The sequence below is a fragment of the Musa acuminata genome, chromosome BXJ1-6 (assembly GCF_036884655.1).
Source record: "Musa acuminata AAA Group cultivar baxijiao chromosome BXJ1-6, Cavendish_Baxijiao_AAA, whole genome shotgun sequence".
Lineage (NCBI taxonomy): Eukaryota > Viridiplantae > Streptophyta > Magnoliopsida > Zingiberales > Musaceae > Musa > Musa acuminata.
The window spans coordinates 42658486-42776605 of NC_088332.1; the positions used below are offsets into that span (position 1 = coordinate 42658486).

The 118120-nt window shown below is 39.5% G+C and overlaps 16 protein-coding genes, 1 long non-coding RNA gene and 1 other non-coding gene across 28 annotated transcripts; 6 read left to right on the plus strand and 12 right to left on the minus strand.

Moving 5' to 3' along the window:
- Positions 1 to 2505: 2505 nt before the first annotated feature.
- Positions 2506 to 4364, minus strand: LOC135677109 (trimethyltridecatetraene synthase-like). The gene is made up of 2 exons (XM_065189037.1): positions 3388 to 4364; positions 2506 to 3299 (listed from the first exon to the last, which is right to left on the minus strand). Exons 1-2 carry the CDS (start codon positions 4309 to 4311, stop codon positions 2670 to 2672), a joined length of 1554 nt encoding a protein of 517 aa, XP_065045109.1. The 5' UTR covers positions 4312 to 4364; the 3' UTR covers positions 2506 to 2669.
- Positions 4365 to 8179: 3815 nt separating this feature from the next.
- LOC135677110 (trimethyltridecatetraene synthase-like) lies at positions 8180 to 9991 on the minus strand. Its single transcript, XM_065189038.1, has 2 exons — positions 9033 to 9991; positions 8180 to 8945 (listed from the first exon to the last, which is right to left on the minus strand). Exons 1-2 carry the CDS (start codon positions 9939 to 9941, stop codon positions 8316 to 8318), a joined length of 1539 nt encoding a protein of 512 aa, XP_065045110.1. The 5' UTR covers positions 9942 to 9991; the 3' UTR covers positions 8180 to 8315.
- Positions 9992 to 16476: 6485 nt separating this feature from the next.
- Positions 16477 to 16548, minus strand: TRNAC-GCA (transfer RNA cysteine (anticodon GCA)). The gene has a single exon. It is a non-coding gene; the product is annotated as a tRNA-Cys (tRNA).
- A 510-nt stretch (positions 16549 to 17058) lies between these two features.
- LOC135677111 (fra a 1-associated protein-like) lies at positions 17059 to 20722 on the minus strand. The gene is made up of 2 exons (XM_065189039.1): positions 20473 to 20722; positions 17059 to 17587 (listed from the first exon to the last, which is right to left on the minus strand). Exons 1-2 carry the CDS (start codon positions 20685 to 20687, stop codon positions 17224 to 17226), a joined length of 579 nt encoding a protein of 192 aa, XP_065045111.1. The 5' UTR covers positions 20688 to 20722; the 3' UTR covers positions 17059 to 17223.
- A 3319-nt stretch (positions 20723 to 24041) lies between these two features.
- Positions 24042 to 29793, minus strand: LOC135677112 (protein YABBY 2-like). Of its 2 annotated transcripts, none has more exons than XM_065189040.1 (6): positions 29421 to 29793; positions 27716 to 27835; positions 27473 to 27590; positions 26681 to 26732; positions 26508 to 26583; positions 24042 to 24336 (listed from the first exon to the last, which is right to left on the minus strand). In XM_065189040.1, exons 1-6 carry the CDS (start codon positions 29487 to 29489, stop codon positions 24202 to 24204), a joined length of 570 nt encoding a protein of 189 aa, XP_065045112.1. In that variant the 5' UTR covers positions 29490 to 29793; the 3' UTR covers positions 24042 to 24201. The 2 variants fall into 2 exon arrangements, with proteins under 2 accessions (XP_065045112.1, XP_065045113.1); XM_065189041.1 differs by having other exon boundaries at positions 26681 to 26729; positions 29421 to 29789.
- Positions 29794 to 43440: 13647 nt separating this feature from the next.
- Positions 43441 to 47294, plus strand: LOC135677113 (uncharacterized). The gene is made up of 4 exons (XM_065189042.1): positions 43441 to 43987; positions 44655 to 44813; positions 45101 to 45781; positions 46098 to 47294. Exons 1-4 carry the CDS (start codon positions 43682 to 43684, stop codon positions 47160 to 47162), a joined length of 2211 nt encoding a protein of 736 aa, XP_065045114.1. The 5' UTR covers positions 43441 to 43681; the 3' UTR covers positions 47163 to 47294.
- Positions 47295 to 48154: 860 nt separating this feature from the next.
- LOC135677114 (uncharacterized) lies at positions 48155 to 55100 on the minus strand. 2 transcript variants are annotated; one of them, XM_065189044.1, is made up of 9 exons: positions 54942 to 55100; positions 53371 to 53621; positions 51349 to 51463; positions 51147 to 51224; positions 50936 to 51059; positions 49825 to 50831; positions 49447 to 49568; positions 48737 to 48826; positions 48155 to 48506 (listed from the first exon to the last, which is right to left on the minus strand). In XM_065189044.1, the coding sequence occupies exons 1-9, from the start codon at positions 54975 to 54977 to the stop codon at positions 48398 to 48400; spliced, it is 1932 nt and encodes a 643-aa protein (XP_065045116.1). In that variant the 5' UTR covers positions 54978 to 55100; the 3' UTR covers positions 48155 to 48397. The 2 variants fall into 2 exon arrangements, with proteins under 2 accessions (XP_065045116.1, XP_065045115.1); XM_065189043.1 differs by having other exon boundaries at positions 51147 to 51233.
- Positions 55101 to 56894: 1794 nt separating this feature from the next.
- Positions 56895 to 59406, plus strand: LOC135677115 (glycosyltransferase BC10-like). Of its 2 annotated transcripts, XM_065189046.1 has the most exons (3): positions 56895 to 57113; positions 57178 to 58332; positions 59084 to 59406. In XM_065189046.1, the coding sequence occupies exon 2, from the start codon at positions 57193 to 57195 to the stop codon at positions 58270 to 58272; it is 1080 nt and encodes a 359-aa protein (XP_065045118.1). In that variant the 5' UTR covers positions 56895 to 57113; positions 57178 to 57192; the 3' UTR covers positions 58273 to 58332; positions 59084 to 59406. The 2 variants fall into 2 exon arrangements, with proteins under 2 accessions (XP_065045118.1, XP_065045117.1); XM_065189045.1 differs by having other exon boundaries at positions 56895 to 58332.
- A 2960-nt stretch (positions 59407 to 62366) lies between these two features.
- Positions 62367 to 69153, plus strand: LOC103989548 (ribosome biogenesis protein BOP1 homolog). The gene is made up of 18 exons (XM_009408422.3): positions 62367 to 62529; positions 62618 to 62734; positions 62826 to 62927; positions 63007 to 63161; positions 63427 to 63544; positions 63657 to 63758; positions 64268 to 64427; positions 64769 to 64877; positions 64960 to 65062; positions 65258 to 65408; positions 65542 to 65674; positions 65765 to 65868; positions 65944 to 66011; positions 66120 to 66180; positions 66948 to 67175; positions 67274 to 67358; positions 68351 to 68529; positions 68692 to 69153. The coding sequence occupies exons 1-18, from the start codon at positions 62374 to 62376 to the stop codon at positions 68775 to 68777; spliced, it is 2217 nt and encodes a 738-aa protein (XP_009406697.3). The 5' UTR covers positions 62367 to 62373; the 3' UTR covers positions 68778 to 69153.
- Positions 69154 to 69645: 492 nt separating this feature from the next.
- LOC108953134 (uncharacterized) lies at positions 69646 to 70643 on the plus strand. The gene is made up of 2 exons (XR_001978537.2): positions 69646 to 70040; positions 70255 to 70643. It is a non-coding gene; the product is annotated as an uncharacterized LOC108953134 (long non-coding RNA).
- On the minus strand, positions 70637 to 77054 carry LOC135677116 (outer envelope protein 39, chloroplastic-like). 4 transcript variants are annotated; one of them, XM_065189047.1, is made up of 11 exons: positions 76152 to 77054; positions 75849 to 75915; positions 75734 to 75769; positions 75492 to 75636; positions 75092 to 75250; positions 74798 to 74868; positions 74647 to 74725; positions 74461 to 74576; positions 74223 to 74370; positions 71980 to 72049; positions 70637 to 71263 (listed from the first exon to the last, which is right to left on the minus strand). In XM_065189047.1, exons 1-11 carry the CDS (start codon positions 76435 to 76437, stop codon positions 71106 to 71108), a joined length of 1335 nt encoding a protein of 444 aa, XP_065045119.1. In that variant the 5' UTR covers positions 76438 to 77054; the 3' UTR covers positions 70637 to 71105. The 4 variants fall into 4 exon arrangements, with proteins under 4 accessions (XP_065045119.1, XP_065045122.1, XP_065045120.1 ...); XM_065189050.1 differs by having other exon boundaries at positions 76019 to 76294; XM_065189049.1 differs by having other exon boundaries at positions 71164 to 71263; positions 71991 to 72049.
- A 151-nt stretch (positions 77055 to 77205) lies between these two features.
- On the minus strand, positions 77206 to 78550 carry LOC103989550 (syntaxin-121-like). The gene has a single exon (XM_009408424.3). It carries the CDS (start codon positions 78302 to 78304, stop codon positions 77387 to 77389), a length of 918 nt encoding a protein of 305 aa, XP_009406699.2. The 5' UTR covers positions 78305 to 78550; the 3' UTR covers positions 77206 to 77386.
- Positions 78551 to 80552: 2002 nt separating this feature from the next.
- Positions 80553 to 82807, minus strand: LOC135677117 (large ribosomal subunit protein eL15z-like). The gene is made up of 4 exons (XM_065189051.1): positions 82680 to 82807; positions 82319 to 82485; positions 81173 to 81370; positions 80553 to 81047 (listed from the first exon to the last, which is right to left on the minus strand). The coding sequence occupies exons 1-4, from the start codon at positions 82783 to 82785 to the stop codon at positions 80802 to 80804; spliced, it is 717 nt and encodes a 238-aa protein (XP_065045123.1). The 5' UTR covers positions 82786 to 82807; the 3' UTR covers positions 80553 to 80801.
- An 833-nt stretch (positions 82808 to 83640) lies between these two features.
- Positions 83641 to 93046, minus strand: LOC135677119 (protein ETHYLENE-INSENSITIVE 2-like). The gene is made up of 8 exons (XM_065189052.1): positions 92867 to 93046; positions 91561 to 92133; positions 90159 to 90245; positions 89896 to 90006; positions 89589 to 89801; positions 88547 to 88729; positions 84579 to 87272; positions 83641 to 84176 (listed from the first exon to the last, which is right to left on the minus strand). The coding sequence occupies exons 2-8, from the start codon at positions 91789 to 91791 to the stop codon at positions 83862 to 83864; spliced, it is 3834 nt and encodes a 1277-aa protein (XP_065045124.1). The 5' UTR covers positions 91792 to 92133; positions 92867 to 93046; the 3' UTR covers positions 83641 to 83861.
- Positions 93047 to 97019: 3973 nt separating this feature from the next.
- Positions 97020 to 103102, minus strand: LOC135677120 (putative oxidoreductase TDA3). Of its 5 annotated transcripts, XM_065189054.1 has the most exons (6): positions 102194 to 103102; positions 101743 to 102115; positions 99020 to 99228; positions 98779 to 98877; positions 98472 to 98627; positions 97020 to 97414 (listed from the first exon to the last, which is right to left on the minus strand). In XM_065189054.1, exons 1-3 carry the CDS (start codon positions 103083 to 103085, stop codon positions 99165 to 99167), a joined length of 1329 nt encoding a protein of 442 aa, XP_065045126.1. In that variant the 5' UTR covers positions 103086 to 103102; the 3' UTR covers positions 97020 to 97414; positions 98472 to 98627; positions 98779 to 98877; positions 99020 to 99164. The 5 variants fall into 5 exon arrangements, with proteins under 5 accessions (XP_065045126.1, XP_065045127.1, XP_065045125.1 ...); XM_065189055.1 differs by lacking the exon at positions 98779 to 98877; XM_065189053.1 differs by having other exon boundaries at positions 98472 to 98877.
- Positions 103103 to 103733: 631 nt separating this feature from the next.
- On the minus strand, positions 103734 to 106041 carry LOC135677870 (9-cis-epoxycarotenoid dioxygenase, chloroplastic-like). Its single transcript, XM_065190283.1, has one exon. It carries the CDS (start codon positions 105783 to 105785, stop codon positions 103974 to 103976), a length of 1812 nt encoding a protein of 603 aa, XP_065046355.1. The 5' UTR covers positions 105786 to 106041; the 3' UTR covers positions 103734 to 103973.
- Positions 106042 to 107090: 1049 nt separating this feature from the next.
- On the plus strand, positions 107091 to 111451 carry LOC135677121 (cold shock protein 1-like). Its single transcript, XM_065189059.1, has 3 exons — positions 107091 to 107731; positions 108385 to 108582; positions 111004 to 111451. The coding sequence occupies exons 1-3, from the start codon at positions 107117 to 107119 to the stop codon at positions 111373 to 111375; spliced, it is 1185 nt and encodes a 394-aa protein (XP_065045131.1). The 5' UTR covers positions 107091 to 107116; the 3' UTR covers positions 111376 to 111451.
- Positions 111452 to 112972: 1521 nt separating this feature from the next.
- On the plus strand, positions 112973 to 115333 carry LOC135677122 (F-box/kelch-repeat protein At1g30090-like). The gene is made up of 2 exons (XM_065189060.1): positions 112973 to 113298; positions 113634 to 115333. The coding sequence occupies exon 2, from the start codon at positions 113791 to 113793 to the stop codon at positions 115024 to 115026; it is 1236 nt and encodes a 411-aa protein (XP_065045132.1). The 5' UTR covers positions 112973 to 113298; positions 113634 to 113790; the 3' UTR covers positions 115027 to 115333.
- The last annotated feature ends 2787 nt before the right edge of the window (positions 115334 to 118120 follow it).

Consider the following 118120-nt stretch of genomic DNA (forward strand, 5'->3'; position numbering starts at 1 on the left):
GACGCAGGTTGGTGAACCACGCAGGTGTGGTCTCGGGCATCGTGCGACCGAGTAGCACGATGCAGGCGGGCAGACCGCGCAGGTGAGGTCTCGGGCGTCGTGCGATCGAGTAGTACGACGCAGGCGGGCAGACCGCGCAGGTGAGGTCTCGGGCATCGTGCGACCGAGTAGCACGACGCAGGCGGGCAAACCGCGTAGGTGTGGTCTCGGGCATCTCGCGGCCGAGGAATACGGCAAACGCCGAGGGATATGGCCAAGACCGAGGGATATGGCCAAGGCCGAGGGACATGGCTCAGGCGGGCAGGCTGCGCTGAGGTGGAACTCAGCAGTCTACGTCCGAGGGACACGGCTCGAGCCGAAGGATATGGCTCGGGCCGTGGGATACAACTCGGGCGGGAAGGCCGCGCTGAGGTAGGACTCGGCTGTCTGCGACCGAGGGATATGGCTCAAGCCGAAGGATATGGCTCGAGGTTGTCTCCGGTCGAGCCGTGTTGGCTCGGAGGAGTTTAGGCCGGGGCTAACAGCGAGTCGAGAGAGGGTAAGGCAGATACTGAACCTTCGCTCGGAAAAAGCCGAGGCGGGGCTTTCATTTCTTTCATGAGGACTACATCGGATAGCCACTGTGGGTGCTTGACCTCTCTCATGGGGCCGGCGGTCAGAAGTCGTCCTTTCTCCTCCCGGCCGCCCAGGTCTCTGCTGCGATGTACCGGTTAGCCCGCTAGAGCATCTCTGGCACCGTAGTGGGAGGTCGCTCCGCGAGGGACAAGAGGAATCTGGAAGGTCGCAGGCCTATCGTGAACGCCTGCACTAACAGAGAGGGGTGAGTGTCCGGCAAACCCCGGATTTGCGTGGCAAAGCGATCCACAAAATGTGAGAGGGGCTTGTCCTCCCTTTGTCTAAGTCCAAGGAGCAGTGTCACGGAAGGCTTCGGTCGTGCATAGGCCACGAAGTGGAGCTCGAAGTCCTTGACGAGCTGGTCGAAGGACGCGATCGTTCCGGTCTTTAAGCCGTCATACCATGCGTGAGCCGGCCCTCTTAGAGTGGTAGGGAACACTCTGCACATTAGAGCATCAGAGGTCCCGTATAGCGCCATCTGGGCACAAAAAATAGCTATATGGTCCGCCGGGTCGGTGGAGCCATCGTAAGCGTCTAGAGAGGGGAGCTGGAAGTCCAAGGGGACTATCAGATCTCGTATCTCGGGCGTTAAGGGAGACCCTTGGTGTACGTCCTCCCTTAGGTCTCCCCTGGACCTGTGGACCTCTTTCTGCACCTCGTCGAGTCGCTGGTTGACGAGGCGCAACTGGGCCCACAAGGAGTCCGAAGAGAGTGCCTTGGGTTCCGGGCAACCGCTCGGGTTTCCCATCGCTCGATCCCCGAGTGATAATGACGGGACCCGAGGCGAACCGGGAAGCTCCAGGGGCGGCGTGCGAGCCTGAACGGGTGGCTCCTCTTGCCGCAGTGATTGAGCGATGGACGGGATGATGGATTGCACCATGTCGGTTAGAGCTTAGACTTGATGAGCGAGGGCCTGAAAGGCCTCGGATGACACGGGCGTCGAGTCGACTGGGACGCCGTCGGGTGGTGACAAGCCCGGGTCGTTGAATATTTGCCAATATCATCCTGAGGTCGTGGCGGGGTGTTCGTCACGATAGTCTCCGTGCGAGGGATGTTCCCGCGAGGCTTCGGTCGGGTGTGACCTCTCAGCCGTAGGCTCATCTGAGCCGCTCGGGTTATCACCGGACATTCCGGGCCCTCCTTCTAGCGCCAAAATATTGGTGTAAACACCCTTGAGCCGTGGCCTCGGGGCCGACGCGGCTCGGTTCGGGTCCGGACGACGGGGGTCTTCCCGAGACGGCCTTCGGGCCCGCCGAGGTGGTCCGATCGGGGCGGGGTTGTCGTTTCCTTCGGGAGGCGGGTCCTCTCCCGGGCGCATAGCGGGAAGCCGCCGTTTGGTGTACCTGCACAATGGTTGGGTCGGAAGCTCGACCCGACCCCTCCGACGATCGAGTCAGACGATGTGGAGTGGGTTTTAGATCCAGAATTCCCCCCTTCCGTTCAGAATGCGAGGGTATTTATAGGGAAGCTTACTGCTTCCTGATGTGCCCGCTTGCAGGAGGCAGGCTGGTAGCGTCTGACCTTGGTGTTGGCGTGGCGTGAAGAACCGAGCTTGAGCAGGGCGTTAATGTGCCTCGGTCGGCGCTCTGGTCTGCATTGACCTGGTGCTGCTGTGAGGCGTCATTTGAGACGGTTGACGTCATGCGTGTCTTATCGCAGTTATTACCCTCATCATGTACCTCATTATTTAAAAAAATTTAATATTTTTATTCATCGATAATTCTAATATATACCTAGTATATATATATATATAATATCGAGAAGTTAGCATGTAGAAAATGACCAAACCAAGTTCTCACAAAATTTGACCTAATTGGTGGTTATTTTGTTAACCCAAATTGTGTAACATATTGCTTATTTGGAAATGCATTAGAAATTTTATAAGAGTACTTTTTACTTATCTAAAATTATTATATTTTTTTTTTAACTCAAGAGTAGAGTTTATTCGACAACAGCAAACTTCCCCTCAAGCTAGTAATTAACAACACATACAGTCATGCAAAGCTGAAATTTGCCACTAGTCGACCCCCCGCCCACCCGGTAACACAGCATCATCAGGCGCAGTAGAGATGAGACGGAAGCTTTGGCTCGACCACGGCCTGGAGCCGCACCTTCCGCGGCGTCGTCAGCCCTAACATCTCATCCATACTCAGCTCCTCCGCCGTCATCCCCGGCGGTAGCCTCCATTTGAACCCGTGCAGCAGGTTGGCCAGGCTCAGATGCACCACCTTCAGGCCGAGGTTGTTCCCGGGGCACATCCGCCGACCCGCCCCGAACGGCAGCAGCTCGAAGTGGTGTCCCTTCACGTCGATCGAGCTACCCACGAACCGCTCCGGCCGGAACTCCTCCGGAGCGTCCCACACGGCCGGGTCGCGCCCGATGGCCCACACGTTCACCAGCACCCCCGTCCCGGCGGGGATGTCGTAGCCGTCGATGGTGGTGTGCTCGCGGGAGAGACGAGGTACGAGCAGGGGCGCCACCGGCTGCATCCTCATGGTCTCCTTGACGATGGCCTCGATGTACGGCAGGCGGTGCACGTCCTCCTCCTCTACCCACCGGCCGCGGCCGATCACCCGGTCCAGCTCCTCGGTTGCCTTGTAGAAGGTATCGGGTCGTTTGAGGATCTCAGAGATGGCACATTCAATGGTCATGGTGGAGGTGTCGGTGCCGCCGACGAGCATGTCCTGTTCCGTCAGTCCAAGTAGAACAATATATTACCTAAATCGATCTGCTTAAAGACAACCACAACCGAGACAACAGATATACGCAGACCAGAATGAAGGCCTTGAGGCAATGCCTCTCGAGCTTGACTTCCAGACTGGGATCATCGGCCAACTCCAAGAGCACGTCCACCATGTTACTGGGGACGAACGCCTCCCGTTCTCGCCGACGCCGCTCATTGTGCTCGTCGAGCACGTGCTCCAGGAACCTGTCGAACCTCTTGCCCAGCATCTTCATCCTCTTCACATAGCCCTGCAGGTCAAGGAAGTTCAGCCAAGGTATCAAGTCGCCGACGTTGATGACGCTGTTGAGCAGCATCATCTCCTCAATCATCTCCTTGAACTCCTCCTGCGAGACGAACGCCGCGGGCGCCCCCGACGACAACGACTGCTCCAGCGTGTACTTCCGTCCCAACACCATGCGGCTCATGATGTTGTGGTTGATAGTGAAAAGGTGGTCCGTGAGGAGGACAGGCGTCTCTGCGGACCTGAAGAGGTCCCGGAGGAGGCAGCGCACCTCCTCCACCCGGATGTATTGGTAGGAGTCCAGCCGCTTGGGGGTGAAGAGCTCCATGAAGCAGATCCTGCGTGCCTGCCGCCAGTAGGGGCCGTAAGGCGACCAGGTGATGTCGGAGTAGTTGTAGGTGGTGTACATGCCGGAGGCGGTCTTTGGGCGGGAAACGAAGGAGAGGTCATGGGTTTTGAGGAAGAACTTGGCCATGTCGACGGAGGAGCCGACGACGACCGGGAAGGAGCCGAAGCGGAGGTGCATCAGTGGTCCGTACTTTTGGGAGAGGGCGGCGAGGGAGCGGCAAGGCCGAGGACCAATGTGGTTGAGGTTGCCAATGACGGGCCACGGCCTCGGCCCAGGTGGGAGGTTCAGTTTGTGGCGGCGGCGGCGGCCGCCGGCGAGGGCTGCGAGGAGTGTGAAAACTAGTACAATGGCCAAGTATACGGCCGACGATGGTATCTCCATTGGTGACGAGGAGGGAGGAAGAGGAATTAATTACTTCTTGTGATGGAGCTCATTTAGAGGTTACTTATAGATGGCCAAGCAATTATTTAGACATATATAGAATGTCTTTGGGTTTAGTGTGTGTGTCTGTGTGTCTGTGAGAGAGAGAGAGAGAGAGAGAGAGAAAAGAAGGGGGACCAAGCTCGAATGGTCAATTTAAGATGCTGACTCATCGAATAAAGAAGATAAGATCAAATAAAGAATATCCTAAATAGTTTCTTAAATAGGCTCTTAGATAAAATTTTATCTTTTTTATTTGATCGTAACTTCGAGTTAGCATCATATATATATATATATATATATATATATATATATATATATATATATATATATATATATATATATATATAATTAATCTGATGAATTTGCCTTGAGATTTGCTCAACCTTCAAGCCCTAATTTGCTTGTGATCCATCAAACGACTCCTCAGAGCATGATAAGAAGATTGGCTAATTTTACTCAGCAATATGTAATTATATAATAAATTATTAGAAAATTTACGATATGTAATTTTGATATTAAACAGAGAAAAGACCCTCAAAAGAAATAGTTTTTGATAGATTTGCAAAGAACATTAGAGATGACAACGACAACAAGCCACATGCTTTGTCACCCCTAAACTGTGTGATCAGGAAGTGCCTGCTGTTGATTGAAAGAAAGGACTACTCATCTGCCTTCTCACTATTCACTAATAGTTTTCTTCCAGAATTATGAGAACTTAGCAAGCTTAGAAGCAAGTTACAGACAGTGAAGAGGAGTAACTGCAAGAGGAAAGGGTTCCAAAATGGGGAGAGCAAAAGCACAGGTTGATAATGGACTGAAACCTTCTGCATCTAAGAAACAACACAGTCCAATCATGATACTATGTCAAAGCAAACCCTAAGGATCGGTCGGATCTCTACGACTTCTCTCCACGGCAAAAGATGAAACCGGGATCAGTCGACAGATCTCCTGGGGGAGAACTCGTTCGGGGTGGAAAGAAGCGATGGGGAGGAGAATGGGGATGGAAAATTTAGGGCTTTCGCCATGCAAGAAATCGATCGGGAGTTGTAAGTGTGGAGCGCGGACGTGAAGTGAAAGAGGGGACCAAACAGGAAATACCATTGCCTTTTTTTTTTCGCAACCTTATGATCTTGATCAGACGGTTCAAATCTACGGAGCACCATAACTAAATCATAATAAATTATTACTTCAAAATGGAATCTTGATCCAATGGTTTAGAACCGAGGGAAGTCTATAAACAAAATTATAAAAATTTAAAATTACATAAATAGATATTAAGTGATTTATATAGTTAAATTTATAAATTTAATGTGTAAATTCTTGAAAAATATCTTTAGTTTTAAGAAATTATTGTATATAATGTGACTTTGCCGTTGGTCATACATGCTTCGGGCCTTGGTCGCCTTTGCCTATGTATTTGGAAGCGGGGTCATTGGTCGATGAGAGTCACAACAAAGGCATGTAGGTTTTAGGATCATCGCCTAATAATCGATGAAGACAAAAAGACTCATGTAATAATATGCCAAAGAGCTCGAGTGACAGAATTTTTTAAAGCTAATTTTTTTTTCAAAAATTTATCCAGGTTTAATTTTAACATAAATTTATCTAAAACTTAAAAAACTTAAGTATACATCTTAATTTTTTTACTAATGTATTTCATTACATCGCATAAGATATTTTTAAAATAAACTTAAACCTAAAACCTATCAGTTGTACTGTACTTACAGTTCAGCTTATTTAGCTAATCGTTAAAGTAGATATGTTCATTTTAATGAACATTAACAATATTTTTTGAAAATTACTCTTAAAAACTGCAATATTAAGGATAAATTAGCCAAACGAAGTATATAAAACCATCCCATGTTTAGTTTGGAGTAGAAGGCAGTGCACAAGATGGGTATGAAAGAGGTTTCATTGAGAAAGTGGAAGGGATTAGTTACTGATGAAACATTAAGATAGGTGACTGGATTATGTGAGAAAATTTGATCTAATAGCTTCAGGCATCAAAATCATAATATATTATTGTTACGCAGAATATTTTAATATTAAAAATATAAAATCAAATAATAATAGATTTAAAGGTTAAAATATGTATCTTTTAATGTCTTTTAGAAAAATTTTTCTCTCGATGTCCCCTCAGTTTATCCTAGCGTAGAAGATAATAATAGTTTTTCCCTATTCTTCAAACAGTTTGAAGACATGTTGGAGAATGAATATAGCATCTATCTTTTCATGTTGTTTCTGTAATTTAGGAGTCATGAAGCTCAACATATAACACTTAGCAAGAATGGAGTCATCTATATACTTTATGTAGCGAGCGATCTTATCCTCGCTTGCCTTTTCCTCGAGTGTATGTATCACTGTATTAAGGACGTATGCGATTTTCTCTGCAATAAGAACAATTCTCAAGTTGTAGAGTCAATCTATATAATTCGAACCAATTATAAATTTGACTAGCCTTAATTAACCTTGATTGTGATAGACTTTGACTAGCCTTTTAATCAATTAGAAATTTGAGAAGCCATTAAATCTCTTGAGAATGGTAAAGTCCAAGATCTGAGTGCTCAACTCCCTAATAATGATTGTACTATAACTCATACTTTTTTTTACACCCAAATGTTCAGTTTTAGAGAGATTAAAGGTTATAAATTGATATCTCTTTATAATGTTAATTGCAGGATAATTGCTAAAACCTGGGCAATAGATTGAAACCTTTACGAGACTCTCTTAGTTAGAAGGAACAATTTGTCTAAGGTCATTCACTCCAATTCTATAGGAAAAAGCTATATGCATGGATCAAAACTAATTCAAGAAAGATGTATGATAAGTAAGAGTTCTACGTATCATTATCTTCTCCCCAGGCTCATCTATTGAAGCTCATCTTCTCTATTTGCATGTCTCATCAATAATGTTTCATCTCCTTTCTTCGAGGAAATCAGGATATTAGATAAGAGGATCCACTTTTCTCCTTTCTGCTTGTGATACGAAAACTCATCTCCCTTTCTTCATTAAAAATCCAATCAAACTTAGCCATTTCATTTCATATATGCAGATGATATCAAAATAAGAAATCCTACTTTAACACCTTGATGATTCTTCAATCTGATTCAATATCAGGGAGAGCAAATTTCTTTTCACTGGCAGAATTCCCTTGGCTGCCAAGTTGTGAGGAGTAACTATGGATGTTAGCAAATCCCATGAACATATTGTATTTTATTAGCTCCACTATATTAAATGTTTATGTTGACAAATTAGTTCACAGTGTGACCCATAATATCTGACGTGACGAGCGGAGATGGCGAAACATATGCGACAGCTCTTGCTACTGAACTTTTGGTGATGTGGTCCACGTCGATCCCACATGTCGACCAATTCGATCATCTCCACCAACCGGAATCCATCACAAAGAAGAAACTTATAAGATTGGACAGCTACAGGTTGTTTGCCATCTTGATTGATCGGTTCTTTGACAAGGAGAAGACACACACAGAATTGTATCTCTTCTCTTCCAAGTCTTTGCTTGTGGTGTCGGCCAGATAATGTCAAGTATGGAATCAATCTATTAAGGAGTAAATAAGGTCTTGATTCATTTACTTCTTGAGCCCCAAGTATTTATCAGATCAAGGGTTAGTTAATTTTAGACCCTTCTAAAATCTTCACAATCAATATTACATGTAGTTAACATCAAATTTGATTATTTTAATTGATAACATTGATTCAACTTGACCATTTTGTTAAAATTATCATCCACAAATAAGACATTTTTTGAAGGTGAATATATATATATATATATATATATATATATATATATATATATATATATATATATATATAAACTCAAGAGTAGAGTTTATTTATTGGATAATAGCACACATCCCTTCAAGCTAGTAATTAACGACACATACAGTCATGCAAAGCTGGAATTTGACACTTGGGCCCCCCGCAACCGTAACACAGCATCATCAGGCGCCGTAGAGATGAGACGGAAGCTTTGGCTCGACCACGGCCTGGAGCGGCACCTTCCGCGGCGTCGTCGCCCCAGGTATCTCATCCATATTCAGCTCCTCCGCCGTCATCCCCGGCGGTAGCCTCCATTTGAACCCGTGCAGCAGGTTGGCCAGGCTCAGATGCACCAGCTTCAGGCCGAGGCTGTACCCGGGGCACATCCGCCGACCCGCCCCGAACGGCAGCAGCTCGAAGTGGTGTCCCTTCACGTCGATCGGGCTACCCACGAACCGCTCCGGCCGGAACTCCTCCGGAGCGTCCCACACGGCCGGGTCGCGCCCGATGGCCCACACGTTCACCAGCACTCCCGTCCTGGCGGGGATGTCGTAGCCGTCGACGGTGGTGTGCTCGCGGGAGAACCGAGGTATGAGCAGGGGCGCCACCGGGTGCATCCTCATGGTCTCCTTTACGATGGCCTCGATGTACGGAAGGCGGTGCATGTCCTCCTCCTCGACCCACCGGCCGCGGCCGATCACCCGGTCCAGTTCCTCGGTTGCCTTGTCGAAGGTCTCGGGTCTTTTGAGGATCTCAGAGATGGCCCATTCAATGGTTATGGTGGAGGTGTCGGTGCCGGCGACGAACATGTCCTATTCCGTCAGTCCAAGTAGAACAATATATTACCTAAACGATCTGCTTAAAGACAACCACAACGAAGACAACGGATATATGCAGACCAGAATGAAGGCCTTGAGGCAATGTCTCTCGAGCTTGACTTCCAGACCGTCATCATCGGCCAACTCCAAGAGCACGTCCGCCATGTCCCTGGGGACGAATGCCTTCCCTTCTCGGCGACGCCGCTCGTTGTGCTCGTCGAGCACGTGCTCCAGGAACCTGTCGAACCTCTTGCCCAGCATCTTCATCCTCTTCACATAGCCCTGCAGGTCCAGGAAGTTCAGCCAGGGTATCAAGTCGCCGACGTTGATGACGCCGTTGAGCAGCAACAGCTCCTCAACCATCTCCTTGAACTCCTCCTGCGGGACGATCGCCGACGACAACGACTGCTCCTGCGTGTACTTCCTTCCCAACACCATGCGGCTCATGATGTTGAGGTTGATAGTGAAAAGGTGGTCCTTGAGGAGGACAGGCGTCTCTGCGGACCTGAAGATGTCCTGGAGGAGGCAGCGCACCTCCTCCACCCGGATGTATTGGTAGGAGTCCAGCCGCTTGGTGGTGAAGAGCTCCATGATGCAGATCCTGCGTGCCTGCCGCCAGTAGGGGCCGTAAGGCGACCAACCGATGTTGGAGTAGTTGTAGAAGGTGTACTTGCCGGCGGCGGTCTTGCGGCGAGAGACGAAGGAGAGGTCATGGGTCTTGAGGAAGAACTTGGCCATGTCGACGGAGGAGCCGACGACGACCGGGAAGGAGCCGAAGCGGAGGTGCATCAAGGGGCCGTGCTTTTGGGCGAGGGCGGCGAGGGAGCGGTAAGGCAGACGACCAATGAGGTTGAGGTTGCCAATGACGGGCCACGGCCTCGGCCCAGGTGGGAGGTTGAGTTTGTGGCGGCGGCGGCCGCCGGCGAGGGCCGTGAGGAGTGTTAAAACTAGTACAATGGCCAAGTATATGGTCGACGATGGTATCTCCATTGGTGACGAGGAGGGAGGAAGAGGAGTTCAATCACTTGTTGTGATGGAGCTCATTTAGAGGAGGCTTATTTATAGATGGCCAAGCAATAATTTGTGATTGTTGTGATGAGCTCATTCTCTATAGCTTCGTTGATAGCATCACCGAGTGGCAACAACCTCATATCCTCTAAGAATACAAATGGTTCCATCCTTTTGTTGACGATCATATCACATCACCAATCACAAAAGTAAAATATTAAAAAAAATTAAATTTCAAATACTAATGATAATGGCTTCTTCAAAATTTTATAACTTTGATAAATTAGGATACAAATATATACTATAAATTATTTAAATTATTTCATTTTACTTGTTGAGATCAGTCATTAAATAAAGAGACATGTTATATTGCATAAATTATTTTATAGCAAGATGATATTTTCTGGACTCGACTGTGAAGATAAATTTTTGTTTGTTTAAATTATACCAAATAGTTGATGTCGTTGTCATCTTTTCATTTTTCCTTTTATGTCTCCTGATGTCATTGTCATCTTTTCCTTTTTTAGCTTTGTTCTGAATGATAAACTTCTGTTCATTAGTTCCACTGATAAGACAAAAACTACAATAAAAATTAATATATATATATATATATATATATATATATATAATTTATCTGATGAATTTGTCATGAGATTGGTTCAATCTTCAAGCCCTAATTTACTTGTGATTCATCAAACTACTCCTCAGGAGCATGATAATAATAAGATTGGCTAATATTGTTCAGCAAGATATAATTATATAATAAATTATAAGAAGATTTATGATATGTAATTTTGATATTAAAAATAATATAATCTTTGATATTAAACATAAAAAAAGACCTTCGAAAGAAATATTTTTTGATAGATTTGCATAGAACATCTGAGATGAGAACAAACAAGGAGGCAAGACACATGCCTATTGTCGGGAAGTGTCTGCTGTTGATCGAATGAAAAGACCACTGATTTGCCTTCTCACTATTCACTAATAGTTTTCTTCCATAATTATGATGAATGTGGAAGTACAACTGATGATATTATTTGGGAGAATCACTCTTCAAATCATGAGAACTTAGCGAGCTTAGAAGCAAGTAACAAAGAAGAGTAAATGGAAACTGACTTGTTGATGCTTGATTAGGCATATTTTGGGTCTCAGTCACGTGTATCATGCCCTCGTTAAGTCAGCACGAGTACTTCCACGTGCCAAATAGGATCCGTATAAGGCACTCCTCGGCACATCTCATCCCAAAAAGCTCGGGACGGTGTCGTATGGCATCGTTCCGTGCATTTCGGGATGACGATCGTATGAAGGTACCACCTTGTCCCTCGGGGATCGATCGTCGCACCAAACCCACGTGCGGTCGATCCTCGTACAATAGTATAAAAACTCCCGAGTGATATCTGGCTAGGGGAGGCAAAAAAGAGAGAGGAAGAACAATCGCTAACTTAGTCGTCGAGGGACCAAAATCGAGAACCACCCGACAAGGGCCTTCTGTGCAGGAGCACGATCACCTTCGGATGTCCGACCGTCCCGATCGAGAAGCACCCCCACCCCCCTTAGACAGCATCGGCATCCCGACTTGTGGGCGAGATCGATCCCACTATAGTTTGGACCAGTTCAAAGCTGCCAACTCTAAGGAAAGTGAGAGGAAGATGGAACGAATGTTCTTCAAGCAGACTGTGAAAACAAAGCTGGTAAGCCTATGTTTATGGATCGCCTTCCCTGATTCCTATCCAGTTGATGCTGCATTCTCTTGAAACAGCTGAGGCATCTTATTCTTATGATTCTGATTGACTTAGTGCTCCGTGGGCCTTAGCAAATACTGTGTACTTAGCAAATACTGTGTCGTACTTGAAATTCCATTACTTGTTAGCTTCTGCCCCTAGAAGAATTGATTGATGTTGGCACCCAGGAAAGTCAGCTATAGTGAGCCGGAAAGTAAGAAGTAAGCGTTAGCGCCGACAAACTAACTAACTACACCTGTTCGTTTCGCATACGTTAGCACAAACGTTGCTTATTCCATTACGAGTGATACTCCATTGCTGATATATCTATAATAATCTATAGATAAGTAAGCCTAATACATAATTGCTTTCTTTGCAAACCCTAGACGATAGTAAATGAATCTTATTGCCCTAGTTGCGTGTTCTGCTTACTAAATTGCTTAATATATTCTGCCTTGTGCCTCCAACTGCCAATTATCACTGCGTTTGTTCTGGTAAACTCCCGTTAGCTGGTTGCTTGTTCTTGCGAGCGAGAATTCTGGCTTGTTCCTCCAAGTCGTATATATATCTCTATATAATATAGAGTTCGTCCATTCGGGAAGGGGATGGCTGCCCACATACATGAATAGAATCAGAGATCTTATAGACTCCGGATTGATACTATAGGACATGGGAACCCAGAGAAAGAAGGATTTATACTCTAGAGGACATAGGAAACCAGAGGTTAGAGAACGAGCAAGGCAAAATCTAGTAAGCAACCACATTCTTGTTTAGGGATGTCTTGCCTCTCTTCAATGGTTGCGGGAACGAGAGAAGGGTTCAGGGAATCTGAAGGTATAGCTTAGAACACCGACTGCGCTAAAGGAAGAATACCGGAGTGGCCCGTCCAAGAACCGATGATTTGCGCTTTACCTATATGGAATTGAGTATAGTGGTAGTCGAAAGGAGACGCACTACTTACTGCCGAACACTGGTTCCTGTAAGTCTGGGTCTAGGGCATCTGGTCCCACTATAGTTTGCTTCAGGCGGTAGCGCATCTCCGTCTTAAGGGAGGCGGCAACAATAGAACCTTTCTTTTTGGCTGTGGACTTTGATAGCATAAGACCACGTGGAAGGGTAATGCCATAAAGTTCCCCTGGAGACCACGGAAAAGGAAGCGCCTAGTTGCTAAGTAGTTCAGGTCTGGGCCAAGTTATGGATATAGCAGGCATCGAAAAGGCATTGGCTCACACAGTCCAAAACAAGCTCCTGTAGCGGCACTACCATTAGAGTTCGAAGGTTTATACCTATACTGGGGCAATCTCATGAATTGGGTGGGAATTCCTCTTATTCAATCCATTGTGCCTAGGCGTGTGGGGAGAAGTAAATGTATGCCCGCGCATTCATATGTTCGGGTGTGCATGCCCGCAAGGTTCGGCTGTTTTGAGACGTACGCTCGGCCTATTTCTTGGTGGATCAACCAGTGGCTGCTAGAATAGGTCTTAGTGCTCCATCCAAGCAGGAATGATCTGTCAGTTGGGTATAACATGGAAAGCATTAATAAGGCAATCAACATTGTGAGTGGATTAGTCAGTTCCTCTGTATGAAGCCATGAGAGCATGCCAAGGATAGATTAACGATGAAACCACAAAAAGGCAATACTTCCTCTGCTATGGGGCGAAAGAGAAGATAATAATCGACTTGCACAAAAAAACCTCTGCTGACCCTTACGAAACTATTCTTTACAAGCTCTTTACCTTCCATTAAGAGAGTTCTAGTATACCACCAAGCATAGAGGTCTATTATCACGTTATTATTGATGGCTCTTTATTGAATCGTAAGCTCCCTTTTGCTTTCACATGACATTTGATGGTTATTATCTATGCACCTTCTACTTTAGCCAGATGACTTTTCACTTTCATTCACTTTCTGCAGCTAGTCAAGCAAGCACTATTGCAAACTCCAACTATCAAACAACCGATCCCGTGGACCAGGCTGTGCTAACTCACCCGCCACGATGCATCAGTTCACTGATGATGCTAATAGTAGGAAAGGGTTCAAAAAAATGGGGAGAGTAAAAGCACAGGATCGAAACCTTCTGCATCCAATCATGATATTATGTCAAAGCAATCTAATGTTGCCACATAAAAGAAGTTAGTGGTACACATCAACTATCAAATATGAGATTGTTTATGCCCTGAAGGAAGGAATCGAGAGAGCTGAAATTGAGTCCCCATGAAAACATAATATAATGATATTGTTAGATATATTTTTTAAAGTTTTCTTTGATAAAAGATCCAATACACAGATACTCTGATGCTACATTACATTACTATCTATCAAATAAGTGGATGCTATTGTATATGTCTACTCATCCCGACATGTCATTTCTTTCCTCATTAATACAAATAAGAATTTAATATTTAATAGTTCCACAGATACCTACGTAATAAATAATGTGTGATGATTGCATATAATTTAACTGTTCACTGTCTTTTCTATAATTTGTCTGTCTAAGCTATCGTTATCAACTTATCAAAACTAGAGAGAGAAAAAATTATAGTGTTAAATTATATTTGATGTTAAATTATATTTTATTTGATTCACACAAAGAGGGAAAGAAAAAAAAAAAAAAAGAAAGAGATTATAGTGTTCATTGCTTCCGCATATTTAGGACTTCAAGTATAACCTTTTCCCAATAAAAAGAAATCGGGACTAGGTTTTTGTGTTGATTCTCTTGTTATGTATATACTAAATACTAAATTAGATTAGAGCATGAGAGATCGAAAATTTGCTTGTGACGAGTTCTTGAATGGTCGTTGAACTGACCGTTGATGTTGTCGAAAAAAGAGAGAAAAGAAGTAAAGGTTGCTCGATAAGGGGTTTAATTAAGTGAAAGCATGATGAGGATTCTCTTTCTATGCATGATCATCGTATATGTTAAAATGGGATATTCTAGTTGGATGATGGTAGTTAATTTGGTGGGCGAGGTATCATCGGAGGTCAACAAGATCTATTGGTTGAACGTGGACTTGGATAGGTGAAGAAACTTAGGAATTGGCCATCATCACCATCTGACTAAGGTTCCCAGCCATTTCCTCCATCATTGGCTCTGATAATAATAAATCTTTGGTCTTTTTTTTTTTTTCCAAGCTTTAAGAAAGGCCTTATACATCCCTCCATCATTTGTTGTTTTATTGATTTTTCTTCTAGTTTTTGTTTATCTCAGAATTCTCATTAATTTCACATGTGTATTATTATTATGATGGTAATTACTAGTACATTAAATTCCATCAACTCTCTCTCTCTCTCTCTCTATTACTAGTACATTAAATTCCATCAACTCTCTCTCTCTCTCTCTCTCTCTCTCTATTACTAGTACATTAAATTCCATCAACTCTCTCTCTCTCTCTCTCTCTCTCTCTCTATTACTAGTACATTAAATTCCATCAACTCTCTCTCTCTCTCTATTACTAGTACATTAAATTCCATCAACTCTCTCTCTCTCTCTCTCTATTACTAGTACATTAAATTCCATCAACTCTCTCTCTCTCTCTCTCTATTACTAGTACATTAAATTCCATCAACTCTCTCTCTCTCTCTCTCTCTATTACTAGTACATTAAATTCCATCAACTCTCTCTCTCTCTCTCTCTATTACTAGTACATTAAATTCCATCAACTCTCTCTCTCTCTCTCTCTCTCTCTCTATTACTAGTACATTAAATTCCATCAACTCTCTCTCTCTCTCTCTCAGAATTTGCTTCTGTACAATTTTCCTCTTTCTGTTTAATTTTCTCATATTTCTCTCGTTGTAACAGTTTTATGATTGTTAGTGGGAAGCGGATTTTTATAGGAACGAAAGGTTGTGTGTGTGTGTGTATATACACTTGCGATTGATTTATCTTTTGTATTTGCTTCTCTCTCTTTTGCTTTGAGTTTGGTTTAGACAAATTATACCTCATCCAAAAGGCCCTCTTTTGAGTGTTACTACTTCAAAGTCAGAATACTTGATGCTCCATATGAGATGGTTGTGTAGCACGGTGATCTCGAGATGCAAACACAATTCGTGTAGACTTTTGATGCTCGTATGGACTGTCTATATAAACATGGAAGAGAGAGGGAAAGGCGAAAAAGGGCACCAAATTCTGATACTCCTCCTCCCGAGGATCACTAGCTTTTATCATTTTTATCTATCTTTTGAGGGGAATAGGAAAAAGCCAGTTAATTGATCCAAAGTTATTAGAAACGATCTCTGAGATGATGATTTGAAGTGGCATCTGAAATGATCAGAAAGATATTCCCTGAGGAGCTTCAGAAAACGTGTTAAAGGTTGCTTTTTTTTTTTTTTTTTTTTTTCTCGATAATCATGATAGAAAATGGGGTTCCAATCTAATAATGCAGGAAGTCCATTTCACATTGTCATAGTTTCGAAACTGTTTTATTAGAAATAGAAAAAATAAAACCTCGTGATTTGTGAGATGGTGATCGATTGATCGTTGCATTGCTTACTTTATAAAGGCAGAAGAAATGCATTAATATTCATTCTTTTATGCAAACTTTTGTGTTTAATTAAAAATGATTTTATTTGTTAAGAAACAAAATTATATAAATTTAAAACATTAATCTGAATTAGGGCCCAACCGGGTTCGAACCGGTGACCTATTGATCGATTGATCGTTGCATTGCTTACTTTATAAAGGCAGAAGAAATGCATTAATATTCATTCTTTTATGCAAACTTTTGTGTTTAATTAAAAATGATTTTATTTGTTAAGAAACAAAATTATATAAATTTAAAACATTAATCTGAATTAGGGCCCAACCGGGTTCGAACCGGTGACCTATTGATCTGCAGTCAATTGCTCTACCACTGAGCTATGGACCCTCGATGTTAAAAGTTTAGTTAATAAATATTTGATGGTTATAATTGATATATATATATTGACTCCCGACAACGATTACTGGTATTTTTATGTGATGACATCCACGTTTTATATTTTTTTATTCAAAAGGTTGCTTTTTCTTGGCTGACAGCAAAAATTCAATTGCACAACGTAAGCAACATCAAGTGAACATGATTATTTTTTCCTGCATTTACCTAACAGGTGAACATGATCGCCTTTGAATTAGAAATTGCCAATAGAATCATTTATGTTGTCTTTTATGGGGATTATTTTTGCTGGAGCCCCGACAGATGCGAGACAACAAGAAGCAGATATTTGTAGATGGAGTTGGCGATGTTCCTAAAGACGTCAACAAGACGAAAGAATTGAAAGCGGAAAGTACCTCGAGAAGCTTGTGATGGCAGTCAGCACGAGATATGGCCCGATGTGACAATTAAAACATGTTAGGCAAGCATTTCACAAATTGCAGCGAAAAAGCGCAAAACACAAAATTTGAAATAAAATATCAACTTGAGAAATAATTAACTGCATGAGCTACCAATCTCCTGAAACAAGTTTATTAAACACAACTGCCTTCGGAACCTCTTCCGCGGGATAACACCACTACTTTGCACTCTGAAAAGTCGCTTCTAATGCTACCACATATGCTGCAGTATTTACACATCTGCCATCTGCCCTGCATACTCAGAATATTCTGATTCACTTTTTGGCTTTGCAGGATCTTCCTTCAGTTGCCTATCAGAAGGTATCCGTGGACCACCGGAAGGTGCCGAGTCCCCCCGACGCCAAGAAGGATCTCCTAAAGATTTAAAGAATTCGTTTGTGATCTCCTCAGCTGCTTCCAGGAAATAACCGATGCCACCAAACAGCCTTTGCTCGATGCCTTCAATGTCACGGCGAAGGCCTGGTAAATTAAAGGGCTCCAATGATGGTGAATTGAGAGGGAGTGATCCTCTGGTCACTTCATCAGTAACATCATCTTCAGTGTGCTCAGTTTTTGATTCCACTACTTCCACGGGCCTAAGGACACAAAAACCATAATATTGATGTAAAGTTCACCAAAAAAATTAAGCAAAGCAAATGCATTTGCAGCTTCTCCACAAAAGTATCAGTGCATGCCATCTAACGCAAATTTTTAACTTTTCCATATTGCACAGAAAGATAACTGAGGTCACAGAAGAGCAGAGGCATTCAACAAATGAGAATGGTATTGGCATAAGGATAACATTTCAGTTTTTCTGGAAAAGAAAAAATTTAAAAGACTGAAGTTGATATAAAACCTGCCATCAAAAACTCACTCTCGGATAAACAATAATCCCACTAACGTGAGGTCAAGGGAAATTCAGCATCCTCTATCAGGAGGTTACTTAGGCAACTCAAACGTGATCATGTAAGCTACAAAAGAGTAACTTGATCATGGCATCAAGACTCGCCATCCAGGTAGTGATAAATGGTGGTCCAATGCACAAGGTTGTCACCAATGTTGGTTTAGAAAAGGTCAATTTTCGGGTGTTACCTCACAAGCTGAGAACTTGTTTTCATGACTCGAATCCTAATCACATAAAATGCAAAGGAACAACTTCATTGGACTACCAAGACCCACCCGCTGGCCTTTAAATTATAATCGAACACCAATAAGGATAATATCTAGGGACAAACATAATAAGCTTGAACCTAGGTTTTTTATATGGGAGGTTAAACATTAGTACTAGTGCTTGACAGAAAATTAGAAAGTCCTTTCTGCCAAGTAATGCAAGCTAATGTGGAAAACATAAATTTTAAACGAATGTAAAAGGTTAAAGCAAAATATGCACCCAAGAGCCACCTAATGTAGTGAATCTACGACCCCTACCATGCTGCAAAGAAATGACATTTCAAGGCATCTGAGAAATTTGCATACATAAGACATGAAACTTGGTGCCGTTCCATTTTAATCCCTTACTATGATCCCTTCACAAAATCTTACCAAACATAGCACAGTTCACACATCAAGATGGAGACAGCTGAAATGTCCCCAGCCATAATACTGCACAAGTTTAAAAAACTAGAACACCATGAAATTTATTAAATAAAAACAATGGAAAAAGTTGTTAACAACAAGTGATATTCTGACTGATCAATATAGAGGCACCAACACAAGTGTCAAATATCAGATCAATATTAGAAATAATTGATGGCTATCAAAGAATGACAAAGAAATAGCATTTCCCCGTAGATGACAAATAAAAATAAACTAGATAACAGACAAATAAAGTCATAATATAGATAGGAGGCAGCTGAAACTTTACTAGAAAACAGGTTTCCAGAACTAGGAAACAGAAGTAACGATGGGCTAAAAAAAATAGATTATTAAAAACAAATTAATGGAAAATACTTCAGAACATCAAATATCAGATGAGAAAACAACAAGCCATAAAATAAAACTGTAGAATATTAAGGTACAAACCAACGGAAAAATACATGAGAACATCAAATATCAGATGAGAAAACAATAGAACAACAAGCCACATAATGAAAGATTACAGTGGTGAGCATGTACTGAATGTGTGACCTTCAGATCTTCAGTGTGACAAACTCCCAACTAAGGACATGTTTGATCCATCCTTCATCACCTGCTAGTGCTACAACAATATGATGCCATGCACTAGGACTTTGAGAAGATAACCCACAAACAATTACAGTGACTAAAGGAGTTATGTGCCTATCATGTTTTTTGGAGGGTGTCTGCAGATTCAATAGACGACATTTAACTTATTCATATTGCCTCACCCCACATGTACTAAACCAAAATCCACCATATGGCACTTTGACCGAGTAGCTAGGGACACAACTTGTGCATCGGTGACAAAACCGATTGTTTCAACTTTCAACTATTATAATAATTCTATTACTGTTACATAAGATCCATGATAATATGCCTTTTCATACTTAAAACTTCAATATGCTTTTCATACCTAAATCTAAACATATTCCTTTATAACTTATCATTGTCAAAGTTCTTGAATGACCATAAATGACATCTTACAATTTTTTTTAATTTATCCATGCGATATATTTTCCTATTAATAATTCCAGCTTGATTGCATATTTATGTAATTACACTAAATCAAATATTATCTTGAACATTTTAGTCGAACTGAATATGTGAATGCATATGCTTCCTCATACAGTATATGTAGTATGCAAAACTGCATATACTGTATTTGGGTTTCCTTGAGATCTTTCAAGTGTTTTCCAAAACCTTGAAGCCTATCCGTAATGTTGTCAAAGAATTATTTGTGCTTTGTCTTGATCAGAACTTTTAACATTTGTCTTGATGCATACCAATCTCCCCTGGAAACGACTTTTGGCAATTCTCACCCAAGAAGTATAAATTTTCTAATATACAAGCCTCAAGAAGATGAGATGGAGGGAAAATGACAGCAAGGGCTATCACAGAAAGAATAATCATATGGTAGATAGATATCAGACAAAGTACTAGACTAATCGTGTTACAAGAATGGAAGTAAATCATCAACACGATAGTTCTCTTGTTGAATCATCATCAATCCACCAATTATTTCATGACTAGCAAGAATCCCTAGAATACCTAACAATCATCCCCTGAACCCATGGTAGCAAGAATCACCAACCAGGATGCTGCTGCTCTGTTAATAACCTAGAAGAGTGAATTCCCTGCGCGGATGCTCTATAAAGCTGCAAGAATATACACAACTCATCCTAAAACATCAAGTATCCAGGATGTCACATCTTTGTTCCTTTTCTTGTCCAATTGAAGCTGAGATCATCAGAAATCAACAACCCAATAAGCCATATACACAATCCCCCATCAGAGATCACCAGAAAGTGGCAAGAATAGATCAAATTAAAGAAGAGATGGCAGAGAAGAGATGCGGTACGATTACCGGCCAACGCAATCCCGTAGGGTTTGCTCGGTCTTCTCGCACTTGCGGACGAACCTGCCGGGCTCCACCTCCTCCGTCCGGCAACTCGATCGCACCACCCTCCGTGTCGAGCACCGCTCCTTGTCCTCCACGGATCGAAGGAATTTAGGGTTAGGGTTCACGATATCCCCAAAGCCCCGCCCCGAGTTCTCCTCGTCCTCCCACTTCCACCCCATTTCTCTCCCTCTCTCTCTCTCTCTCTCTCTCTATATATATATATATCTTTGCTTCTTTGATTGGGAAAGCAATCCAATAGTTATTGGATATAGCAAGGCCACAGCCATGTCTGAAGGGACACGTGTGCTGTTATGTGTAGTTGAAGGTTCTGGAATAATTGCGATCATAATTTTATATATAGATCTCAATTATCTCACATTATATCCATTTAATGCTTATATATTATCCTTTAGAAGGTGTATAATAGAATATAGTATAAAAATGTCCCCTCAAATATGAGGATTCTTCGCACGTACCTATTGTTCTTTTCAATTTGCACTAAATACAGATGCAGAATATTTATATGTATTCAATTTTTTATTTGAAATCAGCTTATTTGGAGATTAGAAAATGATATAAAAAAGATTGTTTAATTATCATATATATATATATATATATATCAATATTTGTATATTTTAAGTTAATAGTGTCAAAGTTCGAGATTTGGCTGGACCCAGAGGCTTAGATGGATCGGCCCGGCCCGGCCCGTCTTTCCATTTGCCACATGGATTTGAGTGGCCCAGAAACCAATTCCTTTTTGCTTGATCTACAGTGAACCACAGTTAAGTAGGAATAGCATTATTCCTTTTTACTTGCCATCACAGAACACGAGAGAGAGAGAGAGAGAGAGAGAGAGAGAGAGAGAGTTGTGGGTTGGCATTGATGCGAGGGTGGATAATGAGATGAAGAGACGTCTCAGATGACAGCGTTGGCGACTGCAGAAAGATAGGAGGCAGTGCAGTGTAATTTGTAAGGACATGAAGAGACGGCTCAGATTACTGAATTGCTTCGTGTCACTTCGGAAAGATAGGAGAGGAGCGTTGAGGGGGTGGGAAGACACAGATACAGAAAAGAAATCATATGAAGAAGACTTTCTTCTCTCTGTCGTTGTTGGGTCTTTGGGGAGGTCTGCAGACAAACACATCAGTGCACATGTAAAGCAACAAACAAAGGAACATGAAATGACTCTTCGGATGTCCGTCCACCCACTCCCACCCATGAAACGTCAACACGAAGATACAACAAGTAGAGAGAGAGAGAGAGAGAGAGAGAGAGAGAGATGAGTTTTGCATGCATGCATGCAGGTCTAGCTGTGGAAATAGGACCTGTGCTGCATGCATGGGAAAAGATGAGAGGGTTGTGATAATATCCGGCAGTGTGTTTATGTATCTGTATGGTTAAATTTAATGCTCATACTACCAAAATCATATACTCTCTCTTTACACTAACTACAATTGTTTGGTTTACTTTTGGTGTAAGATCAAAGAATGTTGGGATTTATAGAGGTCAAAAACCAAGTCCAAATATTGTTTATATACTCTTTCATGAATTTTGGACTGTTCATGCTTTTTTCTTAATTTGTACTACATAGTTAATCTAGTTTTTGGATAAATATTAAAATATTACAAACGTGCCATAAGTGGATTAAAGTAATTATATATATATATATATATTTATGTTTGTATGTATTATAGATAGAAATAAGTAGAAAAAAAGAATATAAAGGATTGACAATGTTTGAATCTCTAATAAACATTTTCCACTCTCATTAAATCCATATTCTGATTTAACTAATTCTTTACTTTTAACAAACATCTTAGGATTTGTGTGTTAAATACATACATTAGTATTGATATCAATTATTTTAAGCAAGGTGTGATGTTAATTATAATGTCATATATTGGTCATGAATGATTTCTGGAAATTAAATTAAACCAATTAAAAATAGTCCTGATTTATCATCTGTACAAAAATATTTCCTTTATGTATATATTGACATTTTATTATTTATGACAACAAAAAAACCAATAAAAATTCTCTCCAACATCTGAAACGAAAGCGTGCGCAGAGTTCTGCAGGAAGAGGATTAAATGCTTGCATGGCTTTCCTCGCCATGGCGGAGCCCAACATGAGCCGACCTACCAGAAGACAGAGAGCGCGTGTTTTGTGCCGCAGCAGAAGCGTCAGACCGCGTGCCGCCGTGACGTACGGTGGCAGATGCCTCATCCATCCCCTCCCCCCACCTTCCTCACCTTTCATCATTCTCCGTCTACTACTGCTCCTTGCTGTCTCTCTCAACATATTTCATGCATTATGCGACACCATCATGTGATGGTATGGCTTTTGCAAGGGTTTGTCCTCTCATTCACAGCACCAGTTCAATATATCAAGAGAGAGAGAGAGAGAGAGAGAGAGAGAGAGAGTTATGAGGGGGATACATTTGGCCAGATGCATTGCAGTGGTCAGATGCATCAAGAAATCTGGAGACACTGTGGATAGTGACACTTCATTTCCTTTCCACGATGCTTCTCTCTCTTCTCTCTCCTGCATTATGCACGAGCTTCATGTATATTGACTGCAATTTTACTCCTCAAAGCAGAAAAGCCTTCGCTTTCTGTGCAGCACATTCATGTTTCTTATCTTTTCCTGATGGAGAGGGGCAGAGAGAGATGAAAATTTTATTTTCATTAGCGGAAGTACAACAAGACATGTTACTCTTTAACTCATTTCTGTCCTGATTTTTCTGGAATACATTCATGTTTCTCATCTTCTTCTCCAGATGAAGAACTGCATGGAAACATAAATGTAGATGTACCATAGACATCTTTGGTGGTTAAGAAACATTAATCTTATATTATCTAATAGGCTTGTTATTATTTATTTGTAACATGACTAAAAGCAAATATGTATAGAAGAATTCGGGCTAAACTTCAACAAAATAAGATTAATATACATCAGAAATTTTGAAGTAATTAAACAGAATGGAAGTAGAAAAGATAATCACATTAGTTTTACCAAAATGAGCTTTAATTTTAGCATGCCGCAAGGATTCTAATCGAATTTGGCACTTCTGTGTCTTCATTTTAGGTTCATTGGTGCAGAATCTTGAGTTCTTCTGTGCAACTCTTCTATCAGATTTATTGCTTCTTGGATAAAACCATTAAACTACCAGAATTAGCTATTTTCAGATATCTTGGTGATCCTAAACCATGTTCATGATGTTTGCTATTTGCTTCAATGTTATAGAAATTGATCCTTAGCTTACTATTGAACGATTCATTACCATTTCAATTCTATGAATATAAACTAAGAATCCATATGCTTACTTTAACCATAGCAAGAAAATACTATGACAAATGATCATTGGTTGGTCATCTTCAAAAACCATTAGCTGCTGACCTATCTCTTAGACTTTCTATATAATTAAAAGGAGACCAAAATAGTTTGATATGATGTTTATTTAGCAGAAATGTAAACAAAATGAGGAGTTCTGTAGAGTTTAATTACCAACATATTACCAAAATAAAGAAGAGTTTAGTTGGCAGTAAGTAGGCGACGAACAAATTATTGATGATAAAATTTCTAGTACATGAGTCTGATTAAAAATATAATCCAGGGAAAGCAGTAAAATAAAATGTACTTGCTTCAAACTTGACATACAGAACACAAGTTTAAGATATTAATGCACTACATTTACTCAAGATTTATATCTTTCATCATAATTTCCGAGCCTTTAGGCACCCTAGCGAAGCCACTGCCTCCCTCAAGCCTTAGTTGCGTATTATCATCAAGGTTTCGCCCGATATGAATATGAGGAAAGTGTGCCCACTGCAAAGCAGCAAACATCAGTGCACAAAATTATCGAGCAACTGAGCAAAGAAAATGATAATAGATTTGACTTATATTGATCTATATATAGTATTATGATTTAGACTAAAAAGTTTCAAGTCCAACCGTTTGTTCACAATCTTCCAACGACACAAGACTTGATCGATCAGGCGAACTTGCATTATCAGTGAAAACAAACCAATAGCTTTATTAATTGGGCATGTGTTTATAGTTGCACTAGAACTATGTTATGAGTTACCAAAATCTTATAAGTTATCATATAAGTTGCACTGAAGAAAGAAAATGAAATTGTCTAGTACTCTTTCAAGTGCAACCAATTTGAAGAACTGAAGTAATATGGCATGAGGATAATAAGTTGATGATGGAGAACACTAGTAATGAGAAGTATCAGGAGAAAGCACATTGTATCAATCACATAACATGGCTTCATTGTTGATCCAAAAATATTTAGCAGCATGCTATGTATAAAGTCCTGAAAGTATATGAACTACAAAAAGCATCAATGAAAATGATATCAATGATTTACTCAGGATATCTGTATCGGAAAAAAAAATAATCAAGGCATTGCACTTTTCAGGTAAACTTAAAACTATTTTCATTCTCTGTGGCTTGTTAAATGTACATGCAAGACACTCCCACAATGAATAACTAATCAAGAAAAAAGGATTATATTTTCAGAAAAATTCAAGTGAATTAAGTTGATGATCTGATTTTCCATTCTGTGACAAGTGTTCAGGTATTTTCTAGTGATGTTATCTTCATGTCTATCCCACTGTAGCTAAACATACATCTGTTGACAGGAGTAAGATGCCACTTTCCTCAGCTAATAATATGTTAATAAACACAAATGCAAACAGCTCATCTCACTGAAAGATGAAGAGCAACATTGACTTGTTTGTGTACACAAAGGTCATTCTGAACTTAAAAGCTATATCTAATAAGAAAATGACTTCTAAAATTTCAAAAATAACATTAACAGAAGGAAATACTGGAAATAATAAAATTATAAAACTCAATTTTAATTGCCAGTGAGCTTTTTTGTTTCAGATATATTTTTCTACCCATTTTAGAGAGAGAGTTAAAGATGCATAATTTTCCTTATATAGTCAATATTCCCCTGTTAATGTTTTCCTCGACATATCTGGTAAATCTTATCTACTTTGGTAATTGGGTGAGCTATGATAAGATTCAACCATTCAATATATATATATATATATATATATATATATATATACATAAACAATACTTGGTGTAGACTCTATTTAGGTTAGGACCCATTTGACTATAACAATTGAATAACCTGACTTCAAATGGCTGATCCATCATAGAGCTCAGGTGATAGCTTAGGCCCTTGTGCAGTAGCCCTAGTCAAAATCAACAAAGGATCACTTACATCTTTCAAGATAACTAATACATATATGCCATTGGAGATTTCTATTGTTTTTTGAAATTAGTTTCTTAATGTGCATTGACCTTTTATGGTACCAGCACTGGAATCCAATATTATTTGCAACATATATGAGAGATTGCTAAAACAATTGGACCCAGAAAATAAGATAATACAAGTATTATACATTTCATTATCATCTCAAGCCAAGTGTTGTATAAATGTACATATATTGCTTCCATTTATATGTACATGAATATATACATTCATACATCTTAAACATATGTAACTGTGTATTTCTAGATAGGATGGTCCAAATGATCTTTTCTTAATAAATCATTTGACTAAGACTGTGGCATTGAAAAAAGTAGTCCCAAAGCATGAAAAAAATGATAGATTTATGCTAAAGCATTTAATCCATGTTACTAACTAATATATAAAAATTAATTAGTACAATATCACCTTCTTATGTCGATCAAAATATTCTTGCCAAGTCTCAACATTGAGACCTTTTGATGCTGCCTACATGGCTATCACTGGTGATTCCTTTTATAAGAACCAATTAAGTTGAAGTTACATTAACACTTCAAGGTATATCATTTTTATAAATCAATTTTAATTTATTTGATCAAATATTTGGATAAACAATTGTCTCATGTTCATTTAATAGCATTAGCTTTGCTTTTGGTGATGGCATTTAACACAACTTCACCTGAAGTGCAACTTTAATTTTCTTTCATTGCACCAATAATATCATACTCACATTCTTTGCTGCTGCACTGAATGCTTCCTTGTGGCTAATGTTAGGATTATTTGCCTTGATCCTTTGAATCTCCTCCCTACACCCAAAAACATAAATTAATGGCAGATAAAACATTTAAGCGCCATCATGATCAGTGTTCTTTAGAGTGCAGTAATCTAATATTGGAAACTCACTTGATAAACCTGTTGTAAGCAGAAGGAACACGTTGTCTCTTTTCTGGGGCTGCTTAACATAAAAAGGATATTAGTAAGTTAATTGTTGTCAATTCATTAGCTTTAAACTAAGCATAATTAAATTTCTTGGTAGGGTGTTAACAGTTTGCAGAGGCCCATATGATTGAATGCATGCAAAGGATGCTATAATCATAGGCAGAAATCTTATCGAACATTTCATAATCGAGGAGATCATTATTGTAGTTCTTTTGGATAAATACAAATAATAAGATTTATGATGATCTATATGACTTTCTGTTTATGAGATGTTGCCTTATACTGTTCAAATTATATAATCTTATTTGACACAAATGCATATGAACTTGCTTGAGCTTGGCTCAAAAATGTTTAGATTGTGTTGCTAATGATAAGTGTAGAGTTTTCGTAAATTAGTGGGTTAGTAAAAGAAAAAAAAAAAGGAGGTAAATTGAACTTTTCTACAGATTTGAATGAACTTTTTGGAGTCTGACTTGCTATGGGAGTCTTCTTTTGATCAGGAAGAGGATGTTATTCTAATATGTCCTCGTAAAACTTTCGGGTTAATGTAATCTACACAAGATTTTGAGTGCTTCATGGATAATGATTTGTACTTTAGATATTCTTTCTATATTGGAAATTTAGTGAAGTAAACATAGACTAAACCAAGTTAAGATTCTTTTTTTCGGTTTAATTCCTGTATCAGGATATGGAGCTATTCAGGTATCACAATGGTGCACTTAAAGAGAGATGATAAGCATTAGAAGAGATGCTTACGGCGAACCGGTAGCGCTTGTTGTCGATCATTCTTCATCGAGTACATCAGTGAAGTCATGGCATACTTTGAGGATGATCCATACTCCATTGGGTTTCCATTAGGTGCAATGCTGTAGGTCTGTCCTTCTCTCAACATCAAAATGAGACATGTGAGAGTTCATGGTGCATGAACAAGCTACATAGTAGGGTCTAGTAACCAAATGTTTCATGGAAGTGTTGTGCATCCAGAAATATTTATAGAACCTGATGATCTTGCAATGGGAGAGTGTGAAGCACAGATCCCATATGCACAGAGAGCAAATTCGCGCAATGTCCGCATCGAACGGTTACCATGTTGAACAGTTTGTTGCCTGGAACACTAACCTGAATGCACAGCAAGATAGTGTCAGAAGTTTTAGATTGGGAGATGTTTAGGGTTCTACTTTAGCAGCAAGTTCATAAGTCAAAGCATTTCAACAATTGAATGAGTGTTGCTCGAATTAGGGTCATCTGAAACATCTTTGATAGCTTCATCCTAGATGTATTATTTGCTCTTCCATCATAAACAGCCTCTTGTGGTTCCAACTCAGATACCATCGGCATAGCTATATGGATTCTGAGCATGCAACTTGGCATTAAGAATCTGTCAACAAGAAAGCCAGAACACAAAGACAAGATAATGTTGGAGAGAGGAAGGAAAGGAGAAGAAGAAGAAGAAAGAAGATGTGGAAATGCATGCACTACTAGTAGAGGAGGAAACAGCTACTTAAGAATGACTTCCTTTTATGATCTCACTTCTTTTTATGTTGTTGAGCTCCTCTTTTCCGATGTCTGCCTTTAGGAACTCAATACATGAGGAGGTAAAGCGAGAGTGGTATGCATTCCAGACATCAGAGGAGTGAGAAAGGGCACGAACTCAAAAGAAGAGACAAGATAAAAACAAGGGGAAAGCAAAGGCTGCTACCATCAATAGCATTCTCTCTCCCTCTGACTTCTTTGTTACTCCCAGCTGCTCTTGGTCAATGAAACATGTAAAAGAGTTGGTTCATATAGAGAGGAAAACGACACGACAAGCAGCCCACATCGATCCACACATCTCACGATGTGTGAATGGAAGGGAAAACCAGTAGATGCTTGTAGGAATCTGATGGAATCTGTTCCAAGACCTTTCTCGAATGTTTTGGAAGCTTGTAGAGGAACTTAAACGCGAAATGGAAAGATGGATTCCGACTGTGAAAAGCTTACTTGACTCGATCTCTCAAACAATTTTCTCGATGCAAATATAAAAGAAGGATCAAAAGGTTGAGATTTTGCATTTGATTCACACGTTACATTACTGTACCAAAAAGATCTTCACATCCTTTCCACAAAAAAATAGAGAACAACACAAGGAAAGGAAATATCAATGAAATCTCAGCAAATAAATAAATAAATAAATGATGAGATTGGGAGAAGACATGAGACTCGAATCATTCCATGGAGAGGAATGAAAAGAAATTGATCTATATTAAGCATAATTTTTTGGTATTCAACAAATAAAAGGCATGTGAACCATCTGACATCGTATGAGTTCTTTCTGTCAGATCATCATCATGCAGCAAGTGACTTCAGATGACTGTATTATCTGATTCATGCACATTGTAAGAAGATATCAGTAAAGTCACCTTAATTACCAACAGCAAGTATAAACCAGGCCTGCTCGACAACCTCATCATGACTAGCTAGAATTAATCTCAACATGATGCATGAAACACTCCTCAACAAGCCCAAGAAAGCTTCAGCTAGTCATCGGCTTGCTAATTGGAAGTGTTTCTTTTTAGGCAAGCTAACTGGATGTCTCAGAAGCACAAGGAAAGACAAAGATGGGTATGCTTTTGTTAGTTACCCTTGATCAGTTGAATGAACAGATCTCCATTTGTGTGCACAAAACTCATCTAGAGAGAGAGAGAGAGAGAGAGACGGACTATACCGCAAGGATCGTGTTGCAAAAGTTGCAGTGGACGTAGCAGATATGCTCCGGAGCAACCTGGGCCGACATTTCCAGTTCAGAAGCTGAGAACGATCTTTGCACATATGCTGCGGAAGAAGAAGAAGAAGAAGAAGAAGAAGAAGAAGATGGAGGAAGTGAAGAAGATGTGTAAATGATAAGATTATATATAGCAGATCAAAGGGGGTGATTTCCTTTCCTTAATTTCGCGTCTTGTTTTCATCGAGCGACAGAAACAAAAAGGCAGGCGTGGGTGGGGGCAACGTTTGCGAGTGGCTTTGTGGAGACCTCAGGCTGGAGAGGTGGAAGCGTGATGATTGATCGAATGAGTGGGTGCAAATCTCTCTCTCTCTCTCTCTCTCTCTCTCTCTCTCTCTCTCAACAACATGTGGAGTGGGGAAGGGGTCTTTAATGGATGCATAAAGGAAGAGAGGGAGAAAGAGTTACCATTGGGTGGCAGTGGGAAACAAAACAACAAATACCAAGGAAATCTACTGTGCTTCCTCAGAAAAGATTAAGGATATGTGCTGTGGAAAACAACTGCTACCAAACAAGGGTCACAGGCATCATTTTAGAGTTATAAGCACCACCTCATCAATCACAGCCATGTGTGTCTCCCAACTCTCCATCCACTGCTGTTGATCTCCTGAGTAACTTTCCAGTCCATGGATCTAATCATCCTTCTCTCTTAACCCTTGCAGCATTCACTGGCAGAGGTACTTCACCCAAGTACTGCTTTGCACATGCGTGCACTGACATGTAAAGATTAAGAACACTGCATGACAAACAAGATCATGTTGACTTCTTTTATTTTGTTTGACCTAAATGCATCTGTCGACCCTTCACATTCTTAATTGGTCTGTCAACTGCCTTCATCATCATAAATGGTGGCTGCAATTTACACAACAATCATAAAGGTGGAAGAGGAAGCAATAAGGTGAATTAGATTTGGCTCAAGGAGATGGGGGTTAAAGTCACATCTGCAACAAATGGACAACCTGTTCTATGGATAGCAGTGGATTGGACACATTGAACTAAGCTGGATTTTCTGCTACAGACCATCATGTGAATCAAAATCCTCAAGCATAAATCTCTTTCATGATCCAGTTAACCAGCAACAGCTAAATAAATTTGCCACTCCAGAAAAGAAGAGAAAGAAAAAGATTCATATAAACTCAGATAGATAATGTTGTGTCAATGAGGGATGCCTTCTTCTCCCTAGAAAAGAAAGAAGGGACAAAATCAAATTACCTAAAGATCAAAACTGTACTAAAAGATTATTTATTATTAATGACCTCTTTCCTGGTTTTAAATAGTAGTAGTAGAAGAAGAAGAAGAAGTAGATGATCTCTGTGATTGCACTTTTTCTTGCATTACACATCCACAATAAAACCTAAACCCCATAGGACCAGATTGTTCATGTCCTTGCTTGATACTTGGCTCTTCCTTGTGACATTGATAGATATTTTGGATCATTGAAGAAATGTCTTTGATGATTATTATTCTGGTTCCTTCTGTGGCTAGGACACAATGCTTCTTTCTACTTAGGCTTCTTTGTGTGGTTTCTCTGTGATGATGTGCACAAGGTTTGGCCAGTGATTCAGACATGTTTTGCGCGAATAATGCTACATCGATTTGATCCATTCTGAAAATGGTTGTAATTGACATAAAGAAATTAACTTGAAAATAATACATGATTTACAAAAACTTAACAATCTTATTCCTATTTGCCATATAGGTAATTGGAGATAGAACAAAATCTTCTGTGATGTGGAGTCTAAGAAATCATGTGAACCACCAATTTTGTTCTCTGGTTCCATCTGTTAGAACATAATATGAAAAAGAAAAGGTAGATAGCAACATAAATGGGGAGCAAGAAAACCTATAATTATTAATATAGATGTTTATTTTGGTTTATTATGATTTGCGTTTTTATGTTCCCCACCATCTTTTAGTAAACAACAAAAGACTGCAAACCATAGGATAAGACTCTACTAATTTCTTTTGTAGATTAAGACAAAAGCCAAATAAAACTTAGTTAATATCTCTCATTGCACAACACCTTGTTTGCTTGGAAGATTAAGATCCAATGTGTTCACCTTCAAGGCATCAAACAAAGGAAAAAAGTACAAATATGAGATTGGAAAATAAGCTACAATCCAATTTATTGTGACAACAATATGCCCAAACCAAAAGATTCCAATTCGATCAATCTAATCAATTTTCCATAGCATGTAGATTAGGAACATGTCCTCAGTTAATTTAAGCAAATCACATACACACACATATTATACGATGTTGTTCGCTCGCATCAAATAATAACTCATTTCGGGCGAACATGATAATCTCCGATAAAAAATCTTAGAAGGAAAAAAGATAGGGGGAATGTGAAAAAGCTTTATTGGCACCAAAATTATTCGTCTAAAAATTTATGATAATGTATTTATGGACTAGAAAATGTTAAAATTGATGTATCCTATCTATATAATTAAAGGCTGCTTCTTTCACACCAAATGGACTCTTCATAAACTTCCTTCCAGCCTTGTGTGAAAATCACAATCAAATGATGTGTTTACAATCTAAAATGACAGTGCTATCAACTCAAAAGGAATTGTGACTTCACAAGAGCTTCCAAGGGTCATTAATTGGGAAAATAGACCCCAAAACCTGTTCTGTGATTGGCATTTAATCAGCTTGGAGCAATCAAGTTAAGTACAGCAAGCTTTTTTCTTATGATGGAAACTTGATCTGCAGATTGATGGGAAAGAATCAAGTTGCTTACTCATGAATCTTCCAACTAGTGTTCCTCAGGGTGCCCAAAGATTGAAGGTTCAGTCCATTGACAAATTGCATATGTTTGTTCCTTAATTCATGATTAGGAAGATGAAACATAATGACTATGCTACTAGAAAAAGAGATGTAAAGATGCATTTAGAATAATTACTTGGTACAAACTAGAATAGCTCACATTGGCAGATATGTAAAGTAACTGAGAGAAACTTGTCATGTATAACCTTGGAATTCACAACACACTAAAGTCATGCAGCCTCAGGTTATAGCAAAGCTTGTGTTCCAACCATTAGAACTGTTTTCCATCCAATCTAGCATAGATTGATCTATCATGTCAGTTTGAGTAGATATGGATACAAAAACAGCAAGCTACATAATCTCCTAAGCATAAAGGATCAGCTATATGAATCATTTCCCATCGTCAAGTATTGTGCATCTCTATCTCATAAAGAGTCAACATTTACCTACATAGAACTTCCAGATACAAGACAAGGTTGATAAGGCACAAAGCCTTGTCCCTCTCCACAGGATAAGGTTGAACCGGCGGTGGAGTGGAGAAGTCCAGTGGAAGGGGAGGTGCCACCCAAGCTTCATTTCCAATACATCCGTTCTCGCAACATGGATCGTCCTCGACCTCAGCCTCAGGTTCTCACTGTCTGTTGTTGACCTGCCCACTCCCTTTCAGTGGCCCGGTCAGGTGGGTCTCTTCATTTGGGACAGGAAGAAGCGTCTCATTCAGCCAATGTGGAGTGGATTTACTACGCAACTGGTTTGTCACTGTCACAGGAATGAACAGTGAGATATATAGTCATTTCCGCTAGAATCTTGCAGGCAAATATGTCAAGTAGAAACAGTCCATGAAACTTGCTGAGCTTCAAAAGCTTCTGAACCATATATGCAGAACGAAGCTAAAAGCAGTGAAGTACAATTTGGCCACCGATAACATGTCATCGACAAGCAGTCAAATGAACCAAACCAACAGGTAAAGACCATTCTAAGACAGCAATTGCAACTTCTTAAGCAAATAGAATACACATTAAGTCCAAGTTAACTGTGATAGATCTATCTAATCCTATACACAGATTCAATCCTATAACATAGACTAAACTGCTATGTTTGGAGTTGGCTTCAGCTTTTCTGTGCCTCCAAATGTCATCATCAAGATCATTCAACAGTTCTTTCCGGTGCCGTCAAGGAAAAACTACAACTTAGCTCATAGAAAAGGACCAGATGACATACCAATCAAGAATTGGGACCAGAAAGAAAGAAAGCAACAACATTAACACATTTCTGATGCTCTGACCTTCTTATTCCTTTTCTATTTTCTACACAAAAACAGACCCTGGTGCTTGGCAAGGCTACTCGCAAATATTGCCCACCAAAGGCAGGTAAATTGATCTATAGATTACACCACCATAGAAGTCTTAAAGAACAAAAGCTGAGTACTGCTTTAGCAGTCCTTTTTTATCTTATGACACATCATTTCTGCAAAGAAAAGTAGAGATTGAAAAATCTGCAACCATAACAACATAATATTATGGAAACCATACTACTACTAACTCAAATGTCCAAAAAAAAATGGGGATAGTAGTGATCTTAACAGACCTCTTCATGAAAAGAATAAAATGATAACAGTAATCTGTGGATTGAGGATTACACATGTGAACAGAGTCAATATATTAGCTCCAACTATATGTTGATACCACTTTGATGGTAATTTGGTCTATTTTGTTTGTCTCCAGTGAGAGACATGATCTACTGGCCATGAAAGGTTAGTCCTAACCACAGTTCGATTCAAATCGAAACTTAATCGGGCTGGAATCGGAACCGAACCAACCTAGCGGTTTGTCGGTTCCAAACTGAAACAGAATCGATCGCGGGCACTTCAGTTTGGTTTTAAATCATTTTAATATATTTAAAAGAAACATAAATCACATATATAATTATGGTGCAGTGATTAAAATATTAAATATAACTCAATAAACATGGGCTTAAGTCTTGAGAGAGGCTTTTTGTTTGATTAAAGATTTTATAATTTTATATTTTTTTTGAAAGAGGTATTTAGTTGGATGAAAAATTTTATAATTTTATTTCTTTTAAAATTAAAATATAATAAAAATTGATGATTCAAACTAGAACCGAAACCGTCCAAACCAGAATCAAAACTGATGGTTTTGGTTCGATTCTAGAACCAAAACCTAAGTGGTTTAATTTGGATCCCTGGTTTTGGAAAACCAGAATCGATAGTTTCGGAATCGTGATCAGGTCTACTAAAGCACCTTCATAATTCAATTTGAAACCTATCAACTACAAAATACTTTGTTGATCAAATGACAACTTAAGATATGTTATGACTTTAAGTAGTTCCATTCTCTTAAGAGATTGGTTGTAGCCCTCATGAATTAGATATTTTGAGATTAATCATGATTAACTCAAATTCGAAGCAATAAGAAGGGATCAAGAAGCTAAATTAAGCATACTATAAGCAAAGCTAATTGCAAAATAATCCCACTTAGATTTAGTCAAAGAAAGAATACATAGAATAGTGACCAAACATCTCCCCCTCAATAAAAAGATTATGGGAGTGAAAAGAAATCAGAAGACAAAAAGAGATCATTTGTGAGAAGCTATGCACGTTTTGTATCAGAAGTTTTTGAAAAGGAACTAAAACTTTCATTGAACTAGAAGAAATTAGCAAGCGGATTGGATTGGCAACCAAGGCCATCCAAAGTATAGTTCTATCAAAAAGAGCAAGCTGGTGAGCCTTGCTGTTGAGGTTTCTTCGAATATAATTAATAGTAAAAGAGTTAAAAGTGGTCAAAAGTTGCTTGTTGATGTCATGGAGGTGTCAAGGAGTCTGATGAACTCCATTAATGTAGTTCTGGTTTGGTTCCAGAACTGAATCACCCAAACTAGAACCAAAATCGCCTAAACTGGAATCGGAACGGATGGTTCCGGTTCAGTTCTAAAACCGAAACTTTGGCGGTTCGGGTTTTGAAAATTCGAAACCGATAATTCTGGAACCATGATCAGATCTACTGAAGGTACCTTCATAATTCAAATTTAAAACCTATCAACCAGTAAGATGACTTACAGATCATGCAATAACTTGGGGGGTGTTATCACTTTAAGTAGTTCCATGCTCTTAAGAGATTGGTTGTAGATGTCATGAATTAGATATTTTGAGATTAACCATGATTAGCTCAATCCAAAGTGATAAGAAGGGACCAAGAAACTAAATTAAACATACTATACAAGCAAAGCTAATTGTAAAATAATCACACATAGATATAGTCATAGAAAGAATACATAGTATAGTGACCATAATCACACACAAAGATTATGGGTGTGAAAAAAATTAAAATACAAAAAGAGATCATTTGTGAGAAGCTCTACAAATTTTGTATCAGAAGTTTTTGAAAATGGACTAAAACTTTCATTGAACTAGAAGAAATTAGCAAACGGATTAGACTAGCAACCAAGGTCATCCAAAGTACAAATTGAGGGGAACCCATTACCAAAACAGCAAACTGTTGAGCCTTGTTGCTGAGGTTTCTTAGAATGAAATTAACGAATAAAAGAGTTAAAAGTGGTCAAAAGTTGCTTGATGTTAGCTTGGAGGTGCCATGGAGTTTGATGAACTCCATTGATGTAGTGGACGACTGCTTGTGGATCAGACTGGAGAAGGATGGAATTCCATCTGAAGGTGAGAGCGTGCTTAAGGCCCTCTAGGATGGCCGAGTTGTGTGCCCAACAGGACTGACAACCAATCGCCACAGTAGTCTAGGAAGGCGACTGAAGAAATGTATTCCTAGTCCCCTCAGGACAAGGACATGGCCAGAGCTCTAATTACTGAGATAGAGGGGTTAGCATGGTGGTTGCGGAATCGAGCATCATTTCTATTGAGCCAGAGGGTCCAGAAGGAGTAAGAAATAAGGCTGAGGATCCATATGACAACATATTTCTCATGTCCTTCGTCTTCCCGGAGTCAAGAGCCAGTTGACCAAGAATCAAGATGTTTGAAGTGTAGTCCTATTTTGTTTAGAAAGTAGATTCCAAAATGCGATAGAAGTATCACATTCAAAAAAGATATGAGCTTGAAGCTCCTCGTAGAGGTTACACATCATATGACAGATAGGGAGCCAGAGGATCTCCCTGCCACCAAATACCCTTACTGATAGTGAGAGGGAACTATATATATATATATATAGGCTTGTGAGTCCCGAGGGAACCCCAGTAGGTGCGGGTGCTAACGATGGTTGAGACACTAGCCATAGCTGCGATGTTGGTGTAGTCTGCTGAGCCAATTGGGGTAGAAGAGGGATGATGACTTGCATAATCCCTGTGAGCGTTTGAGCTTGATAAGTGAGGCTCAAGAAAGCTTTAATGGGGAGAACTAAGTACCTCACGCTTGTCGCTGGGAGCGAGAGTCCGGGGTGGACGTATCCACCTGAGGAAAGGAGGGTAGCTACCCTCCCTGCATGAAAGTACTATGGGTTGAGGGTGGAAAGGAGCCTCCTCATTGGGGTGCTCGTTGAGGCGATTCACAGGCGAACATTCTTGCAACATTTAGGCCCTCCTTCTAGCACCAAAATGTTAAGTGGAATACACCATCGGCTATGAGCTGGCCCGACTTGGTTTGAACCGAAAGACACAAAGGCATCCGAGGAACACACGAGGCAGTTGATGGGGGCACTGAGGTATTTGAGGTGGCTCCAAGGCTGAGTCAAGTTGAATTTCATCTCATTAGGAAATTCCTACACAAAGGTTAGTGTTAGAGCTGACCCGATGCTTAAGTTAGCTTTTGAATGATTTGTGGTGTAAAATGGATTAGTATTCGAGAGATCCGACCCCTGGAATGATGTCGGGGGTCAACTTTTGTACCTGTTCGATCGAGGGAATCACCTGAAATGGTCGTAATGCTTTTCTAGCGTTCTGACTTTGGGGGCAGCCGGTTTATAACGATCGTTCCCACCTCTGGCGTTCCATCTTCGGGGACAGTCGGTCTATAACAACCATAATGCCCCACCTCAGTCAGTCTATAACGATCGTAACGCTCCACCTCAGGTGTTCTATCTTCGGGGGTGATCGATCTGTAATAGTCATAATACACCACCTCGGGTATTCTGTGTTCAGGGGTGACCATAATGTCTCACCTTGAGCGTTTTGGCCACAGGAGCTGATCAAGAGGTGGTAGACCCGATTAGTTGCCCATAGATCACCATCTACGGAGACCAATCGAGTAGACTCAAATAGCCTCTTATGGACGGTCGTCCACAAGGTCGATAGGCCACAACTGGCTCTATATCACTGCCTTGGGGGGAGGGGGTGACCAGGTCTTTGCCTTCCATGTCGTTACCCTTGTGGCAACCCACTAGTGAGATGAACTAGTTGCCAGAATATTCCTTTCATTAGGCATTGAGAAAAACACAAATATCTACCATTTTGGTTTTTCAATGAAGGCTCAAAATTTAGAAAAAAACTTGAATTTTCATCTCCATCTCAATTAGCTGCATTTGGGACATGGCTAATTTAAGTATCTTCATTTCTCATCAGAGATCCCAAAGTAAGCATGTTCTTCTAGTTGGTTCCTAATTGAAAGCTGTGGTGTTACAAGAGCTTTTCCCATTTCTCTGTTCATGGCATCATGTACTCAGTGGCTTAAGAGTCTGTAATAATAACATTCACTACTGAGTAGAAACCAGCTTGAGTTGTGCACTTCTCCTTATGGAGAAGATTAGGTGGAATATACTGACTGATATCTTCTTATTAACATAATCATTTTCTTTTCAGATTGATGTCTTCTTATTCTTAACATAAGCAGTTGTTATGTCATTCATGATTCACTCCATACAACCATTCCCTTTTTCTCAATCTGAACCTTCTCTGCTACTTGGTAAATTACATTTCCTTGACAAATATCAGCCTTTATTCGTTCATAGAACATCATGATCTAAGTGTTAATGCTGAACTATGTAAGTGAGTTTTAGTCTCAATGAATTGGTTATCTCAGAAAAGGTTCCATAAAATCTGCTGTACATTTCTATCAACTTCAATAAATTGTATACAATGAGAAAGAATACACCTCTGAAAAAGATCAGATGAGCATGCTGCAGGATCAATTATACTTTAGCCTAGTGGTTTATTCTCCTATTCATCTTAGAAATGCTTTTGTCCCAAACTTGATACAGTGATGTCCTTTCACCAAATTCAACCTATAAATCAATCAAAATGCATGGCTATAGACTGGATCAGAGTTCTTTGGCCTCATCATGGGTCAAAAAGAAAGATGGGGCCTTCGATCACCAAGGTCAAGACAATTGTGTGGACCTGCAACACCTTCAACTCTTTCCTCCACGATCATGTTGATTCTCATTCAAGTGAACCCCGTGAGGGATCAAAAAGCAGCCATCATTTCCTCCATTAGGCCTCCCTTCCTCATTCCAGAGGTCCAGACTTGATGCAAGTTTCATCCTTTCCCCTGTGCTCTTTTGACAAAGAAGATCTCTGTGCCCACATGACAACAACATAAAGCACAAGAGGACAGAGACCAGTATAGTGTAGTCCTGTGTTCACTGTGCAGTTCCCAACAAAGACAGTAGCTGAAAGTTCAAACCTGATGCATCTGCTTGTAGAATGCTCTCCTAGTTGAGATGTTTTGATTCATCATGCAGGCGATTGTTCTACATCAGAAACAGGTAGAAAAACCTACTTGGATATCATTGTAGTGTCATATTCTGTAAGTCTACTCTTTGACAAAGTAAGACATCAAATGTTATAGGTCCAAAAGCTCCCATGCATGGGCTCTTGGAAAGTTAAGGTATTAAATGTTATCAATAGAAATTGATCCTCTCAGCCTGGATGTGATGCTTTCCATCTTCTTTATGTCTTGTGGACTTCCATGGATGTTTGTTTCTTTGTGAGCATGTGGTATCAATTTATTGAGATTGGTTGAATTGATGTTCTATCATGTTATCAACTATTTTGGATCTTTGTGCTGCCCACTTGCACTTTGGCTTTGTGGTTGTCTTTTGTCCATGGCTTTGTTCTGTCTCTGGATTTCCTTTTATTGGTTTCTGAAAACAAATTTTCAATGTATGACATAGAAAGCACATTCTATTTTTGTCCTCCAAAATCTTATCAATATAAATATATTACTCTCATTTTGATTTTTCATTCTTTCTAATCTCACTACATTAGCTAATCCTTGCAACACCTGTGATTTGAATTTGTAATTACCTAACCGGTCTTGGATATCCAAAATAAACAATGATAATGTATTCATAGAAAAATTTAAAAAGAAGTGATGTCGAGTTTTAGTTTCTGTTTTTCCTTTAAAAAAAGTTTGTTTCAGAACTAGAATCAATAAATAACATTAGTGCCTTATTATCAAACCTTTCTTATGTTGTAAAAAATGACAATGAGAGCAAGAAAACAAGAGTAGATAGAATCACTTTCATATGTAACTTCTTTGAGGAATCCATATTCACTTTGAGGAAAATGGCATTGGATCAATCAAACCAGAACAAAGCTGAATCCCCATGAACATGGCAAGTATCATGCTCACAACTGTGATTCTGTTGGTGATTATTGGAGATGAGCTATCTTTTTAGTTTCTGGCCCTATGTAAATATGGCTTCACAATTGTCCTCATCAAGACCGATAAGTCGGTAATTGATCAAATCGCTTTCATGAGTTGGCTTGTGCCTAATCCATAGAAGGGCTATCTTCGGTGTCCAAAAGTTATATAAACATAAAACATAGGTAAGTCAAAGTTTTTATGTACATCTTGAAGAAGAAGATGATGATGTCTTCTTTTCTTTTGTCTCTTATGGTTGTTTGTTTCTCCTCACCTGCGACAGTGCTGTTTTTATCAACAAGAAAAAGCTATGGTTACATAATTTGATTTTGAGAATTCATTCCATACCAATCTTCACTTGATTTTTAGATTACACTCAATTTGAAATTATCGTTGCATACTCATATGTCGAAGGTTTCATTGCTTGAGGCTATTATCACCATCAGATTTCTATTAGCTTTTACTGTAGCAGCTACTAATTTCATGAAACTTTTTTAACATAAAGGAATGTCGATATGAAGGAGAAAAAAGAAGGTAACCAAATCATGGTTTAGGTTCAATCAGTTGCATTTAGCTCCCAAGCATGTTCTGTTTTTGTAGTTTCTTGCCACATTACATGTCTCCAAAGTATATGGTATGGAAAAAGATAAGCATGCACTTGCCAATCTTTAATCAGAATGCAAAATCAACTAATGTGAAATCGCTATGAAACTGCAATTTGGACATAAAAACTAGTTGAATAAGTCATCTTCTTGCAAGTTAACAATTCTGAATCTTCAAGCTGGATTTCTCCATGGTGAAGCAGTTCATCATCTTCAGCTTCTGTATACAAATCTTAGCTCTTGGTGTGTAGTTTGAAGTTTTGCTGTGAATTTATGAGCATCTTCTTCTTTAGGAATTGAAGAATGCAAGTAATTGGGCACAACCTTCAACTCTGTGCTCAGTTTTCACAATCTTCTGAATCAAATATCTTTATTTCATCCTTTGGCACTGTGCATTTGTCTGAAACTTTCCAAAGTTAACTGGTAAAAGGAGGTGTTCTGTTCTGTACAGTCCTCACCATATCAAAACCAGGATTGTTTGAGCACCCAAGCAGTCATCAACTACTTTCAGTATCTCCTCTTTTGTTCTGCAGGGCTATGTCCAATTTCCACCATTGCTGGCTGTGGGTGCTCCACCAAGTGGAAATCTGGCACATCTGACACAATCTATTTACAAGAAATAATAATAGAGTAAATTGCTTTTACCATGCATGCCACAACATCATCAAATTTCATGCTGCACAACTATTTGCTTCTGTTTTACTCCAACAACAGCATTCAATCAAAACCATTTTACACTTCCAGCTGCATCTCTTTATCCAAAGAATGAATGCCTTCTCAGTAGCTTGTACACCCAGATTGCACCAGATCAGTAACTGTATCATTGACAGAATTGTAAGTGAGTTTCTTTAGTGTTAGTCAAGAGATCGATCGACAATCTGAATTTCAGAGACGACATGGCCTAGCTCCAATTCTAAATGTTGTCGCCTTCTGAGGATCATCCAATAACACGAATCTTGAGGCGACACAACTGATGGAGAGAGCTTTGGATCCAAACAAACACCCACACTTCTCCTAATCGTTTGTAGCTTGGTTTCTCTAATCGTTTGCGATCGAAAAAATATTCTTCGATTTATTTTTTTATTCTGATAATGTTTCTTATTGTGATTTATGATCAACTTATTTTATCATTCTTTTGGAAGATTGGTATTGCCCATACCAATCTCCTAACATCTAAAATTGTTTACAACTGTTTACTCCTGAGATTTTAATGGTTTCCAACAAAAGAAAAGATGGTGAGACATGTTTAATGTTGGTCTAGTCAACCTAAGAATTCTACAGATTCTGATCATTATTTCCTTGTGCCCTATGACTTCAAAAAGTGATGCAGCCACAGCATGCTTTCCTCAAAACTAGTCGACTATTCTAAAGATAGCTTTTGGTGGTGACTAACCCACTACAGCAAATGGGACCTTCCTCAAATGAAGGTTGCCCCAAGTTACTGTAGAAGAAAGAGTCTCTGGTTGTCAAGTTGTGATTATTTATTTTTGATGCATAAGACTCCATGTATGACAACATTTTTACTACCTGCCTCCACTTTGCTGCAAAGAGATCAAGATTTAGTAGCTGGACCAAATATATGGTTCACATGACTAATAGGGAAGATGAGGCCAGTTATCCCCACACCATCTCACCAAACTATTGGTTGGAATCATAGCCAATTTGACCCCATGTTCACTATTATTTTTTCAGAAACCAAAAGCAACTCATCACCATTGAAATATATATATTTATATGATTGTTGTTAATGATACATTAAATAAGAATTAATTTTAAATAATCTATTAATTATCAATCTCTATCAATATTGTATGGATCAATATAGAGTTTTTTTATTTTCTATTTTTCTTTAAGACTCGATATGTATCAGTACATCAACACATGACAGTCGATATAGTTCGGACCAATGATCAATCTAGGATAGGACTAGTTTGGATATAGTACTAGAAATCAAAACCAGTAGCTTCAAATGACTGTTCTGTTGAATGAAGATAATTTTATGTCATTAAGAAATGATTTATAAAGGAGGAAGGATCTATGGATGGATACAAAAGGAGATGAGAAATCCAATGACAACCAACTTGCTGCATTATATGTTATTCTGCTGATGCTCTCTAGACAGATTATAATATTGCTAACCTTTACCTGTGTCAATCATGTAAAACTAGTCCTTGTTAATTTCTTGCAACCATTTTTTCTCTAGAAATGGAAGGAAACAACCTGATGAAGGCTTTGCTTCCTAAACAATCAATTGCCTGTTCATCATGGTTGGGGTATATAGCTGGTCACCAATTCTGTCATTTATGATTACCCATTATTGCTTCCTAAATGTAGGAGATAATACTCAGGCAAACTTGAGCAAGCAGCATTGCAGTAATTCTTTATTTTTTTTGCTTTTAAAAAAATCAAAACACCTCTAATTTATGCAACCAAATTTAAAATACAAAAATAAATTTGTAGCCAACACATGAGTAAAAATAAAATAATTAATTTTAAAAATTATAATATTTTGATGGATGCCGAGAATGATGAATGTGGATATATAAATATTGATCAGTATGTATTATGTCGATATCCAACCGATCTAAATATTGAATGGTATACATCTATGTATAAAAGTCGATATTGAATTGAAATTTAACATCAAGATGCATATACTAAGATCTATAATAGTATACTGTTTGAAAATTTTTAATACAATAAAATGGTATATTTTTCAGTGATTTTTAACATGTCACAAATCACGGAATATTTGTAATAAAGGAATCCAAAATTTCAATAGCATATTTGAAATTTTATTTTAAATAGATAATGTATTTAAATTTGGAACACAACTAATTCTATCCAAAAAATTATTTTTATTCCTAAAATACCCCTTGACAGCTGTAGATTGTCCGGAGATTTCACAAACGTAACGGAGAGAGCCGTTAAGTTTGCCGCTATCGTCTGTTATTTGCTCGTTAGATGAAACGGCGGTCGTTGATTCGTTAACGCCCTCTATTTATTTCGCCTCGCTTCGTGAATTCGTTGTTCTTCTCTGCCTCTCGAATCCTCTCAAACCTCTATCTTTCTTCGAATTTTGCCCGATTTCTGCGTCTCATCTCGATCTCATCCATAAAACTGGTATCTTGCGAGGTTTCTGGGCTCCTTTTGGTGGTGATTCGCCGTTTTTCCGGCGACCCGCTGCGCTTCCTTGACCTCCAAAGTCGGGCTTCAGTGGGCGGCTCTGGTTGTGAGGGCTTGGCGGAGAAACGGTCGGATCGGCAGCGGGGATGGTCCTTTGGAGGCCGTGGCAGCCGCTGTTGACTAGGAAGTTCCAGGTGAGGCTGGTGGTGCGGAGGATCGAAGGGGTGAGCGTCGATGGGGCGGCGGCGGTGGCGGCGGAGGTAACGTGGAAGGGGGCGAAGGCGGCGCTGAGTTCGCTGAGGAGGACGGTGAGGCGGAATCGGACGAGGAATGAGGCGGTGGGGGAAGGCGGGGTAGTGGATTGGAACGAGGAGTTCGAGGCGGCGTGCACGCTGACGGCGCACCGGGAGAATGCTTTCCATCCTTGGGAGATCGCGTTTCGCGTGCTCAATGTGAGTTGGATTTGGCTCCGTTCAGGCCATGATTTCCGTGTCTTTATCTCATCTTCAACGTTCCTATCTCGTTGTTTTCTGATAAAAATCTGGTTTTTAGGGTTTTGTGAAAGACTTCGTTCTTAGGTCAATAAGCGACTATTTATTAAATGCGTTCTTTCTTATACCAAACTTAGCTTTAGTGTTCTCTTTTTGTAGGATTAAAAAGTTCATAAGCTTTAGTATTTATTTTAAGGTATAATTTAAAATTCTTGGCCTGTTTTGTTGGTGCAATTTAGAAGATGCCATCATCCTGTTAGGGGAAGAATAATAGTTATATTTTCCTATTCCATTTTTTTTTCACCATGTTAGTAATATTGTCATTTTTTGGTTGATAGGGTAAGAATAATAATGAGGAATGATAACTTGATGTTGGATATATGGAACCTCATCTTTGGAAGATTTGCTGTGATAAATTAGCATGACAGACCATTGTTGAATAAATCAAAGTTCTTAACTAAGTGATGTGACGAATAACATTTGTACTGTTCATGTGGAAAAACTAAAGATATATGATGACTGATTTCTGTTACTAATCTATAAATAACATATGGACTTCTTTTCCTATTCGGCATCTTCTTCTTCACTTCTCGCCCTTTTACTAAAGCTTCATTTATCCTTGTTTTAGGGCTTGAACCAAGGACCCAAGAACAAGGAATCTGTTCTAGGAACAGCTTTGCTGAACCTAGCAGAGTTTGTTGTACCTGCAGCTGAAGATAAAATCGAAATAAACCTTCCGTTGATACTTTCGGGAGTTGCTTCTAATCATCATCGTCCATCAATTCATGTAAGTTAAACTGAGTTTTTTTTGTGCTAGAATTTAATTGCCTTGTGATTTCTTTTGGATTATCTGATAATAATGTTACCGAAATTGGTTCACCTAACTGTTTGTGTCTCTCCAATCTTATTCTAGAATCTGATATCATATTGTTTCAGATTATTAAGTGTCATAACATATCTTGCTAACAGCTTCACCACAGTGTCTTCCATGCTTTGTGATTGTTCACTTATTTTCGTTGTTGTGATTTCTACCTGGAAATTCCAGATTGTGAATTCAATTTTTTTATGTTTCAGGTGGCTCTCAGTTTATTGGAGTTGAGATCTTCACAAAACTCATCAGCCACAATGCCACAGCCTATACTGCCTGCTTTGGAGCCCCCTTCCTCTGGGTATTTTCTTCCTTCTGGGAAAGATGAACCTTCTGCTCTCAAAGCAGGATTGCGGAAGGTGAAAATTTTAACAGATCTTATGTCAACTCTCAAGTCTAAAAGAACATCCCAAGATGATGATTCTAGTGAGGGGAGGTTCTCTGCTAGGAGTGATAATGCCGAAAATGCATACCCGTTCGACACAGACTCTCTTGATGACAACATTGATGAAGAAGATGTCGAGGACAGCAACGAGGATAGTAATGTCAGGAAGTCATTCAGTTATGGTACTCTAGCATCTGCTAACTATGTTGGGGCCTCATTTTACTCGGGCATGAGGAATGATAATTTGATTTACTACAGTCACCGAAGATCTGATGTAGGTTGTTCTCATTTAGAGGACGCAATGTCAACTGATGCTCAGCAGTCTATGCCGCATTCTTTAAAAAGGAAAATTCTTCCTTGGAAAAAAAGGAAGTTAAGTTTTAGATCTCCTAAGCTTAAAGGGGAGCCTTTGCTCAAGAAAGCATATGCAGAAGAGGGAGGGGATGACATCGACTACGATCGTAGGATGCTGAGCTCCTCCGATGAATCTCTGTTTGCAGGGGTACGCTTTCTTGCTACATGCTTGTTTCTTCTACATGACTTCTATTAAGCTCGTTATTGGGTGATGGAAACTAAATGTGTCATGCAGTCGAAAAAATTGATTGATCCTTAGAATTACTCTTCTGTTCATAGTGATCCTTCAAATTATTTATTATCTCAAATTCCTTTGGCTGTCAAACAGACAAATTAATTTTCCTTGCTGATTTAATTACAATGTGCCGATTATCTATCTGAAAGATGCTTGCAAGTTTTATTAGTGATTACTTGTGAAATATTCAAGTGGAGAATTAAGAACTCTGCTATGGTTTTTCTTTCAGAGATACAAGGAAGATGATGATAGTGCTCGGAACTGCTCATCATCAATGTCTGAATTTGGTGATGATAACTTTGAGATAGGCAAGTGGGAGTTGAAGGAGCTTCTGAGCCGTGATGGGCATATGAAGCTTGCCACCGAGGTATTCTTTGCATCCATCGACCAGAGGAGTGAGCGAGCTGCCGGCGAGAGTGCTTGCACGGCCTTAGTCGCTGTCCTTGCTGATTGGTTTCAGAAGAACCACCATATGATGCCCATCAAGTCCCAGTTTGACAGCCTCATCCGAGAAGGATCTCTTGAATGGAGAAACCTCTGTGAGAACCAAACATTCCGGGAACATTTTCCCGACAAGCATTTTGACCTCGAAACAGTCCTTCAAGCAAAGATTCGCCCACTCTGTGCTGTTCCAAGGAAGTCATTCATTGGATTCTTTCATCCTGAAGATATTGATGGCAACAGTGACTTTGAATTCCTGCACGGAGCCATGTCGTTTGACAGCGTTTGGGATGAGATCAGCCAAGCTCGGTCAGACCGCTCAAGCATTGAAAGCCCTCAGATCTATATAGTAAGCTGGAACGATCATTTCTTCGTCCTCATGGTCGAACCAGATGCCTACTATATAATCGACACACTCGGTGAGAGGCTGTACGAAGGATGCCACCAAGCTTACATCCTGAAGTTTGATGAGAGCACCACCATTCATAAAATTCCTGCAGAGGGTGAGACTGCCAGCAGTGAGGCCACGATGAGTACAACAGGAGAGAAGGAAAAGGAAACCGATCCCACAGAGGGGAATCTTCTGTGCCGGGGGAAGGAGTCATGCATGGAGTACATCAAGAACTTCTTGGCCGCAATACCAATCAGAGAACTGCAGGGCGATATCAGGAAAGGGCGAATGTCTTCGACTCCTCTGCATCACCGTCTCCAGATCGAATTCCATTACACCGAGTCATCAACTGATGCTAACTTTGCTGCAGTGTGGCCAGCAACGGAGGCCATTTCTGATTACTCCTGGCCGGCGGAGCCAGCAGTAGATTTTAACCTGTCAACGGCGGTAGTGGTCGTGTAAGACATTGGAGCTGTTTCTCTCTTTCTTTTTACTGTCTTTTGATGATAGCCGTCTGATTTGAAAGGAAGGGTAACAAAGGTGCCCAAAAATAGCTCATCTTTAACCTCTGGCCATAGGGGATTTCATTCTGCATCTTTAACGAGTTTTGTTCCTCCAAAGTGTTTAATCTCTCTTCATTCTCCGATCCTCGGTTTAAACATATGAATTGCTGCTGTTTGTTGATTTATTTGAGTGGTTGCTAATGGAGTGTGTGATAAACCCACTAAGGAAGATGACAACCCAAAACCAAATGGTGGAGAGCTCCATTTCCTTCGGCACAATGCAACAGAAAAAAAAGGACGAAGAAAGGAAGAGGTGGACGTAATCTGACCTAAGAGGACTCCTCACAAAGTCCATAGTGGAATCCACCTTCGATTTCGGTGTAGGCTGCTCGTCCATCCATGTCTTCCAACAAATTCCCCTACCTGTTTACTCGTTGCTGACTCGAATTATCACGATCCGACTGAACTTGAGAACTCCACGAACCGATCGATCGAAATAGTCGACCTGATGTTCTCCCAACCAAGAAAAGACCAGAATGGAATGGAATTGCTCAAGGTGGGAGGAGTGGGTTCGGCCGTATCATAGACCGATATTGTTGACCGTCACGCTGCTCGTCAAATCAAACATTAAATGGTCTGACTTCAATCTTTTGGTGTCCTTCGAATCGAATGACGCCTTTGATGCCTCTCTTTTTTGCTTGGCACGAGAATTACATATCGTATTTGCCTCTCTAAATATTGTCTGATTTCTGACACATTACACACTCTAAATTGATAGTAACATACTTTAAAAACCATTCATGATAATAAAAATATTTTATTTTTCCTTAACACTTAAGGATTGTTAACCTGACTTATCTAAATAAAGATTAACAAATTACATATACATATGCATATGCATATGCATACTGGTCAGATAAATATGTAGAAACCCCAAAGAACACGGAGAGATAAGCAAAGATTATAAACAATAATCAATTAGAAGGAAAAAAAATCAGGTGCATCACACATGATGATTGAGTCAGCCTTAAAACTGATCTATCTTCTAAGAATGAGAATTAGCATCCAAAAGAAGAACAGTGAAGAGAATGACCTTTGTTCTTTCCGTGTATCATTGCTTTCAGAGCACTCGTATTCTGGCAATCATCGAAAAGAAAAGCCGGAAGAAAATTTCCAACCCTGCGGACGACTTGGCTAATGTTTTGGTTTCTTCTTCATTCGTCTCCTCATCTGTCTCTTGCGCTCCTCTTCTTCCTCGATGAGGCGAAGCTGCTCTTCGTCCTCCTTCCTGGCAATCTTGGAACTGTAGATGGGTGACAACAAAGTCAGAAAATGAAAAGAAAAAATTGGGAAAAGTGATATTTAAAAAGTGAGTCAAATTATGATTCAGATTATGAACAAGTCTAATGACACTGCATCTTTAAACCCTAAACCCAATGGGAAAAATATCACCAGATTCTTTGTGCAAGTTTAGCTCAAGATGGTCCACGGTCCCAAAGACTAGAATAGGATGATTAAAAAAATTAGCTATACCTAATTCGCTCTTCTTTCTGTATTACATCAAAACCAACTTCCATGTCACTGTCGTCCTCATCCATCCCTGCATACTTATTAGGATTGTACCTGCATAACAAGATCAAAGAACTTTAACATCATAGACCAGAAACCTTCAAGGGCTTCTCAACTAATACCATGGTAAAAACATACAGCAAAATTGTTCCTTTTTTATACTCTTTCTTTTTTTCTTTTCGTTTAGCAAGAACAGTTAATATTCTGTTAAGGCAGGATCCAACCTCCGGAACATGGTATTGTTACCATGATTTATTACTCGTAGACTGTGTTGGAACCGTCAAATTTTGAAATATGAGTAATGATATTCAAGGCGGGGATGGGTTTTGATATCGAAATCTTGCTGTCAACTATCAACATCTTACCAAAAGGCTATGATGGCACCTTCAAACAATTATATGCAAAATTCAGCCATAAACAGGAATTTGAGATACTTACGTCGTACTTTCTAAGTTTCTCATTTGTAAATAAGATTTAGCAGGTTTATCTACCATGACAAATTAATACTAAATCCAATTTTAAATCTACAGAAGTTATCTTCTATGAAGAAATAAATATTGGTTATTAAACTAGATAGTGATATCCAATGAACAATTGCAACCTTCAGAACAAGGACAAAAGCCTGCAGCAAGAAATAATGAAAGCATCTAAAAGTTTGTGTTAGAAATATGTACCCGAACATTCCCCTGATGAGGCTGCGATAATCAACATCTTCCTCATCACTCAAATTCCTTCCAGAAGGTCTTCTCTTTAATCGATTGTCAAGGTTGCCATGTGAAAAGCTTTGCTTAATAGGCTTCATCAAATTAGAATTCAATGTCAGGAATGAAGTCATAAAGGCTATGTGTAAACTAGTGCTGAAATAAATCCTTAACCCCGACAAACATGTAGGCACACATGTATTGCCAAGAGAGTGAGCACAGTTGATTACATGACCAATCAGGTTTTAAGCATAGTAAGCACACTGTTTTGTCTAGTAACCAGTCATTCTTTTATCCTTCACTTCTGGCATGTATTTATTATAGTGTAACAGTAACTAAAGAGATCCAGACCTGAGATTTTGAGGGAGGCATCGACTGTTTCACTGTTGTTTTCACTTGATCTAGTCCTTGAGTTAATCTTTTCTTTTCTGGGTAATGCTTCAGAGCAGAAGAATGTGGCTTTGCAGCTGAAATATCCTTCTTCAAATAAGGATCATTTACAACCTTGCTGAGTGGCTTATTTGCACCTGCTGCCTGAATAGGGACCTTCCGCTGTGAAGAACTATTCCCCATAGGCTTGCTGGACCCATTTCCGACAACACGCTGAGAGGGATTAGTCACCATAGGCCTACTGGAACCATTTCCGACAACACGCTGAGAGGGATTAGTCACCACAGGCCTACTAGAACCATTTCCGACAACACGCTGAGAGGGATTAGTTACCACAGACCTACTAGAACCATTTCCGACAACACGCTGAGAGGGATTGGTTACCACAGGCCTACTAGAACCGTTTCCGACAACACGCTGAGAGGGATTAGTCACCACAGGCCTACTAGAACCATTTCCGACAACATGCTGAGAGGGATTAGTCACCATAGGCTTGCTGGAACCATTTCCGACAAAACGCTGAGAGGGATTAGTCACCATAGGCTTGCTGGAACCATTTCCGACAACACGCTGAGAGGGATTGGTCCCCATAGGCTTGCTGGAACCATTTCCAACAACACGCTGAGAGGGATTGGTCCCCATAGGCTTGCTGGAACCATTTCCGACAACACGCTGAGAGGGATTGGTCCCCATAGGCTTGCTGGAACCATTTCCGACAATACGCTGAGAGGGATTGGTCCCCATGGGCTTGCTGGAACCATTTCCAACAGCACCACTCAAGACTTTCTGAGAATCAGTTGAAGCTGGCAGTGGTCGGTTGAGTGGAGCTTCCTTTGCAAACCCAGTATTGCTCTGAATATTCTGTTTTCTTGAATCTGGGTTCCTCAATCCATTGGCAACAGAGACCAATTTAGCAGGCTGGTTCATTGGCAATTGGCTCTTCAGCGATGTTTGAGCATACCGGCCATCTTCCACAGGACCAGAAACCTGTATAAGCTTCCTCTATGACCAAAAATGCTTAAACCTATACAAGTCAATCTCTAAATAATTGTATTTTAAAAGACAAACATACCAGACTTCGGTGCAGAAACACTCCTGGTTGCAGGCTGCTCTTTTGCAGTAGGAAAATCCGTATCATCAGACAGTAGAAAAGAATAATCCCGCATGTCTTTTAGTGTTTGTGCTTTATTCTTTATCTGCAGAAGTTACTTTAGCATACAAATCAGACCAAAATAATGACATCATCACAGAATGCAACAACGTTAAGGCAAGATAATTTACACCTCATTTACAACAGCTGGCTTTTTGTGATGCTGTTGAGTCAATAGAGTACTTGCTGAGGCTGTGGCATCCCTTTTCTTCTGCAGAAACTAGGATTATCTTTTTCTTTTTCCTTTTTCTTCTTTTTGAAAAGAAAATTATCTTAATCTTTGCAGTTCAGACGAAAAGCTGACAAAACATAAAACCAATGGCCACAATACTTACAGCTACAGAACTTGACATGTTTGTCATAACATGTCTTGTTTCTCGAATAGATCGGCTTTCTTCAATAACTCTTGAAGCAATAACAGGCTGTGAAGGGCCGAAAAAGGAGCCAAATCTGTGAAAGTAGTATTTAGATGATAGAAATAGCTTGCAATCCAGCAAACAAATAATAAGTAAAGAATCATTGAAAATCATAAAAAAGAGTTGATTCCCTAGAATAACTAAGTTAAGGCGCAAAAGTTTAGTTATATAATATTTACATAAAACAATATGTTTGCTTGCATCTAAAGCTTCAACAGGGAACCTGACCTTAAAATAAACAAATGGTTAGACACAATAAATTTGAAGGTTAAGGAATGATGCCCACAACCTAAATAAGAACCAATAATCATATATTGTTCGGTATATGTCCACTGCCCACAGTGACCAGACCTATATTTATTGCATCCTTGGAACGGGCAAAATAAGCACATGAATTAACAAAGAAATAGAAGACCATGAAAATGAAAATAAAGAAATCTCATCACATATCACCGAGTTCAGTTGCTGGAAATATAATAATTGATAACTCGCAATGGATGTTTCATTTATGATGTTAACACTGATATAATTGAAGTGCAAATTACGATATACAAATTCCTGGTCCAGCTAAGCCTGCCATATGGCAAGATGCAGTAACTAGCTGGCAGTAAGCATGTATTTGGCAATTGGTACATAGATTAATAATAAAACAATGACCAGATAAATATCTTTCTAATAATTGGTAATTGGTACATCAAAAGCTAGCACCAGGAAGTTGCATATCCAGCATGACAGTGTTATCAATGATTGTGTGATAGCTGAGACATAAAGTTCCTACACATAAGCATCTGACTAAAAACCAATCTAAATTTTGAGCATAGGCACATACATATTGTCACGGACAAAACTATAAACAGAGTGTTTAATGTAATGCTCATGTATGTCCGTGCCTTTTGGCTTGTTCATGCTTTACACAGCATATAGAGGGGCGGTCGAAGACTTAACAACCCTAATTTAGTTGTGTTTGGTGGTCATTTTAGGTTTGTAAATAAAAGTTATGTCATGTGGAGACATGTGGGAGATTTCGATCTGTAGTGGATCATTTTTTATCATTTGTTGTGCAAACGTTCAGAGCTTGTGAAGTCTTTTTGTAATTTGCATTGGTTATAAAATGTTTTCTGAAATGTTTGCTTGTGGATCCCGAGTAAGACGTTTTCTCTAATCCGTTTTCTCTTTTGTAGGTCCTAAAGGGCCACAGGAGGTTTCGGGGAGGCTAACTTTTGCGGACGGACACGCAAGGGTATCGTACGATTTAGGCAAAACCAACTAAGTCCGTGACAATATGGTTTATAACCCAATCTGATTATGATGTTTTACATAGAATGTCATGAAAAAATCATATAAAAGAATCCATCAAATTGTAGCTATAATATAATGACATAGCCTTATCGATGAAAGTTCAACTATAACAAATGTTCCAGGTCATTAAGAAACTGATGTGTACAAAGAAGTGTTCGGATTTATCTATAATGATTTCTCCAGACCTTTCACTTATCTCTAACAAGATACCAAAATATTAAACCATTTATAATCAATTGTGTAACTCAAACAATAATGGTAAATGCATCAACATTTTTGCTGTTAATTGAGAATACAGGGTAGACAGAACAGTATGTTTGATGACATTATAATATACAAACATGGTTATTAAGATCACCCAAGCACGATCTGGGTTATGATCACTACTCCAATCCCCAAATGGATCAATTTTTATAAGGATTTGATAGATGTGGTCTTGAGCAGATCGGAAAACTAGAAGTCAATTTGAATTGGTCTGCCTAATTCAGTTGTCCAATAAGGATTAATTTAACCACTCATATGAACAAACACAAAAGGAAAGGAGAATATGATGATCAGCTATAATTGATTAAAAAACACTTTGTTGCTCCTAAAGACAAACCAAAAGTGAGAGAATGCAGATGAACATGTGGCATTACTCACGTAGCATTTGTGGTTGTTCTTCTCTTGTCCTGAGTTTGAGATGAATGACCTAGAGCCCTGGCATTTTGTTTCTTCAGTTTTGTTCTAATTCTGTCCTTTAGTTGTTCCCTCACACTGAGAAATTCTTGTTCCTCCTTGGTAGGTTTTGGAGCTTCCTGTTCATCTTCTCCATCACATTCAGATGCTTCCTCCTCGTATTCATCATATTCCTCTTCATACTCATCATAATCTTCAGTTCTATAATGAGTACTCTGCGTGACCATGGAACAAAAAATTCATCATTAGCATTGTTTGATATGTATATGAACAAGATGAGAATTGGAGCTGGAGACGTATAGGTGAGGCAATAGACTCCAAATTTGATAGCTTAGACTTCTGTTATTGAGCAAAAACTGTTTCAAATAATCTTAAAGCTGTTCAAAAGAAAATCTAACTATAAGTGATTCCTAGAAGCTAGAAGCACAAAAAGAAAGTTCACTTGACACAAGAACCCTGCCACCTTAAACTCCCAGCAAAAACAAGCCAACCCAACAGACTCAAATAAAAGCAGAAAACATAATAATTATCGATGAAAAGTTCTTATATCCTGATGACACGACCTTTGAAGAATCCACAAAAGCTGATAATGAAATAAGAAAAGAAAAGACTGAACAATTCCCACAGACTGGAAGCAAATAGAAGAAATCATCCCTTAATATAGGCACTGCATTAAACGAAAATATTTTCTATAGTCACATCGAACACACAAAAGGATTCAAAGTAAATATATCCTATACATTATCATCGACTAGGCCAAACTATTATATATATATATATATATATATATAGAGAGAGAGAGAGAGAGAGAGAGAGAGAGAGAGAGATCACCATGATTATAGTTTCTTGCAAAAAAAAATATTATTTTTTTTGCACACGAGGGTAATTATAGTCAAATCGAGCAAACAAAATGACTCAAGAGTAAATATATCCAAAGGCATACATTATCATCAACTAGGCTAAACTATTATCAAAAACAAAAACAAACACTGCAATCAAGAAAATATTTTTTTTCTATTTTTTCACGCACGAGGGCAATTAAAATGTACTTATTATATTTCTGAATTCCTTGCCAATAATTCTATCCAAATAATCTTGGAACTAATTATACCCTTCAGTTTTTCTCTCTCTTTCTCGCTCTCTCTATCTCTCTTTTTGGTTTATCAGGGTATGCGACTCGTTGAAATGCCATAAAAAGATCCATAAACCTAAATTCCATATCGAGGCCAAGAAAGCTCGGATCTGATCACTCAAAAGTACAAATACTTCATCAACACCATGAATTCTGACCAGAAATTTTGATCTGTAGGCGTACGCAGCAAGGAATAAATTATCTGCCGATCAATTCAAATCAAATACAAAATCATGAGAAGACCGCAGTAGATTCGTCAAGACGCAGACAAAACCAGATTACGTAACGAGCCAAATTCATCGATCATTCAACAACCGGAGAAAAATAACATGTCAATTCAGCGGCAAGAGCATTGATCCGGAGAAACAAATCAGGATCACAAGTAGCATCAAGAAACACAAACCTGGTGTACGTTCTCCTTGGGCGCCGATCCGTACATCTACACAGCGGAGCCGTAATCCACCGGGAACAGGAGAACGCGGAGGCAATCGGCGTTCGCGACAAGGGGGGGATCGGAATCGAGAAGCAGCGGGACGGCAAAGGGGGGAGAGATAGATGTGAAGGGCGAGAGGAAACTTCCCGAAGGCGAAGAGCCGTGAACGTTAGCGCAGATCGTAAGCGTCGGATCAACGATCGACGGATTCGATTGGAAGTTGAAAAGCTCCCTACGGATCAGATGTTGCTCTTGCCGAAAGCAACGACTTTAGATTTCGCGTCATCGTCTAACACGTGTACGAGACATAATCCAGCCTGGAAATGAAATGAATGTGCATTCCTTAAGTACAATTATATATATATATATACAATTACTCCTAAATAGGATACCTAAGTCTATCTCTAAATCCAATTGAATACCTAAGTTATGTTCAAAATTATCTTAAATATGAACTGATGATATCCAAACTTGATTTGATCAAATCATATAAGACATTAATACTCCAAATTCCTAACCTTAAGTTGGGCAGATTTTTGTATTTAGATTCTGAATTTAGGTTTAATATTCTTATTCCCATAAAAGTTAAATGTTTACATCTATATAGTTGTAAATCTTCTTCATTGATCCTCAAAATAGAAATGTTGAAACCTTAATTAGTCATTTAAAAATGCCCTTTTGAGAATTATGACCAAAAAAAAAAGTTAGAACAATTGGGTATTCAAATATTTAAATTGAAACCGGAAATTAGCAATCATAATTTATGTTGGCTTTGGAACAACTGAGATGAGACAGCTTACACAAAAATCTATACCCCATATACTTCATCATCATCCTTCATGCTTTCTTTTCTGATCACTTTTCAACCTCATACCTCTGCTTCATCTTCACAATTCACTCTCTAATCCCTGCTGTTACATGCAAGAGCAGAGCAGGTTTTATGCATTCGGTGTTGGCCAAATATTAGCAGCGATCTGTGTGTATCCATCTGTTGCAGAATTGATTCTATCTTCATAATGTGTTCTGTCATCTCTTCTTTGACTGATGGCAAAGTTGATTGCTCCTGCAGTCACCACTGTCTTTGTTTTCTCTTTTGTTTGAGAGGAGGACGTCTGAAGACCACATTGCACTCCAACTCTTCTGGTGCCTGAAAAAGAATGCGAGTGGTGTCGGTGGTTGTGATTCTTTCCTCACTTCTTACTCAAGCAAGAGATGCAGCCACTGAGATCAGTGGCTTCCATTGATTGACGAGTCCTCATCACCTATTCTTCTCACTGCTTTATTTGTCTTAGCTTCTTCTTTCATTCTCTGTATGAATCCGTGCTGATGCTTTCATCTGCTTTGGCACATCTGTTGGTAACTCCGGAGTGCCAAAAACAGTGTCACAACAAAAAGCTCGAAACATTTCTTGCATCCTTGCACAGAACCTCAGTACTGTAAGCTAAAAAACACAACACGGCAACAAAATAGTGGAAACACTTCTTCTGTTCGGCCTTCTTTATTAGAATAACGCAAAAGCTCGGCTCCCGCCGCGGGACAGACGCAGCACGGCCATCCCACCTGCTTTGTGCACACGTGTCCTCATCTCAATAAATATGAAGAGATTGTTCTATTTTTCTTTTTCTTGATTGGTCAGCGCAGGATGTGGACCGCTCGGCTTAAGATCTACAAAGCATGTGGATGCGATTAACTTATCGTGCTCCGCGAATCCATTTGATGTGTAGCTACTCTTAACCCATTTAATGCTCACCACCTCATCGTCTACCTAGTTGTTAAATGGGGGACCCACTTGTTGGGATCGATGTCGTAGGTACATGCATGGGTGATCGACAAAGGCGTAAGGAGATTTTTTTCTTATGAGATAATATATTTCGATTAAAGAAAAGAAAAAAAGGGATTATTTATGGGAGATGGGAAACCTCCACCCTTCTTCACTCCATCCACTCTCTACTCTTCTTCTACTCTTCGACCGACGAAATCTCGTCTTCTTATTCCGATCCTAAGCGCCAAGGTGCGACTTTGATGCGGGGATGGAGGAACTCGGAGTGAGACGAATCGGTCGGTGCCTCGCATTTGTCTTTTCGTCCAAGATTTCGATCCCGGATCGCTTCCCACTCTAAATGCTTGTTTAGAACCCTAAAGGTTTGATCTTTGCTCTTTTCCCTTGCTTGCTGGGATGAGGGTTCCGTGTCTGAATTTGGAGCAGGATCGAGAGCGGACGATGATTTTCTCGTCGCCGTTCGTGATCTCGTTCCTTCTGCTTGTCTCGGTGCCGGTGCTCTTCGTTTTGGCCCCGCGGATCCTGCCGCCGAAGACGCTGCCGAGCATTCCCGATCGCGACGAGATGGACGACCTCGCGCTCTTCCGCCGCACCACCCTCGCCTCCTCCGGCGCCGGCGGGGGCGGTGGGATCCGCCGACGCACCGCGGCGCCGCCCAAGATTGCGTTTATGTTCCTCACCAACTCCGACCTCTCGTTCGCGCCCCTTTGGGAGCGGTTCTTCCGCGGCCACGAGCGGCTGTTCAATGTGTATGTCCACGCCGATCCCTCCTCCCGCCTCCGGCTCGTACCGACGCCCTCCTTCAGCGGGCGATTCATCCCGGCTAAGGCCACGCAGCGAGCGTCCCCGACGCTCATCTCCGCGGCGCGCCGCCTCCTTGCCGCTGCGCTTCTTGACGACCCGGCTAACGCTTTCTTCGCCCTCCTCTCCCAACATTGCGTCCCCCTCCACTCCTTCCGCTTCACCTACGACGCCGTCCTTGCGGACTCCGGTGCTCCGCCGGCCGCCCATGGCGATGCGGTCCTCCGCCACCGATACCGAAGCTTCATCGAGATCCTCGCTGGCGAACCCGGGCTGTGGGATCGCTACATCGCTCGTGGCGACAATGCGATGCTTCCTGAAGTGTCGTTCGACCAGTTCCGGGTTGGATCTCAGTTTTTCATCCTTGCAAGGCGGCACGCCACGATGGTGGTCAGAGACCGCCGCCTCTGGAAGAAGTTCAAGATGCCATGCCTCAAATCCAGAGAGGATTCTTGCTACCCCGAGGAGCATTACTTTCCAACGCTCCTTGAGATGCAGGACCCCGAGGGGTGCTCTCACTATACCCTTACCAGAGTGAACTGGACTGATAGCGTCGGTGGCCATCCACACGCCTACCGCCCACTGGAGATCTCCAGTGATCTAATCAAGGAGTTGAGGAGGTCTAATTCGACGTATTCGTACCTCTTTGCACGGAAATTCTCGCCAGACTGTCTTGACCCCCTGGTTGAGCTCGCGGACAGCGTTATCTTTCGGGATTGAGCGCTCTACAGCTGTCTGTGGTCTATTGCTAAGGGATTGGTGCTGAGGCAAATGTATGAGGTATGGAAGCAATCTACTCTTTCGTTAAAAATCATTCTTTTGTGAACTTTATTGAGTCTTTTGATGGTTGTGTCAAGGAGTAATTTTTGGTGCTTGGGTAGAAGCCCAGATTAGATATTGCTAAACCTAGTACAACTTTGAGCAGGAAGTATGTTTGGAGGTTGTACTATTACTTACCATCACTACATTGCTAGAATTGGATGTGCACATTTGAGGGTGTTCTGTCATTACAATAGATCTTCATCTGTTTTGGCCATAAGACAAAATTTATAACAAGATTTGCTGCGGAAATCAGTGCTTCTATGGCTTTTTGAAATTTTAGACAGCCAGATAGATCAAAATTTTTATGACCTGAATTCTAGTTAAAATGGTGATACTGGTAGATATGAATGAAAATGAAATGTTTGAAGATTAGACCCACACTATCTTGTATTATTGTTGATGTTCGTTGTTCAGGACCTTAGACCTATATGCTGTGATTAGAGTCCATCCTCCAGAGAAACTCTACTTGCCAGTGGATTTCATTGTTTATAAGATACAAACTAGAACCATGAGAGTCGGTGCTTTTTTCTGAAGTTCTCAGCATTGTTTTAAGTGTTTTTTTCATGAATAGTCTGCTTTGCCACTTCTTTTGCTAGAAAATTTTGGCTAGATTCTTTACTTAAGAGTTTTTCTTTTGAGCACTTTTGTTCAGTTTGATGATTTGGTCATGCATTTTGACTTCCTTTTTCTGTGTTCTTATTCTCTGCAGAGATTGATGAGAGTAAATGGCTAAAGCTGATCCATCTTTTTCCTCTTCATTTGTGAACACCCATCTTCATCACCTGGCAGTGATGCTTCTGGTTAGACTGAAGGATGAAGATGGCTTATGTGAGACATCCACATTAGTGATTAGCATCATTATCCAATGCATCGGATAGAATGCCATCCCTTTGTAGTATCTGTAACTGTCAATAATAATTGTAAATTTTTAGCATCGGTTTTGATATCAAAACTGGGTTAATCCTCCCTTCTAAGATCATGTTCTCAGTCTCAGGATTATGCAAAGTTGATGATTGAGGCTTTTTTCTTGTAGGAGACAATCGTTAGAATACCTTACATCTGTTCTTCCTTTCATATTCCAAGTGTGTTTCCTTTTCTTGTTGTTGCTTCTTCACAAATGAGTCGGCAAAGTAAACAGGAAATCATCTTCTTTTCTTTCTTTTTAATCTTTAGTAAGGCCCTACCATTCTTACTTTCATATTCTAAATGTGTGTGCTTATTTTTCTTTTTGTTGCTCTTTAACAAAAGAGTGTGCTAAGTCAAAGGGGAATCATCCTCCTTTCTCTTCCTTTTTATCTTTAGCAAAGCCCGAATACTTAGCCACTGGGACTTGGAAGTATGCTCTCTTTTCTTTTCTTTTCTTTTCAATGAGATGTTGGTAATGGTTCAATAGTCAAAACTTCTCTTTGCAAATTTTTTTCACTTTACTTTAATTCTGCCTTCTGCTATCCTTATTTCCAGTCTGCATTATTTGTGCCTTGTTTGTCTCCTCACAGGACAGAAGTGTCAAGTGACTTTGGTGTGGGGGAGGAACCTCTGCCTCCTGACTTCACAATGTGTGTATTGAGTGTGGTAGTTTTTTCTACCTCCTTTTATTTGTGCTTTTCGTCTATCTGATCTTGTTCCTCATTAATTTACTCTGGCTCACACAAAATATAGGGGGTAAGTGCCACTCATTTAGACTGATAAATTGATGGGTAAACTGGAAATGAGCAGGAAACTAATTTCTCTTTTATTTTATGCCTTTTACCATGCCATTTGTGTGACATGTAAATGTGTTTATAGCAACACAGTCTTGTATTTTCTTTTGCACTGCACTCTGCATTCTCTCTTGGCAAATTGTATATAGGTGCTTTTGAATAATGTGATGAATTTTCTTTTATTGGTCACATTATGGCTATTGGTTATGTTAAAACTCAACAAACAACCTTGTTTTAACCCAATAATTGACTTTACTTTTCTCATGATGTGCTTTAAATGTGAATTTTATTTTTTGAAGATTGTTGTTGTGAAAAATATTTTAAAAAAATATTTCCTAGGTTAATTACATGTGGAGGAACTCTCCATGTACTATGCACTTGAAGATAAAGTAAACATTTTATAGAATCTAGAGAAAGTTAACTCTATCTTTGGAAATTAGATTTATTGTAGTAAAAATCACCTCCTTAAGTAAGATATGCATGCAGGTTTAATGTGTGGAGGTGCATTGTAATAGTAAAAGATAAAATGATTAAACCAGCTCTCGTGATCACTGGATCTAAATATTGGAGTTGAAGAACAGCAGCAGAGTAAGCTTTTAGCCAATGCATCAACTTCATTCTAAATAGCATTTTAGCTGGTCTTCAGGAATTGTTGTAAGCTTGCCACCATCTTTGCCAGCAGAACACTATCACATGTTCAAGGCTGTATAATGCTGCATAATGTGTGTGGAGTGGCTCAGAATGCTTCAGAATCTCAAGATAAGAGTGGCACAACAACAGCTGAGTCACATGTAGTTGCATGCATATTTTAGACATAATTATTTGCACGCATGTCTTTTGATTTATTTCAGAAAAACAATTTGTAATTTTTTTATATTTGGCAAAACATCAATTACCTAATGATCTTATATTTAGGTTTTGTGTCCTGGATTCCAAGACTGGTCTGGAGTTTAGTTTGACTGAACCATCTTTCAATGGGTATGCAAGGAATTATTTTTTTCCAAGTCTTACTACCACTTGCATAGCCACATAGGTTACATGTGAACAGTTCAATAAAGTACTCCATAAAAAAGATTAACTTCTTGATAATAGCTGTAAAATACATGTAATTGGAAGATTATATTAGATATGAGGCATAAATAAGTTGGTGACTATGACTTTTAGATCCCCAACTGATTGATAATTCATTGTTGCTCTTTGCACATAACTAAATTCATTTTCCTAAAAGCGATATGCGACGATAACAATAAAATCACAAAATTTAATTATCTTGAGATCTTTTGTTATCGTCTGTATGTTTAATTAAGTTTAAAATATTTTAAATTTTTATATAATTTTTTTATTAAAAAAATTTGATCTTCCTCTATCTTTTGTAATAAGCAATGCATTTGAAATACCTAAATACTATCTCATTATGAATCAATCAGATGTTATTTATCGGTTTGATGATGAATTGATACACAAAGTAAGCCTTCTTCGTCTAAATACCTAATACATGAATATCGATCTAATATTTAAATATCATCTCATTATGAATTGATCCAAGTGGTATTTACCAATATGATTATGAATTGATACACAGAGTATGACTTCTTAGGTGGTATGATTTGATTTAATTTTTAATTTAAAATAATAAAAAATCCTTCACACACACACTCTCTCTCTCTCTCTCACTATCTTTTGTAATAAGCAATGCACTCTAAATACCTAAATACTATAGTGAATACTATCTCATTATGAATCGATCGGGATGGCATTTATTGGTTTGATGATGAATTGATACTATCTCTAAATACCTAAATACTATCTCATTGTCAATTCTTCATCTAAATGCCTAAATACATAAATATCAATCTAAATACTTAAATATACGACTTCTTCACTCTCTCTTTCTCTCACACTAACTCGACCACTTGCAACCCATTACGATATGGATCGATCGACCATTGTTGAATGGGGTACTCCTACCATATAATCTCATGTCTTATCAAATCGAGCTTGTTACATAAATCCTAGTAAATAGTACCTAAACCTAATTTAAGTGAGTCATATAGAGCAAAGTTCTTGACTGCCATCCCAAGCTCATGGATTTCTAATTGGGCCCATGGTGGGCTCTTCATCTGGCATATTAAGGAAATGGTCCGGTCCGAGTTAAGTATCGTTTGCATGAGCCGGGCTAAATAAGCCAAAATGAGAATTATTAGTTGCTAGGGTTTTAAGAATTTAACAGTCGGTTCGGTTCGGTTCGACCGAACTTTGGGATTATTAGCCGGGCCCATGCTTCCTTGTAGGCCGCCGGATGATCTTAAAACCCCGCGTCTCCTCTTATGCCCTAACCAGAGCTCGATCGAGGAGAGAGAGAGAGAGTTGCAGCGGCTACAGGAGGACCTCCATGGTTGCGGCGGCGGCAGCAGCAACAGCCATGGGGAAGTCGCAGAGATCTTCTAAGAACTCGGTGTGTTCTTATTCTGACTCCATCTTCTCTCGGTCGACCTCCGGTTCTTCGTTTACCCGTCTTTCTGATCTTTCTGACTCGAATATAGGATCGGTTGGAGCAAGAAATCGCAGAGAATCCGGCTGCAAACGAGGATGTGGAGGAAGCCAGTGGTGGAGATGAGGAATCGCAGCCGAGTGACGCCGCGAGTTTGTCGGAGGATGAGGTGGGCATCGTTTCCCGCGCAAGAAAAAGGCGAGCAATATTTTGGGAAAAATTCGAACGTCTTGATTGGTTTCGGTCTGTTTGAACTACAGGGTTCTCAGGGATCTCCTGTTGACAGTGAGGAGGAAAACGGGGATGTTAGTGATGATGAGGACCATCGGTCTGGAGAGGAGAGCGATTCTTCTGAGGAGGAGGTAGGTCGCTTATTGCTTCCTTAGGTTCATGTTTTGAAATTTTGTTTCCTTATCAAGTCATTTTCTATTATAAATGTAGGTGCCTTCGAGAAACACGATTGGAGACGTTCCGTTGGAGTGGTATAAGGATGAGGAGCATATTGGGTATGATGTTGCAGGCAAGAAGATCAAGAAGCAGGCTAGAAAGGACAGGATCGAGTCTTTTCTAGCTGGGGTAGATGATGCTAAAAATTGGTGAGCAGATTCCCAACTTAATTATTCTTTTGTCTATATATAACGTGGCCATGTTAGCTAAAGTAAACGCTGCAAATAACTTCTTCCGTTAAAATAGAATACAGTGAGCTTTAATTTGTCAGTTCCTGTTAATTTTAAAACCTCAAGTTTTTGGGCCATCATGATAATTTGGGTCCACTTGTTTATGATTCTTAGCAGAAGATACATAATTCGTCGTTGAATGCATTTTATTTTTAGTATAATTTATTTTTTAAACCAAATATAGGAGAAAGATTTATGACGAATATAACGATGAAGAGGTGGAGTTGACAAAGGAGGAGGTTAAAATTATCGGTAGGATGCTGAAGGGGAAGACTCCACATGCAGGAGTTGATCCATATGCGGTCAGTAATCTTCTCATATTACATTAATTGTAGAATTATCAGTAGAACATTTGTCTTGTGCATACAGAATTACTAACGTGTATGTAATATGTCATGATAATTTACAATTCAGCCTTATGTTGATTGGTTCGTGTGGGATGACAAAGGACATCCACTTTCTAATGCACCAGAGCCAAAGAGGCGTTTTGTTCCTTCTAAGTGGGAACAGAAAAAGGTAATGATCTTTTTCTTAGTGCCTTCTGTACTTTCCTGGAAACAGAACAATTTCTTCTCTTAATGGAATAAAGGAATATTCTAAAAATAAAGGAATTTAATATTCTGCTTATTTTAAAATTCAATTTTCTTGCATTATTTTGTAGCTAGTAGAAAATCTTTCTTAGGTAACGATAATGATATACAAGACTGAGCAGAAGAAGCCTCCTATCAAAGGGTTTAAATTTGTTTGAGAATTTTAAAAATAACATTTTTATTCTTTAAAATGATAAGGAATTGTTCTGAAATTGATCCAGCACTATATGAATTTTGGAACAAAGAAAAGTCCCTTGGAGTTAGTATTACAATTCATATAAAATTTATGATCATTCAGGTTTCTGTGTCCCCTATGGAAGGGAATGTAGAAGTTCATTTTGTCAACTTTGTCAATTATCAATTATATTTTTTTTCTTAACTATGATATAAAATCAATTAACCACTTATTTTTGGGTTCTATCATTCTGGTATCAGGTGGTTCAATATGTTCGAGCCATTCGTAAGGGCCTTATTAAGTTTGACAAACCGAAGGAGGAACCTCGCGTTTACTTATTATGGGGTGATGATTCTAGTGCTGCAGAAAACAAGAGGGATGGTTTGAGTTATATTCCAGCACCTAAACCAAAACTGGCAGGTACTGGAGTTTACTCTTCTTTAAGTTGTAAAATGAGCATGTTGAGCCCCTATTTTGAGTAGGCTGCATTCCTATACTGCATGAGGTTGGAATTCCTTCATTGCTCAAAATATTTTTATTTGGATTTGCCTACATTCTTTAAGTGTATATAAGGCGTACCGCAAAAGACGTGCACATGCTTGCATATGTTGTGACAATGCTTATGTAGGTTAGCTCTTGAATTTTTAGAATCAAATGCTGCACGATGGTTATTGATAAATAGAGTATTTGAGTTCCTCATCCTGCTAAAATCTTTAATGCTCTTTGGTAATGGGGGTTGCTTTACGTCTTTTCACTTTTAGGTCATGAAGAATCATATAATCCTTCTGTGGAGTACATCCCTACCCAGGAGGAGATTAACTCTTACCAGCTGATGTATGAGGAAGACCGTCCTAAGTTTATTCCTAGAAGGTACTTGTGGGTCTTGTAGCAGGTAGTTATTTTTTTCAGTTTAGATTAAATTCTGGTGTTACAATTGATGAACTTTTTACAGGTTTGAGTCGCTTCGAAGTGTGCCGGCATATGAGAAAGCACTTAAAGAGAACTTTGATAGATGTCTAGACCTATATTTGTGCCCTCGAACCCGGAAGAAACGTGTATGTGTCTCTTTTATTATGTAAAAAAGTCACTGAACATGATATTTATTTGTTCTAACTATTTCTCATGTTCCTAAATGGAATCAAGCGTGCAAGATAATTTTTTGCTTGTGATGTCCTTTCTCCTATTCAATACTTTTTTGAGTTTTCTTTGAACTTCATTGTCAAAACTGACATCAATTTACTGTTTCACAGATTAACATAGATCCTGAGTCTCTAAAACCCAAGTTACCCAGTCGGAAAGATTTGAGGCCTTATCCAAGAACATGCTATCTCGAGTACAGAGGACATACAGGTCCTGTGAAGACGATTTCAATTGATGTATCGGGGCAGTGGATGGCATCTGGTTTGTGGTGAAATGTTCTTTGATTTACTTTGATTCTCATTTGTTGAAGGTTGTTAGTTTCTTGTAGTACACTATGGCATTTTTCTCATATTCAATTTACGTTGTATTAATGATTGGCTTTACTATTCTGAAGGTTCATCGGATGGAACGGTGCGTGTTTGGGAGATCGAAACCAGTCGCTGTCTTAGAGTTTGGAATGTTGGTGAAGCTATCAAGCATATTTCATGGAACCCATTGCCTGAACTTCCTGTCCTGGCAATTTCTGCGTAATCTATGTGCCCTTTTTCAACCAGTAAACTTGATTGTCATAGATCATTTGCTTCCCTCTAACATACACTTCCAATTTTGTTAATTAGGGGACATGACGTGCTTATCTTAGATACTGGATTGGGAAATGCAGAAGAGCAGGCGAGGATCAAGGAGCTGCTTCATGTGGAGGAATCAAAACCGGAGGAGGATGGTGATCAGTGAATTTGTGTTTATGTTATGTTTTAGTTTCTATGCAAGTTACATGACACTAGGCTTGATGATTTAGGAAGCACACCTGTTGTGAGTTGGGTCCAAGATGACAAGTATGACTGCATCAGATTAAAGCATCTTAAGGTAATTTATTGTCTTTATTAGTTTGTACTGTCTGAAAATAATTCTGTTACTGGTAGGGTTCATGTTAGTACCATGTTAACACTCCTGTTCTGTTTTTCTGCTTTTCAGGCTGTGACAACAGTTGAATGGCATCGCAAAGGCGACTATTTTACTACAGTTGTGCCTAGTGATATCCTTATTATGCATCTTCTTCATCTTTTGTTTATTTACTGCTTTTGATTAAATTCAGTTCTTTGTATTTTTGGTTGATATGCTCCCTTAAATTACATGTTTTAGAAAAATCATGAACTTATATTTGACATTTTCGCTAGGCCTGCATGTGGGCTTGGTCAGAAACATCATTTATTCTTGGTTTATTCCATGAAAAAATTAGACTTGTGCTACGCCATTGTGAGCTGGCTGTTGTATGCAGTCAAAAGAAACTCGATAAGAAGAGGCCACAAAAGATGAGGTGGCTGTTTGATCTATTTAATGAGTCCTAGCTGATTCTTTGGAATGTTTGGACTTCAATTAACAAATGGTTAGATCTCATAAAAGCATTTGAGTATTATTGAGATCTTAAGTGAATATTTCAATTTGCAGAAAAGGATTGCTATATCAGAAATTTAGGTGAAAGCTGTTCTTGTAAACCTGCTATTCAAGACAAATCTCGTATATTTTCTTGTTTCCCAATTGATAAGCATGACTACATGGGCGTATAAGAATGGTTTCCCATCGCACAAGGCTCTCGCTAATGTGGGTAGGGTCAGTGTCTGGAATCGATGTTTACAAGTAGAGAGGCCGTCTTTGAGTCAAACCTGTCACTAGGGTGATAAAGAACAAACCTTATCATAGAATCACTTATGACCATGTTGAACATAATCCTATAGCTGGCTAAACTGTTTTCATGGTTGCATATGTTTTATCGTCAATTGGTATCCTTGACTTGTTGTGCACGTGATTCTAGAGCAATATTGATACACCAACTCTCCAAGAAGCATACACAAAATCCATTCAAGAAATTGCATGGGCTTCCAGTTTCAGCAGTTTTTCATCCAACGCGTTCCATTTTCTTCATATCAACAAAGAAAAATATTCGTGTTTATGATCTTTTGAAGCAGAAGCTTGTTAAGAAGCTTGAGACTGGCGTTCGTGAGATTTCCTCCATTGCAATTCATCCTGGAGGTAAGTATTCAGTTACATTTTGCCGAGTATGTTTTCCTGAGCAAATTGGAATCAATGAGTTCATCAAGTTTTTGTGTGACTAACTAAAAACCTTTTAGGTGATAATGTTATTGTGGGGAGCAAGGATGGAAAAATGTGCTGGTTTGATATGGATCTATCGTCTAAATCATACAAGACCTTGAAGTATGTTCAAACTTTTGGGTTTTCTCATCTCTTTCATTCTACAATTTATTCTTCTTTCTAGATGATAGTGCATTTTTATAGATTTGGAATGCATATCTTTGGACATGGATGTTGGAAACATGGTTTTGCTTGCAACCTATTATTTGTATGTATACATATTTGAATATCATGTAACAGATTTATTATAGCACAGTACTCATGAATGTCTGTGCATTGAGGTTAGTTTGACCATTGGTTCTTAATGACCTGATTGGCATTCAAGCAAAGAAGATTAAGGACCTGAAATTCTGGAATAAAATCAATACTGCAGCTGCAACCTTGATTATTACATAAAATTTTTGGTGTACTGTTTCAGTTTCTTCTGTCTGCTGTAACTTCAGTAGCCAAATGACCAAAATAAAAAAAAGTTAAACTTTTTTCATCAGTATAAATGTCTGAATCTATTTGAAATGAACTGAGATCTCACATCATTTCCATAAATTTATATTTTGTATACATTATTCTTGATTGTCTTGTGAAACTCATAATACCTGTTGTACATGTTATTGTTGTTATGATGTATATTATCACATCTTGCATGCTTGTTTTTGGATCGATTAGTGCAGAAATGAACCAAAGATACATTACCCGGTTGACAGTGGTGGTTGTTCGTGGCTTCATTGTATGTTGTTACCTCTTCCATTTTTTATTTTAGTATAAATTAACACAAAAAAATTCGTTGAAAAATACATTACTTGATTGACAATAAAAGAAGCTTCCGGTCTTACCTCAATAAGTAGAAAATCTGTTTCCCACGTCTGGTACTACTTATTTAGGTTGTCATGGAGTGATCCTTTCCGCTGATCCTCATTATTATTTTCTGAAATTGTCACTTTCCAATTTTTTGACATTTTATCATTATTTTGGTTAGCTATTTGTACTTGGCTACTTGCATCCTCCCTAAATTTTTCATATTATAACAATTGCACCATTTCTGATCTAAAAATCTACAGGACCCACCCAAAAGATATAACAAACGTTGCCTTTCATCGTTCCTACCCTCTTTTTGCCTCGTGCTCTGATGACTGCACTGCATATGTCTTTCATGGCATGGTGTACTCGGATCTTAACCAGAATCCACTCATTGTCCCATTGGAAATTTTGCGTGGCCACACAAGCTCTGATGGTAGAGGTCAGTGTTATGTTGGAACTTGTTTTTATATTTCATTAACTAAATTTCTATTCATAAGAAAAAAAAAAACTAAAGTTGCATGTAGTACAAGCAGCTTTATCATCTCTCTATTAGTAGGTGTGTTTGGACTAAAATCAACTGCTAAGCTTTTTGACCATGCAGGAGTGTTGGATTGCAAGTTTCATCCAAGGCAGCCATGGTTATTCACTGCTGGTGCCGATTCAATTATCAAACTTTATTGTCATTAACATGCGAGATAATGCAAGATCATGGGAAGAAACTACAGCAGTCGAGTTGAGAAAAAGGGAAGCAAACATGGATCAATCAGTTTTTATTTAGATGATAGAACATGATCTTCCATAGAACTTAAACCAGTGTTCTTGGAGTTCATGTTCTTCCGGAATTCGACCCCATCTTTGTTTTTTCAACTCAATTTTTGCTCTCCATTTGTCTTTAAGAGTGCCCAACTATATCTGTTATATTAGATGATACGAGATGTTATCCCCAAAGGATCACCATCATGTTGGATGTGAAACACTAATGTAATCTTAATCCTACCACCTATTTATGCATTCGATTTGTATGACAAATGGTGCAAATGAGTATAAGAAGTTGATGAAACCACACTCCCAAGTGTTTTTGGCATTGCTGTCTTTGGTGGTTACATATTCTTTGAACACCTTGTCCTGTCAAAAGATTTCCGTTTGCTATTTGAGTGTGTATAGTAAGTATCAATACAGAGATAAACATGTATTCTCATCATTAACAGATGTTGATGATTCTAAGATGCTATTAATCATTTTAAGAGATGTTGTCCTAATGAGCTACTACAAAATGTGTCCTAATCAGTCCTCTGTTAAATTGAGATTTTATTTCTTGCCTAACAATCAGATTGATAAGAATGTTGTTTGTGATGACCACATAAACTATATAATTAGCCATTTTATAGGTTAAACCCACTTTACTAAATATGGTGGTGTATTAAAAGGCAGTTGAAAGAGCTCCATAGCCTTGCGATTCAATGATGCTTAAAACATCTGATTATAGATTATATATAAATACACAACTCCTTTGTTCCTTTTAATCAAAGCAACAAAGGCATTCTTTTACATCCAATGGCAGAATTACGTGTTTATTGTCGTTTATGAGACACACGGCTCCCTAACTTGATATAGGGACTAACTAATTCGGGATTTGAGAGCTAGTTACCTTTCCATACAAGGAGAGTGGGTAGAGCGAACCAATTAAGTTTAGTCCCTTCGAATCTAAATCCACTTTGCCCATCGAGAAAGGTTGATCAAAGCAGCAGAGAGATGAGAAGCGGATAAGCCATGCCATCAAGTATGCCTCCTCAGAGGCTGCGTTGCATGGAGGCCTCCCCTCACTGTTGCTCTTTCTTGGGTTCCACTCCACCAAATCTCTCGCATCCCGGTTCTATCGAGCTGGTCGTTTCCTGCCCTCATGATTTCTTGGCCTTGCTTGGCGTTCTTGGCTGTTTTGGCATGGTTTTGGTGAGGAGTCCACCTTTGGTTGCTCTCACTTCATGTTTTGTGCTTTTAGTTGATTTGGAGTGGGTTTTCTTTGGAAAGATCGGATCTTGAAGCTTTGGTCGACTGAGTTCTTCAGCTTAAATATTTTGATTAGGATTTTTTGATGTTCCAGTGGGAAAGATTATATCTTTTGGCACAAAGATGGCTTCTTGGAACTGATTTCGATCTATTTCAGATGTTTTATGCTTCCGAATCTGATTCGCTTCTTCCCGTACTGTTGTGACCTCAAATTCTAGCAAAGGATGAAATGGTGGTCTTGATCTGAACAATGCTGAACCCTCTCCCAAGTGAGAAACAAGCAGATGGAAGAGATGGCTACTCGGTCACATCTGGTTGTTTCCTTGAAGGCAATTCATTCTTGGCTTATCGACGATGATGGTCTTATCATCATGTAACATTACAATGATGGTGAAAGTCCTGCATGCTATGGTGATTGTGGATGTTTGTTTACTGACTGATTGCTGTGCAAAATGTTGAGTCCATTATTTTTCAGATACGTTTGATCTCTGTAGAAACAGATCATGAAGATTTCAGTGGGAATTTCCCGGTGGTAACTTGATTTTATGTTACTTATTCTGTATTTAGATTGCACTTTGCATGGCTACTTTCAAGAGTTTGTGAAAGCAACTGCTGTCTGTCACTCCAAAACCAGTGCTGTTGGAGATCTAATATATCTCATCAAGCATCTACAGAGAGAAATTACAATCCATCAATGTAGTTTATTATTCCCAAGAAGGTAAGATTTGGTAAACATTCTAAAACAGATGATGACGACTTTGTGGAGGTTGAATTCGTAGCAAATGTGTAGACATTGCATCAGGGAAATGCTAGGAAAAAGATTCAATCTAAAAGAAACAAAGTTATGATTTAATGGTGATTTGAGTACAGATGATGATGGCATCACACTTTACAAGAGTACCTAAAGATCATTTGGTAACCAATTCCTGTATTTATATTCAATCAAAGAATACTCGACAAAGATTTTTCGAATGTAGAAACTGGTTGTTCTCACATGTTGATTCAAACTCATGAGCCAACACCGTTGATGCCAAAATAGAGAGTCTTCCGCTGGAAGGCATTGATTGCATAGTCAACCCGAATCTGTCCCAAATGCGAGTTGAAGCGAACACCGTATCCAAGTCCAACCCCAAAGCCAGGTTTTCCTTGTCTAAGGGCAGGGTTACCTGCAAATGCATTCAAGTGGAATCGTTAATGCACTAGACTATGCATATTAAGTAGTAGTGTCACTTTAAGTTTCCATAAGATGACACTAAGGAAATTTGATACGATAGGAAAATGAGGAAAAAGTTACTTTTGCCGATACAAAGACTGATGAGTATAGAAACGAAAGATTCGGGAGACGAGAACATTGTGATTTGCATAATGGCAAGATTCATTTAAGGATGAAATGGCACAGGAACAACCCAAGTAAAATTCTAGTCGTTACAATCAAATCCTTTTGTGAACAGTGAATACCCAGATTAATTCTCTGAATTGTCCTACTCCGATCAGCCTTATTTCTTTACACGATTAAGTTCCATCGATCTATGACTTTCCTAAGCAAACATTTTTTTACTCAGTTATGGTTCCATCTGATTTGACCACATCTTGGCCATCAGGCTAGAGACTGATTGGACCATGTATCAGTATTGAAGGAAGATAGACCAACAAAATCACTTTAGAACATCTTAACAATTTCTTAAAATGCCCAAGGTACACTTTTCCAGTACAACTTCGGAATGCTTTGGGAGGGATTCAGGTCCGCTGCTAAGATGTGTGACCATTATGGGATTCTTATGTTGTATTTAAATGCACAGTTCGTCACAAAAATAATGGATATACCAGAGTGCATAAAATCAAATTTTGAGCAAGAAAAGCTATTGAAAGGGTGGAACCTCACCAGGAACATACCGAGCAGATCCTAGATCAGTTCCACAGTCCATGAAGATGGCACCTTCCAATTCCTTTGTCTATCACAGATGAAACAAACAGTGTTTATGTTAAGTGCTTTGTTTATAAAAAAATAACGATGGTCCAAGAGACATGAAACGACTTATTTGATAACATCACAGCACAATAAGATATCACCATCCAGACATATGGAAAAAAATATTAGCATCAACTATCATAACAAGGAAACATGCTTATTGCTAAATTGTGTAAAGTTGTATAGCCAAGAATCCCTTCCAGCATAAGAAAGAGAACCAAAAAGGAGGTTCTAGAAGTTAGATCCTGAAGAAAATCACTGAAGTAATCTTGCAACTGTACAATTCGAGAAAACCTAGGTTAACCCCAGATTTGTTGGCCTTGCCAGCATCTGTCAGGTTCGGCCATGGACTCAGAGAACCAACAACCTTGGCTACGCTCTTGGACTCTGCAATCATTAAGCCCCCTGTGCAATGCAGGCAAATATAATCTACTGAAGAATCACTAGTACACACCATCATGAGTCTCCACATGCATGTACCCAACCTCATTGCCTGTTCATGCACACACCCATATGTTCGACCATCTCACTTAACCGGCTCCATCGACAACTCACAAAGCAAGCCAACTTTAACAGCTTCAATAAGTTAATCTGACACTTCATATTGGACTAGGGAAGCACAATTGGGAGCCTTGTTTGATCCTGGATTGCACCAAGGCGAGAGAAGAGACGAAGTCCCTTCCCTTCCGAACTAGGGGCTGAGAGCCCATAGTCAGCTTGGAATTAGGGGTTGGTAACAGTCTGTAGTTGCCCAGACCTGTAGGGCTGAGCTGGCAATCAAGATTTTAAAAGAACCCATAGAGAAGTATTTGGCCAAAGAAAACCAGGGTATTCTCAGGGTATTTTGGTATTAATTTAGAGTAAGTCTGATACGGTCAGAAATTAGGCAATAATAACTTCTATGAAAATCACTGCAGGTATCTTTGGCACATCTTCTTGCTATTTATCACAGCAATATTTTATTTTCCCTTATATTAATTTCCTGGAGGCCCTTTCTCTTCCTCTAATAACATTTTATCAGATTAAAGAAACCCCAATCAGATGGGACGGGTCCTAGAGAGGTGTTCTAAACTTGAGGAAGCTTGGGCATGATCCAATCATTGAGCTTTTTAACATCCATGATGATCCAATGCCAAGTTGGTGTTCCCTTCATCTGACCAGATAGAGCCTCAAAATTACTCAGCATGATCAACTCTTCACTTGGTCATCATCAAACTAGGATCATGCCTCGAAACTCACTTTTATCTTTTCAACATCTTAAAAAGCAAAATTAATGATAAAAATCTCACATGAGATACGAACCGCTGAACAGTATATCGTGGCTTGCACAACTATCTAGAGGAAGTGCTGAGGATTGGAGGAATCACTGAGTTATAAAATGTTAGGGAACACATGTTATCTAAAGACTTCCAAGATTGACAGCTACCAATCTAGATCAAAACATCATCAACAGCTTTGGTCAGTTGAGTGGATCAATCTAAAGCATTCTGACATGGATCAACTGACCTACTGTGGATCAACCTACAACTAAGAAAACCTCCTCGAATTTTGCTTCTTCGGGCCTCTAACCTCCACTTACAAGAATCCTCCCCCTAGATTTGATGCACCCAGTGAAGATAAGAAGTCTGTCAACATCTGAATGTAGATTTATGGTACTTTGCAACGCTATTGGAAGCATATGCAATATTGTTCCATACTTATTTATCATCTATTCGACAAAACCATGTAGTATAATACTTTATTACATAACATCTTTAGCCTAGATTGCTTTTGGTTCGTGCGTTCCCTTTTCTAATTTTCCTTAGCTTTCTCTCTCCAAAAAGTTCCCATTTCACTAATCTTTTAAATTAATTTTCAGTTGAACCAAAATGGATGATCCTGTTCAATCTGGATCCTACTTCCATCACCCATCCTGACCTTTCAGATATTGTGTTCAACAGCAATAAAGAAATGTTATCCTGTACATTTGTCGAAACACAGTACTCTCTAAATCTATGCATCAACTGTCGACGAGATATTATCATGTTAATAAGAGAAAATATTACACAGTTATCTTTTAGGCTTTATTTGATGAAAGACAATAAAGAATCAAGGATTTTGAGTTGACATTGGCCTCTATGATATTATATGCATTCTCAGAGAGATGATTCACATACCACAGGAATTGTAAATTCACCATTAGCAACCAGACATGTTCTTCCTGAGCCAATTGCACCCTCACCATAACCTCGAACACTACCAATTCCACCAAGGGCAAATGCTTGATATGGTGCCATGTCCCCGACAATCGATCCACCTGTCAAGCTGTTAGATAGAGAAAACAGATTGTAAGAATTGCTTATGATAATATGCCAATGTAAAATGGGAAAGAAAAATATTACAGGTATTAAATACCTCGTGACCAAAAAAGTTGGCCCCAGTTTAAATCCCTTTGAAGCAACAATCTTGAATCGGTTAAAAATGAGCCACTTCGACAAAAGAGGTAGTCCTTGTTCCATTTGAAAATTGAACTGATGCATAGAGATCTATTAGGATGACTATTAGAAGAGGAACAAATAGATGAGAATATCATCTACTTACTTTGGTAAATCTATCATCATTGGCAATTGCATATTGTGATTCTTGCTTCAGAACAATCATATTATCATAAGACCTGCCACTGCATCAGAGGATATACTGATGAGCAAATGATGACTAGATTATAAAGTGAGCTAATGAGGAAGTTTGGTACCTGGAAGTTATGGGAAAACCATCCATATCCCTGTTTATTGTATGGCCGTCATTATTCAGAGGACGGACATGCTGCATATAAATGCCAAATTAAAAAAAAGATCATAATGTTTCTGAGATAATTCCTCACAAAAAGCACGAAGACAACAGAAATGACACAATTTAATCATGGTTCCCATTGATTAGGAAGGTCCAAAAGGCCAAATTTATGTAAATATAAAGCAATGAGAATTTCTTTGCTACAGGTTACATGATTTAAATCTCAATAATGCCCACTTTGGAGAGTGATAATCACCTCAAATTTGATGCTAGTTTTGCTGCTCCAATGGGAAGTAGAAGGCTCACTGAAATCAACACCTACTGAGGAGCGGCTCAGGTTGACACCACCACTCCCTGAACGAGTGAAATGATCCACAGGCAACCCATGCACCGCGATCTCAGGAGCCACTGAATGCTGAATAACAGTAAGCAACAACCCGGGTAAGAAGCAATGCAGGAGTACACATCAAGAATTTATCGACAATGATATCAATTCAATCCTTGGAGAAGACTACTCCAAGTGGGACCTGATAATAAAGTGACAGGAGAAGAATAAAAATCACCAACAACTTTCTTCTTTACGCCCTCTTAAAAATTGCTCTTCGGCACATATACAGAGGTAAAAAAGCAAGGAAGACTCAACATGAAACATGAACCTGAATGGTAAATGACTGCTGCGACAGCCAATCCGGCCTCGGACGCCTGAATGCTATGAGAATGTTGAAATCATCAATGCCTTTGTCCCACAACACATCCAACTTCTCGTTTCTTCCAAAGAGGTTGGGGTGTTTGATGGAAAGCCTAACAAAACAAAAACGAAAACAAGAAACCAATGTAAGCAAAATAGCCAACTTTTCCTTCTAAAAATTCATCCTTTTGCATAACTAACGACGAGTACCTCGCGATAACCTGTGAAAAGGGGTTGCTGGATTGCCTAAACATCATAACAAAATAAGATTTTGGTCAATGTGCTATGAGAAACAATGGACCTTGAGTGGATGGAAAAGAAGTACCTGATATGAGGAAACAACAGCGCTCCACACAGCTTCTGAGTGAGGTCCACATTGAAATCTATCTTAGCTGAGTAACATTACACCACCAACACCAAATCTTCGATCAGAAACAGAACATTCGGAATCCAATAAAAGGAAAACCGGCGACGAGAACTCGAGCAGGAACCAACCATTACGGGCATGAATGCTCTTCTGAGCACCCATCAACGCTCACGAGGTCGGCAGCGCACGGATGCGTCTCTCCTCATCCGACCCGCATGCCGCGCCTCCGGGGGGTGGAAAGTGGGGGCGGAAGTGGCCTACCAGTGGCGTTCTTCGCGGGGAAGAAGACGGGGCTCGGCAGAAGCAAAGGCGGCGGCAGGCGAAGAGACCGTGAGAGGCTGCGGAGTCGGTGCGAGCCCGCCGCCGATTTGTTTGGGGTTTCGGGATGCTTTTCGTGGGCTGAGGTGAGGGGAATGTGGAATCGCTTCCTTGGATGGGCGTTCACGACGAGGCCGAGTCTCCCCGCGGCCAAGGCAAGGATGATATCTTCACCCCGTGTCGGGTTTAACCGATACGGGACAATACTTCCGATATATCGGTATGTCATTCAATCTTGTATGAAACGGTTCATCAGTCGGACATATCGGATCGGATGAGATGAAAACGGAGGAAGGTTTCCTGCACTTTTATAGTCTGAAGGGTATTTTTGGAAAGCCAGTAGTATATATATATATATATATATATATAAAGAAATTATCACAGTAAGAAAAGGTAAAAAATTATAAGTAAAAAATAATAAGAAAAGCATGGAATAGGAAAGTCAATTAATTTTATGAATGGGTTTCAATGTAATCGAAACAGTCATTTGGGTCATCTCAAGTTTCATATACTTCTCGAGTCTTTGGTCGATTGAATCAGCTGCCGTCATGCGATGCACAACATAATACTTACATGCGTTCTCATAAATTATTTGTATGGAGGTGACACCGCAATAAAACAGTATTATATGAGGGGTGGGGGTGAGAACATGCTTTTGCAATTATAATGTACGAAAAAGTAATTAATTACCGATCAAAAAATATAGATCCAACCCATAATAGAATAAATGTTTCATGGGTTTGACTCGATCGATCACTGCTAAGAATTCTGCTAATTTCATGTGAAATTGTTTGAGAAACTTCAAAGCATCTTTCTTCTCCCCTTTGACCACCATTTTTTATCTAAGAAGAAGCAAGGAAGAGCAAATTGCCTTCTTTTCTTGGTGCAGGGTTGGCTATACGATTTGTCGCCCATCGACATTATTGTGATCGTAGGTGAAGAATAAGCTGCTCATGTTTCAGTCATCATCGTCCACAAGAAGAAGCAAGAATTCATATGAGCAAGAAATGTTCACCACCATAATAAGTAGATCTACAAACATCGAGAGGGAGAAGAAAGAAATCCATATGAACGAACAAAAGAAAACAAAATCGAAGAAAAGATAGCCATGAGGACATCGAAAGCAGCAGAAACATAAGTAGTGGAAGATGGAAGAGGAGGGAGGAGGAAAGCTGTGATCATTTCTTGGTGAGAGAGAGGACGGTGGGGAGGACGATGACGAGGATGATGATGAGGAGGAGGATGATGGCGATGCAGGTCCACTTGCGGGTGTTCTTCTGGTAGACGCGGGCGGTGGTGAGATTGTCGGTGCCGTGGCGGACGAAGGACTGGGCGCGGCCGACGTTGCTCTCGATGTCGTCCAGCTGCTGCCCCTGCGCCTCCACCAGCACCGCCATGTCCATGAACACCTGCTGTAGCTCCAGCAGGCTGCGCTCCAGCTCCGCCACCGCCCCGTGCCGCTCCTGGATCTCCGCCACCACGTCCAGCACACGCCCCCGCCCCTGCTCCTCGATGGCCCGCTGCAGGAACCGCTCCCCCTCCCCCGTCTCCACCAGCGCGTCCACCGTCGCCTCGTCGGGCGACTCCCCCGTGACGGTGTAGTAGCGCCGCCCCACCGTCTCCCGGTACTCGGCCGCGATCCGGCGGCGGAGCTCCGCGAAGGCTTCCATGGAGTCCCGGAGCTTCTTGCGGAGGCCGGCCACGACGGAGCTGCGGGTGCGGTCGGTGGAGCTCCCGGGCCCGCACCCGGGGACGGCGCGATTGGCAGCGTTGGCGCGGTCCAGGGACTCGAGGCGGAGCTTGATGAGCTTGGCCTTCTTGAGGGCGAGGGCGACGTCGCCGTCCATGCGGCCCCGGAGCTCCCGCACCGCCGACGCCTCGTGCAGCGTCTTCCCCGCCTCGTTCGCCTCGTGCAGGCTGCGGTGGAGCCTCTCCACCTCCCGCAGCTCGTCCTTGATCGCCTCCACGTCCTCGAAGAACCTGTCCAGGTTAGCCCCGCCGGCCGCTGCTCCCGTTCCCATCTCCACGTCCCCTGTTCCTCCTCCTCCGGACTCGACGTCCCGTTTCCAAGACGCGGACGAGAAGAGATTGTTCATCTCTCTCTCTCTCTCTCTCTACCCCTCTTTCCCTCTCTCTCCTTCCTTGGCCTTGATATCGACTAAAGAGGCAAACACGACGCGGTTTTGAATAGATATTTAGGAAGAGATGATGTGCTCCTCCTCGTTTTCTTCGTCTCGGTGGCCAAACGGAAGAGAAGATATAGAAAAAGAAAAAGGAAAGAAAGGAAGGAAGGAAGGAAGGAAAGGAGTCGAGGAAGGGAGGAAGAGAACGGCCGGGAGGTGGTGGAAACGTCAACCGAGTCGGAGTCGTCTTCAAGCCGCGTTTTTGTCTTTATTGCCAATGCCAACTCCTAATATTACTTACTAGAAGCCACGTCGGTTGCTTCCGCCATCATTCTTGACTTAAATCGTTGAACCACATAATACCGGCTCAAGTACAGTTGTCCAAGTATTAAGATACGCATCATGTTATCATGCATGTATTTATATGATTTCTTTTCTTATAAGTAAAGATATAAATCATCATTTCCAACATTCAGAGTTCCTTTTTTTGGTAGATCGACGTAGAGCAAATAATAATAATAATTCCTTTTTTTCATATATCCTACTCGTTCTTCTTAGAATCTGTCGAATTAAAAGTCAATTACGTGACACAAGTAGGATAAAAATCCTGCAAAATATGTGTCAATAATACCTCTCGACTATTTGGTTGGATGGAATATGCAAGTCTATGGAGATAGCGACGTTGTCCGGTGGATGCATCTTCCCAAATATGATTGTTTATTTTGTTGACAATGACCCCCTTCAAGTTGGTAATATCTAATACTAAATGAACAAAGACCTTCAGATAATATCACAATGCTTTGACCCATTCTTCTTCTTAGCTTATAACAAGAAGTGAAGTCTAATGAAAGATGGAGGAGGTTTGACCGTGGACTGAGCAAGTCTCTACTGCTTATCCAGAAATCAAAGGCGAAGGCTGTGGGCAGCAGCCTCCCTTGGACAAAGTTAACATCATGACTCAGCCCACGACAGCATATAGACCTTTGAACGTTCAACCATGGCCTCGAGAAATGCCAATATACTTTCTTATCAAGAACACAACTCTGAACGTTAATACTTTTCTTTTATGCAATATAATCCAACAAATATATATATATATATATATATATATAATAAAAAAGAATTTTCCTTTTCATTTACACAGAAAAATAAAAGCAAGAAAAAAAAGCATAGTTTCAGACGCACCGATCTTTCTCTTCGTTACAACAGAGTCAGGAAGAGAAGGACGCGGCGGAGTGACGACTGGACGCGGACGCCGCCGGGCTGCTGCTTCAGCCTCGTTCGACCCGTGCAGGCTCCGGAGGAGGCGCTCCACCTCCGCAACTCGTCCATGATCGCCTCCACGTCCTCGAAGAAGCTCTCCAGGTTCGCTGCCGCCAACCTCCTATGGCCTCTGGCCGACGCTACCCCGCCGGAAGAGTGATGTGGAAGGAGGAAGGAACTGAAGGAAAGAGTCTATGGGCGTCTTGCACTGTTCTTTACGCACGTTGACAATTCCAAGCCTTCACCGCGTGCGTTGACTTGAACGAATCATCCCAGTGTTCGACGACAACAACGTTGTCGAATCTACACAACTAGAACGTTTGCAGCCATCCAAATCCCATTTATTCTTTTCCTTTGGGAATGAATCTCTCGCTGAAGGAATTGCACATTGGGATGCTGAGAGAGATCTGTATCCATCGGCAGCTGCTCGAGCAGATCAGCCATGGCCTTGTTGTTGGATTAGATGGATAGGGATGCAGCAAAATAACTGTTACAATTGGAATTCGAGAGAAAGCATAGCGTGGATCAGATTAGACGAAATATATTCACAGACGAAACCAACTTTATCATCACGAAAAAACATGTATTATTGTGAATCTTAAATCCATAAACACAACCAACATGGATCTTGAGTTTCCTAAATCGAAAAAAATGTAGGTCGCCTAAAAAAAAGTAGTACATATTTCAACACCAAGGTTGCATAATGCCCTGCCACAAGATATACAAAGGGCACACAATGAGATGAAGATCCAGTGGTGCTTTCACGGCGTCTGTGATGTCTTCAGTCTCTGGTGTATTTCTTGGGTCACGTTCATCATTAACAAGTTTACTATTATCGATCACAGAAACATTTAATCATCTGTGCGAATACACTCCAAGAATCACCATCCTGAACATGTAAAAACTCTAGGGAAAAAATAATTGACACATTTTCAAATAAAACATAAAAAAAAGTAGATGGAGGAAGACAACTGAACTTTCTCAAAAGGTGAAATCATATAGGAGTTCACAAATTCTCCAGCAAGGGACAAGGCAATGCCTCAGCTGAAACAAAACTAGTTTATCACTGAGGTACATAAATCTAAAAGAAGAAAAAAGATAATTTCCCAAGTGAACAGTATCTTGGAACAGACACAACAAGTTGATAACTGAACTACCTTGTTCCAACCGAATAAAGTTCCAGACAAAACTCGCCAATGAAGGTAGCCTAACGATATCGGCGGAGGGACAAGGTCTGGTTCCTCTTCCAGGTTGCCCTGCGGGAGGGTCTGGCCTTGTGATGCAGGTGGCCTTTACCACGAAGGCCACGATATTTCTTACCAGCAGAAGTGAGTCCACGAAGCTCCCGATGCTTGTGGACACCCTTGCAGATCCAGTTGATCCTGGGGTCATTCCTAATCGCACTGTGAGCCGGATCAATAAGGATGATCTCATAATACTTGTAAGTTGAATCCTGTGAAATACAAAAGCAATGGAATCATCAAAATCCAGAAAATTGAGAATATGTGTAGATGATACTTATATAGGAGAAAAATAAATCAAGGTTAAATTGACTTTGCCATTGATGATTATTCTAACCTCATTCACCCAGTAAGAGTTTAGCACCCTCAGCCCTCCCAACTTACGTCCAGCTCTCTCCTCAGCAACTGACCTCTTATTTCTTTGAAATTTCAGCTGGGTGATACCCTGATGCTTTGGCTTCCCATAGACAATACCTTTAGGCACCGGTCTCTTTCTGCCACCACGTCTAACTCGAACACGATAAATCACAAAACCCTGCATGTTATGAGATACAATGTAAAATAAGGAAAGAACAGCTTAAATTTGAAGATGCACATCAAAGTCACGTTGCATCCCTTTTAACTCTTCATAAGGACATCGCATGCTATTGTTGCACAAGTCCAAATAACTTTCTTTAAAGAACCTTTCGAATTATTGTTGGCAGTTGCATTCTCCAGCATAGTCACTTTATGTGTATCCATGCTTACCATCATCAATCTCAACTGTCAGTTGAAAACCTAGAAATTCCTCCTGGCACTTGTACCACCCAAAGCAACCTCCTCTATCACACCCTATATACCTACACCTAATTCTATAAGTCATGTATCTATAAAAGACAATGATCCATCCAACGAACACAAACTTGCACATTAGAAGCCTCCCTAGGGCACTGCCCTATAATCAGGCTGCTTTCTGAACCAACTGAATTCAGCACCATCTTTTATTATGATATCCCAACTTTTGCTTCTAAAAGGTTGGACGCTCATCTGAAAGTGACCAAAAATGACTTCAAGATAAAGCTGAATGAAATATCGCATGATATAACAAATTCACACCAAATTAATTTAATAAAAACCATAAATAGCATTTAATTCAAGCACTGCATCAATGTCCTCAAGACAAACTATGCAAGCTAAATGCTAACCAAGAAATGGCGGCATTCCAGCCAAAAAGGTAAATCTGTTGTTTTGATTTGTTCCCTTCAACAAACAGTAAAAATATAAATTAAACGAACATACCATGAATTTGGAAAACAGGAATGTCTTAAATTTACCATACCTTACTAACTAGAAAATCAAGATGCAAATAACAACCAGCAAAATATTTATTTTAATCACTTCAATTATTCAAAGAGAGACGAATCACATTTTTACTCTGCGTGCTAAAATTTCTAGGAAATCAAACAAAAAAGCAAGCTTTTTTTTATTTTGTGCGATCCTATACCTGTTTGGCCTTGTAACCAAGGCGTCGAGCCTTGTCGGGGCGCGTCGGCCTGGTTACACGGACGATCGACGGAAGCTGGCGATACTCCCAGCACCTCACACGCTGCAGAAACCGCATCACATCCGACTGCTTCTTCCTCCACAGCTCCGACACATACTTGTAGGCCCCTGATAAAAATTCAACCACAAGCCATCCCAATGAAGCAACGACTCAAAGAATCTTTGACGAACAAAATAAGAATCGCAAAACAATCAAAGAAACAACAAAATGAGATCGAATCGATCGAGGCAGCGAACGACATCCGGCGACGGGGAGATGACGAAGGGTTGATACCGATGAAGAATGGAGAGAGAGAACTCACCCATTTCTCCGAAGAATCTCTCCGCTCGTCGAAGGGCTAGGGTTTTGGCAGCGACGGCAGAGGTGGCGCAAGGTGAGACGGCCTTATAAACGGAATAGGAAGTCATACGTGGGAAGATGACTACCGTCGGATCTAGTATATTAAATCTAAGCTGTTCGTTCCCCGCTTCACCAGGCTCCCGGCGCTTTTGACGTTGGTTGACGTCAATGATCAGCTCCTGTAGCCTTAAATTTCGTGTGAGATCCATGATGAACGGTGATGATGAGTTGTGGGGTTTCTGTTCCAATCGGTCCTCAAATATATGTATATTTAGCAGGGAGGGATGTTTTTCCACCTGAAAATAAAAGAAAAAGAAAAAAAAGAAATTTTGGTATATATATTCCTGTAAAATTATTAAATATATCATATTTATACATCAAAACGCATGCACAAAAAAAAAGCCCTAACTTTTCTCTCTAAATTATCAAAAAAAAAAATATGAATTAAATGAATGGATTTCCTATAAAACATTATCTTAGAAATAATATTTTTTTCTCTCTAAATGATTATTCTAATCTATAAATCTAATATCACCAAATTCTTTCTTATTATATTTGAAAACATATCATTTTAAAATAATAAAAATTAATGGACCTCACAAGAAAAATATTTATTAATTTATTTTTTTTCACAATAGTCTTTTTTCTAATACACAAAATTAGGCAATATGTCATGAGAAATGTACAAATTCTAATTAATAACTAGAAACATTCAGCCACATAGCATGTGTTGCTGCTATATCATGTTCTAAGTCTCAGAAGACTGAGAGGTGGATCATTGCCTCCAAGAGATTGCAATACTATGATGGTTGATATGACCAAAGAAATCAAAATTTCATTACCTTCCCACGAGCAGCCAATATAATCCTCCAACTTAATTATGGCCAACAAGAAATTAAAATGGAAAATTTGGGACACACATCTTGAAAATACAGTAACCTCCTAGCATCTATATGCATAATGATCTGTACTTTTATACAACATTGACTGGAAGAGAAACTTGGAGGGACAAAGAATAACAAACTTTGAACCCTGAAAACGTTTTCCAACGAAAAAACCATGATTGATTCACGACACATCAAAAGCATCGTTCTAAATGTTACAAAACCGAAGAAGTCACATGGATCTTGCGGGTCGAAGAACCTTAGTGTGTTCTGGTAGACTTGTTCGTGAGCCAACGCTTATAACGCTTCAATACAGATGCCAAATTCTCCTTCCCCTTTGGGAATGCAACATCTCCTGCTGCAGTGCCTGACCGGCCCTTACGGCCAGAAACTGCAATTTCGACATCTTTAATGATCTCAAGTATCATACTTGAGGTTGTGAAGGCCTCCTTCATGGGTTTCGGCTGTTGACTTGGCAGCGAGTGGTTGGAACCCTTAGCTTCTGGTAGTAATTTGAGGCACGAGCAGGTACTGAGGGGATCCCGGGGTTTGGAGAATGCAATATCAAGAATTCCCTGTATCGAATAACAAAAAGTAATGATGGTTAAGAGATTGCCAAGAAAAAAGAAAACACCAGAAAAAAAATCGTGCATGATTCTTGAAATGTTTGTGGATGATTTAAGACAAAGGAAGCCGCCTCTACTAAATTTCACTATGAATGAAAGAATCACCATAGGCTCAACTAAGAACACATTGCTCCTTGAAAATTTCTATCCTAAAAAACTTCGTTTTATACCCGGACACCTCAAGTAGCAGCAAAATAGAATCAGAGGAGATCATCAAGTACCAACAGCATAGTGTCAGAGGAGATTACAGTTAACAAAATTTGTTACCTTTTGGAATTAATACTACACAGTTTATTCCTGCAATTATTCATGATAAGAAACACTCCATAGATAATGATGTTGATATTTTACCTGAAGGCGGTTAAGGACATATGTGTACTTGCCCCATAGCTCTGGCCGACTTTCCACAAGGGAGAGCTCTAAGATTCGATGAACACACCACACTCCAAAACTTACAACCAGGGATGCTCGCCATATACAGCCATCCCCACAATTCGGCAAGGACAGAGTGTAAGGGGCATCTGCTTCCCCATTCCTCTGAACTGAACTTAGCTTTTGAACAGACAACATGTGCTGAAGCTTTCCAGTGTGCAACTGAGTCATTCCATCGGCATCTGCCTTGTGAAGATTCGTCTCAGTTGTTGCAACTTGATAAATTAGTTCCTCATCACATCCACCATTGTGTCTAAACAGCCAATCTGACCCCTCCAGTTTCAGGAGCCTCATAATACAAAACCGAAGGGATTGTAATAACTTGTGCTCCGACTCTGCATAAGAGAAAATATCTCGGGAATCACTGCTCTGTTTGTTAGTAACCACTTGATCCCCTCTAATTTGTTCTCTGCTTTGAACACCAAATAGTTGTTCAAATGGTTGTCTAGACCAAAGGGATCTGGTGTCTGGGTTCAGATTCGACTGGAGTGCAAAAACATCCCTCCGGAGTTTGGGTGGATAGAATTCATCAAAACCTAATGGAACTCCACTATTGGAGATAGGGTTTAAATAATGCTGTTGTTCAGATGTCATCCTACCCAAAGATGACCTAGGACCAACAGGACCACCCAACTTTGCCTCGTTCAATAAGGAATTCCGGCTAGCAGCAATAAGCGCAGAAATGTCTGGTGAACTATGATATTTCTTTGTATAAGCAGAAGAGCCAGTATTTTCCCTAGGTGCAATTAAAGAAGGGTTGAAGCATGGTCCTTCTACCTGCACTCTGCTAACTCGAGGTGATGTTGGACTCTGCATACTAGATGTTGCAAGTGAACCTAGTCCATTTTGCTTATCACCATACAGAACAGTATCCCCAAAACCTGGGGGAAATCTTGCAGATGATTTAGAAATTGTAGGAGATTCCAACGACACATTTGATGGAGAAGGAATGCTCCCTGCACCAATTCCTCTAAGATAAGATGCTATCTGGTATCCATGTACTGTTGCTGGCTGATAATCATGATTGTCAGAATACTGTGGCAGGAATAAGCTAGAATAATGTCTTTCATTTGAATCAAGCAGGCTGCTAGATAAGCTTTGTGCAGGTGTATTGAATACTTGCATGTTTCGAGACCGAGATGGGGACCCTACCTGAAACCCATAAGACAACTCTCCACTAAAATTCTTCAGCTTGGAAGAGCCATAATCTATCGAGTTCAGTGGAACAATTGTTCTCCTGTCAGCATCTGTACAGAAATTGGTGGCCTCTGTTCCCACATCCACTTTTGCGGAACTAACAGTCTTCAAGCCTAACCCCAATAAAATATCATACTTTTGTCCACTAGCTTCTTGCGTTGGCTTCCCGTGGAAATCAAAAAGCTGTCCCCAGAACTCATCCAAAACAGCTGCCATCTGTCGACGAGCCGCACGTCCTAGTCCAGACAGCTTTGATAAGCTTCCACTCCCAATTCCAACATCAGAAACTTCCACCATAACGATATTAGACGATCCAGAATCCATAGATGTTGAAGATGACAATGGTTCGCCCACGGACTCCTTAGGCTCCAAAATCTCTTCATTATCTTTATCTTTGGAACTATCTGCTTCCAAGGTCAAATCTTTTTGCATTAGATCAAACTCATGTCTTTCTAAATTACCAAGATCTAACAAGCTAGCAGAGGATGATGCCTTGTCCACAGTTTCTAAGTCAACTTTATTAATAAACTTTGGTTCTTCAGTTTGACAAATTGAGTTGACAAAGGCATCATCAGCATTGAAACCATGCACAGGTTGATGGTGATCGTGATCAGAATCAATAGCTGTAACAGAAGCAGCAGAACCATGAGCATGTTGATGGCAACCATGATCAGAGTCAATAGCTGTATCAAATTGGTTGGGTGGTTCATCGTTATGTTGCTCCACGGTACCCTCCAAAGCAGGTTCCATTAAAAACTGATCTTCATTGGTTTCAATTTTATCTTGAATGTCATCATCTCCTACCTCAGATAGCTCAAGCTTATCATTCTGCAAATCCAAGGTTCCTATTTCTGTCTCTGGTATGTCACTTGCAGACTTCAGTGGTGTAACTGTCAAATACAGCGTAAAAACCACTGACACACAAGCAACAAGAAGAAGGGCAGCATATGTGACTATTCCACCACCACTCATACTTCCCCCAAGGTCATTTATCCAACTGCTATTTCCAAATAACATTTCAATAGTGAAGATTACATTTGAAGCCAGTATCCCAAGAAATGCCAACAAAGCCATGATTTCCAGATACCATGACATTTTGAATGTCCCCATTATTGATCTTGATGATGATACTCTGAAAAGAGGAATTACAGAAGAAGGAAGAAACATAGCCTGTACAACTTGACACAAAATAAGCAATTGATATATCCCTTCAGTGCCTGCATACTTTGCACAGAAAAGTGCTGGTATGACAGAGAGAGCTTTAACTAACAGAACATAAACCCAAATGGAGATGTTTGCACCCAAGAGGTACTGCAATATTTCTTGCCCGTTGATAGTCCAAGTTAAAGCTGTAATCTGACTAGAGAAAAGAAGGACAACGAAAATCGCAATAGGTGCTGCAGGAATCCTAAAAATCTGCAAATTACAAGTATGTAGAAATCACAATTCTGTCAATGAATGATAACATCAAGTTTTCAATGTTCTTATTCTGACAAAGGACTCACATACGAACATACAAGAAAACATGCTCTGTTAAGTAGGCAAAGACTAGTCCCATGATAAACAGCATAATATGTAGAACAAGATTCTTTCTCTGGAGAAATGAAGAAGATCTATTTGCTAAAGCATTTCAAATGATTGTTTGTGAAAACTATGAAATTTGTTAGGCAAAAGCCAACCTGCAAATAAGTCAATTAATATATATTAAACAATATAGCAGCAAAAGAATTTAATTCTTAAGGCTTATGTAGTTGTAGAAATTTCATCACCAAACCTTCCAGACAAAAAGGGTAGCTACTCTGTGGGCTAATGCTTAGACAAGCAAAGTATAAAGAAAGCTTTTGGTCTTCAGAATTTTAAGAACTGTTTTATTAAAAGCAAAAAATAGCCGAATAAGTTTAAATGATGACATCTGAATCCTTTAGTTGAGCACTGTGATTTAAGGTGATGTAATAGGTTATATGCAATTGATGCATTAATGCATTAATCCAGATTCCCTATAGCTATTGCAGGTTGTAAGCATCATCAACCATCCATCTCCAGCTGATAAAAAAGAACTGAATTCTTTGTGAAGAAAGAAAGATCCAAAATTAAATTCTTAATTTAGATTCAGACTAGAGATTGTTTTGCTCGGAACTTGTTAATTCACAACATCATCCCAAAGAACTTGTTGCGAAACCATCGTCAGATCACAGATTAGTCACTATGCTCTCAGAACTTTACCAGGTCGCTCCAACTACGGATGATTCAAACTAAAAATACCATGGTTTGGCCACTAATTTGTCTATTTTAATTAAGGCCAACTACTTCATCAATTTATCATCTACTTCAGCCTCCTGAATCATCAACTTGGGAGGATACCTTCATCACATTTACCTCAAGCATTAGGTCCTCTTTTCTAGGGACTCTGCATGTCAAATAATTGTTTCTTATTTTTATATCACCTAGGTTTTGAAGTCTATTATTTGCATAATGAACAAATGCCAAATAAAGAAACAGTTCATCTTAAAACATGCATCAGATTTTTCCATTAGATTTTTTATGTTGCTATCACTTAATGACACAATCGACGGAAACTAGGAGTTTATAAAATCAGAGGATATGTGGGGCCTACTTAAGAAGAAAAACATTCCACAGTGAAAAAGATAATCCAAATGAAGAAAGAAGCTTAAGAAAAGAAGACATATAACCTGATCCATCATCAGTGATATATCTTGGAAGTTGAGTTCAATATCTGTACTTCCAAAAACAGCACCAGCTGAGTTCATCAGCACATAGTTTACCAGAGATATTCCAGTGAAGATGAACAGAATTGCAAAAAAATGGTCATGAAGTAAGGCACCTACAGGAACATTCAGGAGTCTCTTCTGCTTCTGCACATAGATAAACAATTATACAATTTATAAAAAACCTAAGTCAAAATACTCAGAGAACAAAGCAGGAAATGTTATATATGAAGAATCAAAACCAAAATAAATAATAATTTGGGGCTAGAAATTTTTAATCCAACAAGCGTTACAAAAAAATTCATAGCAGCAGCTTCGATCCGGAATTATAAAATGATGAAATTTCTGCCATATATACATAATTTATAGAAAAAATGTCAACTGGATGTGCCAAAGGAACAATGAATTTTAAATGCAAGAAATGAAGGATAAAATAACTACAAATATTCCAGAATAATGGTTTAAAAATACTAACTCGAAAGGACTAGTTACACGAAAGGTCATTTCCTAATTTATGTACCAGACAAGGATTATGGCAGAGAGAAGTGCAAATTTTGGTTTAAAAAATTAATGTTTAGTCAACACTAGCTTTTTATTCTTGTATTAGTTGGGAAAAATTTTACTTCCCAACACTGTACTTGTTTTAGCAAGTTCAGATTAGAACATGAAACTAATAATACAAGTCTCAAAATACACCATGGCCAATTGATCCCTTCTCTATAATCAGAATTTTTAACTTTGACTAGCCTTTTATGGACTTGCATGATTGAGATTGTCTTCTGGCATAATATGCTTTAGGCAACTGAAATGGATTCCAAATGTATATCAAATCAAGGAGTATAAATGAGTAGCAGAAGATTGTGCATTTCTTAATTTATTCAAAACTACAGGTTTTAGGCTTTTAGCACTAATTTTTAACCACCAACAAGGGGAAAAGGCTATAAACTTTAGTGAGCTCATGATGAAGATATCAGAAAAAGCAAATCAGACTTGTAGTCAACTTTACCTGAACTATTGAAGAGTGGATATAGAAATTATGTGCCATTATATTAGCACCAAGAAGAGCCATAAGTGAGTACGCACTCTCTCCATTCAACTTTGGGAAAATAACATTTGTTGTAAGAGGAATTTCTGGTTGACTGATTAGAACTCCAAGCACATATAAGAGGAAAGCAAATCCAGCTATGCTTTCATGTGATGCTTCAGGCTTCCAATTGTTCTGCACCTCAAGCAAAATTGGAAAGCATTAAAGCTTATCTATTCATTTTCAACTGTAAGATCAATAACAAAAAATTTGAAAGTCAAAAAATTACCAAGAGATCAACAAAAGGGGGGAACAAAACAGAAGTAGCTGCAGCAAAACAGATAGATGCCACTAAGTCAACACCAAACAGAAGATTGAAACCATATGCCAATCCCAGAATCTGGAAAATTCCAAATCAGCATGTCAATTAAGACGCTCCCATTCATGGTGCAAGGTAACAATACTGCAGTCTTACACTTATCGGAAAAGAAATTAGTAATAAAGAAAGAAAGCAGGCACATAATCACTCTTATAGATGAAAATCATAAGTACCAGAGTCAGGTCTGAAGTAATCATGGATAACTGAGACTGAACTCCCAATATCATGCACGCTGTTCTTGAATATTCCATGCTGCAAATCTTGTGCACAACCAACAAAATGAATTAGTGAATCTAATGAGTAAAAGGATACTCCATAAAAAAAATTCAGTGAGAAAAAAAAAATCCAGTAAAATAAAGTTGTGTTAAGCCTTTGCTTCCAACTAAGACATACAGAAACAGCAGTTAGTTAACTTGCAAGGTGTTAGAAAGTAGAAACCTTTGAAGAAATAAAATATTTTAACTTATGAATGTGCATGAACCAAAAAGAATTCCTTACGTAAATATAGTTTTTTAATTGATGTTGTAGTCCACTATCTTTGTAAATATTTATTTTTTTAATTGATACCATTATTAGGATCGACTAGGGATAATACATTTAGTATCAATAGTACCCCTACAAAGAGAGATGTTGTCTTTGTGACTTGGACCCTAGCTACCTATATCATAAACAAGCAACTTTCTCCAAAACATATGAAACTAAAATATATAAGATAAATAATTGTATAAAATAAGTCTGTTAAAAATTGAGTTCCATATGTTTAATTATAAATAAATTATAATAATATTGTACAAAGATATTATTATATCATATAATAATTTTATCTCATACAAGATATCCAAAACGTTTCAAACTAAAGCTTTGAAGCTAACGAAAAACCTCATTCCTTAATGCTTCTCCGAACACCATGCTAGTGAAAGACATTGTAACACAAAACAATTAGTTATTAAAATTTAAGCCTCATTCTAAATCCTATCGCATCACATTCTCTATGATAGCATCCATGTTTCCTTGAGACATTAGGAACTACTCTGTCCTTCACTTTCCTTCCTCTATCTTACAAAATAGAGGAAGGAATGGTGGTAGATGACAAATGCAATGCTTGCAACAAGAAGAAAACAGCAACAGTTTCTTCAGCTCTGTTTCACAATCACAATTACCTATTTATTAATCTTTTATCTATCTCAAAGTTCTCTCTCCTTCCCTCCACCCTTCTCATTGCTCCTTTGAGGATGTGGTAATCGCAAATTTTGACCAATATAGATCAACTCAGGTGTACCATATCAGAAACGGTTGATAACACTCGAAGGTATTTATCCAGAATATGATTGCTACAGATACAATCACATCTTGAACAAACTATAAGTCAAGCATTCACTTCTAGTTTATCGTTGCTTCTTTTTACTATACATTCTGTGAGTATAAATATCGAGTTTTCAAAGTCTTCTTTTCTGCATAAGCTTCTCACAAATAGAAGTATAAAGAACTAAAGAGGCAAGCTTTTTATATGTTTGCAAAAAAACAGGTGTCGGGAATAAAACTAAATATTGAAGCAAACAAATTGGAATGTAGTACCTGTGCGAGATTCTTTCCAGAGACAATGCCAACACATGATGCAAGGTACTGGCAAAGAATGGCAGTTAAGTTGAAAAACAGAACTAACAGCACCAGATCATTTCCAAATCGAGCCCCACCATCCACAGTTGCCAGCCACTTTCCAAGGTCTATATATCCCATAGAAATGACGAGTGCAGGACCAAGTGAAGGGAAAAGATGAGCCACTACTCTGGATGCCAAAGACTCCATTGTTGAGAATAGCTTCTTCAGAAAATATTGTGTGCGGTACAACTGACTAGAAAACACACAAAAAATCTTGGCAAACAGACTCTGTTGTTCAAGTTATTGTGAACTCAGCCCTTTTCGGCAGCAGCCAATGATAGCATTCCTGAAACCAAGACAGGCTGGACACTGACTTTTAATTAATGTTGAAATTGACCAAGGAAGATTGCAGGCAGAATTCTTCTACAACTTCATCCAGAAAATTTCTATCGGAATGCAACAAGAGTACTAATGCACATCCCTCAGGTAGCCTCCGATATCACTTTAGGTGTCGGTATTGCCAGAGCTTGGTACCCTAGTCCACTTCACCTGCAATAAGATCACTGACCTCACGGTTAAATGAATAGACAAACTGAGACATACAAGAATTTAAGAGAACTAATTTAATTAGAGAAAATAGCAAGTTCCTCCAAATCCGGAAGCTTAGCTATCTGAAAACTGGCTAAAGAAGTAATCAAGAGTACTCCCACAATTATCAATCAATCCAACAAAGAAGAGATCCAAAAGAGACATAAAGATAGTGAAAATATCTATTTTGACCGCCAGCCACAGCAGCTCTGTCACCGAAAAGAAGCCATACGTACAAATTAATTAATATGCTTTCTAATCTGGCACTTGATTAATTTCTCCAAATTCAGACACTTAGTCATTTCAAAACTGCCTTTTTTTTCAGATTAAGCACCCAGCAGAGCGTTTCCCTGTAACACCTTCCACTAATCTGGAGAAGCAAATGAGATAGAACGAAGAATTGGGGAGAAACAAAGTGTAACTTATCTTGGCTAAAAATCCCCAATTAATTCAATTCCCAGAAAAGAAATATCAACCGATCTACAGCCAAACCTCTTCCAAAGCAAATAAAACCTAAACAAAACAAGATTCGCTGGCAATCCGAAGAACAAAGAGCGGAAAAAAGGAAGCATCTGACACAGCAGAGAGCAACTCCAGATTGTGGCGGTCAAAGCAAACCGTCTTCCAGTTTCTCTGATCTCGAAAAGCTTGGGGATTAAACGTGAAACTCCGCAATAACTGACAAAAACTGTACCTTTACCCATTTGGACGGCCAAGATTGTCCACCACCACTGCAGCGAACACAAAAGATCGAGTGACTCCGCCACTGCTGCCGTCGCCGGAAGCGTCAAGAACCTCTTCTGGGGGGGTTTTCCAGCCTCAGTCGACAAAGGGGGCGTGGAGGATTCAGGGGACGATGACAAGACACTAGAAAGCTTCTTCCTTTACGCTTCCTTTTCACTTAAGCTTGATGGACTTTTTGCACATATGTCCCCCAACTCTCAATATTTATTCATCAATTCAAGTACAAATCCCTGGAAAAATCATATTGACATATACACCCTTCTACATTTAAAGTTCATGTATATTGTCAAAATACACATATTCTCATTCTTAATTTTTGTGCATGAAAAAATGTGGTTGATGATAATAATTTTTATAATAATAATAATAATAATATTTTTTGATCCTAAATGAATAATTTCTTGTATGAAAATATAACAAAGTTACATATGAAATAACACAAGACTAATAGGATTTGTATGCAATAAAGGAACAACAACTTGAGAGGTCTTTTTCATATTTTAATATACAATATGATTAGTTTCTCCATCTAAACACCACATTCCAAGTTAGTAGCATCATTATCAGGGGAAAACCACACTTTGGATAAGCTTAATGATGAGATCTTAAACATTGTATCTTAAAACAATATGAGCACGTTAAGGATGAGCAAGAAAAGACAAATCTTTTTTGAATTCCACCTCAAAAAACACAAGGTTTTGATTTGATTTGCATGTATAGCTCACCCAAGTTGAAGTTTAGATTTCTATCTTTGATAACATAGTCTATGTGAATGAAGCTTCCTTCATGATTGATTTCACTATCGAGTATCAACTTATCTCCAGCTAAATACAAGGTTTTTGTTTTGACTAAAGTACTTTAAGACAAAATAATTATGATCCAATTTAATGATTGAGATTCCCAACTTCCTATTCCGATGGATATCATCAACATGAGAAGGAAATTATGTTCTTTTTAACAGTTATCTAAGTTAATTGATACTCTGAAAATAATAATCAGATGATATTTCAAACTATTAACATTTGATATATAGATCTGATGCATCAATGAAATATCAGATTTGATATAAAAGATTTAACAAGTAATTTAGAACTCCCTCATTGCTCAATCTAATACTCTCAATCCTAAATATGTTTGATTAAAAGAATATATGAAATGACAATAGAAAAAGTAATAGTTGAGAAGGGGAAATGGATTAAAGAATACATGGACAAATATATTATACACTGAGGGCATACACACAAATTAACTGTTGAAGTCTATACATATAAATGTTTAATAAACCAATATATATGCTAAAATACACAAGAGATTTTTCACATATATTCCTTTAGAATTTAAGTTTACTGTACATATTCCTATCAACCTAAATTAGTCTCCATGGTTTTTTTTGAGTTGATTGTTTGATGAAATTCCATAATATATATGTGTAAAAAAATATTTTGCAAGGATATATATGTAAATTATTTTATTAAAAGGTTCTCATTAATAATGTATATATTTCTACAAAATGATATTTATCATACTTAGAAATAATTATTTTTATGAATGTTAACAATAGTGACACATGCAAAGAATCCTAATATTTCAAGGAATGTATATTATATAAATATTATAATATATTAAAAAATTATTCTTTATCCTTTGTTTAAGAATGCCTTCCTTAATTACGAGTCTCATAATATCACCATCATCTTCTTCATCATATCGTTATCATCAATAATAATTAAAAATACTGATCAAGTAGTAGATGGCTCCCCATAAAAGTTTGGTTGTCAACACAACTTTGAATTAGATTATGATTATAATATTTGAATAAACTTTGTTGATTAAGGTTGGATAAGATTAAGTTATAAAGTATTGAGAGACAAAACTCCGTCTCTGATAAGTCATGATTAGTTTAATCAAACTCATCATATTAATATATTAATATGATGTAAGATTATTAAATTAGATAGAGTTAGATAAAATAAGAAAGGCGGTTAATCTACACAAACGTAAATAGAAATATCTTATGAGGTGAAGATTGAATTAAAAATATTTTAAAGTTTGACTTATAATTTTTTTCATAATTATTCATAGTTTGACTTATTATAAAATTAAGTTGGTTTCGTATGCTAAAACATTAATTAGTCTGATGACGATGATATATTAGATATTCTTTTTAAAGATTGATGATTTAAAATCTCATTAAAGTGTTAACTAATTTAATTGATAAAAAAATTTGAGAATATTTGTTATTTAAAAGAGGTTAGATATCATAACATCAACATCAATCGTTTTTGCACAGTTGAGTTAAGAAGGTAGAAATAGTTTGATCCTAAAGGATAAGATAGATGATGGAAGAAGACAAGTGTTCGGATGAATGAATGAAGAGAGGAAGTCCGATGAGTGGAAAGAGGAAATAGGGTCTCATCACGAGCTCAAAAGGACGGGTTTGATGAGTGGATGAACGAGTCATGTGTTAAATATTAATCAAAATAAAAGATTTGAATCAATTATAATATATTTCATCTCATTCTTTCCATCTTTTATTTCTTTCTATCCTTCCTCTCTCTTTTATCCTAAAAATTATATTAAAATATTATCTATGTATGTATTTATTTTTTAATTCTTTGACTGGGTAGAAATATAGAATTCAACTCTCTTACTATATATATATTATGAATATTTTTTTCTAATTAAGATGATATATTGTGAATATTTTCCTAGTTATAAAATTATATTAAAATCATATTATTATTATTATTATTATTATTATTATTATTATTATTATTTCCAACAGAGAATATGAATTAAATATTTTATTTTATTTATTAACTATAGTTTTTAGATGGAATGACAAGGATTGATGGTTTATCAAGATGTCCAATGATGAGGTGGTGATGACATTGACATAGGAGGAATTCATACCACTTGGTGAGTGAGAGAAAGATCCTGAAAAGTGTCACTTGGAGGTGTGTCCATCATGCAAGAGATCACAGCATATGTTCCTTGTACTACCTCTGTCTCAGAATAGTGTTGTGGCCAGGACCAGGAGAAAGAAAGTTATTGAGATGAGATCTGAGGTCATTTATCTCTCTAGAAAGAGAAATGCTATGGTGACAAGGAAAGCTCTTTCAAGGTAGTAGTAGTAGTATATATAGCACAGGTGACCTGCTGTGATCCACTGATCCTAACTACAAGTGCAAAATGTTTTCTTTCTTTCTTTCTTTCTTTCTTTTCTTGTTTGTGAAAAGACTAAATAACAAAGATGAGATTCAATCTTAAGATCCGAATAATCCATATTAAAATTTTATTAGCTAGTTTAGCTGACACTTTCAAAAAGATTATATTATTGTATTTTATCAAGTTGGATAGAGTAACACTTAATTAGTCCATTGTTTCATGTTAAATAGCTGATGTCTTTTTCTCTCTCCAAAAAAAGATCAATATCTTATATTTGTATTTATCTTGAGAACATAATTTTTATGCAATATATAGGTTCATCATGCATCGATCTCATGCCATACAGTAGCTTAAACACTTGCAACTATCATGTGATATGTATATACAACATAAGATACTTTATATTCCCCTATAAGAATATATATCATATTATATTTTTCACTTATGATGTGAAAATATTTACATATTTAACAATTCTCTAATCTCGGAATGGAATCGTCATATTAGTATTTTATTATGCATGCATCGAATGAAACATTTAGATGTGTTGAAAATATCAGAATGAAAGACCCCGTATTAATATACGATGAAAATATCATACATGAAATAATTTTATATAATATCAACAACTAAGATATCAATTAAAATATCTCAAAGCATGAATCAAAAGAAGGATGGAGAACCTTCAATGGCACTAACCTCCGGTAATTTTCTCTTAATCAAATCTCCTTCAAACCGAGATAGATGGAAAGGGAACAATTCGGACGGTTTATAAAGATGATATGGAAGGATTTCTATTAAGGTATAAAATTTTAATTTAATTTTAATTTTTAATTTTTAATGAAAAAAATAATGAAGTTATTCTTTATTTGACTATTCAAGGCAGGAAATACAGATTAATTGCTGAAATAAAATTCCTTATAGCAGAATCCATATTAGGAAGCAAATAATGTTATTTCAGTTAGGAAACAAAAAATATAAGATGATTACATTTTTAGTTTTAGAAGGATATACAGTACAATTCAATGTCTCAAGGGAATGCATAAATATTTTTTCCTCAAAAAATAATTATTTTCAAACTTCACTTCCATCTCAACTATGATTCTACTCCCTACTTGAGCTGATTAGAGAGGCCACATGGTAAAGTAATTTTGATCTCAAACCCCAGTTGGAGATTTTAAGAAAGTTGACCACCATATGCTTTGACCAACCAAGTCTTCAAGTGTGGGTCATTGTAGTTGGCATCACTCAAAGCTTTGTCTCCTTGTCCATGAACCTTGTGCTCAAGTATTATCTAAAGATATATTGAGGAAATTATAGTTTCACCAACCTGAAAGAAAAGTAACCCAATACATTAATTATCAAAATGGATCAAGTGGTAGTCAACTGCTCAAATGATTGTTTCAGCAATGATGATTTGTACTACCCAAATGATTGTTTCATCAATTAAAATGAAGCAATTTCACGTTAAAACAACTCACATACAATGAATGCATAATGATGAAAGCGAATAGTAGCACTTGTATCATTTGATTGTCATTAATAGATTGATTCATAGACTAAATAAACTCTCAAATGCCAGAAGAGCTTAATAATTGCTAATATGCTATTCCTTCACTTTGATGTCAATCAATGGTTGGTTAGTTTCAATGAATGTGATATTTGAGTAGTGCATGCCTTCCCTCAAAATTATGTAGATGGAGAGAGCAAAAAATATAGTTGGATAGAGAGAGAGAGAAAGAGAGATCAGAAATGTCTAATATAGGGAGATAGAAGCTTAGAAATGGACTGTCATGTATTAACAAAGCTACATTTTTCTTGAGATCTTCATAAGAGTCTTCACATGAGTTCTCAGGATTTTGAGCCTGTCCTATGTGAGTTCCCTTCAAATTTATGTAGATCATGATTGGCATGGAGAGAGAGAAAGAGGCTGAGACAGAGAGAGAGAGAGAGAGAGAGAGAGTCAAGCGTTTTCCTCTCCTCTTAGTGGGGAAATTGTCATGTGTTTGAGGAGGTTTGTGCATGGTGGAACATTGAACATGCCCTGTATCACCAAAGAGAGAAAATCTAGCTAGAATCTACTCACATGTGTATGGATTATGGAGATTTATATATATATATATATATATATATATATATATATATATATATATATATATATATATATATATATACAAACACATGTACATATATATATATATATATATATATAGAGAGAGAGAGAGAGAGAGAGAGACAGAGTTAAGCCTTATCCTCTGTTCTTGGAAAGAGATTGTTGTGTCCAAGGAAGAAACATGTGCATGGTGGGGACATTGAACATGCCCTGCATCAGCAAAGAGAGAAAATCTAGCTAGAATCCATTCACATGAAGAAGACATAGTTAGTACCAGGCTCAAGCTGCCGACTTCCACGTTATGTGCATGTGGTCAGGCTTAAGAAACAGGAAAGCATTGGTTAATAGCAGAACATGATTCTGGGACCCCGAGCTGCTGCTTGAGCCATTGACTTCAATCTCTTGATTAGAGGACGAGCACATGCTGATCCTGTGAACAACAACAACTCTTTCAGAATCCAAAGGACCCTTTGAGATCAAGCAACTTCAAATGCAGCGAAAAAAAAAGAAAAAAAGAACCCAGCAAATTTCTCGTGTGCCAATTTTATGTGCTATCTTGCCCCGACAAGTCAACCCTAAACCTTTATAATTGTGATTCTCAGAAGCTTAATGGAAGCATTGCAGGTTCTCTGACTCATTAGATTTTCCTTTTTGTTCTCCGTCCAGTTCCCAATTCATCACTGTATAGACAATGAATCTAGACATCAGACTAGTTGTTGCTGCTTGATACATGCACAAAATTGATCATGTTATGGCCAATTAAAAATACACACCAGTTGGGCATGAATAAGATGTATGATAGACGAGTACAAGATGCCAAACCTTTGAATGAGGAAGACTGTGGTATCCCAATTAATTCCATTCCAGAAGTTTGAGAGGCCTTGTGATGACATGTATATAGGCTTCAACGTTTTGGGCCACATGATTAAAGGCTCAGTCTACCGTGACCTGCAGCATGACAAGCTTGTTAACAAGGTCTTATGCCCGACTGCTGTTGAAGTGCTCTTCTCCTGTTTACAGCCATTCGACAACTGCATATATGATCAGTGTATTTGAGCTATGTTAATAATCCAGCCGGTTGCCACTAGCAGCAAACTAGCTGAAGACATACCCTGAGAACATAAAAATGGTGTATCTGATACTTTAGCAGTGTATTCAGAGATGGATGCATTAGTAAAAACTAGAAGTAGCTCATGACATTTATACCCTCATGTCTTTCCTTGGTTGAGACTCCCATCACTAACATATGGACAAGAACAATGAAAAGCAGATGCATCTTTTACTGTGTAGAAGATGATCAAGTATATGCCATAAACCCTGGTCTATCTGTACCAAGAAGAGATATATAGGAAATCCATGCACATATTTCCTCTATTTTATTGCCACAAACTGTAATGTAACTTCTGTAAGCACCTCAAAACCAGATGGCAGAGTCAAATTAGCAATTTTTTCATAGAAGTACAATCTCCATGTTTTGAAGCCAGTTTTGCCTTTACAAGATCATACTTTTGATAGGTGATGATCAATCATAACTGCAGTGTCTAATTTATGATTCTCAGCAAACACAATAAAAGGCTTTCGCATGAATCACTGATAAGCTAGTTATTTAATTAAATTGATTTATAAAATTGCCTCAATTTTTAAAATAAGCTAGCTATTCAATTCAGTCTTGCTAATGCTGAATTCACTGCTAGGCCTTCTACAGTTGACATGTCTAGGGCTGACCCAAAAGCTACAGGCCATCATCATGTGATGCTAACTGAATATCTACTTATTTATCACTCTTTCAGATCATTAAATCAAGTAATTTTTTTCCACAGAGATATCCAGAACAAGTCCAGACAGGATTATTGAAGCTAATTTCCTGGTAGTGTTATTGATGCTACGCATTGAGAAGCTTTGAAGCCCTCATCTTCTAATGATCCATATATGTGAGTCCACCCAGGAAGTTTCTGCAACCTCAACGACCGGTAGTGCAAAGCATAACCTTCCATCTTCATAATGTTGGGGATTCTAATTAGGATGTTCCTCTTGCCATCGGCAGCTCTGTTGCTGTGGTTCATTCCACAATGTTGCTGACATGTCATTTAAGAGAGTAAAAACCTGTTGGACTTCATGACCAAATATCTCCCATGATGTTCTGCTATATAATCAGAAACTTACTTTCAACACTACTCTAGCAAGTTCATTAGCTTATAATTTTCTGATTTTTCTCTAGAGCTTAGTAGCTTGACTACATATTACCATCTTAAGTGAAAGTCTCAGTCTTTCACACATTAAATTCAATTGGAAGTTAAAAACCTGAGCCACACTAAATGCTTCCTACTTCAAACTTTCTAGCATAAATGTATGATCGTATTGAAATGCTAACTCTCATAATTGAAGTGGCAGTGGAATCAATCATGCAGGATTGCATGCACTAGTACCAAGTATCCTAGTTGGACAACGATCAAAAAGTTAAATTAGGTTCACAATTTTATGTTTTTCAAGTTGAGATAACGGGTTTGAATGACTGTAACTACAAAATCCTGGGAATTTTACTCGTTACACTTGGAAGTGTTCCTCCTAGTTATGGTACATGACGTAGACCAAATCTATCGCATCCACAAAGTCCCATTCACTTTCTGCCATAGATGCCCCAGTTTAAGAAAACTGGGAGTTTCAATGGCCTTCAAAAGAGGCAATTGACCAGCATTAAAAAAAACAGGGGCGCTGCATCTGAACCAAGTCTAGAGGCTAGCAGCTAATTTCATTCTGAAAATAGTGTATTTGATGTAAATTTTAGCAGTACATTTGAAGAATAATAACCACTGAAGATTAATTGATTCAAAGCATCACCAGCAAAAGGATGGAATGTTCACCACTAAGTTGGTTGACATTATACCAGCATTTCGACACTGACAAGTATTATGAGATTAGCGCTGAGACCGGCAAATGGAGGTTTTTAAGCAGTAAAAAAAAAGAGCATATCATGAGTAAACAATAAATAAGGAAACACTGTGCTTGAGTTTGAACAGTTGACGACAAGGTTTTCTAAGCAATGAAATATGAGGTCATTTATAGCAGATAATACTCAAACACTAAATCTTTGGGAGTTTATTGCAATATGCTGGATTCAAGGTTTTGAAAACAAAAAAGAAACTCGATAACAGGATCCAAGGACGAGTTAGTATTGCTCAAATTTGCAGTAGCAGGATAGTTTTCTACTTAATACTTTTCAATTTGACTCACTGTTGATTCACTCAGTCACTACTTGTTACAGCTCTTGTCGCAGATTATCTGGGTAGTAAACAAAATCACACATTGATAAAGGCAGGAAAAGCAGCATATAAAAGTCCACAAGTTCACTTTATTAACTTGAGTTTGGAGTACATGCAAGCTAACACGAATGTAAAAGGGCAGTCGCTATTGTTGCCATTGGATTTCAAATCCTTATCACTATAATGACAAAGATTTGCAACCGCCGCTACTTATTATTTTTCACTAAACAGTGGCAAATTGAGCAAATTCGCACTGATTTCTAGTTAGGGAATTAGACTCCTTGCCTGGTGCGCCTGCGGAGAAACCTGGAGGGACTGAAAGGTTTGAGATCAGCAGTGGTGGAGTGACCTTCTAAGATGAGTTCGGCAAGCGAGGATCCGGTGGCAGGGCCATTCAGAATCCCCCAGCAGCTGTGCCCAGTCGCAATGTAGCATCCCTTGACCTCGGGAATCTCCCCAATTACAGGCAATCCGTCATCCGTGCACGGCAAACAGCAAGCTTGCTCTGCCACCACGTCCACCTCCCCCTCTTTCAGATGACACGACACAGTGCCCGCTATCTTATGCAGCATCGCGATCGATTCCCTCTCTCCCACGATCTCTTCGGGATCGTCGGGCACCTCGTCTTCCTTCGACATACCGCAGATGTACACTTCTCCTGCACCATCAAGCGAGAGCTTTGATTTATCGAGAACTACCAGAAGAAACCAACAGCATGCATTTCTTTGTTTGTTACCTGTGGGTCTTGGATAGACTTCGGGGTCCAAGGTCTTGGCCCCAGGCGCTGGTTGGTAGGTGAGGAAGAGGGCGTGAGGGGTAATGGCGGCGGGGGATTTCGGCCGGAGGACGATGCTATGAGCCTTGAGGCTCGAGACGTTAAAGAGGGAGGAGACGATGGGCGATCGATTCGACCACGGACCGAGGGCTAAAACCACAGCGTCCGCCTGAATGAAAGGGCCGCCGCCGCCCTTGAGAGCCACACCAACAGCCCGGCCGTCCTCCACCTCTACCCGGTCCAACTCGCCGATCACCACCTCCACCCCGTGCTCCGCGGCGGCGGCGGAGAGGAGTGTCCGGGTGAAGAGCTGTGGATGGACTTGGGCAGTGGTATCAGTGGTCCCGATCGTCCGCGGCGGCCGGACCGCGGGGCCATCGACCCATGGAGGAAGGGAAGGCGAGGCCGGAGCGACCGCCGCGGAGGATGCGTCGGGGAGGAGGGAGAGGGAGAGGGTGTCGAGTGGTCGATAGCCGTAGTTGGTGGGACCGTCGAGGGCGGCGGCGAGGGAGCGGTGGAGGTGGAAGCTAGCGCGGGCGAGGCCACCAAGGGGGCTACCATCGCACCAGTCGAGGGCGAGGAATCCACCGGCCTTTCCGGAGGCGGCGCAGGCGACGGCGGACTTCTCCACCACTGTGACGCGGGCGGTGCCCTTCGTCGCGAGGAAGTAGGCGGTGCACGCGCCGATGACGCCGCCCCCGCAGACCACCACCCGCTTCCCCTCCGGGGACTCAACCCCGCTGCCTCCGGCGATGGCGGCGGAAGGCGCCGAGGATACGGAGGCCATGGCGAGGATGGACGGTCGAGATCGGTGAAGAACCGAGAGCCAGGCAGTGGATAACACTAGAAGCATCTCTTGCCTACCTTAGGAATGAATTCGCATTTATTATTATTATTATTTTATTCTCTTTTCAGTCTATTACATCCACAATGAAGCGAGAAAATATATTTTCTGAAAGATAACGTCACGTCAACTAACTGCTAAAAAGAATCTGTTTATTGTTCACGTCGTAAAATTATATATATATATATATATATATTGACAGAAAAATCTCACGTCAAATGCTAATGATGATGATGCCGTGATGCGAACACGTGGATTGCCACATCACTTTTAACAAGTTTCAGGGGTGACTCGGTGGTCATGTGCTATCTTCGTGTGCGCTGTGTCGACCTGTCGACTATCGTGGGTTGAGTCGGGAACTTAGCGATGCTCGTCTTGGTATGGAAATGATTCTTGCAACGACTTAAGTTACGATTTAACAGCATAAATTGATACGAAAAGCAACCTAATATATATAAAGTTGATGTATCCAAATATAATAATAATATATTTCCATGAGGAAGGTGAATTATATAACTCAATCGAACCTATTATCGAGTACAGAAATCAATATAATCAAGTGAGATGTTCCGAAGTAAGCCCTATTTATCATCACACAAAGTAGGATTCATTCTAAAAACTCCATCGTCATCAGAAGTTATGAATCGATCGATCAAGTTGGAGCACAAAGGATTTGATCTCTTGCAATCGATTTGTATTTCTTGGCAACTGATTACATGTGGTTACTAATAAGAAAATATATACTCAATATTCAAGAAATTTTATACATAAAACATCGTGAAGTCTTGCATTAACTTATTCTAACAATTAATAAATTGGAATATTGAAATTAAAATGCGGGGGTTTTCAATCAAGCAAGAAGAATGTGTCAGCTGAAGCAACGAATCAATTGCGCTCCTAAGCCTGCGATTGCAAGTCCTTGGAGGCCACGAAGGTGCCGTGGAAGCCGTAGGGAACCCGGGACGGCAACCTCACCGCTGCCTCGAGCCTCATGTCGCCGGCATTCACGATCAGTAGCTCCGACTCCGACGTTCGCTCGTCGTGCATGAAGGTGAGGACGTAACCATCGTCCTCCCTCGACAGCACTCCCGCGTTTCTTGGCACGAAGCAAGGCTCGCCGCCGTACCTGCTCTCGCCGAAGAGGAACTTGCTTACTTCTCCCGTGGAGAGGTCGACCTTGGCGAACCCCGACACCTTGGGCCATGGCTCGGCGATGGCCAGGTAGGCGTAGCGGGTCTTCCTCCCCAGCTTGTTCCTGTTCACCATACCGGCTTCGAGGTTGAGTTGCGATGACAGTAGGGGGCGCCGTGTGGATTTGCCGGTTGCGAGGTTGAGCCGGATCTCCGAGAGTACGCTTCGAAGGCTTTCTTCGCAGTCGTTGAACACAGAGTCCGGTGGCGTCATGCAAGAGCCGATGACCACCACCTCGTGGGTCGTCGGCTCCTCCCACGCGTTCCATAAGTGGAAGCAGAAGCAATCGGGGACGTCGATCCACTTCATCTCCGATGCGTCGCGGGCGCGCTTGGGCAGAATTCCGAAACGTGCCATCTTCTCGCGGTCGTAGATGACCGGAGAGCCGCCATGAATCATCTCCTGGAGCTTGAACACCACCTGCTGGTCCGGAACCACGACGTGGTTCTCGGTGATGGCGAAGTCATGCATCATGGTCGGCTGCTCGAGGGGGATCTCGACGTCGGGGGACTTCTTGCCGTCCGGAGAGAAGTAGAAGTACTTGAGGTAAGGCTTCCGGACAACGTCGTAGCAGAGAGCGAACAACTCGCCGGTGGATGGATCGAGCTTCGGGTGGGCGATCATGGAGGAGCAGAGCTGGCCGTTGAAGTCATAGCGCTCGACCGTCTCGAGGTCACCGGAGAGAGTGATTCTAACGTGGTAGGGGACGTCATCCTCCGACATGGCGAGGAGGCGATCGTTGAAGTAGACGAGGCCAGCGTTGGCCACCCCGGTGCCATGCGTGGGGTCGACGAGCCCGAAGAGGCCTCGAGCCATGAAGAGGAGGAGACGGGCAACGCCAGAGTGGCCGTGGAGCTCGCCAATGGCCTTGGGGAACACCGGCTTACCGATGGCGCGCTCCTGCCGGAGGCGCTCCGTCTCAGTGTACCGGCAGGCATACGTGGCGGCGCCATCACGGATTTGGACGGCGTGGATCATGCCATCACCGTCGAAGAAGTGGTGGCCGGCGACAGGCTCGAATAGAGGGTTGGCGCCATTTCGGACGTACACGCCGTCGAGGGAGGCAGGGATCCGGCCATCGACAGGAAGCTTGCGGCAGGGAGGCCGCTCATCCACCGGGCCGAAATTGCCAGCAATCTGAACAGCGGGGTCGGCGGTCCTCGGAAGCGGCCGGCGGCGCTCGAGTACGTTCGATATGAAGACGTCCTCGACGGCGTCCAAGGCTGCGGCAGCCAGCCGCTGGAAGATGTTCCACCTGCTGGGTCTCATGATCCGGTCATCGCCATGGTGTTTCGATCGTTCCAGCCTCGACGGGAAGTCCTCTGTCAGATGCGCTAGTGGCGGATAGAAGGTGGAGGTGGTGGCGAAGCAGAGGAGGGACTCGAAGGAAGCGGAGCAACGGACTGAGCTAGCGGTAAAGGATTGCTTTCTCGTTATCTTAATGCATCTCGACCTACTCGGGCCCAACACTGCAACGGAAGAAGAAGAACTGGCAACATTGCAGACAGCAGAAAGCATAGCTCGGACTTGGGAGCTGAAACTGAAGGATTAGGAATTTAACTGAAGTGGAAGTGCTGCCATTTGGGAGAAGGAAGGAAGCAATTTATAGAGCGTGGGTATGAGTGGGGAAATGGGGTCTGATGTGAACGGTGCACATCGGGAGAATTGTGGTGAGGCAAGTGGCCAAGTCACAGGCTTTTCTCTGTGTGTTCAAGTCTTGCCCTTCCGTCGCCTCGCTCTCGGCGATGGCAACCACACCGCTGCTTCTGTGCAGTTCTGCATGCCTCCCCTTCTCTTGTCATCTTCTCCTGTCTGTGGATCAAAGGTTTAAGCAACATAGATATCACAGAATCCGATTTGTTATTACAGAAATGCTTCCTAACAACAGGATCTCGAATCATAAGAGAAGTCAAAAGAGATCTTGACCTAATTCATTGCCGGGGGAACAATAATTGCAGACATAGTTCTGCAGACAAAAAGCTATGCCGCGTTGACTGAACCATGCTGTTAATGACGCATCAACGTCCCAAAGATGTGCAGCTTTGCAATGTGGATTCCTGTGTGAGATGTGGCTGTCGCGCATTCACTGGCTCCCAAAATTTGTGGTCTTCGTCGATGATTAGCGTTCGAGTGACCGCCCACGTTTTGGCACTACAATTTCAACACGGTGTTTTGACAAGGAAACGAACCAAGTTTTACGGAGTCAAATCTTAGTCCAAGTCGAGTTCAGTGTCGAAAAATAGTTGGGTTCGAGTGGGTCTCGTGAAATTGCATCCATAGCATACCCACAAAAGGTTTTGTTTCGGAATCAATAAATTAATTTAGAGGGTCAAATTCGAATAAGACTAATATTAATAAGTAAAGGATAATCACTAGTGTAATCATTTAGGTAAAAGAACAAAAACAAAAAATATTCACAACCCTTAAAAAAAAAAAATTTATTTATTACTCTTTTTTATTTTTTTTCTTTCCTATACCCCCTTACGTCATTCTGACCGTCAATAATTTTTTTATCATAATACGTTGCTCGTTTGTTGACCCTTCGATGTTATACGAAACGAAGGATATTTATAATAAATAATTTAAAAAATTAAATAAAAATTATAGATGATAAAAAAGGGCTGTAAAATAGTAATTTAGAAAAAAAAAAGGTTGTAGGTGCTATAATGGTAAAGGACCAAATTTTTATGTTCTTTTAGAATATTTTTAGGTGGACCATTTTGTCCCTGCAGTATTGCAAGGGGTGATGTGGTCTTTCCGCGTCTACTACACGCGTGGCCACTTATCAGGGCGACGTTACCCGCGAAGCGTTTCAGGGTGCTGAGGAGGACAATTTTTAGAAGGCGAAAATGATCGCGCGAAATCCGAATGCCCGCGAAAAATTCGATATTTTTGTACGGGAGTTCGGGCGTCGAGTTCGAAGCGTCGCCCAGATGATCGAGGTGATAGAGGACGAAGCTGTCTTCCTGTCGCTGGTGGAAGCGGCAGAGGCCGCGGTGACCCGAGGAAGCGCTAAGCGCCAGAAGGTCTCCTCCTCCTCCTCTGCTTCTGCTTCTGCTATCCCAGCCGCCAGCAACCCCGCCGTCGAGGAGGGTTCCTATATGGCTGCGCTCAGAGGCAGTCACAGCTCCCTCTGGCAGCAGCAGCAGTCGAAGCTCGGCCGAAAGAAGGACAACAGCAACGGTGGTATCCGAACCGGTAACAGTCCCTCGCCCATGTCGTCTTCGACCGGTGGCGGCGCCTGCTTCAAGTGCGGTGTGGAGGGGCACTGGGCGAGGGACTGCGACGCCCCGCGCGGAAGGGAGTGGGGAGGAGGGTTGGCTTCCGTTGGCGCTTCCTCTGGCAGAGAGGAGGGGGAGGTCCCAGAGAAGGCTTGCCCTTGTGGGTCGGGAAGTTGTCTTGTTCGCATTTCCAATACTGCCAAGAACCCGGGGCGGAAGTTCTATACCTGCCCTCTTAAAGTGGTGAGCGTTTGGTCCTCTCGCGCCAACTTCATTTGTCAGCCATCTGTTCTAACCACTGGTGAAAATACATGTCTTTTACCTGTTTGTTGTTTATCCGCAGAGAAGTTCTCTGGTGAGGAGTTGAAAATGACGTCTCATTTTAACATAATTAATCCAAATATTTTAGGAACATAGAATGTTAATTTCTTCCAAGAATGTCGTTTAGATTCTTTGCCTGATAGGTGAAGATTCAACTGGAGAAGGAAAGTGTTTTGCTACTCCAGAAACATCTCTTTTCTTTTTTTAACAGTAATGCTGAGTCTCGATGGTTTACCGATACTTTGGCTTACGATACTTAGGCGCAGTGGAAACAAGGAACTATCTTTTATGTGGTGCCATATTAGAGAAAGGTTTAAGTGCATCGGATCAGCGAGTTCTTCATGTCTTGTATTCTTCCCAATTTGTACTTGTGAAGAGGCTGTGGTCTTTTATTGTGCTTTCCCCCACTCTTTCTAGCTAGCTGCTTTTGGTTGATTGGAAATGAGACTTTGGAGCTATCTTCTTTCTCTTGATTGGCCTTCTGTCATTTAACAAACTACTTGGTAGCTTAACAACGCTACAGACCTGACATTCCTTTTGAATTTTGGGATTTTGCTGATAACTCTTTTGTCCAGGATAATGGGGGATGCAACTTCTTTGAATGGTGTGATAACCCGATATCGAGCCATCCTTCTCAAAATCCCATGAATCGTCAATCTAGCTTGCCAGTTCCAGATCTTCAATGTCCATGTGGTGCTGGATCTTGCTTGGTGTTGGTTTCAAGAACTGGAAAGAATGGAGGTCAGCAGTATTACCGCTGTCCGCTAGATGAGGTATTCTAAACAAACTTATCTGCAAGCTCTATTTTAAATGTATTTTTTCATCCTTTGCTGCAAATCCAAAGAGCATATCTCTCTTTAACTTTTTCTAGCATTGCTTTTTCAAAGTCTGAACCATATTATGTTTCTTTTTCTTCAGATGGACTAATCTTTGTTATTGTCAAGCAGTTGTTTATTTAGAACAATAGAACTATCTCTGAATCTTACTGCTCTTACAAATTGTCATTTAGTTTTAAGGTAAGGTGAGGGTCACTAAATATAGTCATTTGTTGTTTGTTCTTCACCTATTAAGAACTAGCATAAGATAACTAAAATTGATTTGAACATTTTCACCCCACCAACTTATTGATGCAACAAGAACCAATGCTTATGTTTCTTCTCTATGCTCATCCAATGTATGTGAACCTTATATACCAATTATCCACTTATGTTTCTTTTCTATACTTATGTTTCTTCTCTCTTTAACTTTCTCTAACATCGCTTTTTCAAATTTTGAACCATATTATGTTTCTTTTCTTCAGGTGGACCAATCTTTATTATTGTCAAGCAGTTGTTTATTTAGAACAATAGAACTATCTCTTAATCTTATTGCTCTTACAAATTGTCCTTTAGTTTTAATATAACACACCAATTAGTCTCATATCTGAAGTGGGTAAGATAAAAATTGATTTATAAAGGATCCGATAAGTGTACTATTATCAACTTCAGCTTAAGCATTTTGATCAGTGGTTTAGGTCAAACGAAGTTGATAGGCCAATTAGCCCATCAAGCTTGAGTCATGATATTTTTGGATTGTTTTGGAAGTTCTAAGATAAAGAGAAACTATAAATTGAGCAAGTGCAATTTTTGGCTCAATGAAGTTATGTTTATTGGTTATGTAATTTTTAGTGCCGATATATTTGTTAACCCCTAGTAGATTGAAGTTGTGATGAATTGAAAGCGATCTTTTAATGTTTTAGAGATCAAAAGCTTTTTGGGTTTGGTTGGATATTATAAAATATTTGTAGAAGACTTTTTAAAAATAACAGTACCTTTGATCATGTTGACACAAAAGAATGTAAATATCATTGCTCGGGTCATGACATTTGGTATCAGAATTGACCAAGTAATTGGGCATGGTGAGGTGGCTCCAGTAGGAAAGGGTTACCTGTAGACGGAGTCAAAAGACTCGTTACAGCGTGAAGCCACCATCGGGTTACACATCATATACACTATATTAGGGTTTGATCTGTGTAATGTTGAGCCTTAATGAGGACGCTCAGCCCTTGAGTGAGAAAAATTATAATACTTCCATTAGTCTCACATCAAAAGTGGACAAGGTTAAGAGTGGCTTATAAGGGTCTAATGAGCGTATTACTATCGACCTCAGTTTAAGTATTTTTGCCAGTGGTTTGAGCCAAATGAAGTTGATAGGCTAACTAGTCTATCAGGCTCGGGTCGTGACATTTAAGGTAAGGTGAGGGTCACTAACTATGTTCATTTGTTTTTTTCTTATTTACTTATTAAGAACTAGTAGAAGATAACTATAATTGATTTGAACATTCTCAACCCACCAACTTATTGATGCGACTAGAACCAATACTTATGTTTCTTCTCTATACTCATCCAATGTATGTGAACCTTATATACTAATTAGCCATAATGTTTGCAGTATTATAGTGTTGTTTCCGATAAGCTGTTTGGAAACTTTTATCTGTGTATGTTTTGGTCATAGTTCTTGAAATTAACACTAATTTTCCTGTTTAATCAATAAGTGTTCGACATATTTCATCTACTTTATTAGCCCTTATTTGAAATTTGTGCCAATTTCATACTGAAAAAGCTTTAACATGCAATTCTATGTAGTCAAAGATCTCTTAAAACAAGAGTATTATTGTTGCTTTTCTACGATATATGTTCTAAATTAAAATTTTAAGGATCTTCTTGAACCTTTTAGTTGATCAAGTCAATGAGTTTGATGTTTGCATGAAATTGTGTACTAATACCTTGAACATAGTTTTGAAAGGAAATTAATGTTTTGTTATTATGAAAATAAGGTTGAAATTTTGTCTTGTAATGATGACAGAATGTGATAAAACACAACTTGGAGGAAAACTTCCTTTAATTTCGTTACTTGTCTATTGTTAGGTCAAACAAGTAAAACATAGGTGCTGAAAAATGTGCTGTTAAAAGTATGTATACTTTGGAGGCTCCACCTTCCTACTTTCTGATTACTTTTTTCGAATAGGTCCATGCAAATAAAATAACTGTGTTATTCTAACAAAATGTGTTATTCCAAAGTGCTTAGTGCTCCATTAGGGATTTGACCTTTAATGATCATTGTCTCATTGAATACTGTTTAAATCTTCATTTTCTCATTGCATGATGTGTTTTCATTTGACGTTTTCTGTCTGCACCCTCTGCCTTATATTTTAGGGGAGTAGAAGTTGTGGCTTTTTCAAATGGTGCAATGACCAGGGTGCTTCCACCATTGAACATGCATTTGCTTCTAAGAATCATGGCGCACATGAAAACGCAGGCAGCAAGTTGTCTTCATCTTGTTTTAAATGTGGGCAAGAAGGGCATTGGTCCAGGGATTGTCCCAAGCAATTATTGAGTAGCTCTGTGGACATGGGAGGAAAGCATCTTGGTTCCACAGCCTCTAATACATGTTTCAAGTGTGGTAAGTCCGGTCACTGGGCTCGAGAATGCCCTGCTGATGATGATCTTGGTGTCTTTTCTGTCACCCCCAAAGGGACAAAAGCTTGTAAGACGTACAGTGCTTATAACTCTAAACGGTATGGATAATGAAGTCAGTTGTTAGTTGTTATTGTAAAGCACACTCATGATGCGAAGATGCCAGTTACCTAGCCTTTTACATTTAGATCCTTGTGCCGTATGGTCTCTTTATTTCTCTAGTTTTCAATTCATTAAGACCTACTGGTGCAATTTCTATTCGTGAATCTGCTTAAGCTGCCATGACCAGTTCCAGATGTTCTTGTAAATGAACAAATTTGTAGTGTTTCATTTGTGCCATTTGTACTTTTGAAACATATTGATATAGTTTCTCTTGAACAACATCAGTCTGGAGCAGAAAAAATAAGTCATTAGCTTTTCATACATCGAGCATGGCAGCTGTTGGTTATAGTTCTGAACCTCTTGATGTTGCATAGAACTTCTACATCTTGAGGTAAAGGCTGGTGGTGCAACTCTTGGAAACTTTATCCTCCTTGCTTGTATTGTTACTAAATAATAGACTTTGAATTTAGTTAGCATGATTGACTGAAGAAAAAATTATGATGGCTATGCCATTTTCGGTTGTCTCAATAGATTTTAAACCTCTACCCCTCCACTTGTTGGTATTAGTTTCATGTCATTGAATTCTTGGGTAGATTCAATTCATTATTTGGTGAGAGTTCCTTGCAAACTTAATGAAACAGCTTAAATCTTTCAGCTTTTAACTTGCATGGGTCCTTCATTTTAGCTTTTAAAATTTTTCTTCTTATCTTTGTAAATGTAGGCAGGGTAGGATTTCCACCTATTTTTAGTCTAAATGTGAAATCTAAAGTGATGTCTCTGAGTTCATTTGATTTATATGGAGTCTGATATGGACATTCTACCTGTTGGTCTTGTTTGGTGTAGGCAATCTTACTCTGTTCCTCCTGCTGACTAGGATTCTTGAGATGAAGTTAATATATAAAGACAGAGATGTCCTTCTGTGGACAAAAACATTCTCCCTTTCTCTCACTCTCTCTCTTATTATTATTATTATTATTTTGTGTCATGAGCAGTGAGCATGTGAGGGGTCTAATGGTCATATTGGCCCTTGCAGATTCCACATGCCAGCAGGAACCATGTGTTGCCTGACCCCAAGGAGTCTCTTTTTCTCCGAACAAAGGTACAATGTGACACTGCAACTTATCATGGTGATTTATGTATCATGAGTCCCCTGCACATCTCATAAACAATGGGTGTTTTGTCCTTTGAATTTTAATGCACTTTGTCTTTGGCCAACTCTTAGGTAGGAAAAGTTCACCATTATTGTTTATTAAAATTGGCAGCTTTTCTAAGTTTCAGATCTCATATTAATGGAATTGTCAAGCATAAAAATCACTTTTTTTCTTTATTGTTTCTCACAAATTATAACATTTTGAAAAAAAAATAAAACAGTTGTCAAAGATTATAGTCTAAAAATTTCTTCTTTTTTTTTTTTTTTGAAGTTGACAAGATTTTTGATCTCACCATCTTCCTATCAAGAATTTTAGTACTTTCATTATAATCCGAAAAACAAATCATTACATCAAATAATCTAAATAAAAATGGATATTTATCTCAAATTAGATCGACGCTAACCGAACTGGATGGAACCAAGTCAAATTAATTGCATCCCTACCCACCCTACCCACCGACTCCGCTGCACAAAAACTCAGAAGGTCAAAAGCAAGGCTGGGATGGGATGGTGGCGCTGAAGTGAGGCCATCTGTATGAATTCTTTCCGATGGTATCTCATACCCCCCACTGTCCCAAACTGGTTGACGATGGACCACATCCTAATCGGATCAAACACAAGAAATAGATTCCCCGAACCCCTCCTCCCCACCCTCCCTTTTTCCTCCTCTTCTTTCCTCGGGGTTTGGTGACTCCAGTTGCGGACAAACCCTCCTTTCAGACAAAGGGAGCAAAGGATGTCCTGCTAGTCTTCCACAAGTACCAAGCTTTGTGATCTTCCAGGTACGAATTGATCCTTAATCATGTGTATGGGCTTTTTTTCATTTGAGTTTTGGCTTCAAAATTTGTACCTTTCTTGGTGGATGAGCTTTTGGATGGAGACTGTTTCTTTTGTAAGATGGTTCTTGTTCTATGGTCATCTCCTCCCTGTGATTTAGTTTTAGGTGTGGGGTATTTTATGGATGTTATCTTGCAGAAAGAAATATTGTGCATGCATAAGAATTTAGGGTGGTGAAATTTTTTTTCTTTTCTTTTGCCTACTGGTTTGTTCACCTTAAATTGGTTACTGGCTCATGAAGAGAAAGAAAGGAAAAGATTAATTGGACTTTCTGAAACAGGTTTGGAGAAGCTAGAAATTAGGGTTTTGCAATTGTGAGGAGTAAGGGCTGGTTCTGCACTCAGAATCGTTGGCCTTTCTTGTCCCCAAGAGAACGGTGGAAGAACCGCTTGTGGTTGTTAATCGAAACCCTAATAATCCTTGATAGATAGGCGAAGATGCGCCGAGTTCGGGTCTCATCCCATCAAACCCCTGTGCACAAGCTTGGGGATTCCCAGATGAAACTGTCACCCAAGTTCAGATTGGCCTTGACCCCATCACCTCCACCCTACCATTCTCCTCCAGCATCGGTGGAACCAGCAGCAGCCATGGAGTCAACCGCCCTCATCCCTGGCCTTCCCGATGACATTGCGCTTAACTGCCTCCTCAGGCTGCCCGTCAGCAGCCATGTATCCTGCCGACTTGTCTGCCGGAGGTGGCACCAGCTGCTTGCCAACAAGGAGTGCTTCTTTAGCCAGAGGAAGGCTCTCGGTTTCCATGACCCTTGGCTCTTCACCTTGGCCTTCCACAGGTGCACTGGGAGGATCCAATGGCAGGTCCTGGACCTCACCCACCTGTCTTGGCACACCATTCCAGCCATGCCCTGCAGGGAGCGCGTGTGCCCTCGTGGATTCGGCTGTATTGCAATTCCTCCAGATGGCACGCTCCTTGTCTGTGGTGGGTTGGTCTCTGACATGGACTGCCCTCTCCACCTGGTACTGAAGTATGAGATATACAAAAATCGTTGGACGGTCATGAGTAGAATGCTTGCAGCAAGATCTTTCTTTGCCGGTGGAGTGATCGATGGCCGAGTCTATGTCGCCGGAGGATATAGTACAGACCAGTTTGAGCTTGACTCGGCAGAGGTTCTAGATCCTGTTAAGGGGAATTGGCAGCCTGTGGCGAGCATGGGCATTAACATGGCCGCGTATGATTCTGCTGTACTCAACGGGCGGCTTTATGTGACCGAAGGTTGTGTGTGGCCATTCTTGTCCTCCCCGAGAGGTCAGGTCTATGACCCAGAAGCCAACAATTGGGAGCCCATGGCTGTTGGGATGCGGGAAGGCTGGACAGGTTCAGGTGTCGTCATCTTTGGTCATCTGTTTGTGATATCCGAATACGAGAGGATGAGGTTGAAGGTGCACGATGTGGAGTCCGATTCATGGGACACCGTTGAGGGTTCGTCCATGCCTGAACGAATCCACAAACCTTTCTCTGTCACTTCTGTTGGTTCGAAGATCGTTGTTGTCGGTCGAGGTCTTCATGTTGCTATTGGGCAAGTAGAGAACAAGGGTTACTGCAATTCTGATGGGAAAATGAAGAAGCAGAAATTTTCCATTCAATGGCAAGAAGTTGATGTGCCACCAGAATTCTGTGACTTGACACCCTCCAGTGCCCGGATTTTGTATGCTTGATTGTCCGTGCGATAAGGTAAATGTACTACTTTCTATGTCGAATACGTCACTGAAGGATTACAGTCACTGAAGGGCTTCTAAATGCGTTGTAAACTAGTGTTGGAATTGTGTAGTAGATCTGTACAGCAGCGACTATCGGTGAATACGATGTGCCTCCTTGTAATGGTGATTTGTGGTCGTTGTGAAGGAATGTCTTTGAATGTGGAGTTACTAGTTTGTAGCTTGTTCGTGATTTAGATAAGTTGTCAACCAATCTTGTATACAATCTTTTGTCTGCTATTCTTGATTCTGTGATCTATCATGCTTATCTTAGTGAGCCCACTATTATGAGTTAATTCAATGAGCTGCAGACTTTGGCATTGAAATGTCATTGCCATGATACTATTATTATTAATTTTTACCTCATGACTCTGAGGATCTGACTCTGATACTTGTATTTTAGCCACTTCAAACAGGGAAATTTGGCAACTGGATTTGAAGTATGTTGTTGATCTTTTGTCATCAGTATCTGACTTGGGAGCCCTCAGTGAGCTACATCTGTTGGTATTTATTGAAAGTAGTCAAGGAAAGGTGGACCTTTTGTGGGCTGAAGGCATCTAAGAATTCACAGATGTATCATCTTCACACATCAATTGTCTGACCTGTGGCTGCCATTCCTTAGCCAGCAGACAGACTTTTGAAAAATTACATATTGAAAACTGTTCTCATACTGTTCCCTTGATCATATGGTAGCACAAAGGGGCATGTCCTTATCTCAATACCATTCACATTTTATAAGACAAGCTCAGCGGGGACAAACCGATTTGATGATCTCATGTATGTTCTCATTGTCCCAAGCACACCAAGAGAATCCAATGCATCTACCTTCACTAAAGAAAGAGAGAAAAAAATGGGAATCACATTGAAATAGAGCTTGATGTGTTCCCAAATCCTTTAAAGCTTTGAATAGATGGACTGGTATCAACACACCTTCTATGTCACATGCTTTGTGGAAAAACAAAAGATGTTGCATTGAGCTGTAGTAGGAATGCAAACAACTTGCATTACAATTGTAACTATAGATTTTACTATTGCATATCAATTTGCAATAGTAAAATCAAAAATAAAAATATATGGTCGATAAATTTATACCATAATATATAATGTATTAGTCTACTAGCGACATTCCAGACTCATTTATCGAGGATTTATAATTTAATATTATATACAATCTTTTTTACACAAAATATTAGTCGATCAAAGCCACTCATCAAAAGTTGAGGATTTCAAACTTCATCTAATAAATTTTATATCTAAGATAATAATATGACGATGATCTAAAATCTTATCCGATAAATTTGTAGAGCTTGTTTCTCATATGATTGAAATCAAATTTAGAATTTAAATTTATATATCTAAAATATTGGTTTAGTGATAATATATTATATCTTTTCACCAAATATTAAGGGTTCAAGATTGACATCCAATAAAAAAAAAATTGACATTCCAAATATGATTTTTAAATATTTTTAAAATTATGGAGGGTTCAATATATATACATATATTTATGATTTGATGTGAAAATGATTTGATTGGATTCGCCATTCGGCCTTTGTGGACGGTGGTGGGTGTGCGATCACGTGAATTGATCACATGAAACACATGCAACGCCGTGGTCATCCCCTCACTCGCGTTCCCAAGTTGGGGCGACTTGAAAGCCACCACCAGCGGACATGCAAGACTTGCCGCCCATCACGCTAATCCCCTTCCACCAACGGTGAGCATACGTCGTAAGAAGCAAACCGTCTTTGATGACGCAAGTCATTTAATGTTCTACGGACGAATGGAAAGAGTTTTTGCTTAATGAAAAAAAGAACCTTCAAAAGTAAGTATTAGTCGTAATATAAATGTTCTATTCTTTCAAAATTTGATGGAATAGTACAAAAGAATACAACTTTATTTTCGATAAAAAAAAATATAAATATCTTTATTCAAGGTTTATGTGATACAGTGTACTTGAATTTAAATCTATATTAACTTTTAATTTGTTTATTGCAAATGATACCAATATATATAATATATATATTTTTCCTACATGAACAACAAGTTTTAAATTGTTACATTTAATTCAGGGTTTATTCTAATTCAAATACAATACCTGACATTTTGACCAGTCCTCTCTAGACTGATGTTGGAATTCCATAAAGTTATTGGAATTCCACAATATTTGGTCCATATTTTTAATTGTAATTTTAATTATATTATTGCGATAAAGGTTATATAATATTATTGTAGTTTTCATAAAATATTTTAAAGTATTTTTATGGTGGATACAAGTATTAATTGAGGTCTAATATATATATATATATATATATATATATAATATTAATGAATTATTTTTGCTAATAATTGATTCTTGGATTATGGAAAACGTTCTGGAAGAAATAGGAAAAGAAGAAACAAAGAAGAGGACTAAGAGAAAGGAAAAAAAAAAATTGAAGATGACGAGAAAGACGAGCATCAAAGCAGACGAATAGGCTACGACGAAGACCTCCTCGCCACTTCACCAACTACGTTTTGACTCCTGCAACGCGTTTGTTCTAAGTCGAAACTACAGCTGCTGCAGAAACGGCACATTTCAAGCTGAAGTGTTCCAACTCGGATTCTTCTTTCATCCGATGACTTTGTTGGGTGCTTCGAGTCTGTTTATGCATTGTGATAAACGAGAAGTTGGACTTGGCTTTGATTTGACACCTCCGTCGTTCTCACGAAACCACTAAATTTTCCTTTCTCCTCAAGCTAAGGAAAAATGGCACGTTTTTTTTCCTTTTTCTTTTTTGTTTGGAGACTTCAATCCGAAGGAATCCAAAGCCGAATCCAAGCAGGAAAGATGATGCTCGAGTGGCCCGAACCACCACTCCCAAGTTTTCAGGGGCGACGCGTACCGATGTGTATGGACTTCGATTCGCTTTTTTTGGGGTCATGTCATATATATATATATATATATATATATATATATATATATATATATATATATATATATCCTAATCCGTCACGGAACCGTAAGGAACCAAAGCCACAAAAACGTGCACCGCAAATAGATGGTGGGTAGGCT

Excerpts from the sequence above, each read along its gene's own strand:
- LOC135677109 (XM_065189037.1), bottom strand. The coding sequence starts at position 4,311 with ATGGAGATACCATCGTCGGCCGTATACTTGGCCATTGTACTAGTTTTC. Across the intron at positions 3,300-3,387 it reads GCCTCAAGGCCTTCATTCTG|GACATGCTCGTCGGCGGCAC; the intron begins GTCTGCGTATAT and ends CTGACGGAACAG.
- LOC135677110 (XM_065189038.1), bottom strand. The coding sequence starts at position 9,941 with ATGGAGATACCATCGTCGACCATATACTTGGCCATTGTACTAGTTTTA. Across the intron at positions 8,946-9,032 it reads GCCTCAAGGCCTTCATTCTG|GACATGTTCGTCGCCGGCAC; the intron begins GTCTGCATATAT and ends CTGACGGAATAG.
- LOC135677111 (XM_065189039.1), bottom strand. The coding sequence starts at position 20,687 with ATGGGGTGGAAGTGGGAGGACGAGGAGAACTCGGGGCGGGGCTTTGGG. Across the intron at positions 17,588-20,472 it reads CTACGGGATTGCGTTGGCCG|GCCCGTGGAAGTAGTGGAAT; the intron begins GTAATCGTACCG and ends TTGTGTCCTTAG.
- LOC135677112 (XM_065189040.1), bottom strand. The coding sequence starts at position 29,489 with ATGTCGGCCCAGGTTGCTCCGGAGCATATCTGCTACGTCCACTGCAAC. Across the intron at positions 26,733-27,472 it reads ACAAGCGCTACCGGTTCGCC|CAGCCCCAGAAAAGAGACAA; the intron begins GTAAGCATCTCT and ends TTTTATGTTAAG. Across the intron at positions 24,337-26,507 it reads TCAGTGCAGCAGCAAAGAAT|TGGGCACACTTTCCTCATAT; the intron begins GTGAGTATGATA and ends GCTGCTTTGCAG.
- LOC135677113 (XM_065189042.1), top strand. The coding sequence starts at position 43,682 with ATGGTCCTTTGGAGGCCGTGGCAGCCGCTGTTGACTAGGAAGTTCCAG. Across the intron at positions 43,988-44,654 it reads TCGCGTTTCGCGTGCTCAAT|GGCTTGAACCAAGGACCCAA; the intron begins GTGAGTTGGATT and ends TCCTTGTTTTAG. Across the intron at positions 45,782-46,097 it reads ATGAATCTCTGTTTGCAGGG|AGATACAAGGAAGATGATGA; the intron begins GTACGCTTTCTT and ends TTTTTCTTTCAG.
- LOC135677114 (XM_065189043.1), bottom strand. The coding sequence starts at position 54,977 with ATGTACGGATCGGCGCCCAAGGAGAACGTACACCAG. Across the intron at positions 53,622-54,941 it reads CCAAGGAGAACGTACACCAG|AGTACTCATTATAGAACTGA; the intron begins GTTTGTGTTTCT and ends ATGGTCACGCAG. Across the intron at positions 49,569-49,824 it reads TGCCTCCCTCAAAATCTCAG|CCTATTAAGCAAAGCTTTTC; the intron begins GTCTGGATCTCT and ends AATTTGATGAAG.
- LOC135677115 (XM_065189045.1), top strand. The coding sequence starts at position 57,148 with ATGAGGGTTCCGTGTCTGAATTTGGAGCAGGATCGAGAGCGGACGATG.
- LOC103989548 (XM_009408422.3), top strand. The coding sequence starts at position 62,374 with ATGATCTTAAAACCCCGCGTCTCCTCTTATGCCCTAACCAGAGCTCGA. Across the intron at positions 62,735-62,825 it reads CGAGTTTGTCGGAGGATGAG|GGTTCTCAGGGATCTCCTGT; the intron begins GTGGGCATCGTT and ends TTTGAACTACAG. Across the intron at positions 64,878-64,959 it reads CCTAAGTTTATTCCTAGAAG|GTTTGAGTCGCTTCGAAGTG; the intron begins GTACTTGTGGGT and ends AACTTTTTACAG.
- LOC135677116 (XM_065189048.1), bottom strand. The coding sequence starts at position 76,437 with ATGACATACCGATATATCGGAAGTATTGTCCCGTATCGGTTAAACCCG. Across the intron at positions 75,251-75,491 it reads AGCAGTCATTTACCATTCAG|CATTCAGTGGCTCCTGAGAT; the intron begins GTTCATGTTTCA and ends ACTGTTATTCAG. Across the intron at positions 71,264-74,222 it reads GTGAATTTACAATTCCTGTG|GTAACCCTGCCCTTAGACAA; the intron begins GTATGTGAATCA and ends ATGCATTTGCAG.
- LOC103989550 (XM_009408424.3), bottom strand. The coding sequence starts at position 78,304 with ATGAACAATCTCTTCTCGTCCGCGTCTTGGAAACGGGACGTCGAGTCC.
- LOC135677117 (XM_065189051.1), bottom strand. The coding sequence starts at position 82,785 with ATGACTTCCTATTCCGTTTATAAGGCCGTCTCACCTTGCGCCACCTCT. Across the intron at positions 82,486-82,679 it reads GAGATTCTTCGGAGAAATGG|GGGCCTACAAGTATGTGTCG; the intron begins GTGAGTTCTCTC and ends AATTTTTATCAG. Across the intron at positions 81,048-81,172 it reads ACTCTTACTGGGTGAATGAG|GATTCAACTTACAAGTATTA; the intron begins GTTAGAATAATC and ends TGTATTTCACAG.
- LOC135677119 (XM_065189052.1), bottom strand. The coding sequence starts at position 91,791 with ATGGAGTCTTTGGCATCCAGAGTAGTGGCTCATCTTTTCCCTTCACTT. Across the intron at positions 88,730-89,588 it reads TCCACTCTTCAATAGTTCAG|AAGCAGAAGAGACTCCTGAA; the intron begins GTAAAGTTGACT and ends ATCTATGTGCAG. Across the intron at positions 87,273-88,546 it reads TATCACTGATGATGGATCAG|ATTTTTAGGATTCCTGCAGC; the intron begins GTTATATGTCTT and ends TGTAATTTGCAG.
- LOC135677120 (XM_065189055.1), bottom strand. The coding sequence starts at position 103,085 with ATGCTTCTAGTGTTATCCACTGCCTGGCTCTCGGTTCTTCACCGATCT. Across the intron at positions 102,116-102,193 it reads AGTCTATCCAAGACCCACAG|GAGAAGTGTACATCTGCGGT; the intron begins GTAACAAACAAA and ends TTGATGGTGCAG. Across the intron at positions 99,229-101,742 it reads TTTCTCCGCAGGCGCACCAG|TTGTCGAATGGCTGTAAACA; the intron begins GCAAGGAGTCTA and ends TCATATATGCAG.
- LOC135677870 (XM_065190283.1), bottom strand. The coding sequence starts at position 105,785 with ATGCTTTCTGCTGTCTGCAATGTTGCCAGTTCTTCTTCTTCCGTTGCA.
- LOC135677121 (XM_065189059.1), top strand. The coding sequence starts at position 107,117 with ATGATCGCGCGAAATCCGAATGCCCGCGAAAAATTCGATATTTTTGTA. Across the intron at positions 107,732-108,384 it reads ATACCTGCCCTCTTAAAGTG|GATAATGGGGGATGCAACTT; the intron begins GTGAGCGTTTGG and ends TCTTTTGTCCAG. Across the intron at positions 108,583-111,003 it reads ACCGCTGTCCGCTAGATGAG|GGGAGTAGAAGTTGTGGCTT; the intron begins GTATTCTAAACA and ends CTTATATTTTAG.
- LOC135677122 (XM_065189060.1), top strand. The coding sequence starts at position 113,791 with ATGCGCCGAGTTCGGGTCTCATCCCATCAAACCCCTGTGCACAAGCTT.